This window comes from Hyalella azteca, unplaced genomic scaffold (assembly GCF_000764305.2).
Source record: "Hyalella azteca isolate HAZT.00-mixed unplaced genomic scaffold, Hazt_2.0.2 contig8077, whole genome shotgun sequence".
In the NCBI taxonomy this organism is placed as follows: domain Eukaryota; kingdom Metazoa; phylum Arthropoda; class Malacostraca; order Amphipoda; family Hyalellidae; genus Hyalella; species Hyalella azteca.
Window position 1 is genome coordinate 925 of NW_025938181.1, and position 144,179 is coordinate 145,103.

Below are 144,179 nucleotides of genomic sequence, written 5' to 3' on the forward strand. Positions count from 1 at the left end.
TGCTTCATTATCGGTAGAACGTAGATACAGAGAGTTTTATCAACAAATTTATGTTTTGAGCTCTCATTTTATACTGCAGATGTATTTTAAATTTATTACGTGGAATATAAATTTATTAATAGTATTTTCAATTAGCAGGACTCTAAACAGATCACAGGAATACAGTTGCCGAGGTTGCAAGCCAGGCAAATATCTCGAGTCCAGTGTTTGCAGTCATGAAGAGAGTAATAGAGCTGTTGCGCCAAGTGGAAAATGCTTTGAAAATGATATGGAACGAATGAGCACAGGTACATCTGAATACTTGCTCTCAAAACTTGGCAGAATTGAGTGTTATGAGAACGAATGCTTGCACTTTTTTCAAATTTAGTCTATCTATTTTACAGATAAAAGTGACCGGAAATACATAGATAATGTTGTTAGGCGATAAACTTAATAAAACACAGAGATGACGGATAAGCGAGCTGCATCCTGGGCAGTATTCACGAAAATTTCGATTGCCCAGACAGCAAGATGGTCCCATTTAACCAGTGCTGCTCGGCACAAGGCCACCCCGCTGCACTGATTTTCAATATGTCGCTAGCTAAAGTAATACGTCCTAATTGGACGTAGCCCTGAAGGCTGAAGGAATACGTCTGCATTTGAATAATATGAATTCCATCATTTGCTATAGATGAGACGATCTAAAAATTGTTCTGAAAGGGATGTGGGGAGAGGGGCAAGAATTGGCCCATTTAGAGGCCTCTATCACTTTCTTTAAGTCATTTTAATCTTAATTGCGCTCCAAAAAAGTAGCACCTGAGTTCAAGTCTTTGTCATGGAATCAAAGGGTTTGATTCCATGCACTTCTCTTTTGCCACATATTGACGGGAAAGGCGTTAGCCACTAATCGCATTCGGATCATTGGTACTGATATTCTTGGGATAGTTTAGATATTCTTCATTAAAGAAACATGAATGGAGATCTTAATTTTGGACAGCCGGTCTTCGGTTTACGATGGGAAGCAGTAATATCTTCTTCTTCTTCTTGTTACTTCTTATAGGAGCACTGGAAACTGGTCCATTTAGCCCCTTGCCTAAACAGTTTTTGGTTTACGCCTAACTATCATTTAGTAACAATCTAAGTATCTAATAATCTGAAAGAATCTGCAAGAAAAAAAACACACACACACACACGCAAAAAAATAAAAAAAATAAAAAAAAATAAAAAAAATAAATAAAAATAGTAATAAAAATAAATAAAACAAATAAATAAAATNCTGTTTCATCCGAGGGCAGCCACCATAGTTGGCTGTGTGTGGACCACCACAGTTACAGCAGCGTGGGCTCCTGCTGTGGTGGCAATCCTTTACGCTATGGGCGCCACTACAAGCTACACATCGTGGAGGGCCTTTGCAGCTAGTGGCATTGTGCCCAAAGTTTTGACACTTGTAGCACTGCCATGGGTCACCTACAAAAGGGTTAACTTTGAACCGCTGATATCCAACATAGAGGTATGCAGGTAAAGTGCTAGAGGGGAAATTGATCTTGAACATAGAAGTCCGAATTTGTTGTTTTCCTTTTAGTATTCGCTCTGCGCTTACATCCTTGTGCCCTGCTTCCTTGAGAGCAGCTGTTAGTTCCTCATCAGATATGTCCTCTCCAAATGGCCCAATGACTCCAGAACACATTGTCTGGTTCAAAGGAAGACGACACTTCACACTCCATGAGCCAAGTTTATTTACACGTAGAAGTTGGTTCAGATCATTAGGGGCATCCTCTTTCAAAGTCACTACAAGGAGCTGGCGTCTGGAGTTCTTGTTAAAGTGGCTAATGCCCACTTGACCAAATGGTGATTTAGCCAGAGCTGTGCTAATAGCAATATCATTAGAGAAGAACTTACTCAATGGGCGAGCGCCAGGGCCATCAGGATCTGCAACAGGTTCTATTATAATTACTTTATTGTTAGAGTCAGGATGATTTGGGATTGGCATGGATGCGTGTTGCTGAGATTCAAATTTATCATTGGCATTCAGAAGGTTGTTGTTATAGCTTTCCAGCCTAGGTAGGAAGCCCTCAAATGTATCTGTGTCGACAGTGTCGTTAACATGTAAGTCGTCCATGTCATGTACCTCAACCTCTGGCTCTGCACTAGGTAGGACAGTGTCATTGGGGCTGAGAGGCGGCATTTGAGACCAGGTCGGTATTGCACTTCCAGAGAGATTAGGCTTAGAGAGTGATGCAGATTGAGAGTTGGTCTCGGAGCAGTCAGATGATACTGAAGCAGTATCACCCTGTTCTTTTTTCCTGCGTTTGGGCATTTTATCCGTTTTTTGTGTAATTTGACGGATTCAACTATTAATGCAATGAAAAATTCAACTATCAATGCAATAATCTCAATTAACTATTCGTCGTCAGATGTCGATAAATGGGCAGAAAAACTTACACACGTCCGTTGTCGTCCGTAGCTTCAACCGGAATCTCAAGCAGTAATATCGTTGGTATGGTCTTATAATTCCACTGCGCCGGAATATGCCAGGACAATAAAATTACTGGATTCATATTTGGAATTCAGCCTCCGCTAAGACCCGAAGAGAAGTAATGGGTAATTTATTCGTACTCATGGTTCCTCTGTATCCTGATGCAGGATTCATGCGTCGTAGATCCTTCGTGTCGCGCAGCTTTACGAGTAAGCGTCGAGATAATTTTCTCCATCAGAGGTTAGTCGACAACACACATTAGAGTACATAGATGTACTAGAGAGTGGAGATGCCAAAAAGTACTCTATAAATTATTCACACAAAATAAATAGTGATAAGAAAAGCAAAATTTAGGCTTGCATTGGTCACTGATGCCGTTGCTATGTTCTTGTTATTTAATGTGAACGTTATATTATCGTTCACATTGTTTCGATGATACTTTTTATTTTAATTACTCGGCTCATAAATCAAATCAATATTTTGCATGAAGAAGGACCAAATCGAAGCCAATATATAGAATATGATAAAAAGAAAGGTTCACCAATTTACTAGACACAATTCAGAATGTGGGTCTAGGCACATTAGCTGGACAGGAGGATATAACGGAAGAAGCGAAGATTTGCAAAGGGCATTGAAGAGAGCAACTCTCTTCAACTATTGAGGAGAGTTGAAGAGAAGATTTCCAAAGGGCATTGAAGAGAGCAACTCTCTTCAACTATTGAAGAGAGTTGAAGCAAAGATTTCCGAAGATTGAAGCGAGTTGAAGAAGAAAAACTGCGCTGCGCGACAAAATTTCTTCTCGCTTCGAATCACCGACATGCGGAACAGCCTCCCCGATGACATCGTTGGCGCTCCAAGTATGAACGCGTTCAAGAACAGACTAGATAAAGCTATGGAAAAATATATGTTCAGATTTGAAATGCCTAGCACCATATCGAACCCGGTGGAAGTCTATATAGTAGCTACTTCAAACTATCGCCAGTCATGAAAAGATCCGATCAAATGACACGATTTTAGATCTTCTGTGAACAAGGCACGAAAAGGAAAAGAATCGGCGACAGGCCACATCAGACCTACACTTCAGCGCCGACATCACTATGTTATGTTATGTTAAAGAGCATTGAAGAGAGCAACTCTCTTCAACTCTCAACTGAAACTTCAAACTGAAGAGAGCAACTCTCTTCAACCATTGAAGAGAGTTTGGCCCAAATTTTGGTGAGTACATATGAACGACGGGCATTAGAATAACTACAGCTGTATTGAGGTGCCTTTACAAAACTGGTGTAACACAGAAGCTGTTAAAAAAAATAGGTTTGACACGGAGTCATGCCTCCTATAATTTTACAGATCGCCCAATGACTGGAAAATTTGTGAAGAAGTCATCATGTATGAATAGTTTTATTATTATTTATCTGAAATGCAAATCCTTCAATCCAGAAGAATCATTGGCTCCAGCTTTTCAATCTCCCCGATTTATTTTTAACAGAACAATGATCATTGTTGCAGTGTGCTGTACCGGCTGAAGTTAATTAACTGCACTTTAAGCTTGTCCAGGTGAATAAATGACAAGTGAACTACTCGTTGGTCAGAGATATAATTAATGCTTGAATAAAATTAAGGTCAATAGACTGGAGACGTGGCTCGTATGAACGCTGGTACATGAATCCTCCTACCCCATTTGAAACTGCTACCTACTTGAACTACGACTTCTGAATACAACATCTGAATACTACATCTGAATACAACATGAACAAATAACGACCGAAATTATTAATGATTTCAAAAATTTTCCTCGCTATTACTTGATCTAATCTCATGCATCAAATTTGTAAGTCCACAATATCACAAAATTTCACGTTTCCACTTTCTTTACTTATAAGGATAATAATTTTCACGGCATGATCCAAAAATGTCTCTTAGGTTGAACTAAAAGGCTTGACAGGCAATCGACATCTAACTTGTTGCTCCAACTTTCCGAGAGAGAAGTCGCGATCTTTTTATTTCTCCTCAGCGAGTTTTGGACTCGGCCTATGGACAGCACTGAGCGAAAGAAATAGTAAAAAATCAATTAAATTTTCATTAGTGAAAAAACTTTATTCTATTTTTGGGAATAAATAATGAAGCTCTCATGCATGATTTTCATGAAATTACGGACGGTTTGGTCGAAAAGTTAATTTTATCTATAGTCTTAAAGTTTTTTTGGTGATGGGCTATATAAAATCATTTAATTTTTTAATCTTCCCGGAAGATAAAACTTGACCAAGATTTCTGGATATGGACTATGGAGTTATATTGCCGAGCAAAAATTTCGCTTATTTTGTTCTGTTCAAAAATAACATTTGATATTAGCTTCGCAGCAACAAAAAACCATTATGAAAAAGAAAAATAAAAATATCTAGTACTTCAGTTATATGGATACTGCGTAGCTCCTCTTTGCTTGAACTTGCAAAATTTTACTCACATTCTCTGGATATTCTTTCTAGTTCGTATACAATGAAATATTCGTTTAATGTCCGTAGATTTTATTCTTTCTTTTCTCCCTATGCGATTGAGTGTTGCTACTAGTTTATTTCTTATTCACGTTGTCAATAAATGAGCTCATCCATGTTTATAACATGTGAATTTTTCTATACATAAACATAACCGTATAAGTGTTTGGATATTTCGGTAAAAACCTTCACAAAAATGCCACAAGCTCGACAGTAACCTTAGTTGCAATGGAATGACAGTCTCAAGATCTTTCTCAAATTATATTCACACCTACAAACTGCAACTTCGACCATTATGTCTTCGAAACTTTATAAGAGACGAAAAAATTTCACGGGTTCTCCTATCAAGGACAGGTCAATCCAATCAGCGAATTTCTTCTAACTGTGTTTCTCATTTGATGTTAATGCCTCTCCTGTATTTCTTTTACTGGAATGCGTTCAAAAACCGTGCGCAAGTTTTGATGTAAAAAATAGCTTGCGAAGGTGTTAAGATACCCTGCAGTGATTGGTGCGCTCCACTTAGACGAACCATTTTCAAAAGAGGACGACGTAGAAGCTTGAAAATCGCTAGCGAACGGCACATGAACGAAGAATTTCGGTTAAGACCGTTCAGCAATGGGATCAATATAGTCAAGAAATTGCAGTAGAATATAGTGGCTTGTAATTCGGGGTACAGTGTTTATTGTTTAATTAGCTTTATTCACTTATTCTCAAAGATATTGGCAACTGAAAACTCTCACTTCATTGCATAAATTATACTGTTATGTTAAATCCAACCCAAACGTGTAAATTTGGTTTGGAAGCGCCAGGCGGTTCCGCGGCTGGGCTGTGATCCGAGTCGCCAGTACGTAGGAAGACTCACTGCTGTGTGGTTGTGTGTTTAGTGACTCCGTCTTACCGATGTGGCACTTCATTCTTTATTATCTTCATTTACTGATTGAAGTTATTAGCGTTCTTTTCTAAAAGTGACTGTGAAATATGCATTTGAGATTCCAAGCTGGTTCGGTGTGATATTATTTCATAAATGCATGGAATTAATTGGAATCAAATTTGTGATCGCGAGGTTTTGTGTAGTTTCCGCACCGGCAATCGCGGCAGTGAGCTGTCGGACCCCTTGAACAGGTCGTCTGTTGGGGCGATAGGGCCAGGCATTCAAATTACTGTGATTAGTGATTGAGATAGTAGGCGATAACGTCTAAAAGATTTTAATATTCGTTTATGGTCGAATTAAATTGACAGTGCGGCAACCTTAGCCGTTAGCCGTGACCATTTCGAGCCTTTTGTTAAAATAGAAATTTTAATTTGTATCGCTTTTCTTAAGGTTTTGTGGATATGAGTGATAGGTGAATGAAGGAAAAGGTGTAAATTATATACAAAGAGCTTTCTTAGTTAATTCTTGGCTGAATTCACTTCAGTGGAAAAAGAAAATTAATTTAGTAATCCATTAAACACGGAAATGTTTGAACGGGACTGCAAAAATTCCCTGCAACAAATAAGACGTCAAGAACACTGAAAAGCTTCAAGCCAATGACTTTGATGCATAAACTCTTGCAAAATTTTATTAAAATATTTAAAAATCAACCCAAAGCTGTGAATGTGCATCAATCAAACAATCTTTCGCAAGCTCACTGAAACTTGTTTATGATTCTTTCTCGGAATCATAATCTTTCAAGACTATCGGATGCAATCATAACTTTGTAGAAGGTACGTGAAAAGAAGTAGTGGAAACATATTGATATTTCACGTTAATATTTTGTGAAGCTGTAGAACGATAATGTTCACCCCTAAAGTACATAAGTACTTATATCATTAGTCTGCTTAAATCATAAGTTCAACGAGAATTTAAAAGAAAAGAAAGCGCCGACCTTATTCACCATATCTACATTTCGGAGACCAGAACCAACCATTTCGTAGACCAGGTCCAAAATCAGTTTTACCAATTTATTGAATGCAATTACAATCAGCAGTGACAATCCAAATATAAACGAGAAAGATTACAACCTAAGTGACGAAAAACCGACAACAGAAAATAAAATCCTAGCGAGTGTACTTACATTCTTTAAATATTTTGAACTGATGATGGAGCTTGTCTCAGAAACGTTTTTATGAATATATGGTGAATTTATCTGGTGGTTTCTTTGTTTGGAAATTCTTGTTTCTCCAGTACACGCACGGGAAATCTTGATTTCTCTGATCCTTTTCTTTTAATGATGAAGGCTAACTCAATTCAAATCGATTTCAATCTTTTTAGCGCATTTTCTCATTTATGGAAAAAATTCACTGTATGCTCGTCGTGTCCGTCCGTCTGTCTGTCCGTCCGTCCGTCCGTCTGTCCGTGACGACGTTTTCGTGGACGAGAAAATGCGCTCTCTGTCACTCACTGCAGTGAGTACTGAGTTGTATTTTTTTATTAGAGTAGTTTTGACCGAAACATGGGCTGAACCCTCAAGTAAACTAAATTTTCGTTGTAAACTCCGTGGAGTTTCGATATACTTCATTCCATCTAATTTAAAGCTTTGCTTTTAAATTCGCTCAAATTTTGAATTTGAAATTCCTTTTCCAGGATTTTTTATACATACTAATTTGATCTACGGTCCGAAATTGACAGATTCTGGAGATTTAAATTTCGCGAGACCTCAGCCATGGGCAAGATGTGAAAAAAATCATGATGACGCATTACACCTGCAATAAAAAGCCATTCCCAGCCATGGGAATGGATAAAATGCCATTCCCAGCATGCCAATCCAAATCCAAGTGATTAATAGCAGATGAATGACATGAGTGTAAAATTTATTTAGCAAATTAGATTCTTCAAAAAATTGCCCTAAAAAATGAATCTCAAAAAGTGCCCATCCTCTCAATGCAAAATAAGAATACTTTTCAATAACAGTGATTTAATGTGGCAGTTGAAATAACATTTTCTATCTATTTCTTGCTTGTTCGAGTCGAGCTGTCAATCGTTGGGGGAATAGCATGCAGTACGCTCATCGTGCTTGCATTCGAGCACTGTTTCAAATATTTACCGTGTAACAATGGTTTATTTTAATATTAATTTCATTTTATTTTGAGTATTAAATAATTTTATTTAAAGATTATTCGAATGATTTTGGCGTTCTAGTTTCTCAAAAACTCCGACATTACCGGCTAATATCGACTATAGAGAAGAAGGAAAGTTCGAAACTAATTTTATCCATTGCTTCCCTGTACAGCAACTTCTACTTTACACTAAACATGTACTAAAATTTATTCTCAAACTGAGCAACTACGAAACTCAGTACAAAACTATCGCTCTATCCTCTCACTAACCTCTGAAGTCATAAATTCGTAGTCATTTAATTGTCAATCTATACGTCATTAGAGGGTTTGTTTAGACCCTCTCGTCTTGTTAAATACTGCACTGTTCACTCGACGGTGCACGCACCAACTGCACTGCACTGTCGCATGAGTGTTTTTTTGTGAGTGTATAATTTCAGAGTCTTCCATCCCACTGAATTTCCTTTAAGCTTCGTGTACCAGTTACTGCATGTGCCAGTTACTGCGTGTACCAGTTACTGCGTGTACCAGTTACTGCGTGTACCAGTTACTGCGTGTACCAGTTACTGCGTGTACCAGTTACTGCGTGTACCAGTTACTGCGTGTGCCAGTTACTGCGTGTGCCAGTTACTGCGTGTGCCAGTTACTGCGTGTGCCAGTTACTGCGTGTGCCAGTTACTGCGTGTACCAGTTACTGCGTGTACCAGTTACTGCGTGTACCAGTTACTGCGTGTACCAGTTACTGGGTGACTCGAAGCGTCTTTGGTCTCGAGATTTTCATCGAAAATATGATTCTCTCCACTCACTGCATCGCCAAATCAAACTTTTAAACGGTTTGTGGTTGTGTCAAAGTTGAGTTACTCGACGTAAATCGTGCATATTTCTCTTTGAAAATTAATAAATGCAACTCAACCTGCCGCTCACATGCCTAAGTTTGTGATGGTCGTTGGAGTCGTTGGAACGATCTCTGCTTGAGTTTTTAAGGGGATTTCGCGGCCCTTGCAGAAATTTCTAGGAAAATTTATGGAGAATTTTGAAGGATTTAACGAACGTACGATGCAGGCCATGCGTCGAAATGGAGGTTACGGTATTTGCTGGCGAAACTCCGGAAAATTCAATCCAGAGCTATGGCAGGCTGATTCACTTCTATTTATCTCGTGTGTTTTGCTCGTATTTTGTCACATATTCCTTCAGTGCTAAGAAGAAGACTTTTTTCAATGGGAATAGGAAGACTTTTTGGCCTCTCAAAGACTCCTTCCATGAGGATTTTCTAACGAAATTATGAAAAATATTCTAAAAATATTTTCGGAAATCTAATACTACTTTCGTATTTTTTAGAAAAACGAATACCGAAAAGATGTTGTGAACTTACAAATAACTATAAAAAATACGCTAGTCACGACGATTACAGTCACGACGGAAATTACGACGATCGTACAACTCAAAACCACCGTGCCACTGAAGAATATGCATTCAGAAAACGAATGCGTCATATTGTGCTAATAAAGGCACGCTTTATTACTAATAGCACAAATAGAGTACGGATACGTCTTTTGCCGGGGTCAAACTGTGTGAGGATGGTCAAAAGTTCATCGCTTTGTGGAGAATGTCTCACTTATTTATTTGAGTGTGTACTCCTTTTTAGCGCATTTTCTCATTTATGGAAAAAATGCACTATTGTGCTCGCCACGTCCGTCTGTCCGTCCGTCCGTCCGTGACCTCAAGTTTTCGTCGACGAGAAAATGCGCTCTTTGTCACTCACTGCAGTGAGTACTGAGTTATATTTTTTGATCGAGGCACCGCCAGCCTGCCTGGCGCCCAAGGTCTTGTCTGCAGTGCACCGCTGGCTCTTCTGCAGACGATTGCTCCTTAAATTATAGTCCTGCAATGCCAACTTTCCTGTAATTTGAATAATTCAAAGAGAAAAATGCTATTAAATGGAAATAGTAATATATATTAGGAGAAAATATAAATAAGTGTCATATATCACAATGAACAACCGAAAATGATTATTTACACTGAGTTGCATCGATTAACATTTTAATTTGATCATTTCAAGTTTATTTCATTAATTACGTGAGATCAGGCTGCTCTCTATAATAAAGTAAATTGGATATCGGCCTCCCCGAAATCGTGATGACGATTGGGTGAAAAAATTTTGTTACGTTTCATTGTGAGAATTAAGCTGCGGTTGAAATTTCTATTTGTTTAATTAATAAAAATTTGACGTATTACAAGGTGCGTCACAGAAATTATTTTTTAAAAAATTCACGGAATGGGACGGGTGCAGGAAGGGAGTATAAATAGCTGTAGGAGTATACTCCTACAGCTATTCTCCTACTCCTACAGCTCGTAACGAATATTCGTGTATAGAATATTCGTTCGACATGGTCTATCTTCTGTTCTTTATTCCCGCCTATTTTGCAGTGGACTAAACAGAATTGTGCGTACAGCGTCAACGCATATACTGCGGTTATCGCTAGAAAATGAGTAGAAATTAACAGAATTAATTTGATTCGTGGACATGCGCTTCTCCAGATTTGTCTCTATAAGCGACTTCTACCTCAGAAGTTACCATGAAACTGTATAAAAAAAAGTTATTTAGCTTAATAAAGACATAATTATTATAGACCCTTATTGAATTATACCGACCCTTAATTGCTTTAGTTTAATTTCATTAACTCGTCATATAAGTAAGTCTCTTTTACTCACACTATATTATGTGTTCAGGTGATGCCTTCTCGGAAATTAATGTTATTATCCTAAGTCTTAAGAATGGCGTGCATTAATTCTCCGTATAGCAACGAGTAACTTATTTTTTTCTAAGTTACTTCACAGTAATCCATGCTTAGAAGTCCGTTGAAAAATGTTTATATTTGTGTGATGAATTAACTACGCTGCAATCATCATTGTAAGGTCATATTACGATATAAAAGAATTTCTTTTTATATCGAATTTGTTCAATTGGTTGTGTTACTTGTGTAACATTGGTGATTCATTAACTACACTTGCTGAGACCTGTACACTTTGAAAAGTCCAGAGTTATTTATTATTTTACTTCAGTAAGCCCCCAATTGAATCACAGAAAAAATATAAAAATGGCTACCTGTCGACATCAACATTTGATTTCATCACAGCATTAGCGCAATGAGCCAGTGTGGCTTTTGTTTCATCATTCAATTCGAAATTGAAATGTTAAATCAGTCAGTCAAGGACGTCACACCTAAAATCACAATATTCTTTAACGTTAGTCGAAGTTTATTTGGCTAGAATTCAGCGCAAATAACAAAGCAGAAATTCAATGTCCTCGCAAATCATGTGCGAAAATATTATGGATTAATTTGCTATCTGCTCCAAATCATGAGTGTTTTAAATTTCTGTGGATTTTTTAACTTAGAAACATGGGTAATGCAGAATAGAGAGGTATTTCCCCGCGTTTTTATATTATTTTCGGACATTTAAAAGTCCGTTTCCTCGGCAGCGCCAGGGACCAGCGGCGATGAATCGTACGGCGCGGGAGGGCAGCGCCCGCGTGTTGTCGTACCCCCACGGGCAGATTGAGCGCCAGATCGACTCCTTCCTGGAGACGTTTAAACGACGCAGCGCCGCCGCCATGGAGCGAGCGCAGAGCCTCCAAGGAGGCCCTGGAGGCCTGCTTGTCGTCAGCTCCATGGAGGGTGGAGTACCTCCCCCGGGGCCTCTGCGATCCCCCAAGTAAGTTAGCTGACGAGACATTTTTAATTGAAAATTATTACTAACAAATGTTGCTTGGTTTACGTGTAAGAAAGTGGCGATAAAGCTGGTGGAGATTAGCCTTCTCTGTACATTAGCCTTCTCTTAACCGTAGTCAATGCTATTCGTATATAAAGGCTTGGGACTGAGAGGTCCTGTCAGTGCACAAGGGGCTAAGCTATCTAAACTACTTGATTTCAACAATATATAAATCTCATTTTTACTGCAAATGTAACCTATAACCTTATCAAAAACGTCGATAATGTATGTGTAGAATGTCAAAGGTAAATGGATGTTATTAGTACATTCATATTTTTCAACGAGGAATATCCTACTCTAGAATAAACAAAATATATTTTGATTTTCAGTTTTATACATTTATAAAATTTCAATAACGAGTAACAAGTCAAAATTAATCGATTAAGAATTCCGTTCTAGTTAAACCTAAATGGAAGCACTTGTTCCGGTGTACGTTGTTATTCTCTTTACAAGTATGGATAACACGTCCTTCCTTACAGATTAACTCTTTCGTTCCCTGCAGGCAAATGTCGTTGATTATAATGAGTTGATTCATTTGAAACAACGTTCACTAAACGTGATTTCTACTTCACATGCCTGGGCCTATACTTTCAAAAAAGTTAAGATATCGTAAGTTCATCAGCCAATCATTGACGGTCTTTCAAGCAAAATCCACCAATCATAGACAAGAAAATAGAGCGTAAGTGCTTACGTTCACTTAGCGAGTTTTGAAAGTATGGCCCCTGGTAGGTAATAATTATAACTCAATGACAACATTTGTTTCTGTGTATGTTGTTATTTTCTTAACAAAAATATCGCTATTGCAGGCAAAGCCCCCGCATCAGGTTTCATACGCCGCGTCGGGGCCGGGACGGCGCAGGTTTGCCCCGAAGTCGGTCAGGTCTGAGCGGCACGTCGAGCGCCAGCAGCCGCGACACGTCGCCTGACTACAGGATGCATCACTCGCTGCCCCACTCACTGCCGTACGCTACTGATCCTTCCTCCGATGCTGGTGAGTACCCACTGAGATTTGCTTGTTAATTTATCAATAAAAGTTCGTGTAATGGTTTTATAAGAAAAACGTGATTTTTATGAGTGGGGTTTCAAGTTATTGTTAAACACCACCGCGTCTGAAAAGATGACATGACGTCTGAACACCACCAACTGTAGATCGCTATTTCGATCTACAAGGAGTCTAGTCTTCGTTAAATATCGCCAAGTCGCAAGACTATTATCTTGATCTGAGAGGGATCCGGCCGTAGCGTTACAAGATCGCGATCATGATCTGTGAGGAGTCTCTCTTTATCTTTTATACTAGGTAGGCTTCGTCCCACTGCAAGATTTGATCTTCCTAAAGCTGTCTTCTATTCATACCAGGAGCTGTACGTTTTTTGAGTCTTTAATTGAAATGAAACTGCACGGCACGAATGATTTCAGATAAGATAGGAATTAAATTATTCATTTAGGCGTAAACTAGCAGCTATTGACTGACGAAAGTAAATTCAACCTAAAAAAGTACAGAAAAAAACGTTGGCGCGGCTGTCTCTCAAACAAGAAGCCTGCTGAATACAGTAAACTACTAGACAACAATCCTGCTAGGTGGTTAACATATCAGAAAATTGTATGGTTGGATAGAAAAGATATCTGGTAACAGTTCGTTTAGACGAAATAAATATTCGAATTGTTCTAGGGGGAGCAATTCTGCAGGATGGAAAATGCATCAGCCGATAGTTCTGCAGGGCAGGACAGACATCAGCCAAAGTTGGGCTGTACAGAACAGATATCATGCAGTCGATAGTTTGGATGGCCCAAGTGAATATAAGATCGCATGTCTGCTGAACTTTTATCAAAACTTTGCAAGACTCATGCCCTGGCAACTCCGTCACACGAGTGCGTACATGTCTCTAATGAAAGGAACACGCCGTGCTAAATCAAACCACTGACCCTCAAGCTTCTTCGATTGCATTTTAAAAATTGGGTTTTGATTATCATTAGTCGATGGGTGCACTGATTTTCATTTACAATTTCGCTGTAAGTTGCTTGGTATCGTTTTGTCACTATATAGCATGTCTCCAATATTCTGTGCGCCTAATTTAATGTCCCAGAAACAAAAAGAAGATAACGATTTCTTGTAAATCGTCTTCATTTGTTTGTATATTTAATCCCATGAAAGTATAGAATTATTTAGTTTTCGTAAGAAGCAAAATACAACAATATTCCATTTTTTAAACAAAATTTGACCCGTTGTACTTGAAAATAAGTACCTATGATACCTTAAATTCAAAATTATTTAATTAATCTTAATAATAATTAAGAAAACCGTTGAATAATCGTGAGCTTTTCGAATAACAAACCCAAATGCTATAAAGTAAGTAATTGTAGCTGGGAAAATGCGTTGTCGCTTCCATTTAGGACAACAAAATAAGAATGAGCTTTCAAAATTTCCGACCTATCAGATCACGGGCCTGCGGTAAATATGTTGAATTATAATTCGTTAAGTGGACGTAGTGTGTGCATTAGAAATTCATATATAGAGCAATAATGAATGCCAATGACAATCTTTGGTGTCAAATGCCTCTCATTGCAGCCGTATAGGTGACCATGCATGAGAAGCCTCTCGTTACAGCGGTAATTTAAATAAAGTCTGGTATTTGAAAGATCGCTGCAGCGCGTGTCAATTGAGATAACGTTTGTTTTTAAGAGATCGCTGCATCACGTGCCAATTAAGATAATGTTTGTTTTTAAGAGATCGCTGCGGCGCGTGTCAATTAAGATAACGATTGTTTTTAAGAGATCGCTGCGGCGCGTGTCAATTAAGATAACGATTGTTTTTAAGAGATCGCTGCAGCGCGTGCCAATTAAGATAACGTTTGTTTTTAAGAGATCGCTGCATCGCGTGTCAATTAAGATAACGTTTGTTTTTAAGAGATCGCTGCAGCGCGTGCCAATTAAGATAACGTTTGTTTTTAAGAGATCGCTGCATCACGTGCCAATTAAGATAACGTTTGTTTTTGAGAGATCGCTGCATCGCGTGTCAATTAAGATAACGTTTGTTTTTGAGAGATCGCTGCATCACGTGCCAATTAAGATAACGTTTGTTTTTGAGAGATCGCTGCATCACGTGCCAATTAAGATAACGTTTGTTTTTAGGAGATCGCTGCAGCGCGTGTCAATTAAGATAACATTTGTTTTTAAAATATCGCTGCATCACGTGCCAATTAAGATAACGAGCTACCGGCAACTTTTCTCGTTCATCTAAAACTTGCCCCGCCATTATAACTTTTACGGCCAACTCTGTAATGCTTCTTAAAGAAAACTGCCGCTCGTAGAGCCATGTTCTCACGCAAGAATGAATTATCAGGATATTTTCACGACTTTTTTAATGCAGCATACAATTGAAATCATTGGTGAAAATATTACTGCCATTCCCTATAAGCTTCATGATCAGTGGTTATGGTGGTGCGTTTCGGTTACGTGTCGCTTTGTAAAGGAAAGAAAGTAAATTAGTCAATATCGGAAAATATATTAATCAGAGCTTTCGAAATAATATCCTAGCCAGCATGTTCTTCTAACAAACCTAAAGCAGTTTAGAAATTGGTTGTCAGTTATTAAACATTGTTCATTATTCTGCTACAAAATCTAAAACTTTATGATTTCTTGATTATACCACTCAATTTCTTGTTCGTCAAAGAGATTATTCGAAAAAATTTCTGCCTCTCTGTGCAGTTTAAACATACTGTAAATATAATAGTACAAATTCAATTACTACATAGTTCTTTTCAATCCGCTAACAATAGCCATGACATCAATCGTTCCACAAAACTTTCTATGACTGTGACCAGCTGAGCTGTAGTCCAGCAGTGTCGGATTACAGCTCAGTAAATGTTGACACGCGGCCACAAGCGCTACACGAGATTCCCACTCCCCGGCACTTGTGCTCGAGTGGATGTCGAGCGTCAGCTTCAAACTAAACGAACGCTCTGAAATACTATTAAATTTTTTTACGCCGGCTATTATTGACGTGTCAGGGGCTATTATGTTCTTTTTTTCTTGTTTTTAAAATAATTTTAAGAGCTACAAAGCAGACAGAATTGAGACAATTGCTACCGTTAGATATGCGTGCTGTTTGGACTGCAGTGCCAAGTTGCTTTCTGTACGGATACTTTAATTCTTTATATTTATGTTTCCAGTATATTTACATTCAACAAAAGCAGAACAAAAATTAATAACGAAAATTTTTAATCTGCAGGAACTATGAATGTGGCTGCTTAAAAATATACTAAGTTTTCAGTAAAAATTTTAATTTACACTCAAACATCTTTTGGAAACCGCTGTTGCCAAACACGAGAAAAATAAGCACCAACCTCCGACGAGGCAACTGAAGTGATGAGGTCATTAAATTACAGTTTGGCCAGCGGGATTACCTCTGACAAGAGGCACTAAAATTAGATGAAATGGTCCTCGAAAGTTTGATTTATACATGAGGTTATTTTTGTGGGTTGAAGGTGTGTTATTATTGCCAGGATTATTACTTTCATAGAGGATGGATTGCAGGTTATTTCACCAGGGTTATTATTATATTCATAGAGGAGGAACTAAAGATAATTTTTTATTTTTGTCATTGTGATTGTATTCATAAAGGAGGCCCTACAGGTTATTATCGCCAGGGCTATTGGACACCTGCTGATGTAGTCGCCGCCTCACAATACCTCTTAGTTGACCGTCATTTCTGCGGTGCATTCTGCGCGTACAAAGAGGTATTGAATATCGATATTGCCTGCCCATATCTGAATTACGATGGACGGCACATGAACCAATCCTGCTCGAAATCATGGGTCAATCAAAGGTTAAAACACAACAATTTTTAAAAGTCGTTAAGTTCTTTAGCTAACAATTTTTGCCAAGCAATCAAAGGATGCATATGATACCCATGGATTTTTTTTTGAATGATTAATGAAATGAGATAACGTTTATACATATACCGTCCATATATATGGTTTAAACAAACACCTTGCACCCAAACGACGATCGCCAATTATACTACCTTTACATCTGCTGATGGTCACTCGACACATATATTTTATACTTATAATGGTGACTTGCTATATGGCGTGGGCGAACAATTTATATTACAGAAGGCATATGTTGCTTCATATCTCTTCTCGGGCTTCGTAGTCGAAAGCGTAGTAAAGGCCACTAAACTGAGATATAAATGCCACAATATAATATTAAATAATCTGGCATTTGAGGTGCAGGCGCATGATGCCAGTATAATCCAGATGTGACAAGATTTCGTGGTATCTTGCTCGTTCTTTATTCGTTTCATAAATGATGACAAATACCCCAAGGCGTCAGTTTGATCACAGAATTAAGAAGATTTTTTTCAATGCTGTGTGTATGAAAATCAGAAATTACGCAACATTGTCATTCGAGTTACACTTTTGTGCGAATTTTGGTTATTCACTACCAACATTCCAAACTCAACAATCATCCAATATAAGTCAATAAAGTGGATCACCACGGAAATCACGATCACGTCAATGAGATTTTGAAATCGATTCACTTTGAAATCGATTCAGCAGGCTTATGAAATCCATTCCCTTTTCGAGATATATAACACGTGGCGGGAAATTTTGAAGATGAACCATTGTTAGCGATTGCCCATGATTGTACTTGTAAATAGGGCTTATCGACTATACATATATAATTATCATACATATTTCACAATAGAATGCGAATATTTAAAAAAAACTAGACGTGCTAGTTATAAAATACAAAAACAGTTTTGAAATCCGTAGCAAAAATGCTTTCCATCACACACAAAATGATCTCACTATTTTCTCTGTTCACCAGAGTTATTGGCCTCCTGTCGATGTTTACTTTTATTGTGAGATGAGGGAGAGATGGAACGGGGTGGTCAAAATACGATATGTTATTGAACCAACGGAATGATAAGACTTTCTATTATTGAACACAATCAAATTTACTCTAAATTGATGAGTGCTCATGAACGAATTTTCATTGCGGAAATAGCACATGGTGTTGGGTTGTTTCATTAAAGAGTAATGGAGACGTATATAAGAAATTCACTCTGGTATTTGATGTGATGGAACGGTTAATTTAATCATACCGAGGACAATTCGTACAATATAAGGCGGCTGCTCACAAGCGACGCGCTTTAATTTAGAACCCCTCAGGTATTCGAGAATTTGTGAAGCCTGGCACGCGAGCCCCGTAGATTTCTCCGAGCGTCTAGAATCCGCCAAGCAGAATTCAGCTTTACGACGATTTTAAAAACGGGTTTTCGAGATTTATTTATTTTTCTGGTGGTTTATAAAGCGTACGGAGAGTCGTATCTACATCATGCAAGCATTCAAACAGCATATGCTTATAATAAATGGGTATCCGTTGAGGAGAACTTAGGTATAGACGGCGGTCATTCTAATGCATATATGTATAGCCGTATGCAATTAAGTTGTATCGACTGCATTGATGTTTGAAGAATTTGTAACGGCAGCGATGATTCATGAGGTAGTAATACATGTTTATAGACTGTTCGAATATACAGAGGATGTATAGCCGTATCAAAATTGATGACTTAAATAGTGGGTTCGATGCCGCACCGACAATGCATCACGCATTAATTATAATTTATAGAGCTGATATGAAGTTGTACTGACTGCATTGATTACAATGCAAGAATACAATAGTTTCACCCACGAGTATCTCAATTAAACGATGCCTTAATTTAAAGAGTATCCGATGTTCTGCCGACCAATTAACGAATATTAAATAGTTTCATCACGATGCAATCGAAATTTTAATTTCATGATAATTTTCTTTTGGAGAAGTAATTCAAAATTGGGAATCTATACTGCGCGTTTTGAGGCGTGCATGTGCGGTATGTGGAAGTATTGAAGCGTGAACGTGAAGTGGCATGAAAATTTTAAAGTGTTCACGTGAGGTTAAAAAAAAATTTTGGAGCGTGCGTGCGGTATCAAAGTTTGTCATCTAGAGCGCCCAATGGCCGCTCGAACTGCTTCATTTAAGCGTTTGCCTTGCTACGCTCTCCTCAGCGCGCTGACCAAATCATGACTCGGGTGCGTTCAGTTCTAGTGTGCGAGAGGGTATTAATTAATTACGAGGGCATTAGTTAATTACGAGAGGGCATTATTGTTGCATTTGTTTTTGATGATTCTGTGTTCATTTTCCAATCTATTATCAGTCACGGTATTTGATCAAGCTTTATGAACACAAGCGATAAACTTGAAATGTTTATCTCTGATGGCAGGATCATTTACTGTCATTATCAACATTACAATTACCAATCATTAACATTTATACGTCGCTCATATCGCACATCGCAGTGGAAGTGCCAGACTTTGAAGTGGCAATCGATGATAAGAGTCGTACAGTCGGCGCCAACACGTCAAGGTCATTCAAGTGATTGTTTATTGGATGATACTGCCTTTTTATCGATAAAATCTTCATATTCAGTCTGTATAATGATACAGGCTACTGCAGTGGCTCAGTCCATATATAGCGTCGGATAGAGACTGCAGCGATTAAGCCCATATAACCATATTGGCTTCAGCGACATATGCAGACTATATAATGAAACAGGCTGCAGCGATACAACTACTGTAACAGTTCGTAGCGAAAGAGCATTTGTAACAAAAGTCTTAGCAAATATACCGTCCATATAATTACAGAAATTCAATATGTCATACTGACTAACTGTAACGAATTCTTCGAACGGATATCTCTACCGAGCGTAAACATGTTACACTGATATTGACTGTAACGTATTCTTTGTAATGCTTACAGTGTAAATATTACGGCATTTCTCATCTTGTGGATTTTAAAGTGGACTTACATTAATAGAAGTACACGGAAACCAAATACCAACATAGTTAACTTATTATACGAGAAATGACTCGGATCCAAACACTCAGAGTTGGCTATCACGTAGCTGGTCATTAGATTTTTTCGTGCCACAATTAACGAAGACGATGATTTACTAAAGACATAATCGAATTTATATGATCGTGTTCAATAAAATAAAAGATTCAAGATCACAGAGACTTGGAGAATGCATTACGAAGATAAATCTTTTACCGAGTCGTGCTGCCTTCAGTACGCATGCTTTCTAGGGTCGATAATACAAGACTCGTTAATTCTGATAATAAATAAACTTCTGGTCAATTGGTCAATTTCTGTGAAAGCTTTAACCTAATATGCTACGCGATGTTTCATTTAATTGTTTGTATTTTTTATTCTATTGCCAGTTCAGGCTTAACAACATTGCTTATATCTTCACTTTCTCGCGCCAAGACGCCGGCTTTATCTCGATTTAATGCCACAGCCTGCCAGTTCATAATTGGATTTACTTCCTCCTGGTCTTCGTACAAGCTCAAAGTTGGTGGCTATTTTCATTGCGTTGCACCCCAGCAAAAAGAATTAAAATATTTAAAGAGTTTAGTGACTCCATTAATAATATTCTTAATCATTTTAATTATTCATCCTCATTTAAAGTACACCACAAATGCACTTTATAACCTCAACGAAAAAAAATATTCAAGCTACATCAGAATCGGCGATCCGTCGTGGCCTGGGACTGCTACGTCCCAAACAAATACTAAGGATACTAATTGGATACATAAGTATAGTTATTTGTCATGTTGGGCGAGAAATGCGTCTTTTGCAAGTCCAGATCTAAAGGACGCGGGTCTTTAGGGTCAAGAAAGGGTCGCAATTCCCCTGGTTACGGTCGCAACTTTGCCTCCCGGGGCTTCAAGTGGTGGAATTTGAAGCTCTCGGACTTAGTGAAGAAGAAGAGCAAACAAACCGTGGCGCTGCGTCCAGTGACGGGGGACTGCACAATATCCACGGAAAGAGAAAGGAAACTTGCAAGAGTGTAAACAAGGGGATATCCCTGCGTGTGGGGGCGACTTTATTGATACTTGATAAGCTAACTGTAAACGAAGGCAAAGGGATGAAGTAATCCTGCTTTGAATTAAAAAATATAACTCAGTACCGGTACTCACTGCAGTGAGTGACAGAGAGCGCATTTTCTCGTCGACGAAAACTTGAGGTCACGGACAGACGGACGGACAGACGGACAGACAGACAGACAGACGGACGGACGGATGGACATGGCGAGCACAATAGTGCATTTTTTCCATAAATGAGAAAATGCGCTAAAAAGGAACACTTTCCATCTATTTACTCTAAATATTTTTGGGCGACAGGTTGACTCCACAATAGAAACCGAAAAAAAAGAAAGGAAACTTGCCAAGTGTAATCAAAGCGTCTGTGGGGTAAGTGCCAGTCATTACCCACACAATAAAACAACTGGATTGAAAATGAAAAAGACTGGAACTGAGATTTTAATGCAGAATAAATTGACAACAAAGGTGGGCTTTGGATATAAATATTAAGCTTTGGAAAAATAGTGTAAATAATAATACCCTTGGCACCGTGCGTATCTGTTGAAGAATAATCTTCGTTGAAGATCAATAAAGAAATAATAGAATATAACAATTATTCAGACAATAAAAAGGAACCTATATTAGAGCTGTAACTAACCTGCAGCGGGGATCAGCCGAACGATAATGGTCAACGAGAAAATTGTGTGCGCGACGTTAACTTCCTACCGGTGTTGCCAAGGTAAAGGTAAATTAATATTGTATTACAAAATAAAAGTCGCAAAATGTCTAACTCTACACGTCATCATTGCATGTGGGGCGAACGAAAAGATGGATATGTGAACTGATAACTATACGGAAAAGGAATAAACTAATCTTACTTGGAATTATAAAATAATTATATATCTAATAAACATTTGTGAAAGTTTCTTTGGATGTGTGTTTTTTGAAGCCTGGCATTACTCACATCCGAAATTTCATTTTTAGTGGCGGAATAGTGAGGCGTTACAAAACGCATTGAATGAGGCGTTACAAAACGCATTGAAAAATTGAAAGGGGATTTTAACTTTGTTGTGGTTTAATTTTATTAAAAACTAAAAAATGTAAGTTTCAATCGAATGCAAATTGGGAGTTGATTGCTACCTACACATTATATGTAAATTGGATCGGTTTTTTTTTGCAAGTAACATTCAAACTCACCAAAATTATTTATTGCATGGGTCTGGGAAGGGGATTCGGAAAGACAGCACTCGGGACGTTGGGATTCGTGATAACGAGTTCCTCAAACTGATACTAAATTACCTATCCTGGGCAGCGACGAGTTGACCTGCTAGCCCTGAATTTACATATTTAAAAACAATGTTACTTTCTTGTTACAGAGCGCTTGGCATGAACACGAAAACGATTTGAATTTTTGTGACGGGAATGCAAATTAAGCGCCGTGATGAGAATGCTCACCTTAAATACTGCTATACATTTACGTGGTATTGTTCAGGTCACATCTTGGGTTACATGCTTTACTAACGGAATCATTGGCAGCATGAAGCTGCCATGCAGCGAGCTATGCGCTTTACTAACGGAAAGATCTGCAGCATGAAGCTGCTATGCAGCGAGCTATGCGCTTTGCTTACGGAATGATCGGCAGCATGAAGCTGCCATGCAGCGAGCTATGCGCTTTACTAACGGAAAGATCGACAGCATGAAGCTGCCATGCAGCGAACTATGCGCTTTGCTAACGGGAAGATCGGCAGCATGAAGCTGCCATGCAGCGAGCTATGCGCTTTACTAACGGAATCATTGGCAGCATGAAGCTGCCATGCAGCGAGCTACGTGCTTTACTAACGGAATGATCAATAGTGATGTGGCACCATCGGGAAAACTGAAACAGTTTTTCATCTTACACATTCGGCAGTAAAATTTAAGATCGAATCCTGTGGTGCATGATGGACAGACATGATCCTTTGTAGGGGTTGTCGAGTGCAGAGATGATCCAAAAATATTTTCAACTCAGAGACTTGCAGACGCAGTTTGTAACTCGGATGGTTAAATGCTTAACTTACGGAATTTTGAACTATTTTCTGACTAAACTAATAGGGTAACATAAATTTTTCCGGCTGCTGAGATCGGCTCAGCTACCCAATTGAAAGTTTAGGCCATATCAACAACGGCTGATCTTCGACAAGAAGTAAACTGCTTGTAATTTAGGAAAAATACCACGCGGCTGGTTTAATGAAGCCAGCACGGCGCCATACATTTCAGGAGTTGCTTAATAACGTCGCTCCAAGGAGAGCTTGATTCTATAAACTGGGCCAGTGGTGCATGCTGAGCCTGCGCGTGCGATAAATTTTTCAAATGAGAAAAAAATAGAAAATTCGCATCAACGGATCATAAATACTTACGATGTCGCAAATCAATTGATAAGCAGTACGTAAAATTTAATTATAGCTACAAAATAACCGCGCAAGATTCCATAATTGCCTAGCAATTGTGATGCAAAATTCAAACTGAACCTTCCAGTTCAAAAATTTTATGCGAAATTTACAACTATGGCAGATCTTCCAATCCCCTTGAGCACTGATATGTCTTCGTGTACTCTTTACACGGTGATCGTAAGTTGTACTTCGATTTTATATTGAGGGTTTCATATTTTGGATATGCAGACCTGTACAATGTTCGAGTTTAATTTCATGTTAGACGTTAGTGTTTGTTCTATCTTGAGCAAGTTCCATCCTCTATGTAGAGCTTAGGTGCGACTCAGGTGCGAGCATTCGAATAATTATTATCATGTATTGACAGTCAACTACTCTACATTAAAACATATTTACTAACGATTTGCATAATATAAGAAATGCTTACTAATAAATGACATCATAAGTATTGAATGACAGATTGATAGAAATCACTATATAAATTCACGAAATTGAACAATCACGCAACTGCCAGTCGATTTACGCATGCGATTGCAATATAATTCAAGCTTAGAAATTCTTGACGTGTTTAAACCATGATTGCGGCCTCAAATCCAGTACCTTATTTACTTGTCAAACATAATGAACGCGATTCATTGAGAAAACGGCAGCCCACAATTTTCTTTGGACACGCCCGCTAAGATCCATCGATTATAGAGGCGAATTTTCTGTGAAATATACGAAAATTTTCTTTGTATTTTTGTGGTAGACATTTTTATAAACAAACTTGTGTTTTCATCCTAATTCTGCTTAATCGAGTCAAAACTGTAGTAAAAAAAGCTTAATTGTTCTCTACTATGATTTCTACCAACATAATTTCCTGATTAAATGACCAATTGAAAGCTTATATTCCCGGTACACCAAAGGTTCTTCCCCCAAAGCGCGAATGGACTAGCCTCACTCTCAGGGAACGCCATTTTCGCCTCTTTGTTCAGCGCTAAGGGCGAGCAAAATCCTACTCTGGTTTTAAATCTAAATTTAGTGTTATTTGAACGGTGTATTTACTATCTGAATTGACTTTATGAAGTGCTATTATTAATTCCTGGTTAGTCTTATGTTTCGATTGCCTTAAAATTAGTAGCAAAGCTGTGTTTCAATGTTTAAAAAGTCGAGATGCGCTAGAGAGCAGAATCCACTGCCATTACGAGGCACACGAATCTCGCCTCAGTGTTGGCGTCTAAGCTTCAGCCAGTGCCTAACGCTCAAATTATAAACTTACCTACAACGTTTTCTATTAGTTGTTGTCATCCGTGCTGCTTTCCTTCACACGAGTACTGAGCTAATTACGTTTTTTTGAATTCGATTACTGCAATTTCGTGGTTATTTGATTTTTTTTTCAACTATTCTACGTACAAACTACAGTGTATGTTTGTGTAAATATTTTTTGGAAAACGTCAATAATGCGAGAAAAACGCAACGTGAACGTGTGGCCTGTGAATTTGTGAAAAAACTTGTCATCTCAAGCCATTTTTTTTAGCATCTCCCATCTCACTTTTTTTGCATTAGTAATAGTACTATTGCAAGCTCTCTGCGGCAGAACTCGTTCAGAAGGATTATTATAATATAATTTATTTTTAGGAGGTCCGCATGTTTGTTTTGACGTATCAGTTCGATTTTTTTTAAATCGATGATGTTTCGTTGTTGATTATACCTAACTCATGCTTTGTGATGACTTTTATTAAAACTATATAGCGGATGCGCGTAGACCCGAATTCTATCATTTAAACACTTAAATACTAAAAAAAGTTTAAAATTTTTCCTTCATTATATGATTCGTCTTGGAAAATCTTCAAGAATTTCTGGGCATAGTTGATACTTATCGGAATTTTAGCGTTACTTGTAAGTTGTAATTACTTATCTACATACCGCCCTATGTCGAATAATCTGACTTATACTTATAGTTACAACACTAGAAATGAAGAATACGTGTGCAGTACTTTAGAGGTAAGAGCGTTGAACACTTGAGATTTATGAGATTTGAACACTTGCATTATCTCGGACACTCTCTTACCCAGCACTGTTCTCTTTACCTGTTTCCATGTGAACTATCGCCAAGTGAACTGCAGACAAACTTTATTCTCTCATCACTAACTAAGGTGACAGATGCATCGTTTTCATGGACACAATGTCACAAATCTCTTGTGATATACACGAATTTATAACGAAAGTCGCGGAATTAATGTTTAAGGTACAAATTTTTCTTGATGGATAAATTTTTTTTTTGTTGGAGTGACAAGGATTTGTAATCGACCGATTGGTTTCGATTAGTTTTGATGGTTTAATGTTAATTATTTCTTTTGTGATGGCTTGATTCGTTCGTTTTGATGGCTTAGTTCGTTCGTTGTGGTGGCTTTAATGTTCATTTGGGTATTATTGCAGATTAACTACATCCAAAAAAAAGGGTGTTTTTTTTTTAATTATATGTTTTTTGGGGTGTAGATTACGAATCTGAAATCCATTTTTGGCGGTTAAAAAATCGGTTTTCCGATGCCGACCGCCAAAAATGGATTTCAGATTCGTAATCTACACCCCAAAAAACATATAATTAAAAAAAAAAACACCCTTTTTTTTGGATGTAGTTAATCTGCAATAATACCTTCATTTGTTGTGGTCACAATGTGGTGGCTTAGTTCGTTTGTTGTGATGGCATAATTCTTTCGCTGTGATAGCTTAATTCGTTCGTTGTGATAGCTTAATTCGTTTGTTATGGTGGCTTTTAGATTCGTTTGTTGTGGTGGCATAATTCGTTTGTTGTGGTGGCTTAATTCGTTCGTTGTTATGGCTAAATTCGTTCGTTGGTATGGCTTAATTCGTTCCTTGTTATGGCTTAATTCGTTCGTTGTGATGGCTTAGTTCGTTCGTTGTGAAAGCTTTATTCGTTCGTTGTGATAGCTTAATTCTTTCGTTGTGATGGCTTAATCGTTCGTTGTGATGGCTCAATTCGTTCGTTGTTATGGGTTAATTCGTTTGTTGTGATGGCTTAATTCGTACGTTGTTGTGGCTTAATTCGTTCGTTGGTATGGCTTAATTCGTTCGTTGGTATGGCTTAATTCGTTTGTTGTGATGGCTTAATCGTTCGTTGTTATGGCTTAATTCGTTCGTTGTTATGGCTTAATTCGTTTGTTGTGATGGCTTAACTCGTACGTTGTTGTGGCTTAATTCGTTCGTTGGTATGGCTTAATTCGTTCGTTGGTATGGCTTAATTCGTTCCTTGTAATGGCTTAATTCGTTCCTTGTTATGGCTTAATTCGTTCGTTGTGATGGCTTAATTTGTTCGTTGTGATAGCTTAATTCTTTCGTTGTGATGGCTTAATCGTTCGTTGTGATGGCTTAATTCGTTCCTTGTTATGGCTTAATTCGTTCGTTGTGATGGCTTAATTCGTTCGTTGTGATGGCTCTAAAGCCATCTCATAAATTCCTGCATCACTTGTTTTTCTCGTAGTGGCAGGCTTTTCTTTCCAACTGCTGAGAAGCTCAAAAATTACAAATTTTTTAATCCCTAAACTGCAGATGACTGAGCGTTCTCACCACTAGGACGCATTCTATTAAGTTTCAACAGGTTTCGAAAGTTCTACGCGTAATGCGAGTTTTATTTCAACGATCTTATTGTGTAAACCTTACTTGATGAATTATTGATCGAAGCGTTAGACTGGTAATTTTACTATAAATCTAATCTCTTAAAGCATATCCCATCGATATCGTAAGTCGTTTGTTACTCACCAATCTAGTTTGATGCCAAAGCTAGCAGATACCTAGGCTCATAACGTATTATCACGTTCAACGTAGCTCATCGATCATGGTAATAATGTTGTTATCCTTGATGAAAGTGTTCCCGCCATCACGAAATTATCTTAATTTTCATATTTTCTTTCAGATATTTAAATCTATGTTTATGTTAACATTTAATTTCTCGTGTGCCTGAGCGACATGTCAATTTATATCTTTGTTACTCGGTTCTTTGGACTTATTGACATTATTTAATGTCGCGTTATTCGTACGAAGTGTGATGGAGCCTTCTGATTCTGCTGCGTCATCATCGTCGACAATGCCTACCTACAGCGTCCTGCAGCCTGCCCAACAGGTGAACGTTTTTATTATGTTTATATTATAATATAATAATTTATTGACAATTGTTAAAATAACTTAAATTTTTTTCAGTATTTTCCTGTCGATCAAGTGTGATTTCGATCGATTACATGCGGTTCCTATGTACGAAACTTGCAATTCCTAAACGGAGTACGTAAGACAGATAAATTGATGGCTTTTGTGATGATGTGCTCCTGATGCCTTTTTACAACTATAACGGAATTGAAATGATCATACTGAAGTAGGTTCCTCGTCTGTGATTTACAGGGTGATTTCAAAACTAGAATTGTGATTTGGTTACTACTGTATGTAACTTCTTTGTTTTATTGACTCTGACCTTATTACATCGTGTTTTGATATGTTATATTCTCAAATGAAAGTTTGTATCGTCAATATTTACCTATATCGCAGCTCCAACAAATTCAAGTGACTCAACAACAACAGTCTTCACAGCAAGCCCAGCAGCAGCAAGAACAATCGCTGCAACAACAACAACAGCCACAACAACAAAAACAAATTCAGCAGCAACAGCAAACGGTGCAACAAAAACAACAGCAACGACCTCAAAGGCAATCCGCTCAACAACAACAAAGGCAGGCACAACTCAAACAACAACAACAACAACAACAGCGACAACTTCAGCACAAACAGTCCTTGCCTCAACAGCAACAGCAGCAACAAAATGAACCTCAAAATCTGTCAACCGGCACCCAGACCGTCCTGATGACGTCATCTGTCAACCACCAGTGGCAGAGCCTCCCACAACACAACCACTATGTGCAGGTCAGCGACGTACCATATACCATATATAATATACCTACCATAAACCATATATCATATGTCATATACCATATATCAGTGGTCGTGGTGTCGTGTGTCTGTTGAATTCTCAGGAATTTATTCTCGTTCATTTTCTTCTGTTCTAGCATTGATTGGCGAGGTATTTTAAATTTTAATTGCGCTGGAATTTTAGCTGACGTTTGCTTTGAAAATATAACTCAAGCTGATGACATCTATATAAGATTGGTTCATTACTTCTGTCATGAATATGTTTTTGTTTCTTATAACTTTAGCTAATAAGATTTTTTTTTCGTTAAGCATATAAAATAGTAACATTCTTTCCCCTTGTATATTAGAACCCCGGGACAACATCCGTGACCCAAACAGAACCTTGCGGCCAGTCAGGTCAGAACCTCCTGCAGCAGAACCGTTCCCAGCAGCCTCAACAGCACCTCGCGAACCAGCAGACACAAACTGTGGGTCCTCACCAGCACCAGCAGATGCAGCAACAAAGGATGATACAACAACAGCAACAGACATCGTCTGCAGAGCTTACGAGTCTGGGGTCTGCTCAGCTGGTCACCCTACAGCCTGCCGCAATAGACCCAAGCATGTGGTCCAGCACGGACATGGGTAAGTACGAAGATTAGGGGCTGAATTAGGGGCCGTTTGAATTTCTTATAAAAAATTTCGAGCTTTTACTTGTATTTTCATTTATTAATATAGCGAAATTGCATATTTTTGTATGGATGCCGCTTGTTTACTTTTTCTCATTGAAATGAATTATATAGTATGATCAAACTAAGGCTTCATGTTGACAATATTGTATTTATAAGCGTTGCTAGATAAATTTGTGCTCGAGTTATTTCAAATTGAGATGAAATTCTGACCGGCAGGAGATTCGTTAGTGGTCGACCTGCAGTCGTCAGAGATGGAGTCCACTCTTAATACCCACGACATCACCGAGGACGAACAGGACACAAAACCAAAGATCAAGAAGGAAGTGAAAAAGAAACGTAAGCTCGCAGATCTTTTGGCTGAAGGAATAGACCCTACAAAGCTGGAAGAAAATAGCCACCAAGTGAAGGAACGCTTCGACAAAGGCTGCGAGTGTGACGGCGACAACTGCTTTAAAAACATGAACCCGGAGTTTGTGTTCAGACATCGCTTGAATATCGCTGAGCTCACCAAGAACGAACACGATATGTACCTCATGGGCGTTACAATGGCATGCTTAGCTAACCCAGAGGAAACTTCTCGACACAAAGAGAGGAAACGGTTACGAGCATCGTATGTATTTCAAGGCAAAAAAATCTGCCTTGACGCCTTTCTCTACCTAGAAAATTGCACCCATTATCAACTGAAGGCCATCAGAAAGCACGTCATGGTCAACGGAGTAACGCCTCGTGTACACGGTAATCATGGTAAGAAGCCTCCTAATACTTTCCCTCTGGACACCTACCAGCACGCGGCCGCTTTCCTCCAGTCTTACATCACTCGTTACTCGCCCGTCACCTCCAACTCCAAGAAGACGAACAAGTCTGGCAAAGCTCCTCCTGTGTACCTGCCTGTCGAAATCACCCGTAAAAAAATCCATAACGCATATCGTGAATATTGTGAGCACTTCGAGCCCGACGTGAAAGTAATGGGATATTCGTCGTTCCGCCATTTCATGAAGGAACAGTTTCCTAACGTCAAGTTCTTCCGCATGGACAAGAAAGTCGATCGTAATGGCATGCAGAGCGACGATGATGACGATGATACGGTACAGCCTCCGCAGTCCGGCGCACACAACACCGAACGACAGCAGCAGCAACAACAGCAACAACAACATCAACAACAGCAGCAGCAGCAGCAGCAACAACAACAGCAACAACAACAGCAGCAGCAACAACAACAACAGAGAATGGACGTACCCCAAGCAAATGGTAACAATAGCAACAATCAAATTTTATTGCAAAATCACCCGCCCCAACAGCAGCCGCGTCAAGACACTGTTGTGGGTACGTCCACCACCAGCCTTGTGGTGGTGAACACCTCTGATCCCCGTGATACAACCCCTCCCGTGTCTGCTTCTCTCACCCCCATAACCCCCACCAGCAACCCACCGAACTCTATACCTCCTGCTCCGCATCCTATCGTCACCCCAATGTCCGGTGGCCACCCGTCCATGGTGGCCACGTCGCTCAGCCCAGGCGCCATTTACTCGTCGTATAGCCACGTGCAGCTGCCGCTTAACCTACAGACGCAACAGCCGCTCTACTCCGCCTGCATGCAGCCATTTCCCCCGGGGCAACCTCCTCCTGTCCCTCCTCCCCAGTCTAGGCCCACTGGATTCCCCTACACGAACCTCTAGTGAATCTTAAATCTAATATCCTCACGGCGATTGTGCGTTCTGGGTAACGCGTCCGCGATACGCATTTGCCCTGTATAGCCTGAAAACTGAGAAACCGATCGATTTAAGATGCCCAAATGTATTATAGATAAATTCAATAACTGTTCGGTAACTCAGCGGTAAGGAGGGATAAATAAATTCTTTACAACGTTTTAATTAGTTTAATAATGTATTGCGTTAGGGAAACCCTACTCGTCATTTCTCTTCAGTCTCGAATAATATTCCGTAAACTTGATTATATTTCAGATACCTCATTAAAAAAACATTTCACGCAGTCGATTTATTGCTTTGTTGGATTCAATTCTGTTATAATTGATGTAAATTTGTATTTAGAATCTAAACTTAATTATTTGGTTATTATTCATCTGACTGAGGGATTTGATTGCTCAACATATTTTGTGCCAGTTGCTGCTAATGCTAAAATTTCTTTAGTTTGTTACGTTATAAAGTGTCCTGTGGAATTCCTCAAATTTAGGCGGCGCACCGCTAGCGTACTGGCGTACGAGAGCCGTGCTGCGATCGGTGTGCCACTATCGCTAGCACACCGTCGCGATTTTATCGTGCAATATAAATGACGCGTGGACGGCTTATATTAAGTGACGAGAGCTGAACAGTGTGCCACTTGTTCTATGTTGCAAATTACAACCGCCAAATTTAAGTTTCATATAGCCATCGTTGCCGCCATTAGAATAGGAAGGCGGTGCAGTAAAAGGATTTGATTGAAGAAATACTCATGTGTTAGCCAGGAAGTCTGTAAAATACGTTAGAAGTTAAGCAATTAAATTCTCGCAGCTATGCATTAGCAAGGAAACTTGCTACGAGGTAAACTGTTGATGCAGTTTGTTCATGTGTAACTGAATCTAATATCCGCTGATTTAGCAGTTTTCTCTCCGTATAACGTAACTACCCAGTGCAACAGTTCAATGTGGCCAATATCATGAAAAAACGAAAAGAGTTATGGAATCGAATTTTTTGGGGTTTTATTTTTATATATTGCAGTGCCTATGATCGCAATTTGGCATTTCTTTACCTGGGCTTTGATTTTTCTTGGGCATTTTGTATAATGCGAAAATTTACTTATTATTGGCATGTCTCGTATATGCGCGACTTCAGGCACATGTAATGTATTATTTATTAGATTTTCTTTATCATTCTTGCTGCATCTTAATATTTATTCGTGTGCTGTCGATACGTTTGACTTTCATTGCATTTCTTTTATGGAGCGAAAAACTTTATTAGGATATTTTATTCATGCCTCTTTTCCGTGAGGAAAACATTGTTGCCTGTTACCAAATAATTTCTCTGCGTTCTCTAATTGTTATGAAGTTTTTTCGCTCGTGTTTCGTAACATCTTGATGTTCTTCCCATTTAGTATAGGAAGTGTTTATAAGTTCTCTTCATCGCTAGTGATATTTTCAAATGAAGGAAATCTTGACTCGTGCGTTACCGCTAGAGAGACTGAAGAGAGATTTCGTCTAATATGGTTGCTCTTCCACTGAATTCAAACTAATGGCGACGTTAAATTAGTTTTCTCTTCCAATTCCGATGCAATTAAAATTACGCTGAATAGTTTTACGTGTTCCATCTCCCTGTTGAATTATGTCCTCTCATTCCAGACATAATACAAGATGAATATATTGTCGCATTGATCACGAAGTTTTCTTTCCCTTTAATTAATGGCACGAAAATTTTCCGATTGTTATGATATGAAGTGTTATTTCTTTCCACTTCGACTTGACATAAGAAGAGTTATTCCGCCATTTGGACCGGAATACCTACGTCGTACACCGCAACAGTTGGTTGCGGTAAGGTAAAGCAACAGATGCGCATATCTTAGGTTGCTGGGATGTGACCTCATCGGTTCCCGAGATTTTGACTGCACCTTGACTGGGAATGTCACATTGCGACGTGTGTTGGCGAAACAGGATTCATTTGACCTTGAAGCTATATACGATAGTTAAGTTTCGTTCTGTATTTAAAATGTTTTCAATCGTTTATTCCTTGTGCCGAATCTTAAGTTAGGTTGTAAGGGCAAACGTTTCCAGTGACAAAACCAAGCCCTTGCTGAGACGAGTCCCGCCTCCAGCTTCTGACCGAACTCACCATCACCCAACGCGGTTCAGTAAACTTCAGTTTTCAGTGTGCGACCAGCCGTCGTGTTGTATGTAGGTGTGCGTTAGGCATGCCTTCAATTGATCAAGTTTCTAGTCAAGTTTTAATGAACGCATAGTGATTAGAAATTATTGCCGCTTATAGAAACCAGAAATGTGTTGACTGCGATGTCGTTATTGAGTTATTCGATAGTTTTGATGTTATGTTTTAATAAATTTGAAAATTGTGTGTATTTTGATGTGATCAGCTGTGCAGTGTGCAAGCCTCTGGCTTCAAGTTAGCCTACGCTGACCATTTTCGCGTGCAATTTAATTTCTGTGCATGTCTGTATCATCATACAGTTGTCTGCTATAAAACGAAGATATAATTTCACATTTATGAACTTAATTGCCATATGAATTCTAGTGACGTTATAGTTTCAGACTTTTCTTAGGGACGGAGTAGGTAGCCAGCTTTCATGCATCTTTTTACTCAAAGGCTACAATAACAATGGCGCGAGTTGTCAGTTGATGACCATCCGTTTTATTTCTGTTGTGGTTTCAGTTTCTGTACATTATATTTTCTTCGTCAATATTTCTGATTTGGGTGTGATAGAATGTAACATGAAGCCATGATTGTGTGACTTATCAATGTGCGAACGTTTGGGTCTCGGCAGTCTATAGCAGAAATACTGTACGTTCTGTAAAATACCTCCGAGTCTTCGCAAGGGATGAAATTTTTCTATCCGGCTGATGATGGATTGGCTTCTGCAATTCGCCCAGCCATCTAAAACTCGAGGTAAAATTGCAAAATATGTAACATCTTCTACAGGTCGTCTCGCATTATGCTGGAGATATTTTGACGTGTTTTTTTTTTTTTTGTATTCAAATCCAAGGAATATTATAAGTTTAAATATGTTAATTTATAATCATAGTTTGATTTTCACCGCTAAATTATCTGTAATCAATCGCATGAACATTTTCGACGTCATCCTTTCTTAGCCAGTTAGTTGCCTTGTAGGCTTGTACTTATTACTTACTCGTCGTCGCCTTGACCTAGGCCGTGTACCGTGCATGAACCACCAATAAAATCAACAAGGGTTATAAAAAGATACGTTCCAAGTATAGATATGAGTTCATATGCTTTACTTTGTTAGTGTGTCTCTTTAATGGCACCTCGCTTAACTTTAACACAGCATTTAAAAACAAAATTTTCACAAATGTTATTATATACTAATTTTAATTTAAAAATTCACGACTCATTGACATTCCTATCACAACACACGAAATGAACTTGCTGACGCACTGACAGCTTCTGAATGCGCTATGCTCCTTCTCACTGAGGTGGCGCACCAACAATGAAACCGCAAATCAATTGTTCATGTATCACTGCAATTGTCATGGGATGTACTCTCCCGTCAGGGTAATCGTAATAGAATTCTTATTGTAACTTAAATGGACATGAAAGGTCAGCTCCAGTCAAGTCAACAACAACATTTAAACGCCCTGTAAGTCTGTAACATTAACGAAACGAGGAAAGTCCGCGCTCTTCCGATTGACAATTGCATTTTAGACTCACATTGTAACTTTAATGGACACGAGAAGTCAGCTTCTATCAACATTTAGTCAGCAACATTTGGTTGAACACTGTAACTTGAACGGACAAGAAAAATTAACTCCTGTCATTGCTAGTAAAATGTTATGCGCGACCCATGCACTGAGATCGAAAAGCAAGCCAGTTTGTGACTGCCCGCTAGCGCAGCTTCTATCTCTTCGTTAATTGATCAAGTTAGTCACTGGAGAGCCTTCGTAAGTGCACATAGAGAACTAATCTAAGCCCTAAAGCCAAGCCGCTTCCGCAAAATATCTCACATCGACCGTATGGAATCTCATAGTTCCGTGATTCTGAAATTTTATGTACAGAAGTTTTAAAAGTATCTTGCATTCTGCGTGACTTATGTTTATAACAAGTACTGTAACCCAACGTTGCTTGTATTTGATTGTGTCGAATATAGCAGGCTTACGCATCTCTTCTCGGAAGGTCATGTATCGCTCACTATTCGCAAACAAGTCTAAGAATCGTGCTGCCCTACGTGAACGAGCGAGTGTACACGCACTAAATGGATGTAAACCAAAAAATAAAAATGTTAAATTAACTCGTCTATTTACCTCCTCATGCTTCTTAGCGTACTGTTGGGAAGAACTGATTAAATAGGGATTTTAAAGAAAATTATATATAGAAAGAGAGACGTTTCCTATCGTCTCATATCTTTTAAAGTTGGGTGAATCGGAGTGATTACTCCACCAAATTTACGTTACGTTCAGGTTCAGGTTCAAGATACCGGTATTCATTACTTATCGTTTTGTCAGGTGGTTGCCGAGTGGCACTTGATAATTGGCACGATGAAAAGGTTCTTCGCAAGTCGCGACCGTCAATGTTTGAAAACGGTAACACCGCGGCCTCACGGCCGCAGCCGTTACGTGCGTGACGGTCTCCGCCGTAGAACCAACAACCACTGGCGCGAAATCTGAGGTCCTTATATACGCTAGAGTCGCGCACACTTAAGCCTAGCCCTCGGGAGACGCTACATTCCTTCGAATGGAATGTCCCTCGCAACGCTGAGCGCCAACGTTTCAATGTAAACAACCTTTCCCACGGTCTCGCAACAACGGCGCCGCATTCTTCGCATTCTTAACATCTATGCATAATACATGTTCAATATTACCTATGTTCAATATTACCTACTTTATTCAGAACTACCGTAATTTGCCTGCATTAGAAACATGCCCCTCAAAATTCCTTGCAAAAGTGTCAAGCTAAGTTAGTGATTGATGGAGTAAGAACATACTCACGGAATATGAATCGGCCGACGACGGCAAACAAAGGCCCTGACTCGGATAAGCTAAAAAGTTTTGCACATCGTCTCTAGAACTTTACAAGAAGCAGCAACGACATGCCAAACTCCAGCGCTACTATACTATATTTCTGTAACGAAAATGTTATGCTTATAGTAAGTAATACTATCTATTTTTTTATGTAAAAGTTATTTAAAAGTTTGTGTATGAGAATTTGACGTGCTCCGCTGCTCTAATTCGACCGTTTGCCTTCTATCATTAGACAACTACACCTTCTGACGAATCTCGTTAGGGTCCCGCTTGATAATTGCATTTTGCATAATTTTATACGGACCATTTACTCGCTGATTCACGATGTAATTTTTATTAAATGAAGTACAAGCACCATCATTGGGTTTGTTTGGGGACAATAGACCACCGGAACATTTTCCTTGTATCTCCACTGTGGCGTGTTGCATACCGGTACTTGAAAATATTCATTCATTCACTATTTATTCATTAATAGAAGATGACAAAAATTTTTTTTACTTTACAAATTAAATTAATTATCATTCACTACAGAGTATTTATTAACGGCGAATATCGGAAAAACTATTTTAGTGGATAATTTTATCCGTACATTGAAGGATGCCCGTTTATAACATGTTCGATATTCTATCCATGTTTGCATAGCAATCTGGCTGTAGCCTTGAGTGAATTACTTATAGTATATATGTCAGATGGGACATAGTCTGATGCGTAGACCATGGCCTTGTCAACATTGCACAATCGTCTGATGCGTTTGAAGCCTCATTCCGCATTGGTAATCAGAATGTAACATGGGTACTAACTCTCTCGCCAAGACCTCAGCAAAAAAGCTGGTTCAGGCTCGCGCTTCATTTATGAATATTGTGGACTTTTCAGTTTTCACTGATAAGAAGAACCTGTAATGAATGTTAAACTTACGTTTGTGGAGCACTGATCATTTCAGTTATCTAATTACGAGTGCAATAATTGACAAGAGTTGTACATTAATAGCAGTTGAAGCAGCACTAACGCGGGTCGATCTCACATTGATTTAGGAGTAATCTGGATCATCGAAATTCCGGTCCTCTGTATATTTTGACAGAAAAGTCAAGGAATTGACTTGCGAACTGACTCTGCCATGGTCTTCGTTCTTCGGTATTTCATATCGTTCATGCCAAAATCGAATTTCCCGCAATTTTGCTGCGAGTTTCGATGGTCGTTGGTTGATTGATGGTCGGGGCTGTAGAAGCGTTTGGCTTTCGCGTCACGAAATCGTGATCGCTGCTCCTAACTTTCGAGGCTGCAATTAACGCCATCTTAATTCTTCAAGGCCAAAACCCATCAGATTTATCGCCGTTTTAAAATCTTTTCCTAGATTATTGTGCGCTGAAATGGAATTAAATCCCATCTCCATTCTTGACTGGTCGTGGCTGCTTAATAGTATATGACATGAGCTCAAGTGTTCATGATGCTATGTACCTATATACATCTTTATTCGAATACAAGTTGAATGGAATCTTGTGGTCAACTTCTCATCATTTCTTGTTGAATTCGTTGTTGTTGGGCCACAGGTATGCAGCGAATTTGATCATTTTTCATTTTAGAATTCACGAGGTGGCCGTTTTGCCGCATTCTACTCCCACGTTATAATGTAGCGCATATGTTCCTGCTAGACGCTAGTCTCGCGCTTGTCCAGATGTTCGTACAAGCGATGGGCGTTACCGCCAACTCCTACTGTCGGCGCGTTCAACCGTTGAACCGAGGCTTGAAGTGATCTAGTCCCGCGATCCAGAAACATCACAATTGTTTGCACCACAAACAATTTTCCTCTTGTAAATTATGGAGTAAAAATCATGAATTTATATCGTGGCAGATCTTGTGCAGCGGTAAGAATGATTCATTATTTTGCAATCTTGTTGCCACCTAGAACACACACTTGGGTAAAACAGGAGTTAGTTTTTGTAAATGTCATTTTTTAGGGTCTTTATTTATTTGCTTCAACTAATTTCGTACTTAATTACGGTGAGTTATTTACTAAGAACTTTTCCCCGAAAAAATGGATACATGCGGAAATTCCTGATACATTATTTGAAATTTATTGCACTAAATTCTATGAAGCTTTTCTCATTCCCTAAAGTCCTGAATTCTGATAAATGACAAAAATCTAACATATATCCCGAGTTTCCTTCACCCATTCATTCCATCTCGTGTGACAAGCCAAATCATCCCATTAATAATAATAAAAACAATATCGGTACGTACGCGTTTCCAGCAAGTCTATAAAAGGATTTCATCAAAACGTGAAACTTTGATGCCGTGACTTTGATTTGCGTTCTTATGCAGTTCCATTACAGACGTCTTCAAAACTTGGCACATGATGATTGTACTTACAGATTTTAAATTGCAAATAGTCTTCCCTTTGTGGAAACAGCGGTATGGACTATTAGTGAGCCTTCTTGCGTTTAAGCCTTATTTTGATTTTTAAATTGTGTGTCATTCCGCGCCCAGAGAAATAAGGCGTTTCGGCGTTTCAACATTCTAAACCATCAATATTGAATGAGCACGTTTTGGATGCGACACCTGTACTATATACGTCTTATCAGCGCAAAGAGGGTGATGGTGAGGGTGATAAAAGCCTGCAAAACTATCCAGAAACTAGAATTGTCATCTTAACCACTCACCGACTGACGATATTGCTAGTTATAAAGCATTTGGATCGGAATATCATTTACAACGGTTAAGGTATCCGTAGACGACGTTAATTAGTCACCATGAATCATGCGCCTGGGTTTGGCAGAACAGTTGCTCCCTGCACAGCTTTGCACACGTGACACGCTCAACGTGCCACAGCTGTGGCGTGCTTCACGATCACATACGCTGAATCAATATAAAGAGGAAGGTCATTCAAAGACGACCGATCCCAGCCTATTTCGGCATTTTATCTACCAGATTATCATTATTTTTAAGTTCCCATGATTTTTTCATATTTTTTCATATTTTGAAGTGCCATATTTTGAAGTTGTTCCAAAAAAGCCATTTCACCACAACTGGAATAGCCTCTTTGCCTGACATTGTCCAGCAGCTCACATCGCTCTCATGCCGCTCATTGGTATGCGCTGCCGTTACACTGTCGCCTATTCCTCGTTATCCGAGAACCCTGCCTCTTCGGTGGCAGAACTTGGCACTCAATGCCAAACCTGCCACAGTAAAATAATCTGGAATACGGATTTTCGTTTCGCAAACCCGAAAGTCTGCTTTAATGCAACTGAGGTGGCCGACGTGACGAAGAAGAGACTGTATCAGCTTTGGAAAATTACGTGCGACTGCTCTGCACGAATTATAAAAAAATATATAAAAAATATATAAATAAAAATATATAAATATATATATATATAAAATATATAAATTTTGAACTGAAATTATTCCTTCACAAATATGAACAAAAGCGAAAAGTTTCATGTTCTTTATGCTGTTATTGATTGAAAAGTGACTTCTGTTGACTCGGATCGAGAATAAATTTCTGTAAGCTTCCAAACTACGTACCGATAACAAAATTTATTAGCGAAAAATTTCTTAATTTCTCTTATTAGCTTAAGTATTTAAATCTGTTGACACCACTAAAGAATTAGAAAAACTACATGGATTTAATATATTTGGTTTAAATACTTCTCATAGTGAACTATAAAGGATAATAATTCGGCTCCTTGCTTTCTTCCTCTCTCATCTTACGATTTGATCAACAGAAGTTTGAAATTTCCTCTTCCAAATGAACTATAAAGTGCAATACGCAGAACTACAGAAAAAGGCCGAGGAAACCATTTAGTCGTTCGGAAGAAACATCGGCCTAAAGTTCAGGGAAAGTGAGCAATAAATTCATATCTTATCAGAGATTTGTACTCATGTCAGCCCGACATTCAAGTGAGGCTGTGGTGTTAAAACTCCCATGCGCGGTCAAGTCACGAGCTTGCATGCATGCTGAGCATAAGCTATAAGCTGCGCACTAAGCAGATCTGTCGCGCTGCTTCGTATTAGTCCGGATGTAACGTGCGACTTCGATAGCTTTCTTGACTAACTCTTGTTGCAATGATTAACTTGATAATAATAATAATCACGGTTTAGTTTATCACTTCTAGAAGTTATTGAATCGTAAATTATTCGTTGCCCTTAAATGTCAGCTACAAACTAGTTTGTAAATTTCTAAACTAAATCTCAGCGTCAGCTCAAATCAAATGAACGTGATAAATGAATTTGCTGAGATCAGCGTCGCGGTATCACATGGATCATGCTTGTGTAGCGTGAGCAAGAGACGGACGGAAAACTCGTATTATATTCCTTTGTTTACATGCTTTGTTGTTTCGTTTATATTAAATGTGGTGTAATTGTTCTCTCGAAAACCTTGCTATCAGCAACAGAAATGCCTCGCCCATCGATCCCTTTGAATGGCACCAGGCTTTTCGCTGTCAGTGACAGCCAACTGAAATTCGCGGTTGCGTTGGTTTCCGTCCAGCCTTCCCTCCATTCTGCTCCGATGATTACCATGCAAGGAACGCAGTCCACTGCGGAAATTCATTATCTAAATATTCACCAGGACAGCAACATGGAAGTACAGTGTGCAAGTTATCGAACCATTATTTTCCCGCATACGCGTAATGTTCACAACCTGCAGCTAGTTGATAAGAGGCAAAACTATAAATTATTATTATTATCATGTTCTAAAATACTGGGTTATGGGTTGCAAATATTATAGTACGAACAACTTGGAAGGTAGATGCATATATTTCAATTTCTAGTGTATTAATTTCAGGAATGGTAATGGAATAGTTCTCTTGTACCAGTCACAAGTTTAAGTTTTACACAAATTACGTTTTTATTTTCGTTACTTCTGATAATAGACGTGATAAATGCTGGGATTATAGCCAAGAGCCCGTGATGCCGGATGCGGGCGATATGTAGGTATACAAGTATCAAAGCGCTAGTCATCAGTAAGTAGAACACAGTTTCGTGCGTCCTTAACTGCACGTTTCCTCTTCTTGTACTTCATCATCAGAGGGAGCACTACTTTGACTGCTTGGAAACTCTCTAGGCGGTCTTTTGATGTTGCTTCTTAATTCATCAAAATCGGCCAAGTTTGTAAATTTTTCTGCAAAATCATTTTGATTAAATGAACGTTGCAGTAGGAATGCATTGTTAGCTTTCAACAGTTGACCACGTCTTTTTAATTCACTATTACAATGAAATGTACCTATTTGGAATCTGAGAAAATTTCTCATTTGATATGCGTCATGGGAAACAACATGTTAGTGTTTTGATACCGCTCAATTCGATACAACACAGAAAAGACACCTAATTAATTAAATTCTTAGTATATGATCATTCCACCTGCATTTTTGAAACAAGCCATATCAAAAGTCGCACGGCTTTTTATCTTCGAAATATTTTTCACTGAATCTTATACATATTTTAGAACTTCGATACAGTATAGAAAAGAACCTAATTAATTAACTTTCTTTCTTTCATTCCACCGGCACTTTTGAAACGAGCCATATCAAAAGTGGCGCGGCTTTTTACTATCAGAATATTTTTAAAATAAATCTTGTGCATATTTTATGACTTCATTACGTCTGTTCCTTGCAGATTCGTGGACGGAGCAACCACACTCAACTCCCCTCGTGGACGGAGACGACCGTCCCCTCACCGTCCGCGATGTGGGCGACCTCCTGCGCGGGCAGTACGCCATCATCACAGGTATGCACTCGGAAAAATAAGTGGATCATGCTTTCATGATTGTGACGAAATTTCATACCTACAGCATGAGTGGGTCAGGCTTTCATGATTGTGACGCACTTCTTTACCTACAGCATGAGAGGGCGCTGACGTAGCACTGATATGCCCTTTTGTCTGGCTAAGTGATATAGCCCCGTTTACGTGGTCAAGCACCATTACCCTTAGTTTAACCGTCAATAGAGGTTTTAAGTAACTAAGGTACATATGTTATTAGAAGCAGAGAAGATATATTTATTCACTGCATACACAAATGTCTTGAATAAATATTTAAATAGCGAGATGCTGCTGTATACTCGAGCATGAAATAGTCTCAGAATGTGGCGTGCAAAATATCTAAGCGTATCAAGTTCCCGACCACATGCATCCTGTATTACTCATAGTCATAGAAGTCGCTTATCTTAACTTCAGGACTAAAATAAGCACCTTGTGTGCTGTATGGGTGTGCCATGTGCAGGTTGTACCTTTTTAAAACAAGATCACCAATGGCAAAAAACTCATTGGTATAAAAGTCATGATAAATATTTCAAATAAGAGTATTCTACAAATATACAGCATGAACAATGCAATACATTTGTGTATAAAGTATTATACTTGGTTCTTTAAAGCTTGAATATTTAACATTCATTTTAACATTCATTTTCAAGTTAAGAGAAGCATTGAATAGAGAAATTGGGTTGGACATAAGTACATAACACACGTAAAAAGGATACAACACAAAAATTTCCAGCCAGAAAGTCAATGCTTCTCTTAACTTGAAAATGAATGTTGATACATTCGAAACGTCTTTAATTTATTATTATTTGCTAAATCTGCCTTTTGATCTACCAACGTCATCTAAAAATTGTTCAACTCCATGAAAATTCAAATGCACTCTCTGGTCATTAATTGTACGCATATAGGTACCGGTAATCAAGAAATTTCTGCCATCTTATAATAAAGTATTATACTTAAACAAACTCGGATAATTATTACAGCAAAAGATTGCCCAGTGCGACTATTCCGAGGAATCCCTTCATAATTGGCAAGGCCAAGCGAACCCACGTGAATCTGCCATTGTACTTGGCATTGAATTATGGTTTATCTGAATTTTAAGTTCAAAATTTCCATTGAGATCTTGCAGCCAGTGTAGACCACGAGTGTTGTTTGCAGGCGGCAAGTCCCGAGACGGGTGCCCCATCATCACACTGCCTGACAAGGGCAATTTCTGCGACCTGAGTGAGGAGGACCACGCCAAACTCATGACCTACCTAACCTCCGTGCCGCCGTGAGTACTTGTACAGTGATTGTTACCACCGTGGTTTTGTATGGCGAAGTGGTACAAAATACAAATATTGCTTACATACTTGTATGTATGTAAGCATGAGCTCCAAACTCATGAGCTACCTCACCTCCGTGCCGCCGTGAGTACATGTACAGTGTAGTGATTGTAACGACGACCATGGTTTTGTCGAAAGAATATACAAATATTGCTTACATGCGTGGCGAAGGAATACAAATATTGCTTAAATCATTGTATGGCAAAAAATTAATTGAAGGAGATGTTCCTAATGCATGTATAAATAATCTGTCATAAACATGATCGATTTTCTTCTCAGTTTAGAACACGCGTACTTTTCATAGTCGCAATATTGGCTTTCTGTTGACTGACGAGCTGACAAGGACGAGTTGTTGCTGACACTGTCTGTGCATTCTAATTTTTAGGATATTTAGAAGAGAAATTCGTTGTAATAAAAGTATGATTTAATGATTTTATTCCAGGGTTTATCTGAATTCAAACAAAAATCCTTCAGTTTATTCAGCATTAAACGTTTTGATTTACGTACGAAGTTTCAAGTCAAAGTCACTTTTTGCCTTTTTGACGTGCTTCGCGATTAATATTTCCTTTAGCGAAACAGTGGCAATGATTATAGGTTATACTGTGACCAGAAATTGTATGCAAAAACAGTATAAGGCAAGTAAGACTTCCCAACTGGACGTGAAAAGTTGACCGTATAGGTCAAATAAAGGTGGACTAAGTTGTTTGTTAACGTTTCGGTGATCTTCACCATCTATTAAGATCCAACAGTTAACTTAAGCCACCTTTTTGTGCGCAGGCTGCAAGACGGTGACTTGGGTTTCGTTCTCATCATTGACCGCCGTAACGATAAATGGACCTCGGTCAAAACGGCTTTCGTCAGGATAGCCGTAAGTAATCTCCACGCATCGTACTACTTCCTTTAGAAATCGGTTAAGGGTCGGGGGAAAGTAGCCATAATATTCGTTTTGGATCAATTTGGATTTAATAAATTATTATTAGTGATACCTCTCACAAAAAAAAAAAAAATAAGAAAAGCCAACACAGAGCATGTTACGAAAAGCTCAACGGATTCCCTCTTTGGCAAATTGGGCAAATTTTTACGGGTATATTTTGTCCTTGAAATCCTTTGCCAAAATTATATTACACTACATCTTTTTACGAAATCCAGCCAAATTCAGTAAAAGTCTGTGAAAATTTTGAAGCCACAGAAATTTTTTCATTGTTTTTGGTCAGAACTTCTTCCCTGGGCTGATCTCCGCGGTGTACGTGCTGAGGCCGACCAGCTTCTTGCAGAAGGCCATCTCTGAAGTGTCCTGTAAAGTTTTCAAGGATGAGTTCAAGTTCAAGGTGAGGTCCGGAGCAACTTAAACTTTTATTTGCGATGCTCACTATCCTCCTGCAAATGCATTGTAAAAGATAAGAACTTATTGTCGTGTTCGTAATGAAGAGAAGATGACTAATACAATGGACAAGATGAAAATAATTTATCCATCTTAAACTCCATCAGAATATGAAGTTCATTGATTTCAGTGGAGAATTTTGAATAAAAGTATTTCTTCTTTAACCTCTCACCACTGAATGTAAATGGGAGCGAATTAATTTTTTTTAAATCTTTAAATATATCCAATTATTGCTCAAGTCACGAAGTAGCAAGATCTATCGTTTCTGCCCTCCCAATTTGTCGATTGACGATTTTAAAGTGTCGAAACTATATTTTTATGACGAGACGATTAATACCGGTAGGTACCTTCTTACTAATGGCCAGTAAAAAGTGAACTTTTCAACCCAAAACTTTCGATACCTAAGACTCAGTTGTTCAGAAATTTAACAATACCGGTATATATAGATTTCTTCATGCATGCGTACTATCGCTGTGGAAAGAATAACGCACTCTGCTTCTTCTATAATATCATGCTGAATTCTTAAACATATGAAAACTAAGAGGGTTATTTTTTATTAGTATTTCACAATGGCTGGGGAACTTCTTCCTTTTATTATCACTGTCACTTCATACTGAGTGGACAGTTGCAAATTCTCGCGAATTGGTAAATTTGCGTTTGTAAATCGGGCGTAAATATGAACTTTATTGTAAACACATGGCCACGTGCAAATATTACTTACCCAGCCGGGTGTTAGATAATATCACAATGCGCTTCAATCACGAAATTCACGCCTATGCTGAAAATAAATAAACGTAATGATATCTCTAGAAACAACTGATATAATATAAATATCTGTCAAGGCCGTAGGGAGTGTCACGTTTTCACACCTAATTTCTTCGTCTATTCGGCTTCCACTTTTAATGGGTATCAGGGGACGCAATATATTGTGTACATAGGTGTGTGTATATTGCGTGTGTGTATATTGTGTGTGCAAGTATACAGTGTACACAGGTGGTGGTGTGTGCCGGTGACTCTGAGCTACACGAGCACGTAGACAGGGATCAGCTGACGGAGGACCTGGGAGGCACTGCGTCCTACTGCCACGACGCTTGGCTCGAACAGAGGATTGTGAGTAACGGATAACTGGTTACATATCTGGGTACTTGCAACACTAGTTACCCATCGGGGTACTTGCAACACTAGTTACCCATCGGGGTACTGGCAACACTATTTACCCATCGGGGTACTTGCAACACTAGTTAGCTAGCGGGCTACCTGCAACACTATTCACCCATCGGAGTACTTGCAACACTAGTTAGCTAGCGGGCTACCTGCAACACTATTTACCCATCGGGGTACTTGCAACACTAGTAAGCTAGCGGTGTACTTGAAATAATAATTAGCCTACAGGGTATTTGTAACACTAGTTAACAAGTGGGCTACGTGCCGTACTAATTAGCTAACGGAGTCGGGAGTATTAGCAGTACTAGTTAGTTACCCGGATACTTTCAACATCAGTTAACCTATGGAGTACTTGATGTAGAAAAATATCATTAAATACTGTAATAACTTTGAAGGAATTCTTTTTTGTGTTGCAGTGGCAGTTTTTTCCATGGCAGTCTCGATAAGGTGTTGGAAGAAAATTTCGAAATATTTTTAACACAATTAATTACTTGCAAATTTTTCGAATACAATCTTATATAGAGGCTCAATTTATTTACAATTTATGCAATCGTGTTCAAAAAGTTACTTTCTCTAGGTACAAGTTGAATAAAATTTCGCAAGCATAATTTATTCAAAGCGTGAATTGGAATATATTTAAAAATCGAATCACATTGAAATAGAATGCTATAATTCTGATGTCATGCAGGCGCTGGAAAGGTTCAGCGCGAGCACCCATGAGATCGGAACCGCCCTAAGAGGCTTCACTCAACGCCTTCAGGAGGTCGAGCTCCCCAGTGACGTGGCCCAGGCGCAGGAACAGCTTGCCATTCAGGTAATAATTATATTTAAATAATAATAAATAATGACTTCTTCCTGGCCCTTGTCCAATATTTTTGAGCTTTGACCGACTTTCTTAATCTTTCGTTGCCTTCTGGCATTATAAGCTAATAGATTGCGAGTGAAGACCTCAACTGTGCTGGTCTCTGAGCATTATTTTATTTAAAACTTGTTTAATTGAACGAATTTGCAGAGGCTCATATATTCACATAATGAATGAATTTCATTTCAGGCCGCGGAGTACGCTGTTCTTAAAGACGACCTCCTGTCCGCCACCCGACACGGCGAGTCTCTTCTCGCATGCATCAGAAAATCCAACGCGAATGCGAACGCCCAATCCTGCTCAGACGGAAGAGAACCAGCCAACCCCGATACTTCCAAGTCCTCTGCCCTGAAGAGCAGCCCTGCCATCAAAGACCGTGGTCTGTCTAAACCAGACCAACATATGAATGGTCATGGGACAGATATAGCCGTAGGGTCTGGCTACTCAACCGTAGACCAGTTGACGTACGTCTCGGCCGTCCAGAGGCTGCTGGTGCAGCTCGACGAGACCGAGGCGACGTTCGACGAGTTCTGGCAGCAGCAGCACGCGAGGTTGACGCAATGCCTGCAGCTACAACGCTTCGAAGCACAGTTCAAAGATATCCTTGTAAGTGCCTGTTAATTATTTCTTCTCATGCTGTTTATATTTGGTTGCTATCTGTATGGTAATCACTATCAGATTTATATACTTGCAGTTTTATATCTTTTATAAAAGATTGAAAGTTGTAAGGAAGCAAAGGGGGAACCGAACGTATAGCGACGTTTATTTTGCTCCTCACTGTCTTAAATATATGGCTCTATCTGGACTGTACTCATTTTGGCAGTGACCCCTGGCTACATTTATTCTTTGTGCCGCCAGTGTGAGCTGAAGTGTCGCCTTCAGGAGGCTGAAGCCTTGCCCTCAGTGGCCTCGACTACCCAGCAGGCACAAGACCGTCTCGACAACACGCACAGGTTCAACGACTCCGTCAGGGTACGAAAAAATTGGACCATTCGGAATAAAACACTAAATCAACTCAATCGCTATCTGACATTTGCGAGATTAACCCAATTTTAGTTAGACCTTTGCGAGATCAACTCAATCACAATTACTCCTTTTCGATATCAATTCTAATCAAAATCAGGCCCATGCAGGCCTATTCTTCAACGCCAAAGAAACTATACTTATACTTGTGACATCAAGTTCTCATCGTATCTATGCTGAGCAGAACGTGCTACAGCGTGCCGCGGATGTACGAAGTTCGGGGCAGCACCTGATAGCGTGCCAGCACTACGCCGTGGACAGCATCAACCCCAAGTGCGGAGAGCTGGCGAAACGCAAGCAGGAGCTCGAAGACCTCGTAGCTCTTAAATGCAAGACCCTTGAGCGCTGCTTCGCTCTGCACCAGGCCGCAGATAGAGTGCGTGTTAAGCTGTGCAAAGTTCTGTTCTCAATTTATCCTGTACTCTTTATTGTACAATTATATGAACCATGAGAAAGTATGCTGAATTTTCTTGGCAATTCTGTTACCATTGAATACATAATTATTTTCCGTGCAAAAAATGATGTTAATACAGAATAATACATGATATAGCTGAAAATAAACTACAAGAACGGTGTAGAGTGTAAAATGTCTCCGAACAAATTCTATGGACAAAATTTTACAGCAAGTGCCGTCTGAGGTTACGAAGAGATTTAATTTATTTTCTTGGGACTTAATTTTCAACAGTGTGCTAGGCTGTAGGTATACGATATCTATTGTTTCACTCACTAATTAATAAAATCCACTGATTACATTCACCAAATATTATAGGCACTTTTTCTCTATAGGAAATCCTTTATTGAAATGAGATGTCGATTATCTGATATAAAGAATTATCTCAAAGCCATGACTATAGTGTGGGGTGTGTTGTGAAGTAGCGTATGTGCGTAGGCGAGCGCTTGGTGCTCGGAGGGCGCGGAGCTGCTGGCGGCGACGCAGCTGGAGAGGTGCTCAGGCCTGGAGGCAGCAGCGCACAGCCTGCGTCGCCTCGACAAGCTTTGCGCAGTGGCTCCTCACGCTCATCTTGCCAGGACCACCGACCTCTTCAGTGAATACGAGGACGTCATCCTGCCTGATACCAGGGTGATCCTGCAGCAGGTGAGTCATCCTGCCTGATACCAGGGTGATCCTGCAGCAGGTGAGTCGTCCTGCCTGATACCAGGGTGATCCTGCAGCAGGTGAGTCATCCTGCCTGATACCAGGGTGATCCTGCAGCAGGTGAGTCATCCTGCCTGATACCAGGGTGATCCTGCAGCAGGTGAGTCCTATCTTGTATCTCCTATCTTAACCTGGCAATCTATCATACCTCTTCCGTAAAATGTGAAAAAGAGCTTTCTTTTTTTTAGATTTTATAATTGAATTTTTCGACTTTTTTACACGGAACTTGATTTTATCACTGAAATCCAGCAGTACCAATGTGTTAGCATGTGCTTACAAATCTTGCTTTTTAGATCGTCAAAAGCGTGGAGGATGTGACGTTGCTGTGTGAACAACGCAAGTCGGCGCTGAAGAAGCTGTCAGTGCAGTTGTCACGACCTCCTCCAGTGGCTTCTGCAGGAGGAGTCTCGGTATCTCCTGACCATGGCAGGAGCATCCACTTCCAGACCCACCAGAAGCCCTTAATGAGGAACGGCAGCGAAGGAAGCCTCATGCACAACGGCGCCCATCCTGGTGTCATGGCAGACACACTCAGCCTCGGAGGAAGGCTGGTAAGGCTCAATGATTCTTTGCAGCCAACTGGTGCGTCTAAATGTTTCTTGATTTATAGGTACAAATGATTTTAGGTGGTAGATTTGCTAGGGTAAATCGGTTGAATCGAGCTGCCGCTAAGTCCCATGAATCAGTGGCAATATATGACTTCTTTTGCGTGGTACTCGATCAATTCCAGTTTTTTTTTGTATTAGAGCGACGACAGCTCCCCGTGTGTGATGGAAGGCAACGGTGCAGGCAAGGGCAAGAGGAGTCTTGTCTTAAAAGAGCTTCTTGACACCGAGAAAATTTACGTTTCTGAGCTGTGTTCTGTCCTCAGGGTAAGTTGAAACGATAACTGAGGGTATATATGAAACTTCAGGCGATTAAGGTTAGTTTTGTGATGATTATGAGCGTTAGCAAAGGTTTTTTTATTGATGCAGGTTTAGTTCAAATTGATTATCATGTATATATTCTTTAGAAAAAGCTTCGGTAATTTTAGAGCGCGTTAGGGCGAGGTGCTGATTCCATAGTTCAGGTTGTGCAATTCGAATAATGAGGAACTGGAACATACGGTTTTTATATTGTTTCAAATTGTAATTGTAGCCTTATGTTCATTTAATTTAATGTTATTTACTCATTGACTCCGATGATATACTATTCAACTAGTTTATTTGCCGTAAAAACTTTGATGAGAATTAGTTTAACCAAACCTAATTTACAGGGCTACAAGGATGACATGATGAACCCTGACATGCAGCACCTGATCCCCATCCAGCTGTACGGCAGGAGCGACATCCTCTTCGGGAACCTGGAACAAATCTACCTCTTCCATAACGACGTCTTCCTTAGAGACCTAGAGAACTGCATCGACACGCCCGAGTTGATCGGGCTCTGCTTTGTACAAAGAGTGAGGCGATAGTGCTAGGGTTACTGAGTATGCCACAGTTAAGGGTATTTGTTGTTTTTCAGTCCTCGCAAAACAAGCTGGCAGAGCGAACTCTGTTGGAATATCAAGTTGAAGATGTTTCCATTCAAGTCATTACTAGGTACCAGTCTATAATTTCATTTCCTGTTCCGCCTGGTCTCAGTTCAAAGGACTAAGGAGTTTACCAGTTTCCTTCTGATGTTGAGGAGTTCTATATTTTTTATATATAAATTTTCTTCCGTTACTTTCGGGTGTAACGTATTTTAACGTTTTGCAGAAGGAATCATTCCACCACCTGTACTCACTGTACTGCCAAAACAAACCAGCCAGTGAAGACCTCAGGCGGCAGGTGGGGGACAACAACCTCTTCTTCTCTGAGTGCCAGAGAAGACTTCAGCACAAACTACCACTCGGCGCATACCTCCTCAAACCTGTTCAGAGAATCACCAAATACCAGTTACTGCTTAAGGTGAAGTTAACTTCATCCACATTTACTTTATAAAATAACCTAAAACGTAAGCTCATCTATGTTGTACTCCAATGCGGTTGTGCATCAGGAATCTTACGCAAAGATGTAAACAAAAACTTGATTTACTGAAATTCGATCGAACTTTTGATCTATTTTTATGGAATTTATTTCAAGTTAATGATGACATGGGAGTTGCATGCGTGTCTCGGCTGTAATTTTTGACACGGAGCTTGACTACGCACAGGACCTCCTGCAGTGTGTGGAGGGAAATGATGGGCGCGACGCACTACAGGAAGGCGTGGACACGATGCTGGCAGTTCTCAAGTGCCTCAATGACTCTATGCATCAAGTTGCAATCACTGCTTTCCCGGTAAGGCATTTAGTTAAGGTACACAGTTTTAATTTGGAATTAAAATTCCCGTTGAAAGTAATTTAGTGTTTTAATTTTCACAAAATATATGAGGAGGAAGGATTAACTCGCATGAAGTTTGACGAGTCACGGATCACTTTTTGGCATATCTGACTGGCCCTCGGCATTTGCTACTCATTTCGTGTAACTGCTTCTCAGCCACTGCTTTTCAGCCACTGCTTTTCAGCCACTGATTTTCTCATCAGGGTAGTTGGCTAATCAAATGATCATGTCATACCACACCCAGGGAAAATAACAAATAATCTCTTTATTCCCAGCGGGACTCACCAATGTACCTCCCTTCCTAGATTATCTTGGCTGACCACAGCTACTCTCCCCTCAGGGTAGCCTGACTGAGCTGGGCAAGCTGCTGATGCAAGGGCCCTTCAGCGTGTGGGTTGAGAACAAGCGCGTGCTCAGGGAGCTCAGGATCAAGCCGGCCCAGCGTCACCTCTTCCTGTACGAAAAGGCGCTGCTCTTCACCAAGAAGACCGGCAAAGATAACGACAAAGCCAGCTATCAGTTCAAATGCGCCCTCAAGGTGAGGTTGGAACTGACTTTTGTCTACTGGTATAATGCCTAGTGTGTCTCAAGGCCTAATTCGATTGTTCGCCTAATAATGCAATTTTTCTTGTCATATTTAACCGGTATTTGGTTAGTAATTCTCTTTTACATATTTATATTATCAGTAATTCAATTAACTTGTATTTTCACATATTTATATTACCATTAATTCAATTAACTTATATTTCAAATAGTTAATTCTACGTCAATCTGATGCGAAAATTTTATCTGAGAGGTTATACAATCAGCTGCTAATTCCCAAATTTTGAAGCCTGCTTCATCAAGCCTTCTTGCTCGACACGGGCTTTTCATGCGATCAATATACATTTACTTACAACTTCTTTTACCCACGAACTCACCTTTGCAAGTTCGCCCCCTTGTTCCTTCCACCTCTATGGTGATGTTCATCTTGACTTTCGGTGCGAGATAGCTAAATAGCTGAAGCGCTAGTAAACATTTGGCCACTAAACTAACTAACTAACTTGTTCTCCCCAGATGTCGCAAGTGGGGCTCACTGAGAGCGTACGGGGCAACAAGGGGGACATGCGTAAGTTCGAAGTGTGGCTGCAGGGCCGCCAGGAAGTCTACACAATACTCGCCCCTTCTCTCGATGTCAAGGATCTTTGGGTTAAGGAAATCAAAAGGGTTTTGCTGGAGCAATTCGAGTATCTTAAAGGCGAGAACATCAAACAATATTCGGCCAGGATGCACAAGGGCTCGAGCCTCAACGGCGTTAGGCCTCCTCAGTCCCCGACTGCGCAGCACAGGTGGGCTTTTATTATTAATATAACATGACAGTATAAACTATTGTAACTGAATTAGTATTTGTGTATGATGGTAATTCACACGAAGAAATTCAACTTCCAATGAGCGTAGCTGTTTCGTGGATCACTAACTTCAATGATTGGAAGGTAGTTGGAAGAAATATGTTTAGAAGATTTCTACTTCTGGGTTTAACGAAACTGACAGTAAGCAATTTGTATCATTCGTGTTAACAAATAAGTTTATTAAACCGGACGCATTTTTCATTCCACCCTTAATGTTTGCTCTTTAGTCAAGGCAGTTATTTGTTATTTTGTGCGTTACTATTATTATATTATATATTATACTATTACTATATATTATATTATTTTTGTGGCGTTACTATTATTTGCAGTTCGTAGTTTTCGATGCCTTTGCATTAGTGTACAATATAATTTTCACTATACTGTAGCGGATCACTGGTGGCAGTGTTTGTAACGCCAAACATTTCTATGTCGCGAAGGGCGCTCCGGCAAACGGCGTCTTGGGAAGTAAGCGTCCTGAGCAACGGTGCCGCCCTCCCCTCCAGCAACAGCAACCTCGACGCGGGCGTTGGTCTTGGACCCATGATGTCCATGACGGGTGAGAAGGCGGATGTTTTTTTTTTTTTGCAAAATCCTAGTCATAAAAATAAAAAAGTACACTATCATAGTTAAGCCATAGATTACTCTATTATTGCTTTATTATGCTTTATTTCTGCATGTGAACAAGAAATTCATTTTTTTTACGAATTTGATGGCAAAGATTGTCTTTAATAAAGCCGTAGACGACTAAATCTAACCATGAATGATTATAGGTACTATTATTAATCATAAGTAATACATACATACATACATATAACAAAAAAAGTAATAGGGTTTTGAATTTCGGAGAAACAAATTTGTTGTTGCCCCGCAGGCGTGAAGACCGGGCGCGCGGGCAGCAGGACGTCGCTGGTGAGCGGCCTGGACGTGACGGAGGAGAGGCTGACGCAGGACGAGGACGACCACAACTGGTCCTCTGAGTACTCGGCCTCCGAGGAGGAGGACGACCATGAGATCTTCTCGGGAGGACATGAGGTGAACAAAACTAAACTCGGGAGGACATGCGGTGAACAAAACTAAACTCGGGAGGACATGAGGTGAACAAAACTAAACTCGGGAGGACATGAGGTGAACAAAACCACAGAGCATTATATTTCCAGATGACGGGAGGGTTGAATAAAATTTACCTTGTTAAAGCATAAAGTTGACAGAATTTTATTTTCAGCAATTTTGGTAACATAATTATTCAAATTTGAAAATGATTTTCTCTAACAAAGCAATGGCGTGTTGATATCTTTGAGGTTCTTGCGTCTTATGTCGCACGTAAATAAGGTTAGGCAAATTAATTTGCTAATACCAGACATTGAGATACCAGCCTCAATAGTCAAAACGAAATGTCGCTATAACTCGCGGCAAGTTGCTACTCATCTTAATAAAATCCTGATTAAATAAATCCTGATAGCCATTGTAAAAAGCGAGGAATGTTCAGTGAACGATTTAGACAACATTCAACCGCAGTATCCTAGTATTTCAACTTTAATAGTTAATTGTTTTCACGAATTAGATGGCAAAACACTGCCTGACTTTGTGACATAACAAAAAGGAACATTTCTTATTTTAGCCATGTCACTGTATCTAAATGCAAAAATCTAATGTTCTACGCGTTTTGTAGAACTAATTCTCACGAGTCAGATAGTTGTAAGTATAATTTTGCGTCCCCCACCAGATGTCGTCGAAGTTCTTGGTGCTCGCTGACTACACCGCCATGGGGCCGTCGGAAGTCAGTTTACGAGAAGGCGACCTTGTCGAACTTGTCAAGGTAAATTTTGTGCATCTTCAATTTGAACAATCGCGATTACGGTAACTTACAAGGCTTTTTATTATATCGCTATTTCGTTATATATCATTTTTAGGATTATATATATTTTAGAATGATTTTTAAGTTGCATATGAATTTTGTTGAAGATCTCATCTCTATATTAACTATCACTGAGTAATTCAGTCTCTCTTCCACTATTTGAGTATAATTGTGAGTCTTGATTTCCACGCACCGAATTTCTGGAGATGCACGAGTTCCCAGAATTTACTAAATACTTTTTTTACACTTAATAAGTTCACTCCATAACGACTGAGCGGAAAGGCCGTTAAAATAATGGGTGTAAGAAAATCTTCTTTAAATAACGACTGAGTGAAAAGGCTGTTGACATAAATTGCTGATGGAAAAGGCCGTCTTTTCGACATTTTTTTAATAGCCTAGTGATTTACCAATATTTAGTTGGTTTAAGAACCTGCTGATCTTCTAACATATTTCTAATAACTTACTGATTTACCAATATTTAGTCGGTTTAAGAACCTGCGGATAAACTAACAGGTGGGTTGTGCTGGCTGGTGGTACGTGAGGGTCTGCTCTGTGCTCTACGAAGGCTGGGCTCCAGCAGCCTACCTGGAGCGCGTCCTCAAGAAGGCCAAGGGATCGACGCCTTCAGTGAGCAGTCAAGAGTCTTCCAGCGGCCTTCACCACGCCACCTCCAGGTAATTGAGCCAAGAACTTACAAACTTAGCTTGTATCTTTTTGATTTTAAGAGAAATATGTCTCGTTTCGACACATCTGTACCATATAATTATTTACACGAATGTTCACTAACACTTGTAAAAATTTCATTTAAAAGAAGATCCGAAAAACAATTCCTGCCGCTTGATGTTACTAGGTTGCTCCCAGTCGATAACTATTAGCCAATAAATGAAATAAACTCGACTAGTGGGATACTTTTTAATAAAAAATTTTTTGCTAAGAAGAAACTTGCCGCCTATTGAGGTTCTAAGAGGATCTGGTGTCGAGCTGAAATGAGTAGGTACCTAATTGTTCTGGTTTATGCCCAACTGGATTTATAGAAATATAATGCGCATGAAGCGAACAGGGATAATGAATTTATTGATTTTATTAATTCATTGCGCTCGTGCTGTGTAGATGATGGTGATTGTTCAACAACATTAAAGATGAACATTTCATAATGTTGTAGGTCAAAACTTCCCAACGTTGACGGCTAACATTTTCCGACTCTGATACTAAAAATTTGTGAACATTGACGATTAGCATTCTCTACAATAAAAGTAAAAGTCATTTCAATATTATAGTCTGAGCGCTGCAAAACCTTCCTATTATTGGATAATGTAAATATTTTCACATACAGTGAGTGCGTATTCGAGCAATAGCGAGGAACGTTACCGAATATTGACGGGAAACATTAAGTAATATTGATGATGAATGTTTGTCAAGAATTTTGAACATTTATGCCCAGGACGTCAGTGGCGTCGCTGAGCAGCAAGTCTGAGGACGCTGCGTGTGAGAAGTGGACGGCGTGACTGACGTCCGGCGCCCAGATCCTACTTGGGGACTGAGGATTTCTGGGTCTCTTTACTGCCCGCCTGGGCCACTACGCTTCTGTGATCCAGAAATCAATACTTCACTGATCGTCTGGGCCATTTCGTCATGATTAACACTTTTGAATCTTTTGCATGAATTTTCGACGCTTAATATTTGATCAATTAATAATTATTCTCTACTTTTGCTCTAACCTGCCGAAATAATTCATCTTGACTGGCAGAAATTATTGCACCGAACTCGCTGAGTGTGCAGTCTTTGGATCAGCAATCTAGAAAACTCCAATTAATATTTCATTTAAATTACGTCCATAATGATCTTATCATCTTCATTACTATTTGAATTTTTTTGTCATCGCAATTCAAGATCACCTGTCTGAGCGATCCTGAACTCACTGTCCGAATTCTCATTTAAGTCATTTCCACTCAACTCATTGAAAGCCAGTCAGTCTCACAAAGATCAAAGGTCATTCATGTTGCTAGTAAATACATTCCCTGGCTATGTATTCACTGCAAACCGGATTTAGATTTTGTAGGATCATCTTTGTAATTTTATGTCCCTGTTTTTTTGCATCATACACCACGCTTTCTAATAACTTTCTCGTATCTTGGGTGTTACATTCGCACAATCTTCATCCGAAATCAACTAGAAAAATCTAGTCTTCACAGGTTTGACTCACCAGCTCAGCGAGCTGTTAACGTTTAACTTGAATCACAATATATTTTTATCGTATTTCGCAGTTTCATAAGACATGTTTATCTGCGATATTCATTTTTGCATTTTCTGCTTGAACTTTCACGACTTCATCTCTTGAAAGTTGACTGTGAATATTTAAAAGAAACATGAATGGAACCTATGTCACTGTATCAGAATGCGAAAGTTTAATATTTTACACGAGTTGTTTTAGAACTATTTTTTACGAGTCAGATATTTCTAAGTTTTTTTTTTCTGCTCAAGAAGTGGAAAATTTCCAACGTAAATATTTACTCAAGCGTTTGATGATCGTTTAGCGCAGTTTGGTTTAAGGAAAACATTTAAGTAGCATTAGTATTTAAAAGAAGGCTATTTCTTCTGTTTTTCATGAAAGATATTCGAGCTTATTTTTTCAGGTATTTGCTTCAATGTCTTTGCTCCATAGCAAATTGATCAAAACTGAATCACAATGAGACGTTAATTGTATTGATGAAATCGTACATTCTCAAGATTGGGAGGAGTAATGTTTTGCCACTCAAACTCACAGACCGTTTACAAGTGACTGCAGATCTGTAACCCGTTTCTCTACTCATTTTACTACGTGAAAAATGTTTAGATTGACTATTTTACTCTCTACTACGTTTCTGCTCATTTTCTTGCGTTCATGATTAACTTCTAGGCGTTGTTTGCTCACCGAAACACTAACCTAACTTCGTTGCCAATTATCTGCTCAATTTTTCTCTTAACAATTGCGAATTTTTTTCACGCGCAATCTTAGAGTCTTTTCTGACTAACTGAATCTAAAAAGTAGCTAGGATATTCTCTTAACTGATTATAAATATCGTTGATGTGAAAATAATCAGCGTTCTGAGCGGTCCCAAACCCTCAACTTGCCCGCGTACCGCACTAACCATGAGGTAAAATCTTGACCGTTAGACCATAGTCGGACGCGACCGTTAGGATGACTCGTAGGCAACCAATGGCCTAGGGTTGAAGAATATGCTGTTTGTAAAGCTGGTAGAAATGTGGCATCTGCTGCATGGTTTTGTTGCGTGAATAAGCATTCGGGAAAGCATTCCGTCTCTTGGGCAACCTACGAAATAATTCCCGTTAAGCGTTATCTAAAATCTGTGACTTTAGTTGGAGTTACATAATGATGCGTTGAACTCCACAAGAGTTTTGCTTTAGAGGAACTGTACTCGCCCAACGTGTAATCTACGTGTCTTTGCCGAGTTTCACGACCATATTACTGCCAAAGAGAATACATTAGGTTCTCTCACTACGGATTTATTAGTTTTAAAACATGTTACTGTTCATGATTGCTGTGCATTGCGGGACACTCCAATCGCTAGGGCTGTGATTTTGGTAGGTTAATATTGCATTGTTTAATCCATTGAATCATTCCTCGGAATACCATTTCTAATACTAAGATTATAATTATTAGTCTTTATCTTTATTTCCGCCTTAAAGTTTAATATCAGTGATGTAAGTATAAATTGTATATTTCTGTTTATTATCGTAAAATTTTGGTCTGAAAATTATTTATTATTCGATGTTAGACCAGATTTTAGCAAAAAGTTTCACAAAACTCCGAAGCACATTTTGAACCTGAAATTTAGCATGAAACTTAGAGAAACTTGGTAGCAGATGTTAGATATGCCGGAAACTTCGTTCCTTCGAAAAGCGTGTTAACTTGCAATCTCCATTTTTTAAGAATTGCCGTACTTGTCACAAGAAAAATTTGTACATTCTTTGGAGTTTTTGACACTCTGAGTTCAGTTCTTTATTCAAATTCTAGCTATGATTTACCAAACTACTATAAATGTAATAGCTGATTTTTATTTCGTCTCATTCTTTGTGTTCTCATTTTTTACGTTTAAAATTAGAAGACTGGAAGAATTGCTTCTAGTTATAGCCACAAGACAATAACCATGTTGAAACTATGATTTTAAACGTCCTAGAGATAAATTTGCCCCTAACTTTTTTTAAGATAAAACTTGCTGTTTCATATTATTCAATCCAATAGATTGAAGGAATTGATTGAGTAAAGTTAAATGATTCCCATGGCATATAGGAAATGGGCAATGGAACTTTTAATACTTTACTAGGATACGCCCGCTGGTGTGCAAATGAGTCTATCGTCACACCGAGGTTTTGATTTAGTGTAACCGACAAGTATGTTTCCGTTTCAATAAATAAGTTTTTACTACTCGATATTTTAGAATATAGCGCTGTAAATATTAATGAATAATATATACTGGTATATAAAGTATATTAACGTTATCATACAACGGCCAGAACAAAATTAGGCTTAAACGATAAGACTTTGCTGTTGCTCAGTCATGTGGGGCAGCTAGGTGGTGTCATTGTCACCCATTGTCTGGGTGGTGTCATTACGGTGTATTGCTACTCCTGGATCACATAATACGATGCTAATACATTGATAAATTTACCCTCTTATTGTTATTGAAAAAAAATCTAGAAGTTTAGCAGAGATATCATACGACAAGCACGTGTTGAGTTTCGTGCCTACCGCGGATTCAAGATTTAACCAAGATGAATCCTAAATGTCATCCGGGGTTCTGGACAGGCTCTTTTCGCTCCGTTTTTAGTAATTTTCTCAGTAATTAAAACTTTTAATATGTACTGAATAATTCTGCATGTTCACTACACAGTTCCAATCAATCTGATATACTCAGATAGGTGTTTCAAAAAACTTTATGAAAGTCAATAATGTTAGAGAGTAATTCCTTGTCTAGTCTATAACAATTAATATGAAATCATATAGCAACCATTTCTTGTTAATTTCATGTCTTGTTGCCCTTCAACCGAGTTTTAGGATCGATTGCAGTACATGATATCAGTAGAGTCAATCATCTACGTTATACGAGTATAAGCATATTGTTTCTCATGAATTTTGCTATTTCATGAATTGAATAACCAAGTCTGACAATGTAGGCAATGAATTTTATACTACATGTGCATTCCTCGCATGTCTGCATGTTACCGAGCCCATGTGAACATAACCGAAGAATTTTTTAGAGTAGCGACGATTTTATAGGCACGAATGGTGACGGTAAGAGCAGGGAGGCTGCGCTGTTCGTTAGCACAAATCAAGGGAACTTCCAATTAACGATAAAGTTTACAGTTAGATTTTCACTTCAAATAGTTGCTTTTTGTACGTACGCCTACGTAGTTTCCCATTGCAATCAGTGGCAGAATTTTGATCATCAATTTTCCTGATCAGCCTGACAATAGACGTAGATATCTGCTATGGTCTTTTAGTCAACCTGATTCCCTTCCTTTCAAACAGTTATCCTTGTGTACGTTTGCCTGGAGATTAGGTACGACGTAACATGACTGAACTCGAACTGAAGAAATGTAAGCAAGAAGGATTCGTCAATTTCTACGCAGTGCAAGCTTCCTCTCCCACTGAAGTAGGTCTTCCTATTGAGACGCAGGTTGGAAAAGAAAACACCTTCATTCAGTATCGTTCTTTGTCCTTGTGATTACAATGCGACAATTTTTATCCCATATAAATTGATTTATTCCACAGCATATAAAGCTATTAATGTTACCTGATATTTGTACCTCTGAGGTAACGAGTCGAATGAAACTTAACCATTTTATTTGTTTACAAGAAAGATGGACGGTAGTCGGTTGCCTAGCTCATACCTGCTTGTCGTTATTGTAGATCATTGATATGTATTCTGAGAGATGAGATCTCAAGGTGTGTATTGAGTTTTAAACTAGTTATAATTTACGCTAAACACTAAATTACCCATGAAACTTGATCACCTATTACATAGTGATATGCAAGAATATTTCATGGATTTTGAATATTCAACTGGATCTTATACTGCCGTTTGATGTATAATTAAGATTTAACGGATGAAAACAACTGAGAAGATGGTAATTCAGTGGTGATAATTGTTGAGTCATTCAAGGTGCTTATGTCTAATCGTAGGCCTCATATAGCCTCTTGGAATGGTTTGAAATAATTTTCTGCATGAATGTAATTATTTATATTATTATATTTACCTGAAATTTTACACGATTTATAATGATTGTGAGGTTGAATAAGCCAGGTTTGGCTTATGTTATAAGTTTTATATCTAAAGATACAGATGAATATTAAAATAGAGTGAGATTGTTTACCAATGGGATTGGTAAACATGGTAAAACTACGGGATTTTTTACCAATGAATCTAACATGTAAGGGTATAAGTTCAGATGCGTTATATCGCTGTGTCGTACTGATCTTGTTGAGGTATGTATCGTGAAACGAATCATGTTGAGATAATACAAAGACGTGGACCTAGTGTTAGCCGGCCAACTGCTACCTACTGGATAATTTAGAATGTGTGCAGTCTTCATATTTGATGACAATTTTAACCTAACAACCGTGAATTCAACATTAACCAGTAATTTTTTAATGCATGCTTTCTTTCTTAGCCACAATCGTGTACCGAACAAGGCCTGCAAGCGGGAACATTCTCAGTCTTCGTGATGAAGGTCATGCGAAGATCTGCAATTTACTTGCTGAATAAAACTGATAAACACGATGGCATTGACCAACGAGTTGTGGTGTTGCTACCATTTTCGAGCATCAGTCTCTTGGTTTACAAATATCGTTGTAAGTATTTACAACCTATGCATGTGTTAGATACAAATACTATGAAATTTCTCGTTAAGAAGTTTTGAATTTCAGCTTCTGTGGCCCAAAATGGTATTATGTGTTTGCTCGTTTGGAGGATTGGAAAAGGTTATTAACCAACACCTGCTTTTCATTCTATTGTGTACATAAAATCTAAAATGTTTTACATTGATTTACCTTTTTAGAGATATCTTTCTTGATCGCATTGCAAGTAAAAAGTAGGTTTTACTTGTCCTTTCTTGATGTTATATTTTTAGGCTTTCATGAAAGTTGTTGTTTAGATCAACACTAATTCTTGCTCATTTTCAATCGGTTAATAATGGAATAAGAATGCCTTTTTAGGAATTTATTAATGCTGGTAATGAAGCTGATCCGCTTAAAACTCGAGATGTTTTTACGTTAGGTTTTCATGTACGGAAGATGAATTTTGAATCTAAATATAGGTAATTCGCTCTTTGTGTTCATACAAGATTCTCTTGGGGGTCATTCTGAGTTCCAAGTTCCTTTTGTCCCCTCAACGCTGGGGGTTTTCTAAGTGATAAATCTCATTGTTACCTGAAATATACGCTATATATATACATAAAGATCATCGAATCCTTATCCTTCAATTTTTTAGTATAAAATATGTGCAGACTAAAAAATACATTGTGGTTTTGTAAGTAAAGGTCCGTTAAAATTAGATATTCAGCAATAGAGAAGTCCTGAAGAGATCCAGAGAGAGAGAGGCGCTCTTTTTAAGGGCGCGAGCTTAAAGAGGATGTACTGAACAGGTGTGGAGTACAGCAGAGAGAACTGTGCTGTAGAACACGCTGACTCGTGTCAGTTCAGAATCAAGCGTGTCAGCGAGTGATGCGCAAGCATCGCCAATCTGCACCACCTGTGACTTTCCCAGTTTGATCAAAATTTCACTTCTAGAGAAACGGCGCTATCTATGGTTAAGCAGATTAATTCAACCGATTAATCTGCTGATCGATATTGCGAGCTTGTTTTTAATGTTAAAAAAAGGAACCATATTACATAACGCATTCAGCGAACATTGTACCTATAGGTTTAGGCCGGATTTGGCATCGCGTCAAAAATTTGTGTTTATAATTCGCCGTAACCATGAAGTTAGCAATTGCGAGCTTGAACGCGCTGATAAACGCAAGCTTGCGGTTTTCGTTTTCGATCACATGGATAGTGCGATGGACTTTCATGTGTACCAACTCTACTAGCCGTGACTGAATGATAAGCTTGCTGAAGCTGATGTGAGGGACAAGACTGAAGGAGTTTATGAGTGAAAAGCTTTAATTCATGAACGGACCTGTCATAAATTTCTTGGTCTCGAATATAATTTTGTATTGCATAATCGACAATTAATTTCTCGAACACCGAATACGAAGTTGTACGTTTATATTGCATCGTCAATTTATAATAATACTTTGTTAGCCACTAAATTTGCGTCTTAGGTCGCGATTGTGTTAATTAATCACGATATCATATATTCGAGGAAAACTGTAAGCATTATTCACTTTACTGAGACAAGTATTATTTTGTAGAATCTTTGATGCCACTTTGTTAGCCTGTCAGACCGCTCATGACCTAGCATTCACTTAGTGCCAGATGATGGAAAATAAGCTATTGAACACTTGTCGTCTCACGTGTTGTTAGGAGGAAGAGGAGACGTGTGTCTCCCAACAAGTGTTATGCCCTATTGTCTACACCCAGGGCTGCCAACTGCACTTGTCTATTGTCTACAACCAGGGCTGCCAACTGCACTTGTCTATTGTCTACAACCAGGGCTGCCAACTGCACTTGTCTATTGTCTACAACCAGGGCTGCCAACTGCACTTGTTGCGAGACGTGACAACGACGTGTACTGGCGACTCATGCTGGTCGAGATGGGCTTCTCACAGCTGATTTGTTGACGTCTGGAGTTACTATTAGAAAAATCTGACTTCGGAAAATTTACTGCGCTGGATAAAATTTACGGTGTAATTGGACATCATATCGTAAACTACTCAAGCACCTCGAAGTTTATTGGCTTTTTCGAAAAAATGTACTTGAATACAAATTTTCTAAAATAATTCACCTACCATTAATAGCAAAAAATAGTTAATGTTTTGATACTAATAACTTGATTTACAAACTTCAAAATTAATTTTCCAGAAACAGTTGAAATTTTTCAATACTAATATCTACGATAGGATTTGCTTAGTATCACAATTATCGGCAAGGCCACAATTAATATTTCGATGTCGACCGATATGGGAAATTTCACATGGTCTTAGATTACATAAGGTAAGCTCCTGCTCACACCTTCTTACGTAATGAGGCGTCGCGTCTCGTTTGTTCAGAGCGCGAAATCTTGCAGTCGCGCACCGCACGCGGCGGAGTATTGATGCTCTCTGGCTCTCTGCTGGAGCTCGAATTGTTCTTAGTTTAATAGAAGGCAATATATCCTTAAAGTCAATGCACGCTCATATGTAATTAATTGGATGGAACAGAACGCGTTCTGATTTATCCAACGCTATACCTTAATGACAATTCTAAAATAACCTCTAAATTTAGTGTTCTATCTCAGTGAAGCAACGAAAAATAATGAGGGGAAAAACGTTTGCATAAATACACCACATTTTTTCAGAGTGATTTTCAGTCGACAAGTTTCTGCCGCATTGTCTGAGTTCTCGCCTGCTCACAGAGAAGATAGGTGGACTGATCATCTGTCTATAGTTGAAATGGTTCCTTGCTTATAGATACAGCGATGGGTGAAAACATCGTCCGTTTACCGGTGAAGGTATAGGAAAATTTATCCCCTATAATGGGGTGAAGTGATAACCTGTTCACTGGTAACGATAGGTGGATTGACCCATTCCATAAATAGAGTGATCACCTGCTAACTGGTGGAGATAGGTAGAGTGATCCATTCCATAAATGGAGTGATCACCTGTTAACTGGTAAAGATAGGTGGAGTGCCCCATTTCATAAATTGAGTGATCACCTGTTAACTGGTAACGATAGGTGAAGTGGCCCATTCCATAAATGGAGTGATCACCTGTTCACTGGTGAAGATAAGTGGAGTGATCCAGTCCATAAATAAAGTGATCGCCTTTCCTTAGATGACATGATATCTGAGAACTCTTCACTAATCTGTTCATTAGTGAAGTGAGGAGCTTGCGAAAGGGTGCAGCGAAGACCTGTTGATAACTGTAGGTTGTTGTCTGTAATTCATGACTTGCAGGACGCTATTAACTCATACGTAAATTCTTATACCCATTTGCAATATACTTTAAATTCACTTCCTCTGCTCCAAAACTCCAAATTTTTGCTTGTTCAGAATATACTGCAATTAATCGCTGTTTCTTTAGGAATGATATTTCTTGTCTATTTACGATACGAATTTCATTAGAAAATATTCATATTATTTTTTAACCTCAGTATCATTGTTTCTCAACATAAAACGCTAAAATTAGGAAAACCAATTAATTACTAGAGTTTACCAAAGGAGAATTAATATTATTTATCAGTTCTAATTATTAAATATAATGATTCTGCTTTTTCGTTAAAAATTTTTCGGAGCTTATGTATCAGGCAGACGTTGGAAAACTATATGTGTTCCGTGCTAAAGTTGTTGCCTCCTTGTGTCCCTTGCTCGGTAATTACAGAAACCGGAATTATTTGACACATATTAATGTTCTGAATCAAGCATGTTATTCGAAATGACATATACATTGTACACATGGTGTCAGAACTCGGGATAGAATTTGTGCATTACTGTACGGAAATTATAAAAGATTCACAAATGCTGTTTCTCGACTTGACGGCAACAGTTTCACCTTCAGCACTGCACATCAAAAATTAGTTCCTTGAATAAAAGGCGTCTTTTTTAGAAGTCAAGAGTAATGAAATTAATCTAGTGACATTTAATGAAGCCAGTGATCAATACTTGAATATTCAACGTGAATGAATAATTTTCTAAAACTTTTTCTTGCTGATCCTCGGAATGACGACCGACGCTCTTATGCATACATGAGGATTTATCTTAAATGCATAAATGATTCAACGCTATTGGCAATTTCAGTTATTTTTAATCATGCTCAGCTAAATGTGTTGCCTAGCTGCTACACCGCAGAGGTATGCAGTACGTGGGGCCCGTGTAGATCAGAGATGCCGAGACAGCGGATTTCCTCTCGAGTTGTATGCGTAAGCGTCTGAGAAGATGCATCTTTTATAATGTCTTGATGAGCTTGTTTTTGCGAGGCCTGCTCGTTCAAATTTGGCTGATTATTTTCTTAGTTCGACAAAATGGTTGGAGCGATACCTGAAGTAGCATTAATTATACAAATGTTAATTAAGCTAAAGATTTTGTGCACTCGCTGCGGCGTTTCCATTATGCACTAAAAATTTTGGAGGTTTCAATCATTTCTCTGGCGGTTGTGACTATTTCTTATTGATTAAAATATCCGTTGCTTTTCTTCCTTCGATGCCCGACATTTTTCCACTTGAAGTCTAAGCTTACGAACATTCACAAGTTTCTTCAGTTCGCTTCTTTCCGTATCGGTTTTTCTTCCTGAAACTACTTTAATGTTCATGTACCCTATATACTCTGCCAAAATCAGTGCATCGACATAACCGGTGCAAACCATAACCTCGACATAAACAACGTTTGCGGGGTTTCTGCGTTAGTCCACATTTGAGAAACAGGTGATAAAATTGCCGCAATGTTTACGTGGGTGGACGGTGATAGAGAAATGAGTTGTTTTCAATGTATTGACCTTAACTGAAGCACATGCGAGGCGTTAGTAGAGCGCTTGCCAAGACGTTAGGTTGTATTTATGGTTTAACGCTAATGGGAGCGCAGCGCGTACATCAGCCTCTAATGGTGTAGCTGCAGCTTGTCTACCAGCAGTAGTAGACTAGTAGACATTTCAGTGCGTCTCAAGCAGCAGCTCGTCTACCAGCAGTAGTAGACTAGTAGACATTTCAGTGCGTCTCAAGCAGCAGCTCGTCTACCAGCAGTAGTAGACTAGTAGACATTTCAGTGCGTCTCAAGCAGCAGCTCGTCTACCAGCAGTAGTAGACTAGTAGACATTTCAGTGCGTCTCCAAGCTGTATAGCTTGTCTACCAGCACTAATAGACATTTCAGTGCGTCTCAAGCTGCAGCTCGTCTACCAGCAGTAGTAGACTAGTAGACATTTTTGTGCGTCTTCAAGTGCTTCAAGCTGCATCTTTTGCGTCAGAGGTCATGTAGACACTTCAGCTGTCATGTCACGCCGAAGTTGGCGTGAGCAAAAAATGGCTTTAGCGCAGTATGATAAGGCCCGAGCTTGCGGAGCCCATGCTTGAATGTTGAACGAAAATACGTTAATTCATAAAAAATTATACCTGGGAATATTAACATGCATTTGGATTTTTTGTCATTTGTATTCATTTCATAAACAAACAATCGTTGTCAATTAACCCGTCAGTGTCATCTAACAAAAATTAATTCTATTTTTATAATATATTTTGCATTTTTACTTTCTCTAGCTACGCTTTGATTGAAAAATATTGTTAAATCTAAAATATTCCTTTAAATAACGTCACTGTTTGCTGTAAATTACAAAATGCTAAATTATTTCCAAGAGATTTTTGTCATGGAATGAGACTTTAATTTACGTGTTATTATCAATGATCAATAGAACTAAAATTTTCGATCGTCTGTATCATTTTAAAATTTATGTGTTTTAGCATAATCGAATTTTTTCTAGCTGTGGGTTGCAAAGCGCTTAACTGTATAGTAGTCGCACGTAGTCGTACGTACGAGTGTGTTTGTGTTTTTGCTGGCATAGAAGTGAATGAGTGTTCTAGTTCGCTGTAGTCCCCTCTGATATTAATTAGTCTGCGTGCCAGTCAGTGAGCATCAAAGAGTTGTAAAAAATTCGTAAAATCTAATCAGTTTGGTTTTTCTTTGAATTCGTACAGATATAATCCGACGCTATCACATTAATCTCAATTCTGCATGTTATGTGATGTGCTGAATATTTATGTCAACATTATTTAAGTTACATACTGTATTTATTTTCTCCAATTTCCTAGAAATTCTTTGAAATTGTAAAGCTATCAATCAACGGTTGATGTTGAACATATGCCATCTTGCCGTTTGGCTCGTCATTGGCAACGAACAAGCTGCTGAAAAGGTGTTTATGAATCAAGTTAGTTGTACAGGTCTACCAAGTTCTTATTTCGAGTTAAAATTAAATAAAACATAAAATTCCATTAAATTAATTCCAGTCGGTACGATTATCTCAAATTTGTGCTTTAATGATTGTTTCCAAAAATTTTGCACGTATTTTCGGATTTGCAAACGAATCTATGTTTAATTTGTTGCACGTGTCCCTGCAGACCACGTGTAAGTGACTCTAGTATGTACTTATGTACTATGATTTATTCGTGAGAAGAAACAGATGAACATGGGGAGTCTTCGTGAGAACCGTGTTGTCATAAATAGGAGAAAAGCTAGCTTATCATCCCTATCATTTTGCTGCTAACATGGACGAAATTGCTCGTAGACCTATAGAGAGTAAAGTGCATATGATCTATAGCCGTGAGTTTGGGTGTGATGAGACATTAACTTCTCGATCCCGTCACATGCATACGTCTTTGTGTCGCATGTTCCCATGCACGCTGCATAAGTGCCGTGCTGACGCAGCAGATCAGAAGTCACTCTCATGTTGCTACGCGCATCTAAGAGCACGAGTATTAAAAAGATCATTTGAAACTAATGAGGAAGTATCTCAAGTGCAGTGCTCAAAATCAGATACTTATACAATGACATCCGCACAATTATTTCTCATTATAATTTTTTTTGTGCTCAATACAATTTAAAATTTTGTTTGTACGTTCTGGCCATGGAGAGATGAATTTTTGTTTTTCTGTCAACTTTTTGTTTTTTCTTGTTTCTGCCAACAGACGCCATTTATCCGAATTGAAACAGATAAAAGGAAATATACTTTTTATATCTGCCATGCAGTTGCGCATAAAATTAGTTGTTTAGATATAACTTTATGCCGCACTCGAATGATGTTCGTATTTTATTTTATGCCTGTTAAATGCCTATATTAATTTATTCCTTTTTATTTTATGCCGCGTTGTGTAACTATTTTCTTAATTTTTCCAAACATACACAGTGTCAGATTTATCAATTAAAAATGTCGACTGCAAACGAAGTGGCTGAATTTAGCGTCGTGGATTACTGTGTGTTTATTGGAATGCTTTGTATATCCATGGCCATCGGGCTGTACCATTCGCTCAAAGGCAATAAAACAACCGAGGACTTTCTCATGGCAAGCCGATCGATGTCACCAATACCAGTAGCGTTTTCCTTAACAGCCACCTACCTCTCTTCCATATCAATATTAGGTGAGTAATTTTGTAAGTCTATAAAACTTGGACAAGTAGCGCTTTTCGTTACAGCCACTTACCTCTCTTACATATCAATATTAGGTAAGTATTTGTGTAAGTCTATAACACTCACTTCAATAGCGTTTTCCTTTACAGCCGCCTACCTTTCTTCTATTTCAATATTAGGTGAGTGGTTGTGCAAGTCGATGCCACCAATACCTGTAGCATTGTTCTTAGAAGCCAACTGCTTTTACTCATAGCAATATTAGGTGAGAAATCATGTATGTCATTGCAACTAATTGCACTTAGAAGCACCCTACCAATATTAAAATCTGAGGTGGGCTATGTCACCGATATCACGTACTCCTTACCGACGCAACTTCCCTTCTCTATCAATATTGTGAGAGAACTCCGTTGAAGATTAATTTTTTCTGATGCGTAACTAAATAGACCAGCAGGTTACTCTATTGAATGCTCGCTATTATTTTGTTTCATTCATTTTATTCCTGAAGACGGTGATGGGAAGCATGCTGATATCAGATTTTTTAACATTTGTGTTTCACATTATAGGATTTTGTTTTACACACCGTTCGATTCTTGGCCTATAAACTGAAAAATAAAATGAAATTCGCTCGATTTCAGGTATCGTTGGCGAGGTCTATGGACAAGGCCTGATGCTGGCGTGGTCTCTCATCGGCAACGCTCTGGGGATAGTCACTGCCACGCTGTTCATCATGCCTGTCATGTACCCTTTAAAACTCAACAGCGTCAACGAGGTGAGTTTGACGAATAGCTACTTTAAATTGTAAGAGGCATTAATTTATTCTGATGTAGCCACTGGAACTCATCCGCATTAACGAGGCCAACCTTATCTAACCATTCGAATTCAACAGGTGAGTCCAACGAACCACTGAAACTCAAAGGTGATAATGAGGTGACTTAGATGCAGCGATATACACAGAATCTCTCAACAGCGTCAAAGATGATGGAACGTACCTATAACGCACATAAGAAGTGCTGACTAGGTCGGAATGATAAACTAACAAGTTTATTATTCAATAAAAATGCGAACGAGGTGAGTTTGATGTGCCGAAAATCGAGGTGAGCTTGATGTGCCCACTAGCGGCTATCGAGAAGAATCTGATGCACACTATGAACATCTGTAGAGTTAACGAGTTGAGCTCGGTGTACGCAAAAAAACCTTGATAACATCACAAGTTAAATCAAATTCAAGCAATAAATTGTGGTAGTGTTAACGAGTTGTATCATAAGACACCCAAGAGTTATACCGTTTTTCACAATTTACACCTTCGGCAGCTTCTGGCTCAGGCCACTCTAAACTTTTTGTAAATTTATCTTATTTTCATCGAAAACGTTTTGGAGACCAGCTCCATCATCACTTAAAAAATCTAGAGAATACAAGTATAATCCAATTTGGCCTTCCTAAAGTGATTAACACCTGCACTCTACATCTATATGATCTCAATAATAATAATAATTACAAATTTCAGTACATAGAGCTGCGCTTTGGCTCGGTGTTCCTTCGAAAGCTCGTGCTCGTGATGATCACTGGCAACTACCTCATGTACCTTGGTTTCTGTCTCTACGCTCCCACCCTCGCGCTGGAGTCTGTCACCCCCATCGACCTCACCACCTACATCTTCATCTTGGGCACAGTAGTCACCGTCTACTGCGCTTTCGTAAGCCGTTACTACATTAAATTATCATAATTTTTTATAAAGATCTCTCTATAAAAAAATTGAAAATTTCTATTTCTGCAGTTTCTGATTTCGAAAATGAGATCCAAATATCGTTTAGTGATTTTCGAGTTGGGTTTGTAGGTTCGCGTTGTAATATTTCGAGTTGTAATATTGAAGAAGTGTTTCTCCTACAAGCTCAAGTCATGTTATTATTTACTTTCATTCCCTGCCTTCACCACAAAATAGTGTATGATTCTTCACAGTTTTTAAGTTAATAACACCTCGCAAGCTAATTAACACTTCGAGCTCAACTAATATTTACTCGCAAATTTGATGCAAGAGGATTGAAAAAATTTTATGACTTGTATGCTATATTTCCTCAAAAACATTTTCTAATAAACTGAAATAAATTTTGATACAGTATGCGTTGTTAAAACGCGGTAAATTCTAAGAAATCTTTCTGTCTCTTTCTGCCTGAAGTCAGGGGTTGTCTATGTGATAATAATATATTTTACACTGCGCATTTTAATTGATTTTTTTTCAACATCAAAGTAATTATGGAGCGTAGTTTAAATTGCACCTTCGTTGCAGGGAGGTCTAAAAGCCGTCGTGTGGACGGACACGTTTCAAACAGTCGTCATCATCCTGGGAATTTTAGTCGCTGTAATTTTCGCAGTCATCGAAGTCGGTGGAATGGACGACGTCTGGAGAATAGGATCAGAGAACGGACGAACTGACATGCTTGAGTAAGAGTCATCCGCGATAGCCAACTCTTCTTACACTGTAACAAATGAATTTTTTTTAATTCAACCTTGCCGAGCCATCGATTATGAGTATATAAAACTGTATCGAGCTGTGCAATTATATTGATAGGATCATAATTATATTGGTATAATTAGGATTCCAATTAGGACCAACACCTAAGAACTTGTACTGAAATACTGCCGTCTCGACTGGTTAATTATGTTATGTTGTGGTCGCTAGCTTCAGACCCGGGTTGTACGTACGCCACACGATGTTCAACACAATCCTCAACGGCTTCGTGACGTTCTTCACGATCTACGGGTTCACGCAAGCAACCATCCAGAGGGCCGGGTCCATGCCAGACTTGGCGCGGGTTAGGCTGTCAGTCATACCAAAAGTCTCGTTTTTATTTGGATATTTTTTCATTGAAAATATGAGTTTTTTATAATAAGTGTTTTCTGATACTTCCATTAGTTATATATGTCACATTACGGCATATGCTTTAATTTTATCAATTTTTTCTGAATTCTTCGTATCGAGTATAGAAGAACACAACATTTTTCTTCTATGTGTGCTGTAGCATTTGCCTTTTTTTGCGAACTTAACTTTTGTTCCCATATTTAGGGTTCTTTTCCTGAACGCATTCGGCCTGATAGTGCTGATGGGCATTTTGTTCTTCACGGGTCTGGCAATTTTTGCCGTATACGCGGGATGTGACCCCATCACCCTGGGCTACATTTCGCAGAAGGATCAACTGCTGCCTTACTACGTCATGGACTACCTTGGGACTTTCAAGGGTATCCCCGGGCTTTTTGTGGCGTGCCTCTTCAGCGGCACTCTCAGGTAGGCCGTCACCTCAAGCATCTCAAAGTATTGCTCAGCCATTCACGGTCAGAAGATTTCAATTCCAAAGTTGCTTCGATCATATTGTTTTCTGGACCATTAGTTTACACAAGTTGAAGTAGCATCCTGATTTCGAAGAAATTTTTCAGTTATTTGTTTACCTCTCGTTCCAAATTCAAATTCAACAAGATCAATGCGTATTTCAGTTCAATCTCGTCACTGCTGAGTGCGCTGTCGTCGATGCTGTGGGTGGACTTCATGTGTGAGCTGGAATACTTCAAGAAGTCATCAGAAAGAGTCAAAACCATCACCAACAAAGTCACAAGTGAGTTCAAGTAAAATTCGAACGAGACGATTGAAGCATGTATTTGTTATATCTTCAAATTGGAACTCAACAATAAAATACTTCGTAAAATATTTCTTGTTATGCCTATATACGAATTATAATTAATGCATCAATTTCATAGGTTGTATAAGTTCATAAATGACGGACCTATGATGAGCCGCGCCTGTGTGCACTCGATAGTCAAACAACATTTGAAACGAATCGGTGCTTCTGGAGCTTATTAGTTTTCGATAATTTTAAGAAATCTAATTATTAAACACATCAAGATTGCACTGCAGTTCTACGGCAAGTGTAAATCTTTCCATTGTTAAAATTTGAAGCCGATAGTTGAACCATCCGTTGCAGCCGTAGATCAAAAGTTAAGTGGCGAGAGAAGTATGACCAAGTGGAAATGTCCCATTTAGAGTTAGCATTACCAGCCTTGCTACAGCGCTTGTTAAGCTACCCAGTGCACACTTGCTATAACGAGCTATACCCTGTCGCCACACATCATTTACTGAGCATTCACAACTAAAAAAAAGATCCACACTTGCGTTGAGTTTGCTTTGGCAGTGCACGGCCTGCAGCGGCATTTGACCATTTGTTGATGATGATTTGAATTAAAAAAGTACTTTCTCTCGCTAAAGTCATCAATGTTCCACTCAAACAGTGAATGTTTATTAGTCATTGTGGTTTATAGATATTTAAATCAGACTAACATGGAACTTCTGGTCTAAACAAATAAAATACATTCATATAAGAAACAGAAGTTTCGTTTCTCGCTTAAGGTCCTTCAAGACAAACAGTTTGAATTATAACACTTTGATCAACCTACTTCAACGTTATAGTTTATGTGTTTTAAGGAGTTTAAACGGCAAAATATGTGTTTTAAGGAGTTTAAACGGCAAAAAAACATTCATTTACATAAAGAATTCAGCTTTTTTATTAACAAATCGTAACTGGTCACAACAATGGATGCACAATATCGAATTGGGTCACACCAAGTAGATTAGATTATTATACGCATGAACTTTTCCGAGGTTCTAACCCGTCTCCTTATCTGTAACTCCGCGTAGTGCGAGAACGAAATGAGTTCGTGACTAAGCATGCTGCAAATCATCTCATAGCGCTATTACTGTGTCTTTCCGCAGTCCTGCCTGGTTTTTGTAGCTGTTCTTTAAATCAGTACATGGCATTCCTCTACGCTAGACACAGATAGCCGAGATCACGCTTAATTGCACGGCTCTGTTCTGCTAAGCGCGGCTGTATAGGCAAAGATATGCTTAGCTCGAATATTTCATAAGTGATTCTTAATTGACATTGACATTGCATCAGCTCTCGTACTGGGTTGCATCATGATGGGATTCGCGGTGCTGGCCTCCAAGCTGGGCGGGCTGGTGCAGGCGACGGCCGCGGTGTTCGGGGCGCTGTCGGGGCCCGTGCTGGGCCTCTTCGTGCTGGGGGTCATGGTACCCCACTGCAGCAAGAAGGGCGCCATCGCTGGAGGCATCTTTTCCACTGTAAGTTATCACTTTCGATGGATCCAACAAGATGATTTGATATTTTTATGTGAATTCATTCACTTCTGCTTGTCTCTGTGTAATTAAAATTCACCATGGGATGGGCTAATTAGTTTGTCACTCTTTATATCGTACATTTTGTCACCGAAGTAAGCAGTATAAGTTTATTTGATCGTCAAATGCCTTGCACAAACACTTTCACTTTGATACATTATTTACCCGCAGGTGGTGATGGTGTGGCTGTCCATTGGATCGCAGTTCCGAGGTATGGTGACAGTTATGTTACCGCTCTCCATAGATGAATGCGCGGATAACTCTTCTCTTATTTCAACTACGCAAACGCTATGGACCACAACAACCACCGACTTACCTGAGGAGTTAGTTGACGTTGAGTTCGTCTGACATTTTGGTCCTGTATAATCTCTGCGAGAATACTCCGACGAAATAATTTTAAAATTTATCTATCGCGTACAACATTCGTATCAGCCTTGCCATCAAACATATGTTTTCTTCTGCATAATGGCTGAGTTCGTAATAGCTAATTTATGATATCACTTTCTTACAGCATTACTCGCCCTTTTGACTTCTTCTACGGCATCTCATACACGTACTTCTCCACAGTGGGCTGTCTCAGCTGTATTGTCGTTGCCGTCCTTGTGTCGGCCTGTACAGGTAATTTGTATGAATGTTTTGATGACGTTGCATGACGTGTGCAAACAATTGCCTATATTACTCGGAAAATGTGATTGGTAAAGTTGGTGTAGATAATTGGCGAACCTATCTCGCAATTAAAGGTTGTCATGCTAACGAAAGAGAAAATTTTCCGTCATCCGTTAAGATCTGTTTCATTTCATCTCTAGATGAAATTCGTACATCGGACTTGAATTAAACGATGGCCAGATAAAATGGATGCAGTTTTGCAACAATACACGTAGCTTTTGTGGATATTATTAAGTTTCTGTTATAAGTGAGTATCTATCGTTTAAACCTTAATTAACATTGAACATAAGTTAATTAGACAAAATGATAATGTATTGACAGTATTTACGAATCAGGTCACCTCTCCATTTCTTCCAGGTTTCGAGAAGCTTGAGAATGTGAACCCATCACATGTGCTTCTTTGTCTTCGCAAGCACGTTGGTCACAAACGTTCTGAATCTTCAGCATCCAAGACTAAACAATGTATTGAGGTGGCAACCGTCATGTAACAAAATTTTAGAGGAATTTATTCCTCGAAGGCAGCACTCTGAATTGGACAGAGATTTCACCTGCTCGCAATTTAGCGTACATCTCATATTTTCATGACGTTCCTCACAGTTTCGGATAAATTTTATTTAGACGCATTCAAGTATTTCTTTATAATTTTTGTGATGAATAATAAAATATCAGTCGAAGTTATCCCAGAATATTATAGGGAACCTTTGCTTTTAAAGTAAGTAAAGTTCATTGAATATAAAATTTTTTATGTTGAACCTTAATTTTTTGTTTCTAAGCGACCAATTTAAAGTATTACCGGTCACATATGGAGATTTTACGATTATATGTGTCGTATAACCGTGTAATTCCTGCAGGTTCTAGGACACCTGTGGGAGCATTTACTTTTAACGAAGGGTAATATGAAGTGAATCACTACATTCTGTTGTTTGCATTTTAGAGAATATTTTCTTTTTAAATGCTATATAGACAGTATGAATTTCATTCTCCTTGTTTAGATTTGCAATGTTATTACCATATGTGTTTACTGCGTAGTTAACAGTAAAAATGCACTACGTGTAAATCACCATAGTACAAATTTTGCATAATCTCTTACGGTTATTCGCACAATAACCAAACCAACTTTATAAATGTTTGAAAGTTAAGGCGGAAATGGTGTAATGATATTCCATAATGTTTCAACAAAGTTTATTTTTTATACTGGCTCAATAACCTTTTTGCTCAGGGTCTTAATGAATGTATACAGATGCCCTATCACCGTCTATTAGCCAGCACAATATACTTAATTAGCGCCCACTAAACGGCGATCTCAGCGCTATAAACCCTCTGCCGGCACGCAATTCCTTGCACTCTGAGAGAGCATGCAAGTTCTATGACTCCGAGGTTTACCTGTTTAGGATTTACGTCTAGGCAATTTATAAAGTTAAAATAAGAAATAAAAAAGTGTGTCATGGTATGTGATGTATGAAGATTTATAATGTCAGGTGTAACGCAACGTCGGAACATATTATGAATGTGCGAATTGTGTTGTTGAATTTACACCTTTTTATGAAACAAGAGAAGTAACGGAATATTTTTGACCGTGTTCTTGTGCAATATGTTAGGTATAATCGTAACAATGGTGTTTCTGTGGTCACCTACTAACGGCTTGTGCCGTTTTCTCGGGAGTCTTTCGAAGACTTCGAGTGAAGGAGTTCATAAATAATGATGCTATTTTAGCAGCAGAAGTCTTAATGAAATGATAATGAAATGATAATGAAATGATAATGAAATGATAATATGAATTATTTCTTTGTCCTGAAAATTTTTCTTAGGGCTGAAATAAAGCGGCATTGCAAACCCGTGGCTGTAATTAATTGTGACGTTGTAATTAACAAATTTGTTATATATAACTAATATTTCGGAAAATAAAAAGTTCAATTTCCTTCAAATTTCATTCAGTGAGTTAAATATGGTCAACGAGTATGAAATTAGTGGGTTAGTTTAGTTTTAGTTTTTTTTTAGTTTTAGTAACAGGAACGAGATTCTCAAACCTCAGAGATTAGACGACCAAAGCGCTGCCTATCTTAATTGCTATATAATAAAAAAGGTCCTCTCTGGGTGTATGACTAAAATTGATAGAAGTTCTTCATAATCAAAATATACAAAATATATATTAAAGCGTCACTTTTATTCATTCAAATTCTACTTATCGTAACTAATAAATAGTTTATGCTCTCTAATTATTCTGTTCTATCAATTGTGGAGTACATGTGTATCGATTATTTCACGCAAATCGTTCAAATCACTGGCATATCAAAATGGGCAAATATTCACAAAAACTTAGTTGAACCAAACTAACCTAAGCTAGGTTTGCTGAATCAAAGACTCTTCTTTAGTTGAATCTAGTCTTAAATATTCTTAAATCCCACACATCAAGAATTCGAATTTAAAACATACTACTGGTATATATGACCAGCACCAAACTAATAGCAGATTTTTTCTACATATTAATAAAAAATTTAGTTATGAATACGAAAGTTGTGCTAAAATGTCGGAATATTGCCATGTTACACGTAGTGTCTGACCTCCATGACTGGCTTTAGCACGGTCATTCTATCGCACCTTCCTCTGAAGCACATATTATTAACCCTATTGACCCCAATAACCCCGATGACCACAATAACCCCAATGACCCCGATGATCCCAGTAACCCCAATGACCCCAATGACCCCGATGATCCCAATGACCCCGATGACACCGATGACCCCTATGACCCCGATGACCCCAATCACCCCAATGATATTATATAGCTCAGGTATTTTGGTTGGTATGAAATAAAATTTTATTTTAAAATTTATTCAACATATTTACACTTGATGCACTCACAAAAATGAAGAGACTTTGTGCGAATAGTGATTGAACTTCTTGCCCTTGTGTGGGTCATCTTGACCCAGTTTTGTCCAGAAAAAGGTTGCATCGGTGTTATGTGCAAAAAGTGTCACTATTTGGACAACATGGCACAAAAATTTTTCAGAGTGTGGTATCAGAAAATATATAAGAAAAATATAACTCGATACTCACTGCAGTGAGTGACAGAGAGCGCATTTTCTCGTCGACGAAAACTTGAGGTCACGGACAGACGGACGGACAGACAGATAGACAGACAGACGGACATGGCGAGCACAATAGTGCATTTTTTCCATAAATGAGAAAATGCGCTAAAAATAATATCGAGGCCCACACTCATTTTATACTCCTACAGATTTTATTTAAATTGGCATTGCAGACACGAGATAATTTATGTGCCAGGTTTAAACTCAATACCCACGTTACTCTATACTAACTAATTTTTTCGTTATTATTTTGCTAGCAAACAGACGCCTTGAATTATAGTATTGCTTCAGCACATTTCATGATGGCGCCTGAAGCAGTGACATAAAATTTGAACCGAAAAATGTTACAAAAAACATGACTTGTCTGTATCTGGACTGACATTCATAAGTACCGTAGAGAATCCAGACCAAACAGTGCGGATTTTTTCCAAGAAACGAGCAAAAATTTTTCAGACAATGCGATGTTGCTATGGGGTTTGCTTAAGTTATTATTACGAACAACCTTCAGTTTAAATTTATTAGATATCTCCTTCATGGCTCTATTCCATTACGTTTCTTCAAATTAAAGTACACCCTACACATAAGATAAGTGCAAAATAAACATTTTATCGTATATGTTTTACAATTGTTTTATTGGCATTTCAAATTACTCAATATAGCGTTATTCAAAAAATATAACTCAGTACTCACTGCAGTGAGTGACAGAGAGCGCATTTTCTCGTCGACGAAAACTTGAGGTCACGGACAGACGGACGGACAGACAGACGGACATGGCGAGCACAATAGTGCATTTTTTCCATAAATGAGAAAATGCGCTAAAAATGAATCGGCTTTATTTCAAGGCGATCTCATCTTTTCCAAAATTATTTCCTCCTGAATCTATTGTATTATTATTAAAATAATTATCTGATTCACTGGCTGTTTCATTTTAAGTTACCTGAAATTTCCTCTGAAAAACTGTTCAAGATGTCCTCAAATTCTACAAAAAAGGTCAAAAGTTACCGAAAAAGGGTGTCCCACAATTTGAACCGTTAGTAAATATTTTCTCGATCCACCGTAAATCCAGTTTATGAAAAAATATGAATTCACAGATTGGCAATATACAGAAAACGCTTTGGATAGGAATGAATTTAACTGGAACAGGGTTTAAAACCTATACAAAGCATTATTGCAGATTTAAATCATACGTGAATTTGGAATTATAGGTTATACTTTAAATATTGTAATTATGTTCGTGACAAGTTTAGAAATAAAATAATATGCCAATAGCAATGGATAATATATCCAACCTCATCACCTCCACAGCAATAGAATTAGATATGTGAGCACGTTCGCTCTCCGTTTTCGGCACAACATCCAATAATTTAAACCAATCGTAACGTATGCGTGGATGTCTCAAAATGTCGTTTCCTAAGTCGATAGATTAAGGAGGTAATGCATTTTTCATGACTTAATTCCATCTTTTAATAGATAAATATTTATCGTTATCACACTACGCAATATTCAAATAAACATGAATTTGATCTTTTTCGCAGTTTTCAAAACTTGTGGTTCTGCCATGCAGAAAATTATTCGAATTGATACAGATTAAAACACAAGCATACCACCAGTGCAATTTATATTGTAGTTAGCCTTATTAAATCTTTTTTCGTTTGAATGTAGACATATTGAGTTATACTAACTTCATCAATTCGAGAGCAAACGTTAACAAATCAGAGTTTGGAAATCTAAAATATTCCGCTGAGTGTTGCGACGTAACAATATAATCCAATAATTTTAATCAGCATTTTCGAATAATGAAATTAAGTCGTCTAAACAATTCAATTGTGATATGCTTCCTTAGGCTCGATAGTAAATATGCTGATTTAGTCTTGCTAAGGCGCTGATCATTCGTTTCTCTGTCGATTAACTGCTTTCATTTACCGGATTAAATTGGATTCTGATTTCTAATGTGCGTTCAATTTATTTTATCACCTATGCCTAACGCGATCCACTGCGTTACCAACTTCAATTTCTATCACTGCGATCACGTAAACCATCAAAATGGTATTTTTTAATGAATGTTTAGAACTCTCAAGAGCTGGATTAATTATGATATTAATTTTGCAACCGGAATAATCAAGCGTTACTTTAATCATTTTTATTATCTCAATCGTCGTGCCAAGGTCACTCGCCAGTTCGTCTCAGATTTGAAAACAAACATGAATTTTACCACAAAATTAAGAAGAAGACGATGTAAAGTTTCAATCTTTCTTTTCACTTTACTTCTCACCCTGAACAGTATAAAAATGACCAAATGAACAAATGTCAGTCAATTCCTAAGAAAGTCCTATTTACGAGTTGCAAGACTCGAAACATATGAGTGAGCAAATACAAAAAGCGTTCGAGCTTGCAGAATAAATAATTTCTTAAATCAAAATGTGAGCACAAATAGCATCGTTTTTAGTTGGATCAAAAAACTGTTTTGATTTGACGAAGTTAGGCGTAGAAAACTTGCTATGGAAATTCGTTTCGAAAATTCGATTGTCCAAGAGGTAAAAAAAATATTATCGTATTTGCACTTACCATACTACAACATTTTTATTGAAATTGGAAAAGTCCCTAATTTCAATATTCGACACGGTTCACAGCTGTTGATTCGGGTCGAATTCACATTTTCCTGAACTTTTTCCCTCCGGATTATCACCCGCGGATGTTGATGAACTTTGACCATCTGAGAAACTTTTCAGTTCCAGAGGTGAACATTTTAACTTTATCTTTAGGTATTTCCTTAAGCACGGTAGAATCAGCTCTGGCTGAACATCTTCTAATTTCTCACAGCCTGAAAAAACAGAGCGACATGAATTTTTTAGATTATCGAATTATCTACCTCATACTCATTGAGGATTCATTGTAAACGGTGAAGTTTTTAACAGAATTCAGAAAAATGCGTACAACTCATCTGATCGCAAATTGAACAAAGGAGGACATCATTAAGCGACTTATATCGAAGGTATAGCTTGGTGCCCCCATTTATGTATGAAATGTGCCCCCATTATGTATATGTGCTCAAAACTATGTGCCCCCATTATGTATGCACGGGCAGCATCACAGGACTTCAGAACGAAATTAATAATTTTTTCAATAAATTATGAAAGCCACGTAAATTTTTCGGTGGCTTGGACTCACCCGTCGCCCACGACACCAGAGCGCCCACGCCGATGCACACAGAAGTTCAGATGAAGGGCATTAATGTGTAGGATATCTCGTATAAGCCTCCCAAGGGCGGCTCGAATCTTGAAAAAACAAGACTGATTAGAATATTAAAAAATTGTGAGACTTCACTTACACTGCGATTATAAAAGTAGATCAATATATTTCACCATTGTCCGCGTGAAGTTAAGGCATTTTTAAGTTATTTCAGAAGTATCTATAAAAAAAAAATACGTCATTGACCATCCCGTCGAGGCCGCATAAAGTAAAAGAAAAATTCTAAAAAGGGGAAATGGAATAATTTATACTATATGTATTATTGAACCTAAATTATATATTCGTCTAATAAAAGAAAAACTAACTTGATTTTCTCACATTGGATTTTCGTCGGAAAGCGTGTCAGAAGAAGAGCTAGTTGCAGTGCTGCCGAGTGACGCGGCACGGAGCAGCGTGACGTTGCCGGCGGTGTCGCCTACGGAGCAGCGGGAGGTGTGCAGGGGCAGCAGCTTGGGCTTGGGACCGTACAGCTGCATGCCCACGCCCAGCCACGCCATGACAACCTGAAGGTAAATGCAGCAAGTTTAGTATATGATCAAAATCTTCATATTATTGTGCAAGTTAATGTTAAGGTCAATTTTGTTTCTTTATAGAGAATGTAACCAAAACACAGAGAAACAAAGTATTCACGAGATAAATGCAGCTAGGAAAGTCAACAAACTGATGCAGAGTGACAAAGCTATCCAAGAAAAGGTTGATTTAGGTTTTGACTTCCCATGATCAGTTATCAGTTATAGGATTCAAAAGGTGCTAGATGAAGAAAACATGAAAACTAAAATATATAGGCACAAAGACTGGTGTGGTGTTTCTTATTTATAATTACCATTGCAGTGATGATGCCAGCCAAGGCCCCCTTTTTATTACAGAAGGGCAAGCAGATGCCCAAGAAGAATATGCCAATAGTTGGGACCTCCTTGGATGCCCATTACAGTTGTGGCGGCTTGTATGAGTCCGTCTATTCGTGAGGCTGATAGCGCCAAGGCTATCATAATCATACCGAATAAAAATGCTGGAAGGCAAAATTCACTGCAATTATTTGGTATGAAATAAATATGGTGTGTCAGGAAGGAATTAAATGCAATACTTCATGAAGTTTAAATATCTTTTAAATGCTGCTCTAAAACGTTCAGAAAACTTGAAGCATTTTATCACTGTCTGGCATCAAGTGCCAATTAATAAATTAAGATAACAAATTTTGTCTTCATACATTTATTTTCATTTAGGGTGCGACATTCAAACAGCGCGGTCGGCGGAAGATTGATTAAGATAAGCGATATGGGAGCAGTGATGGGGATAATTGAAGATATAGAATAATGAGATAATTAAAGATAATTGATAACTGATGGAGGTAATTGAAGATAATAATTAATTTGTTATAAAGATAATTATGACTTACTCATCCCTTTTGTGGTGATGGTGCGCACATTCTCAGAAGCCGTCTTGAAGAATGTAATCTCACACATGATGTCCTTCCACACCATCGTTGTGAGGGAATTCAAGAGCGAGGAAATTGTACTATAAATAAAAAAATAGGTCAGAAACACATTCACTGAACTTAATGAAAATTTTGGGTTAGTTTTCTGCGTTCAGTATTATTTCATAACAACTTAAACAACAGTTTGTCTTGAGAATATTCATAAAATTGAGTTGAATAAAATGGAGTTGAATAAAAATAAATACATCAACTCAAATTCAACTTACCTCAGGGTTCCACAGACTAGACAAGCCACAAAGAGTCCTGGAATCCCATGAAGGAAGCCCAAATAGTCTATGACAAAATAAGGCAGGATCTGATCCTTCCTGGAGATCAAGCCCAGCGTGATGGGATCGCATCCTGCGTACACGGCAAAGATGCACAAGCCGCCGAGGATGAGAAGAGTGAGGATGAACACCACACCGATCATGTTCAGGTACAGGACCCTGTAGGAAACCGATTAATCGTTTACGGAAAAAGGACGCAATCATTCTGCATAACTTCCAAACTACGTGCCTGGAAGGTTGTGAAACGCTCTTACGAGTTTCTAGTTGCAGAAGCGATGAAGCAGTAGATTGTTGCTGTCGTGAGCTCGAAACGAGAGCTTGGAAACGTTGTGTGATCACCAAGATTTGAAAAGGACAGAAATTTACTAGAGAATGTTCAAAGACGTGCAACAAGGATAATTCCAGGCTTGAAGGGCAAGTCCTATGAAGCAAGATTAAAGATTATGAAGCTTCCAAGCTTCAGTTATCGGTGTCATCGTGGGAACCTCATTGAAGTATACAAGTATACTCATGGTTTATACAAGGCCCCCGAAGGATTACTAGAATTTGAAACAAGAACCAACACCAGGGGCCACGGCTATAAACTAAAAAACTGAGCTGCAACTTCTCCACGCAACAAAATTTCTTCTCGCTTCGAATCACCGACATGTTGAACAGCCTCCCTGCACTACATCGTTGGAGCTCCCAGTCTGAACGCGTTCAAGAACAGACTAGATAAAGCTATGGAAAAATATATGTTCAGAAATGAAATGCCAAGCACCATATCGAGCCCGGTGGAAGTCGAGTAGCTATTACAAACTTTCGTCAGTCGTGAAAAGATCCGGTCAAATGACACGATTTTAGATCTGTGAACAAGGCACGAAAAGTAAGAGAATCAACAAGTCACAGACCACTTCAGGCCTACTCTTCAGCGCCGACATCACTATGTTATGTTAAGTTATTATAAATGACAATATGAAGATTTTGTTCTCAGAGCATCTCAGACTGCTTAGTAACTTACATTCTAGCCATTTGCAAATTTCGTAGAGTGGCGAGCCTTTGAACAGTACTTTGGTGGAATGCGTACTGCGCAGTGACAATTATCAGGTCTTTCAACACAGTGTTGAAGACCGTATGACGTACGAATAGACCGAATCTCCAGCTGTAAAAAGAGATCATTACAATTAGAACTGTCATTCTTCTAATGTAGAGAAAGTTAATTGTTTCAGTAGCAGGTTTTTGCACTCCCTGTACTTCTCCTGGTGGTATAATCGAGTAACGTTTTATCTCCTGAATTAATATTTCTCTGATCGTACGACGCTAAAAATGTTTAATTGACAGCAAGATAATAAATTTCACGCTAAACTCATTTTTCCCGGTAGTGGGTTTAGATTTTTCATAAGTAACATTGATATATGTATAAATGATTTTCATGCAACCTCTTAGTTACTCGAACCAGCTTCTGTCAATTTCGTATGTACATTGCAATTCGTGAACTCTCAAAGTTAATTTCACTTCACTTCAATCAGTTAGGTTCACTCTCTATTTACTGGACAGTTTTAACGCACTCCAATGCGTCTGTCCTGTGGTACTCGGAGCCAATTCTCCAGACCTGGACCGGTCCTCCTGCGATGACTGTCGTTGAGATTACGATCACGATTACACCGAGGACGATCACTATCGTCTGGAACACGTCCGTCCACACCACGGCCTTCATGCCACCCTGGCAAATGCATCAAAAATTATTTCAATCAACCAAGCTTAACCGTGTTCCGATTTTTTTTTTAATTCCATAGCCTTGAACAACTCCAAAAGTCCCCCTTAAATTAAACTGGATTTTATAAATTTAAGTATCATAGTCACCTCGTGGGTTGGGAATTGGTATTTAATTTTTTCCATGCCACCTTCACCATGCCTTTCCAGTAGAGTGCGACCTCGCCCCGAACGCGCCGTGTTCGTCCCAGTTCGATGGGAGCACCAAAATTTTAAACGTTTTTGCATACCATTAATATCAACCTCATATCAACCCGTAACCGATCCGTATATTTATTTGCTGTAAAAATTAAGATTGACTAATAATTTTTCGCACGACTCTTGAAGAACCGAACAGTGTACACGTACCCCACTTATTCGACTGTTCGATACTACAACTGGATTTTACGCTGGCTCGCCGGATGGCACCACTGCAAGCTTAAGGACAACTAACGTACAAAACGGTGACCGAAACACTTAGCAATTAATTTGACACCCATTCATAAAGCAAAAAGAAGAAATTTTAATTTCGGACAATCCAAAACTACAAGCTGGACAAAAATGTTGGAAGGAAATCACCGATAAAATGAAACTCAGAATCAGAAGCCAGAAAACGCAGGCTACAAAAACGAGGCTTCAAAACCAAAAACTTTATAAGTATAGAGACCACAGGTATCACACAGCCTAAGGAATACTCATAATTGTTCTTACATGTTCAACACTAAAATCACAGTTATAATGCGAACTAGAACTTTTCATTCACTAGCTTACTCGTCAGCTGCAAGTTCTACAAAATTGATGAACTTCCCGTACATCAATGCATATTTAATCCTCCTTCTTGCTCCGAAAATGCTTTTATAGAACACAGTTACACCTAATGCACCAACATCTCCTCAAAATGTCTCATCTGCCACAACTATCACCGCACACCATATAGCCACCAATTGTCCATACCGCAAAAAAACACGAATAAAACTGACATAATCTATGTAGCTATAAAATGTCAGCAATAACTCATGGAGCTAACATCGCCAGCCTCTCTTGTTTATCGTATCTTATCCAAAATCATTGAAAACAAAGTACGACACTGACCTAACATTCCTTGACGAAGACTTTTATAGATTAGGAATCAATTATTACGGCCTCAGTTTCCAAATGGGAATACCTTCATTCTTCCAAAATAAAACGCACCATAATACACGCCCGTGCAATATCTTGCCTCAGGTTATCTACAATACCAATACCCACACTTTCAAAATATCCTTATCGCATCTGCCCAAGTTCAAAGCAAAACACACGATTCGTCACGAATACACGATGGTGTAGCCTCGTGTCTACACAAAGACTACATTAATACGAAATCTTCACCATAAACACAATCCTCCTTCAACAAACACGCAAAATCCAGATCCACCTTCAAACGTTTGACCATCAGTTTTTTAAACAAATCTTTCCCACAAGACATAACGCAATCAGCCCCGGCTATTTAAACGCTCCATCGCAAATTTTAATCTCATTATTCTACCCACCACGAAAATAGGTTATAATATTATAAATGTCACTCACGAAAGAAGAATAAATGGTGACTATAAATCCAAGGACCAGAACGTATGTCACAGAAGTGATGGGCGTGACAGACTCGAGGGCGAGGGTAGGGGCGTAGAGGCCGATGCCGAGGTTTATGAGGATTGCCACGGAGGTCATAAACATCACCAAATTTTTGACTAGGTGGGATCTAAATCGGCGTTCCAGATACTAGATGTAAAAGTAATCAAATTATTAAAATAAAAAGATTTGAATTGGTTCTAGGATAAATAAAAAGTTCAAGTCTATTTCTGAATGAAATATATAAACATAAGTTATGTATGAATTTTTCGATGACGTCGCAATTTAAGCACGTGACAAAAATATAATACTCTATGTTTTTTTAATAGTTCAATAAATTCTTTTCTTGATCAAGAAGTGTTGAAATGTCTGAACTAACTGAAAAAAAATCTTTGGATTCAGTGTGAAATGGAATAATTGATTGTAACGACCTTTCTTCTTTTATTTCAAATCAATACAAATAAGTGAGAAAATCGCTTACTAAATTTCCTATAATTTCAGCATTCGCAGCAGACTTACAGACGGAATCATGAAAACAAGAGAGAAAACATTATTAATATCGGAGTCTGTGCTGCTTCTCTTGTAATTATTCACACACACAGTAGTTTTTGGAAATCTTTCGGTACCAGTCTGGAATTGTACTTAAAATACCCTTTTTGGAAGAGAAATAATACCTCGTTTATGCTGTCGAGCCGGAGAGGGTAGATGACAGGGATGAAGACATGGATGGCTATCAACATACCGAACACCATGCCTAAGATGCACCACATCAATTGGAGACCGTGACAAATAAACTTCGCCGGGGAGACCTGCATGCAGGAAACAGCCTTCGTTGTCTCACAAATATTGAAATTTTATTAATTAGTAATAAAATTAAATGATTGATTTGAGCGTACAAATTTCCAGCTTGATTTTCAACAGACTATTCCGTCAGGTCAGCATGATAGGTACGATAGGTAACTACCAGGTTATCAATGAAGTCATCACTGAGTTACCTAGCTGGCACGTTAGAAGAAATCTCGTTTAGATTTTCAACAACAAAAAAAGAGTAGAACGGGAAAAAATTAAAGTTCAAACTAAGTAACCAACGAAATTCATTAATGTACATCGATTCGAATCGCATACATGTCAAAAAATTAATTTTGCCTTCTTTATCATATCCAGAACTCTGGTCATACTCATTGCGAGCGCACACTCGGTATGTATATTGTATACACTGACAATCCATTAAACTTTTCTCACCCAAAATAGATACAGAAGAAACGAGGGTAGCTGTAAGGGAGAAAGCGATCGGCACCGGCGACATGGATTTGCTGGCAAGAAGGAAGTCTTCGGTGGTTTTATTGCCGCGGACGCAGTGGTTGAAGCCGATGCCGAGCGAGATGCCCAGCATCGCCACGAAGACGCAGTAGTCAACCGCGCCGAAATTGGCGGCACCTATATCAGCCATCGATCAGCTTTCAATTACGTTGGTGCAGATAAACTGGAGAAAACGGAGTGAAACGCAAATGTAAATGATTCAAATCGAATTTTGATGCTGAAAGATGTGTGTACGACAATTTCAAGATGACATCGTAGATATGAATGGTGATGTAATCATTTGTCAGGATTATAAGAAAGCGGGCCACATGAGACATCTTACAGACGATTGTAAAGGAGCTGTTGCCAGAGCGTGGGGAAATATGAAGATTGGAGGAATTAAAGGCTCTTGGGAGTATAGTTTTTTTGCAATAACTTATGTTTATCAGATGGACACTCAAAAAAATAAGTGAGACTTTTTTCAGATAAGCATGCTCATTTTTACTTGAGTGGGTCATCTTGGCTCAATTTGCTCAAACAAAAGAACTCAGTGTTACAAACGCTCTCTGCTCGTACAAGATAGTGTGTCACTATTTGGACAAAAAAAAATTCATTTTGCTGAGTGATACGTATCCCGCACGAATTAAACTGGAGATCAAACATGAATATGAGTTATTGGAAAAATATTTATGATGCATTAATTTCTAACATGCAACATCATCTGCAAAAATTACTTCACTCAACTCCATGTTGCACACCGCAGATGAAACAACCCAAAATATCTAAATGAATTTGATTTACTCTCCAGTTTACAATTTGGGCAGTGAGTGACGCAGCGGGTCGCCTGCCGAAGACCACCACTGCCCTGGATGTATAATGGACCATCATGATTCCTGCCTTCCGGAACGTAGCCTTCAACACTTCAAGCCGTCCGTATCTAGGCCGTGGGTCGAACCAGCCCTTGGTCGAACGGCCACTTGTCGAAGGACGATAAATTTTGGAACAGAACTATGCTATCTGAAACCTAACCTCAGATGCGGTGAACGTAAAATTACGTAATTTAACGATGTCCGGAAGTCATATTCGATCCGCGGCCTGGTGGTGCACGGCAGCTGGTGGTCAAGGCCGGAAGAGGACAAAGCTGAGTGGTGCACGGCTGATTGGTGTAGGTCCGGAGAGATCCAAGGCGTTCGATTCAGGGCTTATTGGTGCACAAAATTGGTGGTGCACGGCTGCGCTCCCGACGCAGCGCTGAGAAAAGTTTATATGAGGACTTCAAAATACTTATTATAGAACAATCATTTAAATTTAATTTTAAAACTCCACCACTTACCGTTTATGGGAAGCTTCTTCAGCAATCGGTGAGAAACAAAAAAAAAGTTCTAGGGTGTATGTGTTTTGCCTTGGATAGTTTATGGATGAAATTGGAAATGGTTCTATAATAATGAATAAATTAAATAATATATTTGATGTCGAAATATTATATAATGCCGAGAACTGAGGTCCAATTTAAGACGGTCACGAATTAATTCTGTCTCGTATTGCAAACAAACGCTTAATTACTCTTGTTCACTAATTAAAAATAAAACCATTTCTAAACTTGTATCTCTCATTTTTATCAGCGTTTAGCACCCCGAAGTCGTGAACGTACATTTTACGTTTCGATTCATTCTAATACAATACTTATGACTTATTTTAATTTTCGAAAAAGAAAAATCTAACACTAACTAAATAATAGCCCCTTTCTCAAGCTATTATACAAAAACATCAAAACTGTTGAAGGATAATTTCAAATTGCATAACGTTTTTAAACTACGAACGCTTCATATAACTGAGATTCTAAAGTCACCTCAATTTATTATGAGGCGAGCACCAAAAGTTCTTCAGTCGCAATTTTCCTCACAAAACACAGTTTTGAAAGTTACACTGATAACAATTTTCGCGTGAATGATGCAAACATATTATGACTAGTTAATACCAATGGTTCAGCTCATGAATACTTAACGGACTGCGATGCCAAACGGAAACAGGAGCAAAGTTCTAAGAAGATAATAGCCTTTTATTGAAAAATCAATAGATGGGAAAAATGTGCTGCTTAAGATAACAAAATCATTGCTGGCAAATGGAATATTATTAATGCAGTTGATAATACTTGCGATGAGAGATAAAAAGGAAGGCAGCAGCAACGAAAGTGACAACATACAATCATCTAGCACGCACAACTAAGTTTTTGTGCTACAAACTTGTATAATCACGCATGAAATGTACTATGAAGTATGTTCGTATATTTCCAGTTTCGAAAAAATTAAGTTTTGCTTACACTGCGCACTCTACGGGTAGTGTGCCCCGACTGCGGCATGATATGCAGGTGCAGTAGCTTTGTAGCTACTATGAAGGCAGAAGTTGATTGGAAACAAGTGAGAACAGATGGTTTGCTGATGGTAGAAAAAACTTCAAATTTATTACATTTTCAAAATTTCCAACGGTCTTGAAACAACTTTGGAATTACTTTTATAATAAATTAGCAAAAAGACTTACCTCGTACTTTAATTGTTGAAAAAAACTAAAAAATATTTCGTCTATTATGATCCAAGGCAAATAACTTTGTTTTGAATCCAAAACCTTAACCAGTAATAAAGTACTGTGTAGAGAGAGCTCATATTATGTATAAAAAACCCAGTTGCATCCGTTATGAAGTATTTTTCTTGCTGGTTGTTAATGATGTGGGGTATATGATTGGGTGGCATATTTGTAGGCAAAATGGTATATTGAATCACCGGAACTCAATAAGGGTTCAAGACAGCCGTTTTAGAAGAATTAGGAAAATTAATATTATTGGTATAGCGCATTACCGGCACAGGAATTCAACTCTTAGTTTACTGCATTATGTTCGGAAATTTTTAACTCGCGACAAACCACTCAACATCAACTTTTTATCATGATTCGGAAAATTTCAAATGCTTCGTCAAGCTGCTCACCATTTGCTTATGAATAGTTAAATGTATTATTGAAGACAGTACAACTTTATTTAGTCATTACAGTGGGCAGCAATGTGCTCGCGAATCTAATGAAAACAAGTTTCTGGGAATGCCAACCAGCGGAGAAATGAACTTTGCCTCAACTGACTCTATTTAACTAATTTGTAAGCACTTCAAATTCATTAAATCGCACAGTAAACAGTCAACACAGCAAAGGAGAGAGCATGCGGAGAGTTGTTTCTGTTGACGCGCATTACGAACGCGTCTGTTATTTTGCTTAATTTATTGACAACGACGATAGGAGTTCATTATAATGCGTAGTTCTTACACATTTTTCTGTTGGCAAAATTATAGAATAATGCTCGTTAAATAATTTATTCAACATATTTCGGATCCTAGGCCAAGACCGGATCTAATAGAAACAATTTTAAATAACAAGTAAAGTACGCAGCATCAACAGCACTATAATAGGTATCAAAGCAGGCGTCGTAAAAGCCGCTCGAATTCTCTCGTAATTCTTAAACAGTGTTGGAAACACATTAAATATGACCCCAAGCACTGCGACAATTTTCTGAACAAATTCTAATTTGAACCGAACTATTCGCCTAATGTAAAATGTTGACCCATCGCTAGTAGCTTCTCTCTGGCTTACGCTTATGTTCAATATGCAAAGACTCCATATATATCTATTATTAAAAGAAATATACACAGTAAATTCGCCTTACTTTATAAATCATGTACTCTGGCGTCAGAGAAAAGAAAGAGGGATAAAATGACCATACGAGTGTGTTTTGATGTGAATATTATGAAAATATATAGAGATACGTACAAGATTCATTTTCAAAATTTTATTTAGGCAAAAATAATAACATATCCATAAATTCTCCTTGAAGAGCACCAGTTAGCCGTCATGAGAGAAAAAACAAAAAGTGTAGGGAAATTCATCTACATTAAATATTTTAAATTAGCGTTTAATTTTAAGAACATTCAAAGAACATGCCCACACTTTTGCTTTTTTATCTTTGCACTTGCATTGGACTCGAGCTATGCCGGCCTACAGCTGATGACACGACGTTCTCTCGCACGGGGAGAAATTGTTCTAGTATTATGACAGAATATGTATATTTTATAGGGTAATATTTACTGTGTTTAACTCACTGTTTTAGTAATATGAGAAAAGAGAAACTCAATTCACATGATTGCTTAGATCGTAATTTAAAAATTATTTAAGAACAAACATGATGACACAAAAATCACCACGTTTTAATAAAGGAATAACTTTTATTTTCCAGTTCAACAATCGTTGAATGGAAGTACAGTCAGTTCAAATAATCACAGTAGGACTGACCCATCTGTTTACAATCCAAGACGTTAAGAAATGAGTGAGGAATTTATGCTAGGCTTCTGCTTGAAAATATAGAAGGATTCTAAAATTCATTAGTCAGAAGATCATTACAGTCGCCGTAACCGTAACACTCTACGGGATCACGCAACATAATTCCATATCCTACTGTCGTTCCAGGTAGGCGAGTTCTATTACCGATACGAGAAATTTAATTGTGAAGCGATAGAATTTATTATTTCGTTTAGAGTAAGAGTAATGATCCAAGGGATTGATATCTAGCTAGTAATTTATTAAGGTGATTGCGATTTGTCAATAATTTTGTTCTCGATAAGATGCGCATGTTTCCCGGTATTATTTAAATTCAATGGGCATCTTCTTTTGACCTGTATGTACTCTTGTTGATATTGGTAGAGAAAATGCTTCTAAAAGCGATTGACATAAGCATCTCAGGTTAAATACAATACCTAATTGAATGATAATTATAATTAATAAGTTTTAAGGGATTTTTTCCTGCAATTATTGCACACAAGTTGCACACAAACACACCCATCATTTTGCAAGCAGAAGTATTGGTATTATTTCAATTTTGACGATTTCAAATTATGATTCTAATGAGATGAAACAAGTGGCGACATTAAGCAAATTTATACTACAAATATTATAAATATATTTATTTTTCTTATTTTTCATTTTTAAAGTTTAATTTTCTTCGCGAATATTAGTCCCCACAACCAATTTCAACTCTAATCGTAAAAATAAAAAAAAATTGATTATTATTCAGTTCAATTGTTATTAAATTAAGTTTAATGGTGAGAGTAAAAGCTGTTAAAAGGGCAGTACATTATCAACAGGGCTAATTGTGAAGTACTCTGTTTTTTTTTTGTAATGCCTGTACAGTGTACAGATGCTGCAAGCACTAGTCTTTGAGCGACTGATTCGTTGTGCTTTCACAGACCAGAAAATTGAACAAACTCCCTTCGCTAAAATTAAGGTCCATCAGAAATCTCTCTCAGGCTGACGGTCATCAAAGGAGCCATGCAGACAGAGGCTTAGCCTCGCAACCAGTGGATATACAAGTTACATCTCATTCTTCTTATCTTGTTCTATTCTTTAACTCATAGTTGCCATTCATAGCTAAAAAGATACCCATTTTATATTCTTCTAAGCATTTCACAAAATCGAGAATCACATCCAAGTCAACAAGATGTTATCTGCACGCCAACTGAAGCTCGAAGCGAGCCACAGCGCTGCGGAAGGTTAGGTTTCAGTACAGGAGCTAGTCTTGCGACACTTCTGATCCCGCGCTTATTCGGTATTTCTTTTACTGTTACCGATAGCTCAATCTTTTATAATTTCACAATGTAAAGCAGATTTAGACCTAAGATGAACTTTTTCAATGACACGCGAAAAGAATTTTTCCTCAGCATGCAGCGAGTGCCACCAATAACGCTTCGTGATACGTCATTTTTATCTCCTCCACTACGCAGCTAGTGCCATGAAGGCTGTGATTTCCATCCACTCTTTGTATTTCAAGCAGGCAAGTTCCCAAGGTCGAAATTCTTGGAAAGATGCTACGAGTTTCTGATGACACAATGATATATCATGGGATATTTATACATTATCTAATTTATTTTCCCGAGCGGCATGCCGCGACAATTTTCTGAAATGTGAACACCAAATTCAATTTAACCGCAATAATATGGCATACAAGCAGCTGCCAAGCTCTATCGTTAATCAATCGATATTTCCCTGAAAACGAACCATGAAAAAATACCTGCGCTTCCCCCATGAAAGATGCATTTCCAATTTCATAAAGTTCCAAAATTGCGTAAATGTGTAGAAACACGTAACAATACTTATTGTTCAAGGAATAAATATTCAAATTATAAGGTTTGAATTATAAAAATTATGATTAAAGATTTATAAGATTTGATAGTGAAGTTTCCACACTCACTATTGCAGCGATAAAACGTGCTTGATACAATTCCCATTCATTGTTCTGAATCTCATATCAATAAACTATTGGCTAAGTGAATAATATTTGATGGTAATGATCAAGTTTTCACACTCGGCATCTCAGGCAGGTTCACAGCTGGCGGTTTGACGTCACAGTTCCCAGAATCCTTTTCTTCAGGCGAATCTTCATTTGATGTTGAAGTGCCGTTCAGTTCAACAGCAGAACATTTGGACTTTCTTGCGATGTATTTCCTTAGGCACGGTAGCACCAATTCCGGTTGAACTTCTTCTAAATTTTCACATCCTAGAGGTGATAATTTCAGAGTCACATAAATTTTACAAATGATAAAAAGTAGCTACACTGATTACGGTGAATGTCTAATCGATTACAAAATTATGATGAAACAGATTGCCCGATAATATTGCAAATAAATCTTTCTTTAATTACCGTTTGTAACCGCCAAATTTAAGCGAATAATTATTGACCTGTGACCAGGTACCATAAAAGTATATGAATCAAAAAATAGAAATATAAAACTTAATTTTGTTTTCGATCTTCCTGATATTTTTGGTATAGCAGACTTACCCGTAATTAACGACACCACAACGCCAACAACGATGCAGACAGAAGCACCAATGAAGGGCATGAATGTGTAGGATATGGCATTGAAGCTTCCGAAGGACAGCTCAGCCCTGAGTAGAAGAAATAAGATTTACCGACAAAAAACATATTGAATTGTTCTTACGTAGCAACAAAGGAATATTTCTTGAAATACATAAATATTTATTCATATTTCAGATAACTCTGAATTATTTTCACAATGATTGATTTATATTTATCTTCGAATTGTGACTCCAGTTCAATTATTTCAGGTGGAAGCCTGACATCAAAATGATCACGTCAAAACTTCTGAATAACTTATAATAGCCCTGAATTAAAACTGTGAACAACAATACCCATTGAAACCGCTCTCCCAAATGAATCTCTCATGAATGAATTATTTTCCGTTAACGCAATAATGAAATAATCACGTTGGATCTTCGGCCAAAAAAGTTTCAGTTGTGGTGCCAGTCTCGGATGTGCTGACGAGTGACGCGGCACGGAGCAGCGTGACGTTGCCGGCGGTGTCGCCTACGGAGCAGCGGGAGGTGTGCAGGGGCAGCAGCTTGGGCTTAGGGCCGTACAGCTGCATGCCCACGCCCAGCCACGCCATGACGACCTGAAATAAAATTTTTAAACGCCAGAGACGTTTAGTTTGTGGATGATGGGACAGTGTGTCACAAAATATTTTATATAGATTTAGATTATGAATCTTATGACATGAATTCTATCAAGAAACGTCATAGTGCACAATAAAAACACTGCGATATAAACTAATAGAGGCAAAATAACTGCATCTCGCTCGCCACAATTTTTGATTGCGTGCAATCAAACAAAAATCGTACTAAATTTGTACAAGATCTTGAATTGCTGTGTTCTAAGACAGTCATGATGTTTCAATATTTAATTACCATTGCAGTGATGATGCCAGCCAAGGCACCTTTTCTATTACAAAAGGGTACACAAATACCCAAGAAGAATATGCCTGTGATAGGGCCCCCTTGTATGCCCATTATAGTTGCGGCGGCTTGGATGAGTCCGCTTACTCGAGAGGCTGTAAGTGCCAGCGCAATCATGATCATGCCTAAGATGACCGCTGTGAAGAAAATTATGAATATTTGGTTAATTCTCAATTTATAATTCGAATTTTTGTCACAACATTTCCATGATAATTAGCTTTCTCTTAATTACAAGTGGGGTAAAATAAAATTAAAATATCGTTATTTATTTTTTGGAAGGAAATAGTTCAATCCCCTGATAGCTTGTAACGACAATCGAACTGATGACAAATTTTTAAGTTTCGTAACACCAAAGAAAACTTTTCAAATCTTCCTATGGAATAATATTGTTCCTCACTCAAGGCTTTGGCAGTGATGGTGCGCAAGTGCTCTGAAGCCGTCTTGTAAAATGTCATCTCGCAAATGAAATCTTTCCATACCATCGTTGTCAGGGAATTCAGGTACGATGACACTGAACTGAAATGAACAAATTATTTCAGAAACTTCGATGAAATTAGAACGGTAGATATTAGCATGCTATTCTAATTAAGACGAACTGAATCAATGTTTTTAAAATTTTCTAAGCATTCATTTCCCATAAGCATTCATGCAAATTGTGGAAGATAAAGACAATAATATGTAAAAAATAAATAATGTAAAAAATAAATAATGTAAATAATGTAAAAAAAAAATAATGTAAAAAAGACAATAAAAAAATAATCTACAAGACAATAATGCATGCCTTACACGAGTCAAAAGTGACAAATTATGTAAGAATCCTTTAAAGAATAATTTGTATTAATATTCACTTAACTTTGTATAAACTAAAGAGACCGGAATGCAAACAAATTAAATGACACCAGAGATTTCAGCAAAATTTATCTTTTCAAACCTGCCTCATGGTTCCACAGATGAGACAAGCCACAAAGAGTCCTGGAATCCCCTGGAGGAAGCCCAAATATTCCATAACAAATAGGGCAGGATCTGATCCTTCCTGGAGATGAAGCCCAGCGTGATGGGATCGCATCCTGCGTACACGGCAAAGATGGACAAGCCGCCGAGGATGAGAAGAAGCATGATGGACGCCAAACCCAACATGTTCAAATACAGCACTCTGTCGTAATATGAATGAATTAGATTGTTATAATATCAATTCATTCTTATATTTATCTGAGAAAAAGTCTTTTCAGGTTCAGAAATGATGATATAATAATCTCATCGAGCAATTTTACGGAGCTTAAGCCTTTGTGTTATAAAAAAATACGCAGTGTTTCATGTAGAATTTGGTCTAATACCATGTGAAGTAATTTTACGCTAGTGCATAATGACGCTGAGTATTCTAAAACAGAGATGCAGTGAGTATACTCACAATTTTGCTTGCTGTAAACTTTTCAGGGTGGCTAATCTCTGTACAGTTGTTTGGTGAAAGGCATAGTGCGAGATTTGGTTCATCACGGTTTTCAACATCACGTTGAATACCGTGTGTCGCACGAACAGACCAAGTCTCCAACTGCTCAACAAAAATAGAATGGAAATTTCGTGCGCCTTCTTGCAAGTCGAATGCGTTGTACGCAACATGCAGAGACCAAATGATTGAATAAGCTGGAAGTCTTTCATTTACTTGACGCACGCCCATTTCTGAAACGATATCTCCGACAAGAACTTGAAAACAATTTACGGAAAAATTTTTAATCTAAACATAAGTTACTGCTCAGTGCCCATTCAGTATAGTCATCCAGGAATTTCGATGGAATCTGCTCTCACTCTGGAGGCGGCGTTCTGTGGTTCTCAGAGCCAATCTTCCAGACCTGGGCTGGTCCTCCGGCCACCACCGTCGCTGAGATGATGGTCATAAACACACCGAGGACGATCACTACGGTCTGGAAGGCGTCCGACCACACCACGGCCTTCATGCCGCCCTGATAAAATGTTGCAGAACTCGATATATTATAACTTTCTCTCTTTGATGAATTCCACAGTGACGAAAACTACAAATTTTAATACCTTGACAAGTCTGAAAACATATAGCGAGCTCTACATAGCACAACATTTTGAAAAATATTGTCGTGGATTTTATGTTGATGCTTCGTTACTCGATGCACCAAAAGCAAATTTTAGGAAATTCATCTAGAAACATAAAACACTCACAAGTGACGAATAAATGGTCACAATGAGCCCCAGGAGCACAACGTAGGTTGTAGCGGTGATGGGCGTTACAGACTCGAGGGCGAGCGACGGGGCGTAGAGGCAAATGCCGAGGTACAGGAGGATGTTCATTGCGGTCATGAGCAACGTCAATTTCTTGATCAAATTGGACCTGAATCGGCGTTCCAGGTACTAATTTCGAGGGAATTTTTGTGTTAAATAAATTTATTTTCTTCAATTATCAGTTAATTTATCATTATCTCATTTATTTACTAATAAATTTATCAATTTATTAATTTTTTCATGAAATTACCATTATTTTTTCACTCAAGTCACACTCGTTTTTGCAACAATTTAATAGTGGTCTAAGTTTAAAATCTTTCTCCATTAGTTACTTATTATGATGACTGCCTAAAATCTTGAATATAAAAACATTCGTAAATAGATGATAATGAAAAGAAGAATACCTCGTTGACACTATCGAGATGGAGCGGGTAGATGACCGGGACGAAGATATGGACGGCTAACATGATACCCACCACCAGGCCCGCTATGTTCCAGATAATTGAGATGCCGTGACCATACACTTCTCCGGCATATCCTGCCATTTAAGAACGACATAAACGAAAATTCTTTGAAATATATCACTGCCCTCATATCGAACAACTCTTTAAACATATCTAAGGAGCAAGAAGTTCCTATTTTGATTGGTTAAAGTAGACAGAATGGTTAGTTTAATTATCGCCTCGGCATAATCATTCTGAACTTTCAAGCACATCTATACTACAGCGGTTATTGACAGCGGCTGCTTTCTGTAAGACATACATATATCCGTACGTCTCACCCAGAATAGATATGGAGGAAATGAAGGTTGAGGTAAGGGAGAGAGCAATCGGCACCGGCGACATGGATTTGCTGGCAAGGAGGAAGTCTTCGGTGGTTTTATTGCCGCGGACGCAGTGGTAGAAGCCGATGCCGAGCGAGATGCCCAGCATCGCCACGAAGACGCAGTAGTCAACCGCGCCGAAATTGACGACAGTCGAAACACCCATTGATCGATCTTTTCTTACGGGCTGGCGGAATCGTGAGGTAAATTAAATGCTTCAAAAGCCGTCACCCAAAAGTCGTCATTTAGAATTTCTTCGGCTCATATTTGTTTCAGGCAACTAGCGCTATGGGACGAAGATCATATTTCATGAACGATTCCACAATTTGTGTAATTCCACAGCATGTTATTTAAGAGAGAATACAATGAATAATTTCAGCGAATTCTTTATCGATAAAATGCAGTACGTTATTGATAGTTAATTGTCCAAAACTAAACATCCGAGCTAGAAATGACTTACCTAAATTCAAATTAAAATTAGACGTATAAATAAAGTCAGTTACTGTAAAGCGAGCCATAAATGCAAATCCTCTCAAATAAATTACGAGAAAGCTTTCAATCAATGGGGTACAGTTCTCATTATTACCTCAGAGCTTCTACTCCAGCTCTCATACCGTAATGATTCATAATTAATTTCAAAAGCTCCTTCTCTCTCACTTATGGTGGACTCTCGAGAGTGCGAGGCTTAGTTAACTAAGAAGCCGGGAAAATACGAGCCTTTAGTCAGGGCTAAGCTCCCGGGAAACTAGATGAACCTCATCAAAGTAACGAAAATACTTAATAATGTTTTTCACACAAATATAGTCTAAAATATATTAAATACTTTTGGAAATTGAAAGATTAATAAAAAACACTTCGAATGTTCTTCATTAACTTCGACGGCAGCTTTACAATTCCCATTGAGAATCCCCAAACCGAAAAGAGCATGTAAATTTTTTGCCTTTCCTCAACTGGACAATAGAATCTAGTCGTGTAAACAATTGTAAAAAGGGAAATAATGAACCTCGGAGTCTCACCTGCCCTGCTTGCTCTCTGCACAACGCGCTCAGAGTGCAAGGAATTGCTCGCCAGCTGAGGTTTTATAGCGCGGAGATCGCCGTTTAGTGGGCGCTACGGGCGAGAGCTGGACGAGATCTGGGAGACACGGCCAATCTACCGTGCGACGCCTATTATCACCCGTCACTGCCTCAAACGCGCGTGCCACGGCCTCGATTTTTGACTGGGTTGTTAAGTATATTTTCCTAGCCACTATAGACGGCGATAACACATCCATCTCTTATCACCGATTTAAGGCTTACTAAAATATATCTAATTATGAAGTGAATTAAATAAAGTAATGAACGATATTCTTGTTCGCAAAATAGATATTTATATGGCAACTGATAAACCATTCATTAAATGAACACCAGGACTTCTTTTCCCTAGCACGTGCGTTATAATTACCAAATTAATTCCTTCATTTGTAAAGAGCAAATTATCCGAATTACCTAGAAAATCAAAAGATAATTTACCAGGAAAGATTATAAGAACCTTCAAATTATTTTGATCAATGATCCGTCATCTATTATTTCGGAATGACGCGAATGCACTGTGACTTGTAAGTAAGTGGTGGTCTCCGATGGCGGCCCAATAGTAGTCGCGTCACTATTGGTTCTTTATCCACACAAGAACGTGGCCACTGACAATCTGAAACCCGGACTTCAAAGACGGAAAAACCATTCAGGGGACAAATTTCATGTTAGTAAAGTAAATATTTTTGCTGGTTTGATGCTTGAATGCTTGGGGTGAGAAGGCCATCTACACACAAAGTGGACAAGCTCGTGCGTCCGCATTAAGTCGTGATGATGCGGACAGCAAAATGTATTATTAAGTTTAGAATAGAATAGGATGGAATTGAATAGAAGAGTCGGCATTGAAGCAATAGGCCCATGACCTATTGCCGATTCTTGAATTTTTCATGACTTAACATAGTATAACATAGTGATCTCGGCGCTAACATGTAGGCCTGATGTGGCCTGTCGCCGATTCTTTTCCTTTTCGTGCCTTGTTCACAGAAATACTCGGAGCGTCAACAATGCTATCAGGGAGGCTGTTGCACATGTCGGTGACTCGAAGCGAGAAGAAATGTTGTCGCATGGACGTGTTACAACGCAGTTTTTGTAGTTTATAGCCGTGGCTCCTTGTGTTGGTTCTTGTTTCAAATTCTATTAATCCTTCTGGGACCTTGTTTAAGCCATGATTATACTTGTATGCTTCAATGAGATCCCCACGCAGACGGCGATAACTGAGGCTTGGAAACTTCATGATCTTTTATCTTTCCTCATTGGACTTGCCTTTCAAGCCCGGAACTATCCTTGTTGCGCGTCTTTGAAAACTCTATTAAAATGTTGTCCTTTTCAAATTTCGGTGACCACACGACGTTTCCAAACTCCAAACTCTTTGTTCGGGCGCGCGACAGCAACAAACAACTGCTTCATCGCTTCTGCATCTAGGAACTTGAAAGAGCGTCTGATCAGTCCAAGTCGTTTATTGGATATATTAACTTGACCTTCAATATGATTAGAAGATTCCAACTTATTGTCGATATTAACTCCTAAATCTTTTTCCATTGTCGACTTCGACATCACTCTGTCGTTGCAACCGTGTCTTCTCATACTGTAATCTTCTTGTTCCTTATTCTTGCCAAGGTGGATAGCTTTACATTTATCAGCGTTAAAACGCAGCTGCAACCTATCAGCCCAGTCAACCAGCCTGTCAAGATCATCTTGCAGCTGTACTTTTTGCAACGTATTCTTCACTGTATTATAAATTTTTGTGTTGTCAGCATTCATCGAGCAAACGCTGATACAGCTTCTGGCAGATCGTTTATAAACGCAACGGATAAAATAGGCCCGAGAACGCTTCCTTGTGGCACGCTACTGCGCACTAAAGCCCAGTCTGATAGGACCCATTAACACTGACACGTTGTCGCCTCCCTAATAGAAAATCTCTGATCCATTCGAGTACATTACTCTTAATTCCCAAAGACTTCAATTTAAGCAACAGCCGCTCATGTGGGACACTGTCAAATGCCTTGGCAAAATCAATGTGCACTGCATCTACTGGCTCCCTTTCGTCCAGCAGGCGGGTCCATTCGTTCAGAGTAGACAAAAGGTTAGTGGTGCAGGATCTCCCGCAATAAAACCATGTTGACTGTTGATAGGCGATTATTAGCAGTCAGATGATCCATCAATCGATCCCTCACAACAGATTCCATCACCTTACAAACGACACTTGTCAAACTGGCAGGGTGATAGTTGCCCAGGCAGCTTTTGTCACCTTTTTGAACAATGGTTTCACTTGAGCTTCTTTCCAGTCAGCCGGCAACACCCCTTCGTTCAGAGTTTTTTCGAAAAAATGAATGACGTCAGAGGGCCGTCTAGGACAGTTGCTAACTCTCTGAGTAATCTGGGGTGGAAGCCGTCCGGTCCACATGACTTGTCTGGATTTACAGCGATAAGGCGCTTGAGAACCTCTTCTTCTTGTATCTCAAAAGTTGTTAATTTAGAGCCGACTGGGCGCTCCTCAATAGCTGGAATATTGTTCAAGTCCTCTTCAGTGAATGCGCTACTGAAAAAATTATTAAGTACGTTAGCCTTGCCCTCATGAGAGGACATCTTTCGTTGATCTACTTTCAGATCAGAAATACCGTCCTTCATCTTGCACTTCGAGCTAGCGTACAAAAAGTAGGCTTTCGGGTTATTTTTTGCATTTTTAGCAATACTTTTTTCGAGGGTTTTTACTGCGGTGCGACAGCTTTCTTTAGCTTGGTTTCGAGCTCTTGCGTATAGGTTATAGCTGGTAGGCTTCCTTCTCAGTTTTCAGCTTACCTAAAACTTTACTGTTCATCCACCGAGTTTTTTGGCTCCACCAAGTTTAATTTTAGGTACACACGCATCAACTGCAGACATAACCGTGTCCTTGAGCAATGACCATGACTCAGCCACATTCATGTCCTTAATACAGTTCGAAATATTCACTGCTTCGCGGAGTTTATCATAGTCGCCTTTCGCAAAATTCAAACGCTCACGCTTCCGAGGCGTTGTTACGGGAGAGCGGGTAACTACTAATAATTACGAAAGAGCTGCCTAAACGCTCAATGTCCCCGGGCAGGAGACGCTACCGGGACGACGGAGGACGCATGCAATAAAAGTTATAAAACCTACTAAGGCACAAGAATAAAATTCAACCCGAAGTTTTATTCAATCTAGACCAGAAACTTAGACACAAATATAAATACTAACTACCTACTTCGTTGCCTACTTGAAGCTAAAAAACATTAATTCCAATAGTCGACACGCGACAATTCTAAAACCTGTTTACCTTTACCCCAAATTAAACACGAGACGCGCCAACTTCACGAGAGCCGCGTATCTTTTCAGGGGAAGCCCTAATTCATTAAAGAACGACCCCAAGCGGCACAGACATCGGGCCTGGAACACGATGGCTCGACCCAGGCAAGCCTAGGGTGATCACGCCTCCACGAGGAACTTAAAGACTCTAGTTAAACTCGTCATGAGGCGCTCCAATAGGGTACGACGGTAGACGCCGCCCAACGCGGCTCGGCTATGCAGAGCGCTCGGGAAACCAAGGGGGCAGACTGGTCAAGTCGGCTCCCACATCAGATAAACACTGGAGGCAGTCGGCTTCTTCCAACGGTGCACGTTCACGGTACACACCCTTGAACAATCGCCTGAGAGGAACACGGTCGGATCTCAGAAGCTGACGTCATACCAGAAAAGATCCCTCCCACCTGGGAAGCAGAATATCCCATTAAATCTCCCAGGCAAAAATAGGAAAAAACCCCACCTCACAGTCCAATAAACTTCATATAAAATTAAATTCTGAACCGGCAATATTAACAGCGTCTATGTAAGACTCCTACACACAAGCCGAGCCTAACCGGCGATCACAACCAGGACACTGATACCTCCTCACCTCATCCACGGAAGCCAACGAACCAAATGGCCAGCCTAAAAGCGCTCAGCCCGCGCGTGACCTCGCGGCACATTCGTTCAGAGGACACCTGCGTGTCTAACCTCTACAGCGTCTATTCTGTAGGCGTTCGAGGCGTTCTGTTTTTTCTGTCTTTTTTCACTTAAGTGAGTAAAGTCTGAAAAACAATGATTGGTGATGGCTTTTGCCCAACGGAGCCTCGTGACGAAGCTCATCTAACATTGATTCATCACTAGTAAACACCAGGTCTAGAATATTGGGAGTCTGTTTACTTCTATAATGGGTTTGTTTGGTAACGTGCTGGACTAGGAAGGAGTCTCTTACTGTTACTGACTCCATGAACAAGGATGCTGGGTGATTCTCTTCCCTTGCAGAGGATCCATATATCCAGTCTAGCACTGGATGATTAAAATCACCAACGATTAACGTGTGTGACCTACGGAAAGTCATGGTCGGTAAAAGACTGTTTAGTACTTTATCGTTATCAGAAGACCTGTCTGGTGATCTATAAACGACGCCTATGAGGAGGCTATATTTGCCTTTGAGAGAAAGTTCGCACCACACTGATTCTCTAGCTGATTGAAGTTCTGCAGATAACTTGACTTGCTTGGCCCCATAAGAGGTTCTAACACACAAAACAACATCACTACTGCTCTCCATTCAAGTTATGAAAACAATCAAAACCTGGCGACTGAAATTCAACAGGTACAATTTTTCCCCCGTGATTTTTAGGGAGTTTTTCCGTAATACAAATAGTCTATGCAATCGTTTTCCATCACAGTTAATAGTTCACTTATTTTGTTCCAAACGGAATCCGAGTTCGTGTAAAAACATTTTAAAGCATTTTGTGCACTTTCACTTTGATGCATGCGGTTTACTTCTTACATTATTTACAGGCCTGGATCTATGGACATGACTTCTAACTTGTCTTCCAACTCCGCTGGCTGACCGTGTGCGGCCGGTGTTGTTTTGACATCGTGAGAGTGGTTGACCTGAGTCTCCATGCTTTTCCGCCAGTGTCTCCTGCCATGTCTTGCGAAAATTTGTCTCTTTCTAAAGGGGTAGCATCCTTCTTAACAAAGACTGAATTAAACTCTTGGAATTCACTTAGTTTTCTCGCAGCCTTGCACATGTCTGACCTGGGCTGTATCCTGCACAGTTATCAGCAGCGGTCTACAGGTGGTAGCGTCTTTCGATCGCAGCCTCTTGCACGCCGTTATATTCACAACGACGTTAAGTGCCTTGGGACAACAATCAGTTATAAACGCAGCATCCGTAGCATTGCTTTCGGGAACGTTATACCAAACAAGGTTAAGTCTTCTTCTTTCTCTATCCAGCAGTTCACGAGTGCTCTCGCTGGCGAGATCAGAGATGAACTCTTTGCGGCCTTTACCTTCTGTGTTATCGCCATTTTCTGTTTTGTGCAGATGAGCTTTCATTTCCACCAGCTCGTTTCGTAACGAGTGTAATTCGCTACGCAACAGGCTCAATTCTTTCTTGCGGTTCTCCTTCATTTCGGCTCTCTTTCTCAACTCTTGCTTGTTGATTTCTTCCATTTCGGCCTTAAAGACAGAAAACATAGAAGAGCACTTCTCTTCCATCATTTTCGCTTTTTACAGCGCTGAGTGCAGGTTGTTGGCAGTCCTGGCAATACCAGTGTACAGTCTTGTTTGCAAATTTTTGTTCTAAGAATTCAACTTCAAGGTCGCGTCAAGTTGACTTCTCAAAACACTAAATTACTCATTAATACTGAAAATGAATCACGATTCATGTTATATATTGCCTTTTTTGAATTGCATTTAATGTTTCTTCTACCTGCAGCTCCATTATGAAATGTGCTAACATACAATAATATTTTTAGGCGCACATTTGTTATAAAATTATGTTATGCCTAAAATTGAATGTATCGCTATACCACGCATAATGGTCGTGCATCTGTATTGCCAATCAATTGAACAATCTTAATCCTAAAGAGGAGAATATATGTGTGTTTGAAATATTTTAACTCTAGCGATAATCGATGCCTTTCAGATTATATTTTAATTTTCCGATATTTAGCCACACCGGCGAGAATGATCGCAAGCGGACGCATGTAATGTTCCTATTAGTTCAGGTTCTAACGGATGGGTTTATGTGATTCGTTGACGGTAACTTCCAATGGGTTGTTTGGGTTATTAGGATTGGTCCAGGTTCCAAGTTTATTAAAGTAGAACAGCAGAACAGAGGAGGGAAGTTCTCCTACAAATAAACACGCATTTAATTATATCAATTAAACACTAATAACCAGGTAATTACAACAAAATTCAAAAGGCATTTCTCACAGTTTCACAGTTATTCTATTACAAACTAGATAACCTAGACGCTTGCCAAGAGCATGAGCACAAGCGGCTGGCTTCAGTAAGGATCAACGAATGACGAAAATTTAAGACATGTCCTTCCAACATTTGGGTTGATGTTGCCATAACACCTGTTACAAAATTCCTGACGCTAAAATTCATTACAACGCAGAATCACCGGCGGGATCCTCATTCGCCAAGTTAGAGCCGGTGGAAGAGGTCAGGATTTCCCCTAGTCTATCCCGACCTTATTTGTGATTTTCGATTTTTTACCTTCCTTTTTCTATTCAGACCTTGAAAACTTACCAGTATATATGCATACCTACATGAAGACATACTTTGCTACAAGGCGTTTTTAGTTTTAATACATGAGTAAAATTTTTGATGATTACGACATATGTGTGGCTATCAAGCAAGTTAGTTGAACCAAATATGTGATACAGCATATTGAGCTTTGTGAAACCACATTCAGCACATTGAGTTTCCTCATGCATTATCTACAAATGTCCAATTCAGTGAAGCTGTAAGACGTGGGAATGCTAGCAGCGCACTGCCGTATTCCCTTAAGGTCTAACTCATGCCAAATGTTAGTTTCAAGTTTTAAACAGATGCCCCATGGTTTGGCTAAGGCGAGTATGGCAGTGACCAGACTGCCCTGACGTTACAAATTTCTTTCTTATTAGGGAATCACACACATTAGTAATTCCGTTCTTTTATTGAAACAAGGTTTGGAGACCAGGTTACGCACTGTATTACATGTATGTAAATGATTATGACAACTGGACTTACTTGATGTTGCAATGACCTAGGTCTGTGCTAATATTATAAATATGTATCTAATTAATATTTAACAGTATTCCAATTGCAGTTGATAATTATTATTGATTCTTAAGGCCGTAACGTAGATGATAACATTTAGTTAGAGTTGATGGGTTACTCCGCTAAATTATAATAGGCTAGTAAAAATCTTAGAAAATGAGTTGCGGGGGCAAGTTGAGGAAACTTATATACATGGTCTCTACAAAGCTATAAATTGAGCACACGAACGCTCAGTGGGAAGAGTATCTCTAAGTATGACTAGTTATTTACTTCAATAATGTAACTCAGCAAGAAGTTTATGTGGCATTAATATAAAAAGAAGGTCGTCCTCCGTGTATATATGCCTTAAAAAGCCTTATCGTATCTTCCGGTTGTGCGCTACTACTTTGATATTGTCTCCTGCCTACAGCAATTGATTTTAAAATCATGCAAAAAAAACTCAATTATGAGTATCATCAACATATCAAGTAGAAATTTCTTATGTAAAGCAACTTCAAACTGAGTTTCGTGCATTGCACATCAATCCACTTAGATTCTTGCAGAATCATCTTGTAATCTCATTGTGCCGAATGACAATTTAATTCTTGCTTGCTCGAACTCACTCGATGATTGTAAAATGCTGCGCAAGTACCATTCTTTCAGGGAAGGAAAACTAAATTTTTCAGTTTTTCCGAAGGAAGTTGCAGTTTTTCAAGACAAATACGCATTTAAGGCGATCAACTGACTAATCTTACTCCAATTTCTGCGAAGTATCCATTATCACGGGAGTAACATTAACGCGGATAAAATCGCACACAAAGCATTGAACAATTTACAATCTGTTGCAATTTTCAGAGTGTAACCGGAAACCCATTGAGGAATAGAAATATATTTGGGAGAGTGCCGACTTTTCAAAGATTTACGCAGTGGTTTTACAAATCGATACAGTCAATCGATACTTGACTGTAAAATCGAATCGATTTTACAGTCAAGTTAAAAATTCCTTCGTATTCAAGTAAGATAAAAAGAGTAACAAATGGACTTTCTCGTATCCTAGCAATTCTCGGTTGTTAATTTGGCTCAAAGAGTTTAAATACTGATGAATATTTGTAATCGTGTAACGAGTATAATAATTATATGTTGGGAAGGCTAACTAAAGCAATCATACGAGTGTATGAGGATTAATGTCTCGCACCAAAATCATATCGATCCGCATCTCTCTATAGTGCCACATTCCATATCACGCAAGTAATGGACAGTTTTCAAAGGATAACTCAAGTATGTAAACATTAAAAACTATTTTACAGTTATGATGCCAATTGGACATTCTATCTCAATTATTTAGGTAGAATAATGAACAATAATCTTGCAACAGGCCATGGGCCTATTTCTTCAACGCCGACACTTCTATTCTAATATTATCAACGGTATACAGTTTTAAGTCTTCGAGTGGATGATTAAGCAACCCGACGTAACAACTACGCAAAATAAACTCAAGAGGCAGCATATTCATTTGTAACAACACCGCTCTAAAAACCATTTCCCAATGAACATTCCTGCGAGGAATTAAATATATAATGACAGATTTTAGAAGATCTCTGCATATTATTTTATTAACATCTCTACATATTATTTTAACATATTATTTTTGCGAAATCCGAATTTTATTCTAAAGAACACGAACCAAAAAACATCATCTTCGAAAATGCAAAGCTTACTAATTAAAATCAGTGATTTAGTCCTAAGAATTTTACGCAAAACAGCTTCCGTTACACATGCGATCAATTGTGCAAATGGAAAAAATTTGTTATGCTCATTAATTAATGCGGGAATAATGGTAGCAAGTCGAAGTCGGCACGTTTTGCCAATGTTTTTCAATATTCTCTGAGGATCTAAATGAGTGCATTAAAGTCGAATCATTGACTGCTCGCAAGCATAAACGACTCACAACTCGCATCAATTTATTCATTATCCTAGCACATGTAAAGCAACAGATTCGGTACGATTCACGGCACTCCGAGCGTGCCGTACCAAGTAGTTCACGGCTTTTTGGGCTTTGAAAGCTTTTTTCACTTTATGGAAATTAATTTCAAGCTTTACATTATCTATTTACTGCATCTATTCTTAAATAATATTAATTCGTTTTTTATTGCAATTTTACGAGTGCAATGTTAATTCTTTTTAACTTCGACTAATACGTACACTATAAATCATGTTTATGAAGTCCGCTGTAATTAATAGTTCTACCTCATCTATCATTGGTCTTATATTTTAAATGTTAATGTAACCGCATCATTATCATAATTTTTTTATTCAATAGGAAGTTTTTGGCCTTCAGTTAATTGCTTATTATATAATGAATGAGCCTTCTAGCGAGAATTCCTCTTAGGCGTAATTTGAGCCATTGTATGAGATTGCCTAATGTTTTACGCACTCTCGGTCGAGGACAAGGGCACTGGGCCCGTACCTTCAAAACATTTCCAATGGTTCGTAACTTTTACACTTAAGCGCAAGAAGTTAAGTGTGGCGTAAGAACAGTGATTTTCGGTATCCTGGTCTCTTCGGCTTCTTCATTAATTATTATCTTGGGCAGGTTCTAGGCGTGGCTGCCCTCTAACGAGCAGTTCAAAATTAAGCAGTGATTAGGCATGTATGTGTCATAAAATAATACTGGAGTGAGAGTTTTCTCGGGCAACTTTAGCCGTGTTCTTCGGTGATGCATTTCCTATCCAATTTATTTTCATGGGGACGCATATATGCTCTATCTGCGAAGCTCATGTTTAATCAAATGGGGTAGCTCGTTGAATTTTCTACGTTAAATTTAAGAATTTTAATTGTTGCTTCATCTTTTCATATTCAGCTTTTTTTAATTTTACAGGTACGATAATTAAAAATTATTTGCGATCGAATAGTCCAATTATATTCTTTCACGCGTCGTAAACGAGTATTGTAATGTGATTTAATTTTGTAAGTCCTCGCCTCATCAAAAGAACAGCTTGCCTAGGAAACTATCGTTAGCAAAAGCATTCTAAACTGGATAAATTCTTCATTTATGAACGTAAATTAATTTCATTCCTCCCCCATCGTAACAATTAACACCAAAACTGAGATCGATTAGTGGGTGATACGAGCGTCGTAAAGGGTATCACCAATTAAGCCAGTCGAATTCATCGATTATTTTGAGATGAAGTTGCTTGTTTGTAATACTCAATGGTGTAATGGTTGGTGCAGTTACTCCAGTGTAGTCCAAATGATGGAGATCAACCTAATCATGTAGTGACGGTAGCTGAAGTTCTCATCTAGCTATGGGGATTGGACTCCAGCTATGTGTTAGCAAAATACCGGAATTGTCTAAACTTTGAGATAGTTTTCACTCATATACCGTTTCAACATTTTTGTGTTATATCCTATTTACGTGTATTGTGTACTTAGGTACGCCAAAGTTTCATTATCCAATGTTTCTTATAACATGAAAATGATTGTTGATTCATTCGAAACATTGTTAAATATATTATAATATGTGCAGAGAACTACTTTTTGATCTATTAGAATAGATGAGAATAGAAGTGTCGGCACTGAAGAATTAGGCCCATGGCCTGTTGCCGATTCTTGTACTTTTCGTGACTTGATTCACATGGTGACATGGGATCCGGCCTTTGGAACCCAATCTTCCTATAACTGACGATTGATTGAGATAGCTGCTGGACTTATTGCCTGGTCCGTAATTTGCTAGGCATTTTAAGATTGTAATTTAATAAAATTTAAGGACCACTTATCGGTGACTCGAAGCGAGAAGAAATGTTGTCGCATGGATGTGTTACAACGCAGTTTTTTTAGTTTATTGCCGTGGCCCCTGGTGTTAGTTCTTGTTTCAAATTCTAGTAATCCCTCTGGGACCTTGTATAAACTGTGGGTATACTTGTATACTTCATGAGGTCACCACACAGACGTCGATAACGGAGGCTTGGAAGCTTCATAATTTTCAATCTTTCTTCATGGGGCTTGCCTTTTAATCCTGGAATTATCCTTGTTGCGCGTCTTTGAACACTCTCGACTAAATTTTTGTCCATTTCTAGTTTTGGTGACCACACTGCGTTTCCAAACTTCAGGTTCGGACGCACGACAGCAACAAACAACCGCTTCATCGCTTCAGCATCTATGTACTCGTAAGAGCGTCTGATCAGTCCAAGTCGTTGATTGGCTTTATTAACTTGAGCTTCAATATGCTATTGACGTCATCTGAAGAATTTTTCGACTCCCTGAAAATTGGAATATAATTCATTCTCTGGTCATTAATCGTGCGTGTTTCATGAAGAAAATTCTGCCACTAAAACTAATTTCAATAGTAAGTGTGAATAAATATTCTTGCTCGTCTGAAGGCTAACCAAACATTTTCGTTCTCACCCACAAGTGTAAGCAAAAACGAGTTCACCTATATTGATGTGCTGTACATGCAGATTGTCCAGCAAACTTGCATGGTAAAATGAATTTTTGTCACCAATTTGCTCTAATGGTGACTGTTGCTGCACTCCATAACGCACTCTACCACGAGGAAAATTACCTTTATGTTTCTAAGTGGAAAGAACCACAAAGAATGATATTTATCTGAAATAAAATTTACATAGCTCAGTTGAGATTCGTTTCAGTGTGTCCTTGATGTCAGTTTAATCAATAGTGACTGATAAATTCACATTTTGTTACTTGTATAGCTCTTTTTAAATCATCGATGATGTCAACGAAAGCTCGAGATATGTTTTACTTCGCGGGTTCCAGAGCTCAAAATCTAAAATAAATGAATTTTATCGATATACATCAAATCGAAAATTATGTACTACTAGCTAATCTAAATAAAATCCTAAAAGTTCTGAAAAAAATACTTGATCGATCATAACTGGAAAAGATCCTTGACTAACCTCGATCGATGAGTGTTTAAAAAAGATCAAAGAAAATTCTTGATTGATGGGTTATTCGGAAAGTTCTAAGATTTGCTCGATCGATGCATGGGTGATCCCAAGCGCGGTCCTTCCCGGTACGGTTGACTACTGCGTCTTCGTGGCCATGCTGGGCATCTCGCATGACATCGGTGTTGGGGTCACCCAGGTTCGGCCAGCCGTACTTATAGTACTTTAACGTAGACCCAAACAAAGGCTTGCAATAAAAGACACTTCCGAAACCACTCTCTTGAAATCTGTAGTTTCAAAAACTCTCCTAAAGAAAAAGAACAAAGAATAAATAACCTGAACTAATATATACACGAACTAAAGACAAAGTATGAACAAACCTTCATGAATAAACTAATCTAACTTTACAAAATATAACAGAATAAAGAACATCTCGTAATAATCACAAAATGTAAAACACAGGAACAAACAAATAACCAAGTTATAACACACCTTGACACTGTGGGTTCACATGCGGGACTGACTATAGGACGAACTATCACCTACAAATCTAGCTTCCGCATTTCTAAACTGAAAACTAAAATTAAAAATATTCAAATTATAAATTACTAAATTCTGATTCCCTGACATCGGCATTTACCACTGCAGCCACGGCAGTAAAATTATCGATGAATTACTCATCGCCCGCACGTTCCTCCAACACCAGTAGCTTTTTCATCCATAATTTCTTTCAAAATTATATTACCTATAGCTTGTATAGTATAATTGAAGCACTGTTTATAGTATAATTGAAGCAAACCCATAAACGATGTAAACTTCTTTTATCTTTTATACTAACATTTCAAATGATTCGAGATTCATACAATTAATTTCAAATGTTACCCTTAACTTTCGAGAAACTTTGAAATAATAAGCACACTTTCCCTTGTATTGAAACTCTAACTCATATGAATGCTTTGCGAACACACCGATGTAGTCTGCATATGTAACTATTTTCTATGAAACCACGTAATTAATAATTGATCAGTATCTACAAATCTTTGATTATTTTTGGCATGCTAGTGTCCTCCGGTGAAAGGAATGGCCCAGGGCCTATACTTTCAAAAAAAGTTAAGAGATAGTAAGTTCATCAGCCAATCATTGACGGCCTTTCAAGCCAAATCCACCAATCGTAGACAAGAAAATAGAGCGTAAGTACTTACGTTCACTTAGCGAGTTTTGAGAGTATGGCACAGAATATCGATAAAAATTATTATAACTAAGGCATGATTCGAGTTCGTTGTTCCGTTAATATATCTTCATGTCATCTCCATAGACCGACCGGATCACTTAATTGAGCTTGCAATTGAACAGCCATTCTGTAGAATTGTGTGGTTGTTCAAATTCGACTATGGCTCAATGGTACAATGGAAGCTCATTAAATATGTTTGTATTGCAATAAATCGAGCGGTAATCCATCGCAGTAATTGAGTAGAGATATATTTACAAAATTTTATATTATGAAATGAACAAATGAACGTAAGTTCATTGAACGATTCTATTTTTTAGAAATACAGAGATATAATTACCACAGGTATTTATATTTTTGAAAGAAACAGTTGAAAAAAGTGCCATGTACAGTAATCTAATTTGTTCATTATTATTTTTCTCAGTTACAATTAATATATGATAAATCTTTGCATGGTACTCTTAATTCCATCAGTTCCGAAGCGCTCATCTGAGGGGCCGGATTATCAAAACTTCGTAACTTTTTGTACTTACGACAAAAAAATTCTGTGGTACGTAAATACACCCTAATTTTGGCATTATCAAAACTTTCGTACGCAAGTCTTAGCTAAAAGCCTAAATTTTTTCCCGCGCAAATGTTTCCCGCTCAAATGTTTTGATAATACCACCGCTAGTATTACGTTGTCATAGCAACGCCACTCGTAAGTCGATTTTGCGTACTTACGAAGTTTTGATAATACGCGGCCCCAGAGCTACTGCGTGCACTTGGCAATGCGTTGTCGCCACTGCAACCTGCGAGATAAACTTGACTGAACGAGACAGCACTGTCAGGAATTAATGTATGTCATAACCGTGATATTCAATGTGACCGATATATAGTATTTCGCTATATATTGTAATATATCAAATATATATTATTCCAATATATATTCAATTCAATATATATTACGGGACCCGTGATATTCAATGGCTGGGATTACGGTTGGTAATTCATTTCAACGAAGAATTTAATCACTCTAAAAAGATTTGACTGCAAAATTTTGAGGACCTTGAAAATTTTTTGGTAAATTACTTTCCGGTGTAAGATTAAGTGGTGCAGTGAAAAATTAAAAAAAAATTCATAGAGACACAATTTTTTAGTGAATGAAAACTTTTCCGCCATTATTTGGAAGAAAATAACGCGAGGAAAAGATGCGAAACATCTTGTCTTATTCAATTTAACATGACCTAAATATTTTAATCAGAATCATACGATATTTCTCCATAAGCAAATGTTGAAAGAGAAATGTTGAGAATAAAGTGAAGCTCATTGCAGGAATAAGTTCAAGAACCTGGTAAAGTAAAGACAACTTTTTTCCCCCGTCATGCTACGTAAGACAAGACCGGCATTGTTGCAGCAGCCGAACCATGACATTCCGATCTTGTAGGTTGTAATTTCAACCCTGTTATATTAGAATATTTGTACGCTATATAATAACGAGCATCTAAAATTTTAATGATTTGTTTCAGTTGTACGTTTTTATTATTACCGTGTTATCGTAGGTTCTATACGATATTCTAATTGAGACTCATTGAAACTCTTTATAGCCGTAATGCAAATAATTCTTCTTTAAAACCTTAAAAGCAAAAAAAATTGGACAAAATTTTTTGACAGAACTGATCTTGAAGCGAACTGTTGAGTCTGTTCCTTGATAGTGCACAGATAACGCATAACTCCTCGCGCCCATATCAAATCAAATGCCATCGACAGCTCAAGTGGCCAAAAGATTAGAAAAATGCATAAGTAATGATCGAGAAGAGATTTGATATGCTAGAACTGTCTAACGTCATACCATAGGCAAGTAAATACATATTCTTTGCCACAATCCTTGTGTCCAGAAAACACCAGTTTTCAGCGAATCATGGGTCGATGTTACGTGGACTAACTTTGGAAACTTGAATCGTCTCAAAGTAATATTTTGTGTAACTGTAAACTGATCCACACTAACTCTCATAATATAGTCGGCTAACTGAAGTTTTTGAGCCAGAAGAACATATTCTTGCCATCGATGGTAATAATAGTAATGAAGGCCTAGTCTATAGGCGTCCAAGTTAATTTTTTGCCCTCTCTCTTTCACTGTCTGTCTCTTTATCGTGAGGGTTAATTTATTATTGGTATACTATTTATCTATGGTTCATCACATAAAAATGTTCATGGTTTTAAAAAGCTAGAAATAGCCTATTATGTAACGCTCCTACTTAATTACCAATCGGAACTGCAGTGTACAAACCGGCACAGTCGTTATCAACGCGGCTCGACCACAAACAACGTACTGCATCTAACAGGCCATATACAGGGTGTCCCAAAAAAACGATACTCAACTTTGAATGGCTGTAACTCGAAAAGTAATAGAGTTGAAAAATTTTGGAAGGTCAGGATTTGTTCCCTATTTTTTTCTGCATCTCTCCACTAAAAATCAGACAGATCGATGTAGCCATAAACGTTTGGTAGAACTTTCAGTGACATGTGCAAAAATCGTGCTTGCGCAAAGTTTTAGTAAGATCATTTTGCATAATCATTACGTTGTCTTGACATGTTTTCTTTTCGCTGTTTCGTTTTTTGTATTTTTGGTGAGACAAAAACATGGTGTTCTTTGGTGAGAGACAATCATGGCAATCTTTGTTGAGACACAATCATGGCGATCTTTGGTGAGAGGCAATCATGACAATCTTTGGTGAGAGATAATCATGACAATCTTTGGTGAGACACAATCATGGCGATCTTTGGTGAGAGGCAATCATGACAATCTTAGGTGATAGACAAACATGACAATCTTTGATGAGACACAATCATGGCAATCTTTAGTGAAAGACAATCATGGCAATCTTTGGTGAGAGACAATCATGGCAATCTTTGGTGAGAGACAATTATCTTTGATGAGACAAAAACATGGCAATCTTTGGTGAGAGACAATCATGGCAATCTTTGGCGAAAGGCAATCTTTGGTGAGAGGCAATCTTCGGTTTTAAAATTCCCTCTCACCAAAGATTGCCATGATTGTCTCTCACCAAAGACTGCCATGATGTCTCTCACCAAAGAATGCCATGATTGTCTCTCACCAAAGATTGTCATGATTGTGTCTCACCAAAGATTGTCATGATTGTCTCTCAGCAAAGATTGTCATGATTGCCTCTCACCAAAGATTGCCATGATTGTCTCACAAAGATTGTCATGGTTGTCTCTCACCAAAAATTGTCATGATTGATTCTCACCAAAGATTGCCATGATTGTGTATCACCAAAGATTGCCATGATTGTGTTTCACCAAAGATTGTCATCATTGTCTCTCACAAAGATTGTCATGATTGTCTTTCACCAGAGATTGTCATGATTGCCTCTCACCAAAGATTGCCATGTTTTTGTCTCACCAAAGATACAAAAAATAAAACAGCGAAAAAAAAACATGTCAAGACAATGTAATGATTATGCAAAATGATCTTACTAGAACTTTGCGCAAGCACGATTTTAGCACATGTCACTGAAAGTTCTATCAAAGGCTTATGGCTACATCGATCTGTCTGATTTTTGGTGGAGAGATACAGAAAAACATAGGGAACAAATCCTGACCTTACAAAATTTTTTAACTCTATTACTCTTCGAGTTACAGCCATTCAAAGTTGAGTATCTTTTTTTTGGGACACCCTGTATAATTATGCGCTTGTCAACTACCTTGTTTGCATCATTTTATGTTTGTTTGCATCATTGCGTCATTTTACGTTTGTTTGCATTATTTCACGTTTGTTTGCATTATTTTATAGTTTTTCAAAGCATTTCTTCATACGTTCAATCAATAAGCTATTGAAAAAAATGGTATAATACCTCGCTGTGTGCACACAATTTTTCCATGTGAAATTGACTTAAAGTCACTTGATTCAATCCTCAGCAAGGGGCAACACACGCGGTGTGAGTTGGTCAGAGTTATGGTTATAGTGTATGAGTATACCTTTCCATTTTATGTAAATGAAACAAGAAATGTATTTTATTAAGTTTTGAAGGAATAAAACCAAAATGATTACGTACTGGCTACCACATGATAATAAATTATCTGCTTAGACTAAATAAAAGGAATGATGAGGTTGCCTTCTGGTTCCATTAACAGTTATTTTTAATGTTTTACGAAACCGATAGAGCTTCTTTTTTTCTCTTTGAAACTGCGAATATAACAAATTGGGTACAGGCAGCCTCATTCATTCTTATACAAGAAATATCTACAAATAACTAGTACTATTTCGAATTTGTTGAGAAAATGGTTTCTCTTGAATTCAGTAATATCTCATAGAGCTGAATTTGCTACCTAATATAATATATGGCAAATCACTGCCCCATGCAATTACTCATATTCAGCTCGTATTACTCATATTCAGTGTCAGTTGTCTCAGTATTCTAATAAGTGTTGCCAAATAAATATGTCTAGGAAAATCGCGTTTATGCCTCGCTTATCAGAATGTGTTTACGCGATACAGTTAGGGACCAACAACGCCCTCGAAAAGATACGGCCGAGAGTACCTGTTTGGTCCTCTAAACTTAAGTGGTCCTCTTGACCACGGCTTGTTTACTTAGTAATGATTACAAGGCACATTATAGATCCTTGTTACACACTTAATGGTCTGAGCAAATCAGAAAACACTCTTGTCGTCTCATCATTGGGTATCGAAGATTCAGCGATGAAGGTTCTCATAAGTTTTCTTTCCATATTGGCTTTGGGTGAGTTTTAGTTTGCGAGTACAAGTGTTGAAGTATAAGGAATGAAATCGAACACAATTTATTTTATAATAGTATGTTAGTTTTGGATGAAGCGCGACAATATTCTTGTAACTTAATTTTAAGCTGGCCATAAAGTTGAGTTTTATGTCATATAATGCATTTAAAAAAAAACGAGTGATGCAATGCATAAAAACAAGTGTATGCTTCAAAAATCAAGCCGCAATTAAATAAAATTCAGTTGAATGTAGTAATGCACAAAGCCCTATTGTATTCATAATTTAATATATTACTGCCCCAAAAATCGGAATATCCATTGTTTTCCCAACAGGGGCCGCCGCACCCCTGGACGAGGACTTCGGCTACGTTGACGTGCGTCCCGGAGCTCACATGTTCTGGGTGACGTACCACGTCGACCAGGCAGGGGTGTGGACCGACTACCCCCTCATCCTGTGGCTTCAGGGGGGACCGGGAGCCTCTGGAGTTGGCTACGGAAACTTTCAGGAACTTGGGCCATACTACATAAACGGCACTCGTAGAGAGACAGCTTGGGTGAGTGATTCTCTGAACATCGAGAAATTACGTAGAATATGAGGAAAATTTTTTACGGGAAATTCCTATGATCTTCTCAGGAATGGACTATTGTTATTCGTCAGAGGTCAAGAAAGGATTCAACGGTTGCAGAAATTTTTCCGTGTCCAGTTCGGTCAACTCAATTCGGGTTATGGAAACAAATGATTATCGCATATCAAACCCTTGTGAACCTAAACGGTGAATGTCAGTAATGGTTCAGTTCCAATGTTCATCCGCGATTTCAGACCAAGAAGGCAAACTTGATGTTTGTGGACAACCCCGTCGGCTCCGGGTACAGCTACGTGGACTCGCTGCCTCTCCTCACGAGCACAAATCAGCAAATCGCAGACGACATGGTGGCTCTTCTCAAGTCTGTCTTCACAGATTACCCCGATATGTCACTAATGCCTTTTTACATCTACTGCGAGTCGTACGGTGGTAAAATGGCGGTCGACATTGCACTGGCACTCAATCAGGTGAGTGATTTGAACAATGATATCCCTTATTTTTCAATATCGTTAAATTTAATTATATTTTCATTTAAATTAATTTTCGAATTTGTTGTCTGAGAAAACTTAACTGCCGTTGAAACGTATTTTCATATTACTTCCATTTATTCACACCAGGCGATAGGGAACGGTGAAATCGTGAGCGACTTCCGAGGAGTGTCTCTCGGCGATTCGTGGATCAGCCCAATGGATTCCGTCAACACCTGGGGACCTTTCCTCTACGCGATGGTCAGCAATTATATACCGCATGATTTATTGGCTACCTTTTGAGATCTTGCAAGCATTAGATGCCTTTATCGTCCAGTTAAAAATATCTAGGAAATGTCATGCTAAATTTTGACATGTAACGTCAGCAATAGCCGATTTTTTTGCCTTGTTTCGCTTTAGCAGTCACTGAATAACAATTTATCCTCACAATTGTTTATATAAAGCTCATTAAATACGCTGATAATGAATGTGCAAATTATCTAACAATTTTGTATTACAAGCAACTTGATAACATAAAATTCATTATTAGTGGCTTTTAAATAGCTGAAGTTACGTAATGATGCATCAGTAGTTTGTCATAGGTTGAGTGAGAACATTTGCCCTCCTGTTTTACTTGGCATACTTCTACAAAAAATGTCATTTGAACAGTTTGTGTTTTTCCTCGTATACAGTTTTTTTTTTTTTGAGTTCTGTAACTTTTGAGTAAATATATTTTGATTAAAATTGGTAAAAAGAAAATTCTCGACATTGGGTTAACAGCTTAATGTTTATGTTCATTATTTTGAATTTATATCTATGCAAATTCTGAATTGTTCCAGGGCTTCGTAAACGAACAAGGCCGCGACACCATCAACGCACAAGCCGCGTCCTGCCAAGCCCTCGTCGACGCCGGCCAATGGCTGGACGCTACCAACTGCTGGAGCAACACAGAAACCGTCGTGCTTTTCCAGACTGGCGGCGTAAACTTCTACAACGTCCTCGCAGAAGAAGATGTCTACTTCCTGATGGCTCAACCGCACAGCAGGGACTTGTCGTTCATGTCTCCTGCCGTTCGTGAGTTTAATTTCCACTTAATTGTCATATAGGGTCGTCATGAGTTGTTCAAGTCTGTTATGTACAAATTTGTGAGCAGGATGGAATGTACTCATTTCTCCGCATAATTTCTAGGAAAATGAACCTCCTTGCTCTTCTTGAATACTGAACATTTTTTGACACAAAACGTTCATGAATGACAAAAATTCTATCTAGCCAAACTTAAACAAACGTGACCATCAAACCTCCAGGAAGTCTCTACGAACGGCACGTTGAAGGAATACAGACAAGGGATGCGCTAGGGGACTTCATGAACGGCGCTCAAGCGGCCCACTGGAACATCCCCGCTGAGGTGACCTGGGGCGGCCAGTCAGGAGCCGTCTTCAACTCGCTCTCGGAAGACTTCATGAAACCCGTCGTAAATTCAGGTGCAAATCAAGACAGATTATTTTCTTTTGAATTACCAAAGAAATACCAATTAATTTTTTGTTCTAACCTACTTGGTTCCCAAAATAATTATTTCTACTTTTTTGGAATACAGAATACCACTTTATTATGCATACTCATTTCCTTTTCAAACAGTCGTGCAGCTGCTGGAAACCACCAATCTCTTCGTGGCCGTCTTCACCGGAGATCTCGATCTGATCTGTGACACTCCAGGTGAGGGTCGAGTTTTACATAAAATTCAGAAATGCGTTTGAATCAATAAGTGCATCTATATGCAAGCCTGCTAGAGTCCCATTCTTCTCAAATATTTATCAGTCAAAATATGTTATGCTTCTCTTTCATGTTCTAAACTCCTTTAGCAGTTTCTCATACATGTAAGCAGCATTTTGAATGGTTCTATTGTATATTTCCTAATAGGAACATACAGGTGGATCGAGAACATGCAGTGGAGTGGCAAGGCTGAGTTTGACGCCACCCGACGCAGGACTTTCAACGTCCCCTCGTACTCGAGCTCCGCGGGATACGTTCAACACTCCGGAAACTTTGCGGTCTTCTCTATTCTCAGATCCGGACACATGGTGAGCGCGATATGGTCACGCCATCATTATTGTGTCATAATTATCGTTGTTACCATTTTTCTCTTGATAACACGATAATGAAATGAGTTGCCAGCATGACTAATAGAACCTAGGAATGAAATGATGTCTAGTTTAATTGTAATGTTCTTTAAAATGGATCTGACTATGAGGTGAAGTAAGTTAAGTTACGAGTTTATGCAATGTTGATCCAAAGTAGTTGTGCTCCTGGGATGCATAAATTTAGAAATGTTACAATATTATTCCGACTAGATAATGGGTATTAACATATTATAAAGGGGATTTACTGTGCATTGAACGCCATTACCTTATCTACTTTCGTACAGGTACCAATCGACGCTCCAGAAGCGGCGCTGGTCATGATCGATGACATCCTTTCGTTTAGTGGCGCTGCAAAGGACGCTTCTAAGACCAAAATCACCAAGCCAAAGATGGGGGACAGAACACAAACAGATCTAGATGAGACTAAGGTTCCGAAAAAGCTCGAAGCTGCCGAGCAGAAGCCCATGGATACTCATGTTGAAACCCCCAAAGAGAAGATTTCGAACACGGTTAAAGAGGCTCCCAAGGTTCAAGCCGAAATTCTTAAGATTCAGGGTGAAAAAATTAAAAGTCCTGAAGTAGCCAAAGCTCAGGCCGATATTGCCCGCATGAGGTCCATGCATCCTGGACTTCTTAAAGCAAAATCTGGCCGCAAAATCGACCGGACTCCGGTTTTGGATCGCAAGTTCCCGCAAAAGCCAAAACACTTCGATGACGTGCAGCAAGTGAAGCCCGTCATTTTCAAGAAACCGTAACTTCAATAAAAGTTTAAGACACGACCACTTATAAGAGGCATCTTAAATGATAATCAGTGGTAAAACTGCATCGTTGACTGAACTTTATTTCGAATTTTTTGAAGACATTTGTTTAGAAGTTCCTTTCATAGCACAAATGCATCATTACAAATAACGTCAATATTTTGAGCAAAACGAATGTTATCATTTTAAAATATAACATTAGTTATAATAAAATTATTATGATCTTTAAATTTTTAATATTTGTAATCATATTTGATGAATAATGTTATTTACGAAGACTTTGTTGTGTCGTGCTTTATTCATAATTATTCTTTCTGGTGAATAAATGAACTTCAGTTTTAGTTTAATAAAATTCAGTATCCGGCTACTTGAAATTACCGACTAGAAATCTTCGACTAGTTTTGTAGCGTGTTGACTATATAATGTCAGTGGATCGCTGATATAAATGAACATAAAGTTCATGAATTACTGATACTACTGCATTGAAAATTGGCGGTTCGGTGACTCATATGCACCACGTGCAAGTATTGTTTGCCGTGAAAAAAAATTATGCAGCTCTCCAATAAATTTAAAACTACGAATTCATATACTGTACATAGAAAGAATTGAAGAAAATTAACTTAAATCTGAAAAAATCTAAATGCATGCTTAAAATGCCCCGAGGGATTTGTTCATTTGAATTAATTTTTGCACGAACCTCTGACTTGGCTCCTTGATACATTTTAATCTTGTTATTTACAAAGTATGGAGTGAGATGATTTGCCGGTATGTGATGGGATGATGGGCAGATACTTCACAAAAAAATGGACCGAATACTCATTATCGCGATGCTTGCGGTTGTTCATGCAAGTTCATATAGAGGCCTGCGTCGTGGACTTTAACACGTTTTATCTTCGGCGAGTAGGCGGTAGAATTCTCGTTGAAGCTTTGTGAAAGTTTTACCGTCTGTAGAATTCTGGAGGAATTTCCGAAGGATAAATTAGAGTAGAAACTCTCGAAGCAATTTGGCTATTACATTAAAAAATTCTTCATCAATGCTAAATTTATCAGGTAAAAGCACTCAACCCCTTACACCAATAATTTAGTCTTAATTGGAGCACAGTTACAGTAAATTCTTTTCATAAGTCAATAGTGATTCTAACTACGTCAGCATGTCATAATATGCAAGCCATACAACAACAACATGACACAAACCTGTTCAAGAAGAATTTGTTGCTTAGCGAGTGCCCTGTGAATTTTGATCTTGACTTTATTTCTGTAGTACATGAAGAATTGTGGAGCCACCATACAACGGAGGGCGGTAAAGTCTCTTTGCAGGAGGCTATTTCGAAGCGGTGAGACGCATTTCTCGGTTAAACACTGAATGACAATTCCATTTGCCATCTGGTGATGCTGGAAATGAACGTTTGATGCGATAAATTAAAATATATCTAATTTCACGTAATGTTGGAACATGTATTTTTTAAACAATTCGCTGTGATTGATAAAATGTGAGCATGAACAATCCACACCTCGTGCAGTAGGAGCCGCAGGATGCAATGGCCAATTTTCCGGATTGTGTGCGTGGCCTCAGACGTGACCGAGGCGCAAGTCAAGTCATATAACTTCAGTTCGTGAGGCACACCCTTGATGATGGCAACCGCTTCACATAGATTGTTTAACCCCACGCACACCTGGACAGATTAGTAGAAATTATAGTTGTAAAAAAACCTGCTGAATATGTTCGATTAGATAACAAGTAAATACATTATGAAGTTCTCTTAAACAAAAATCAAAATATATACTTCATTAAAAATTTTCAGGTTAAAAAAATTGTCTGAATTGGGAAAAGAACATATTTGACGTATAAGTTAAATGAACCCCTCCAATTTCTCTGAAATTTAAGAAATACGACCTTTGCCTCGTTTTTTAATACCACGCCAATGCAGATTTTCTAACCTTTTCGACAGATGAAGCATCTCTCCAGTTATCAGATGAGAGACATGCTTGCAGCTCACTCTCAAGTCTCTGGCAGAAGCGAACGCAAACATTACACAGCTCGGTGACAAACAGCACATTAGGGTCGTCGAATTTTCTTGAAAAATGATCGTCGAGTTCAGACTGATATCCGTAAGTACAATCACCATGAATATCTAAATTTATTCCATCGCATTTCCAGGATGATGAGAAGTTATTAGAGAGACCACTAGCCGTTGATGCTTCTATTGACGTCTCTTCACATGATTTTAATCGGTTTGGTCTCCTATTGGATGATTGTAGAGACTCGGCTGAATTAACGGTGACATTTTTCCATTCATCCATTGATTTGTCCACTGAATTACTGATAGTGAGGCCTGCGTTAGGAAATTCACCTATATCAGAGGGATGTGCGAGGTGTTTTGTCGTTGACCCATTCATGGAGTCGGATTGTGTTATGTAACATTTCCGTAAGTGTTTTTTAAAATTTTTTGCTTTTCTTTTCAAGTCAGATTTATTTTTGAAAATTATATTTTCGGAGAAATCTTTCAGATTCGGCTTTGGCTTTGATTGTGATGTAACTGGCTTCTCATCAGTGCTAACAGTCTTGTCGCAATCACCCGGAATTGCCGACGAACTCTCTCTTCTAGTCGGCGTGTAGTGGAGGTCATCCCAGTCGATTTGTTTCCAATGTTGTACCAACTGAGAAGAGAACAGACAAGAATTGGTGAAATACTGAAAGAAACCTGTTCTGACTTGAAATATTGATCAATTAAACGAAATTTAGGTTTCTAGACACTCTAAAATGAACGGTATATTCATTCTCGAATATAATTCTAAAAATTGAAATAGCAAAAATTATTTTATTTGGTTGCTCACTATAGTTACTGAGTCACGCAGAGCAAGAGCAGACGCTGAAATGAATATAGGATAGCGGTTTCTATGAATGCCTGCTGGCTGCATGCGTGGTGAATCCATTTTTGTCTTCATAGGTCTATGGGACGTAGAACTTTGTTCTGGAACTTCTGCAGGGTGTGATGGGTCACAGTGTTTCATATCATCGACGAACAAGTTTTCGGAGAAGACGGACGTTGAAGCCGGACAGAACATTTTGAGCTCGCTGAGTTGCTCATCCTCTACTAAAAATTTCTCGGACCTTTCCGTGTAAGATTTGATGGACATCAAAACAACTGGACGCAACCACTTCCTGAGATCGGACACGAGGGTTCGTCCCACAAGGGTCAGAGACAGAAAAGGGTTGCCCCCTGGGATCTCTTCTTGTGAATTCACATCAGAATTTGGAGAAACTCGACGGCAATCTTTATTATTCGTATTTGTGAGAAGAAGATTTAATAAGACATTGTCCGGTTGTTCCTCGTGTGAGCTTATAAGCCTGCCATACGGTAAGAAACATTTCAGGTCAGCAAGGAAAAGTTCAGTAAGGGAAATTTGTACACCATTTTTTTCTTTATCAGAAGCCCATAACTCAGTTATTGTGTTTAAAATTCTATATATTTACACCAGGTGTTTATGAGCATGCATTTAATCAAAACATTTCTTAGCTTTACTCTTTACAAGGTGAAAAAATCGCACAACCCTTAATGATATAATTTCTGTCGTTCAGCGCATTCAATTCCTTAATTAGAATCAATCTCAGAAATATTTGAATTATATAAAGAATTGCCATATTGTAGCGGATTCTTTATTATTATTCCTAGCATTATTCAGAATAATCATGTAATAATTACCAAATACTTACCAATTTACAAATCTTACAATAACTACTCTTACCGGGAAATTTGCCTAACTCTGTTGTAGAGCTGCCCCATAGTTGTGACAGGTCCCAGCAGCATCTCACGAGAACCGCCTCCCTCCCCAGCACTCTTAATCGCCTCTTTTGAACGCGTAATATTGATGAATTCAAATGAATCACTATCATCATTGACCGTATGTGCATAAATTTGACCATCGTCTTCTATGGTATCATCATGGAAACCGTCAGTGGGAATGCCTTCTTCCAAATAAATATTTTTCATGCCGTCGTGTAGCCAAATTCTGAACCGGTCGTGCAGAGCAACAACCGTGGCCATGAAGTACGAGAAATTCAATTCACTGAAATAACAAGAGAAAATGAAAATATGAGATCAAATAAATATAATGAAATATATGGAATCAATGAAAATTATATATGAAATATATGGCTATCAAAGGATATTTACAATGTTTTTACTTCATTTACTTTTATGACATCCTTAAATTTACTGTAAAGCTTAGAAATAAATCACATTCATAGATATAGATCAAGTCTGCGTGCAGGTTCATTAGTAGCACACCAACCTCTCGAACACTGGCGACATAAGTTCAGAAATAATGCTCAGTCGCTGCCAAAGACTCCATGTTATTCCTGCCATGGCCTCTAGAGTTTCATCGGCCGAAGCCGACGTTGCATGGCTGTCTTCGGAATCAATGTAAAATATCGAATTGCCGGAGACATCTTTTTTTCTATTAGTGCTGCTGAAGGCTGATCGTGAGAACCAATACGTACGACTGGAACAAGCCTCGAGCTTCTGAGTCCACCTGTGAAAGATAACTTGAAAATCAAGTTTCAAATAACTCTGATTGAATTATTTTAGGCAAAATATCACAGTGAACGCCATTCATCGAAACGAAGTCGCGGTAAAGAAAATGATTCGTGAATAAATTTATCACTTGTTTGTCTAAGATTGTTTTTGCGAGCTCTCCTTATATTCCTGAACATATCAAGCAGTGAAAACTGATTTAAAGATACTAAAATAAAATAAATAAATAAAGAATACTAATACTAACCAGGCTTGTTCAGAAACAATTAAAGAATCAACGAGCATTTGCATGCCTGTGCACAGAGTGCAGTCCTCGACTTGAGTGATAGCCTCGGCCTGCTGCTGTTTCTCGTTCCTCTGAATGCGAACCTTAACCTTCGCCTCAACCTCTTCTGCTGATGTTCTTCTTGAGTGCTTGTTTCCATTAATAATATCTTTTTGATTTTCACTTATTCCGTGCTGCGGAGTCTCCTGATTAGCATTTAGGAGAACTGTCTTTCTCGGCGCTAGCCCATCAAACTTGGATATCAGGATGCTCAGTAACCTGTAACATGAAAAAATTTGGAAGTAAACAATCAGATTACTAAATTTTAGCATCCAATTCTCTTTTTCTTTGAACGTTGAAGGATGACTCTGAGATTTGTTGAATATTATCCTAGCTAATTGATATACGATTGTGGTACAACAAAAAAACGTGACATGAAAGCAAAACTCCAGCTTACCTTATAAAATTTCCAAATTGTAGCGCAGAAATTTCTGAACATGTGACAGGAAAGGCTGTGTGTAGCCCGCTTACAATTTTTAGACACAGCGTCAGCCAATCCTTTATTAGCCCATCAATAGCGCCACCATTTTCACCCTGATTAGAAGAACCCGAAGTTAATTCCAGTCGAGTTCAAGTGAGAAATATAAAAATAAACGAGAAAAAATTATTTCAATATCTTTGTGAGAAGTGTTTACAAACATGAGTGTAGGTGCACAAGCATGAGTTGAACGAATTACAGCTGTCTTGCTGTTGACAAGTCACCTCTTCAAATGTAGACTTTAGATGAGCTGCCTGGAACATTTCCATGATATATTTAAAGTCAACCACACGACCAGCATTTGCGCACCATTCTTGAAAGGAGTTCTCGTCTTGTTTTAATCCACAATCATGTTTTCCTTTGCAACTACAGCAATCTGATTCACAATTCAGACCCTGTCGTCGTACATAATTGATTGAAGTTCCTGGTTGAGTTACAGAATTTGAACAAAAACAAATAGGAGTGTGAACTTGAGCAGCAATGTTGGTCGAAGACAGCAGCTCAAATAGCACCTGGAGCTGCAAGATAGCCCACTCGTTATCAGGAAGTTGACTCTCGACTCTTAGCCTCTCCAGGAGCGGTTGCAGTGGGGCAGAAACGAGCCCCGTGAATGGTATGCTCAGTGGAGTGAGGCAGCGGTCCTGAAAGATGGTTCAAATGATAATTTACCTATAATAAATTAACTTAGTGTTGTCAACAAATATATATGCGCATCCTTTAAGAGATATTATGTCTTCAAATTTCACTCAAAAAAGTAATACATCGATTCAATTAGTTAGAGATAGAGAAATAATTCATAACAAGTTATTAGATCAATACATACTCAATAATTTATACTCAACTCACGCGAATTTCTGAAGTAAATGACAGAAATAAAAGAATTCTAGGGGTAAATATTTTTGGTGTCCTGTTGGTAGTGTAGCACTTCAAGTCGAAGCCGAGTTTCAAAGTTCCATCTACTTCATCAGTAATGAGTTTAACATCTCTCACTACAGACGGGAGTCCGGTTGAGCCATCGAACGCACTGGTGTTTGAAGGGACGCATCCGTCGTGATGATCATTATAGTTGTCATTAGAGTTCGCGTATTGCTTTTTCGGTATCGCTCCAAGTTCATAAGAATTAGTCCAAATCTCTACTTCATTAGTCTCTAAGCCATTGTTGTTGTTCGATGTATGCGGATTATTTCTATCTGAAGCACCACTAACAAGGGACATCTCCCTGTAATTCGGGGACGATTCGAGCATCGTGCTACCGGGTGTGTCCAGGCGCCTAGGAGACTTAGACTTATGAAAAATAGGGAGCAATTTTCCTAATGATTTGTATGACTTCTTCTTGTTCTTGAATGAGCCCACTGTCACATCAGCATTTGATCTTAGAATGTTGTGCGGGATGATATTCTTTGCGTTACTCTGCTCCGCAGTGATCTTCGGCCGGTCAAAATTTCGAGTTAGGGTTTCTGATGCACCACTGACACCTTTCCCAAGCTGTTGATAAGCTTGGCGGCTGCTGCTGTCGCTACTCTGGAGGGAATTTCATCGGAAAAAGTTATGATGGATTGCTCTCCAATTTTTGTAAAAATATTTTTCTTTGTATAATTCTGTGTTCAGTGTTACTACGCTATACTCAACATATACTCCGTTGTGCCCTCAGACAATAATTTCTGCTCTTGTTGGAAAGATATGTAACGTATATTATGTCCGCGTCATTCAGCTAACAATCAGTAATAGAAAAATTAAGCTTTGGAGATCCCCTCTAAATTCCCACCGGAATAGGAATCCAGGCTGTGCCGATCAGAGTTGCATTCCCATCCCGCAGCGTCGGATCGGTCTCATGTGGTGGCGACTCGCTGCTGCTGCGACTGAAATAGTTACGAGTGATATATGTATATATTATTTATATTTAGCTGTGATCTCCATCTATCTATTCTTTATTTCTAAATATGATATTCACATCTATCTATAATTTAACTATATCTATGATTGGTATGCATGATTTAAACCACGGTCCTTATCAGAAAACATGCATGAAATGTATCGAGGATGAGGCTCGAAGTACTTGACTCCATATGCTGCTCAGATCTGTTTTATACACACTGAATTCATTTCTGATATTCACGGGGAAGTATTGCATGAAAGCTACCATACGTAGTAATCGAAAAAGGTACGTCAAATGAACTGCTTAAAAATTGCTATACTTTAGGCGTTAAAGCGTGCCAAGAAACTTATTTCCTCACCAGACTTGGATGCGAAGAGAGGACTGCTTAGGACGGTCGTAGTAGCTGTCATGAAGGTAAGTTTTTAAAACACATGTGCGGTGTGCAAATAGGAGTTGCAATTTCAATGCAAAATTTTTAATAAATAAATATTCATAAAACCAAAATAAATCATTTAAATAAAATTAAGGTGCCATCAGCATGATTATTTCAGTATTTTTGCACCGGTATTATATAATGATATTACTTACTAACCATGAGAATGTTTGATTTTCTAAACGAAATCTAGTGCCGTCGTTTGAAGCCTTCACGCGGCCGTGCGATGCGCAGCAGGCTACCTCAACAACTTGAAGGTCCTTTGGCTCCTCGGTCGTTTCGTTGCTGGCAGAGGCTGCCCGAGATTTGACGATCTTCGTTGGGGATTGAATTACTTTTTTCAGTTGGCTCTTCAATGTCTTCGTACTCTTGTTTACGATCGTTGAAGTTTGCCGTTGAGAAGTTACGTCGATATCCAAGTCCTGACTTATCGCGCAGGGCATGTCGTCACTGCAGTTTGAAGTGACAGATGGTTCCTCATCGCAGTTGGTCATAAAACTCACCAGGCAGATTATCTGGTCATTATCTGAAGGAATAATGAACAATCAATACTGAGTTTCAGAGAAAAATTCAATGAAGATCATTTAAAAACCATTGAATCTACTTAGAGAGGTTCACGCAAATGATATCAATCTATACATAATATATAGGCAAGAAGCAATAAGTGGTTACAAATGCACTTGATATCTGACCTGAAAGAGTAACGTCCTTCACATCTTCAAGTGTCAGCTCGAAGCAATGCGAGTAGTGCTGTGAGAAATCGGAAGAAATGTTAGAACTTCTATTGCTCTCCGTCTTCCAAATTCCGTAGTAGAACAGCTTTAAAGAAGTCATGAAACAATGAGCATTAAAATTCGTTTGGTTGTCCAATGTTCAAGAATATCATGCCATCGTTTAATATCAGTATCTACTTAAGTGACTGCTTAACAATAGTTTCGACTATTGTCCAAAAATATGCGAACTTGATTTGGCTGACATTATACTGTGCACGAAAATTCTAATCCCATCATTCAACGTCATTTATGAACAAATCAACTTTAGCGGGCCAGTTCATTTATTATCTGATAGTTCTAGTTTTATTGAAGACATGCAGTAGCTATTAATGCTATTAGCTATTAGTAATAGCTATTATTAGTAGTTAATAATGCTATCCGGTGATCTCACTCGACCACCGGACCTTGTATATCAGAGGCTGATAAAGGTCTGATGCAAACCGTAGATTTATTTTTCACACGCTATCACCAATGCAGACAATTATTGTTTGTAAATGATGCATAAGGGACGAGACTTATGAATAAATCAATTAAATAGACAATAATCAAATTAAAATATGCTAGTACAAAGTACCGTACAGGTATTGTGAGAGTATGTGATGAAGGGGTGCGAAACTGCAGATAGCTGACACTGCATGAGAAGTTACGTAGCATTTAGCAACATGTATGTCCAGTATTGTCCACAACATGATGATATCACATGTCCACAACATGATGATATCACAGTATTACTGCGTTACTTTCAACTGCGATATCATATTCAAACCGACCAATATCAAGCTCTAGATTTCATCAAATGTCTTCGCGTCATTTTTTTGACATTGACTTTTGTTGACATTTTTGAGTCTAACAAAACATTGATTTCGTTCCCGCGGAGACCACATGCAGACAAAATCTAGCACGCACGCTCAAAATTGCATTCATTCACCTGTAAGCGAACGAACGAAAACAAACATACTCGCCTACGGAGTGGAGCAATTATCTCGATCACTACAATCTTCTACAGAACGTGCCGTTTGCGACACACAAATTAACTTGATGTTCAGACACGCATGTCGCATATCAGAATAAATTAGGCTTATAAATCACGGAAAGATGATTTAACTGCTGCTGAAACTATGTTACTACCATAAAATGTAGCATCATCATTTCTCTAACAATATCAGTACTACTGATTCCCTCAAATATGTGTACATTGCAGCAATATTTTCACCAATTGTGAAATTATAGGTTTAACGGCAGCACATAACTAAAGTTAGGGCAAGAAATTTCTTCAACCTGTTTTGTGTTAATTTGGAGGATTTTTCTTACTTTCGTGAGGTTGGCTTCTTCGAAGAGGCTCTGAATCTCCGTCAAAGGTTCCCGGAAAACGCGCGCAATCGCATCCTCGACGCCGACAGTCTGCGTCTGCGGATGCCGAGGCTCCACAATGTGGTCACCAGTGCACGGTTCCGACGTGACCTCTAGTCGTTGCTGTCGGTCGTCATCAGAGGGCGAACGTTCTGAACAGCTGCTCGAAATATCACGCAGATCGTTGCTGTTTGACAAGAAGTTCACCGAGGGTATACTTTTTCGGAGCCCCTCTTCGTCTTTTCGGAACCCTGCCCCAGTGATGTCTGCTTGAGAGTAAGCGGGTCTAAGAGGACCCGGTGTGTCCTTCTCTTGTGAGATCGACAGCGCTAGGTGAACTATATCTTCCAATGCCATCGTCTGAAAAGTTTTAACAGTTAACATTTCTGTCACACGAAGACAAATCTGTCAGGCAAATTACACATTTTCGTAGGCATTAATAGCAATGAAATATCTCAGTAAAGCACGTTTGGGAGAAAATTATTAAATGGAAGAAAATGATTAATTATTAGCTCTTTGCTACAAAATACTTTAATTGCAGTTCTTTGGTACTAAATTAGGTCATAATGACATGTTGACCGTTTACTTTAGAACGTAAATACAATAGTTCTATGTAACCATTATTTAATACAGAAGCTCTACTGCTCATAAATCATGGATGAAGACTTTATTAATTAGTATTATTCACAAGAAATAATTATTTCTCATCAATAATTTCAAAAGATTCCATACAGCAACTTGCAAGCGCATTGTTCAATATATTAAAAACAACATTGAAGGTGATCAGGTATAGAATTTATTTTCAAACGCAACCCTGATTATAAAGAATGCTGCAGACGAAAAGAATCAGAAATGCCCATCACAATAAGCACATTCCCTAAAATATTTAGGACAGCCATTAAAGTCAAGTGAACAATCATTTCCACCAAGCATAATCCACATACTTAGTACGGCGACAAATAAATCGAATTGTGTGAGTTATTTCAATTTAAACGCATTTCTCATTATATTGGAGGCGACAAACAAAGAATGTGGCGAATTACATCACCATAGAGACGCCCATATCCCCTGGTCATACGATTCCCGCGTACGTTCGCTTGCTCCATGGAACGTCACGTACAGCGCGACTTAAACACAACGGCTCCATGGAGTGAGTACGTTCCACAGCGTGACTCAAATACAACGGCTCCATGGAGTGCGTACGTTCCACAGCGCGACTCAAATACAACGGCTCCATGGAGTGAGTACGTTCCACAGCGTGACTCAAATACAACGGCTCCATGGAGTGCGTACGTTCCACAGCGCGACTCAAATACAACGGCTCCATGGAGAGCGTACGTTGCAGTTTGCACAGTGCGAGTCAAATACAGCGGTGATGTCAGTCAAGAGTGATAAACCAGTTCTGGATTTCTATATCCTGAGGCTCTGAATTTTCCTAGTATACAGGCTGATGCGCGACGTTATGATGGTTAACTTTGTAAATGATTGATATCGTACGGAGGCAACAGCGACCGAGTGAAATGTCAAGTGATAACATCCCGTAAACGTATCGGAATAACCGGACGTCGCGATATTTTAGTGCATCCTCTAACAATGGTTGGTAATTTAAATAAACGTTTAATTTTAATATGGAAGTCTAGAAATCATAACGTAAAGCGAGTCTGTTTAAATTATTTAATTCAAGCACTGAGTATTTCTTCTATTTTTTATTGTTATTTAATTATTTTTATCAATGACTCGAGAGCAAATGTTGTCTGATGAAATAAAGTAAATAGTGCCATGATTATGACATAAACTGGCCTAAATTGAAAAGGCACTCAAGAGGCCTCTTTGCAAACATTAACATATTGAAACGATTTATCAGTAGCTGATATCAATTAGAAAATTACAATAAAACCACCTAGTCTCGCAGATCAAAAGTAATTGTGAACTGTACTCGCCGGAAATGATTGAACCGTCGGTTGCTAACGATTCTTTCTTCTGCTAGCGACAAGCTTCTGACCTTGGATCAGCACGTACAGAGTAGCATGCAGACTGCTGAGTGGGCAATAATGGTCAAAACAAGGGCCGTATAAATGGCCGTTCAGAGGAAGAGTGGGAAGTTTAGGATCAATCTTTGATTATGCACGCAAATTGAACAACTGAAGCCTGTGCTTTATTACGAAATACGTTTTCTGACAAAGAACACTTCTTCTACAACATTCAATTTTGCTGCCTATTTGAGATAAATGCCTTCAACTGTAAATGTTTTTTTTTTGTAATTCAATAATGTGAGTTCATGATGAGAATCTTTGCAGCGATGCGAGCTTGCTGAGCATAAAACATTTCTTATAAATATTTATTCATACATAAGAAGGCACAAAAAAAGTTGTTTTAACAAACTTTGAAGCTGAGAAGCGATGAAAAGTGGTGAATAATACTGTTATTATTACAGAGCTGGGCAGCGCTACTTTGAAATGTAGCGGCGCTACCGCTACCGCTACATGCTCTAAATGTAGCGGGCGCTATCGCTACCGCTACACCCACTAGATTGTAGCGAGCGCTACCGCTACCGCTACAGTAAAATGTAGCGCCGCTACATTAGCCGCTACAATGGCTAAAATTACTGGAAATCTCTAAATATTTATTTTTCTGCTATTGGGATTTACTCAAAAACATTTAATGATAATAAAACATTTTCAAAACATATCAATGCAACTTTATTGCAATTAACCTAACCGAACTAGTACGGGTTAGATACAGTAAATAAAAGTTACAGTTATTTTTATGTTTTACCTTCCCTACATGGATGTCTACCTCTCAAAAATTATCCACATATTCATATAAAAATCAGTCTTTTATTTGTATATATATATGTGAATTATTTTTGAGATTGGTAGATTAAAGTAAACATCCATGTAGGGAAGGTGAAACACAAAAATAACTGTGTAAAAATAACTGTAAGCAAACTGAAACATGAAAAAATACCTGTAAGTGTTAACTGGTAACAACTTAACAAGTAACAACTAACATTTGACACTAGTAACAGGCTGAGGTTGACAACATTACACCGAAATCTTTCGTACAGTTTTATTCTATAATTAATATTATGTATGCATCATGCTGGTTTTTAAATAATATTTAATACTATTAAGTAAAATCTAAAGGCTTTATCTATAGATGTAGCGGTAGCGCTGTAGCGGCAAAACCTCGTATCGCTACTTAAATGTGTAGCGGGCGCTACCGCTACCGCTACATTGCCTTAAATGTAGCGCCGCTACCGCTACTGAAAATGTAGCGGCCGCTACATGTAGCGCGCTACTGCCCATCTCTGAATAATACATATTATTTCGTGCAGCAGGCTCCATTCTCATCGCGCCATTGTTACCTTTATTGAACGAATGCACGGGCAATGATAATCCTCGTCGCTGGATGTCCGATTTTGCTTTTTCAGGATAATCGGAATCTTCGCGTTGCTCTTATGCTTCAATTTGCCGTTTCTCCGCAACAAACGCGCGAAAGGAAACCAACTCTGTGGTTCTCTTATTTCAATAACATGCTCTGAGCCATAATCACTTTCACTGGGGGCAGAGTGAGTTCTAGAGCTCAACCAAGACGATCTCTGCACCGAGTTGTATTTTGAGTCTTCACAGGACGCCGTATCCCTGCCTGTGTCTTGCTTAGCACGTTCCCCGAAAATAGAATTTTTGATCTTCCTGAATTTGTTGGCTTTCTGTACTTGAGAACTAGGAATGTATGTTTCCGGTTTCTGAGCGCCGTTTGGGCGCGATGGCCTCGCAAGACTAGATGCTTTGACCATCAGGACGATCGCGCTGGGCTCCTCCGGCGTTTTGTAAACGTTCAGGTAATCTGCTCGAGCTTCATCCACTTGCTCAGAATTAGTTGAACTGTGAACTTCAGTGTTGATTCCGAAGAAGACCATCGCATCTTCTCCCACGGAAATGCCACGCACAATTCGCTGGATACAACTCATATTGAAAATTTTCGTGTTCGGTTGCTTGACCTCGGGCACCAGCTATAAGCATAAGTTGGCGAGTGTATTTATTGCAATCATGAGCTTAAATGATCAAATTAGGCTTGAATTGTACCCGAGTTATAATATTATATAAGCTATACAGTTGTCTCCAATCGGGATTTGTCTTCCATTCCACCATCACCAATTTTTGAATGTTACAAGCACAAAAGTCACTTGTTCAAAAACTTGTAGTTAGCGTTTTTAATACCTTCATCTTTAGCATGGCAATAAGAAAGCAAAGGAGAACACATGCCGAAGATTTCAAGTGAAACATATTTCCAGTGTACTAATAATTCATTATATTGAGTGCAATATTAATAGTGATGCGTGTTCACGAGTTTATAGCTGTAGCGGCTACTTTGACCACCGCCGCCCACCGTGAGTTCAACGCGCCGACTGTTGCAGTGAATGCAATCACTGCGGAGTGCGGTGAAGAGACGTACGAGTATAACAAGAACACACGTCATGGCTTGGTACGCTTCTGACGAGCGGATATTGCTTGCTGTTTGTTCGCAGCCTTTAATTTTAGGATTGGCTATTACCAGTTTTACGTAGATACATTTGTAAGCATTGTAGACTTTCTATGCGATCTCGTCTTCCTCAAACGATGAAGCATTAAGGTTAAGTTTTATTTTTGTTAGTCTTTCGCTGTTATGTTTTTCATGTTTGTTTTTCCCGGAATTTATTCGTAGCTCTCTCGTAATATTGCAATTAGTTTTATTACGCATTGCAACTTGAATTTTCATCAAGAAAGTGAGTGAACATGATAGCATATTGATAGTAGTTCCATCATAGTACTACAATCATGCTATTGATAGTAGTAGTATGACTGTATGAATAGTATAATAGTAGTATCAACAACGCTAAGAATCACAATGATAGCCAAGAACCACAATGATAGTTGACCTATGAAATATAAATATCCTTTGCGATAAGGTGACCTTTGTGGACGGCAGATGATCAAAATCAGTGTTGCTATGAGATTGATGTAGAATAATGTGCGTTTTCCGTTGATCGTTACGTTTTAACGTACACAATAAGTCCGATGTCTTCTGAGCTTGCTGCTTTCGATGTTTCCGTACATTAGCCACGTTTTCAGAAATGGGTGTTCTCACTCTAGGCACGAATATATGGGAAGCTCATAGTTTGGCACACATTGCTCATTTTAGCAGACTCGCCCTCTGCAAATTAATATAATCTTCTGTCAACTGGTGCCTACTACGCAAAAAGACCTATATTTTTTATTGTCTAGCTTCTATCCATGAATTTAAGTCAAAGTGGATTCCGCGCTGCTTATATCAAAATTGATGTTTTTTTTTTTTCATTTTAGAATCGAGCGTTCAAGAAAGCATAATCTCGAAGGGTTCATGCGTATTGCATTCGGAGGGAAGTAAAATGTTTTTGATTCCTAATGACACTGTGGCATATTGTTGAATTTAATAATCTTTGACCTACCCGCTAACTAGACGTGTTTTTTTACACTCTCTGATGCCGACATTATTATTTAACAGCAGTTTGCTTTGCGCGAGTGCAGATCTTTGCATCACGAGAGGAAAGGCACATCTCTAACTACTACCTAATAAAATACACAGTGGCGCACCCCAGAGCACAATTCTCAATCATCACAACGACTATGCTTTTCGTCATCGTCAACGACCCAATATTGAGAGTGGCCTGCAAGAGACTTATATTTCATATAGAATCGATGAACCCGAACGATGAAGCCCACATTGACCTGTACAAAACTTAAGCGCGACCTCACTTTTCGGTGGAAGAAAAAATGTATTACTACGAGCAGATATGGAAACGAATCGACTCATAATACATAATTTATTAATTCTGAACTGTGTTCATAGAAACACAAAAAAATGGCGAAAATTGGATTGGCCCGAGCATGGTTGAATTAATATTAATTAATATATTATGTATTAATTCAACCATGGGCTCGTGCTACTGCCCGGTGGAATGGAAGAAAGTAATAGAAAAGAGAGTGAAATTGTGTGGTCTAAGAGTATGGAAGCAAGGAATGGAAAGAAAGGACAGCCTGAGATTGTACAAGATGAAAGAAATGCCAAGGTATGAATATATATATGATGGAAGTAGAGGTGGAGACTTAATGTTCTGTGTGAGAGCAAATGCGTTGGGTGTGAATGCACGGACATACATGTGGAATGATAGAAGAGAAGACATTTGCTTTATGTGTGACAGAGGTGAGAGGGAAACTGTGGAACATCTGATGATGGAGTGTGATGCATATGAGCAGGAGTGACTGGAAATGATGAGAGTGATACTGGATGAGAGGAATGAGGGTGATGGTGTGATGTATGAGCGAACAGGAGATGAATGTATTGCAATGATTGTGGGACTGTCAACTGGGGTAACTGCTGCTATGATTGAGAGTGGAAAACGATTTTTGGAGAGTGCTTGGAGGGTGAGAGAGAGGAGGAGGTTGGCTAGAGTGGAGGCTGGGAGGGTGTAAGAAAAAAAGCAATAATAATAATAAAATTGAAATAACCAAACCATAATAATATCGCAAATAGTCACTCAGGGCCTACGAGGCCCCATAGCTAATATAATTATCAAATACACAGTGCAATAATTGACAAATAGCAATAATAAACCAATGAATTTCCCCTTGAACTTCTCTTCCCCTTGATTACTTCTCAACCTTAACATAAACTTTCACACCTCTTCTAGCCTCTTCTCTTTAATGTTGTTTCCACCTGGCTTGGTCTCCCTTCCTTCTTCTTACTAACAAATGAAAATGTGATGCGTGGCTGATGGCCGTTGCGAAGGCCTGACCCTGAAATTCTTTCTCTCAGAGTCACCACGCCCCAAATCCAAATCCAAATCGGAAGTCCTAAGAAAATCGGGAGCAGGAGCCTGTGCTACCTGGTCAGCGCAAGCCAGCCAGGTAGCACAGCGAAACTGACGCGCAAAGTTCCATGCCGCTCATCCTGTCAAATAAATGCAACTGATTTGAATGTAACGCAACCAATTTAAATATCAGTTCGAAATCGAACCATGAATAGCTCAACCATGGTTCGAATTCGCCGAAAGCGTATGCGGATTCTGGATTCTAATCCGTCGGTGCGCGCAGAACATTCAAAAGCGGTTGCGCCATGTATAATTGACAATCCTTCGTTTAATCGTTTTGAGAGTTGAGAACTTGAGACCCGTCATTGATTCATTGCAATTGAAGTTCAATTTAAATCAAGCAACCGCTGACTTATAAGGAACTCAACAGATTATTTGGTGAGTCGAACCGATGAAAAGTTTTACCTTATCAGCTTATGACGTACCTACGTAATTGCATAGGCTATTCATAATAAATCATCAAATCGTTACTCAGGCCTCAGCAGTCAGCGACTCAACGTTACGGTCGGACTTTAGGTACTAACTTTAAACAAGTCTAATCAAGAAGTCAATATATTTTGTGCTGTTTTTTTAATATAAGTTGCTGACTTGCTGTGTTCAGGTCAGCAATCCCAATAATACGGCAATACCCCGCCCCCAGAGGCCCAGACCCAGTCGGTGAGTCGGCCAGTCCCAGTCTCAGCAGTCTGAGTCTCCCAGATACCTGTAGAGTGTAGCCTGCAGGTGCAGGCTCACAGGCTGCAATGCCCTGCAAGCCTTGGCAGTTGGCACTTGGCTATACACTCTATACTCTATAGTAGTGCCACTGTGGCCTGTGCCAGTGGCAAAGGAAAACATTTTTTTGTTAGTTGTTAGCTTGTTACCCTTCCTCAGACCTCAAGTACATTGTTTAGTCCTATTAGCAAACTATTAAGTAGGTATCTTAGATAGCTAGGCCTAGGTACCAGAAGGACTATGAGAATAGCCATTATAGCCTACATAAGAAATTGATTAGGCTAAAATATTGAGAAGATGAGAAAATTAGAAATTAACTGATTCTAAAAATACCTCTGGTTTGACTATTTGATCACTATTTTGAGCGTATTTACTCAAAATCAGCATTACTTTCTCCAAAATATAGAGCTGAAATAATTTGGATTTTGGCTATTTTGCATGTTAAAAATATTAAAATCAATATTATTTAAAAGTACAAAGTGTATTTACTTAAAATTGGCATTATTCTCTCTAAAATTTTGTGTTAAATAATGTGGGTTTTGACCTATTTTGCATGTTAAAAATATCAAAATATAAATTCTAAATTAAAAATACATAGCGTATTTACTCAAAATTGGCATTATTTTCTGAAAAAATTTAGAGCTAAAATAATGTGGATACTGGATAATAATATACGTTACCAGGCCAGGCTGGGCGGCTGGGCCTGTAGTCCTGTACTGACCTCATGAGTCATGACCTCATCCTTACTCCTTAGTAAATAAGTAACCTAGGCTAAGTAGGCTTTATTCAGAATTTTTTATCATTAAAATTTCAATATACCAATGTCCAGTGAGTGAATGATGGAATGCCAATTGCCAATGGGATGGGTAGGCCCAGTAGGGGCAGCCCTGGCTCTCTAGGCAGGGCATGGGATGCCTGTCAAGACTCGAGTCAAGACATCATCATCATTCAGGCTTTTCAGGGTGATAATGCAATTCTAAAGTTGATACAATAGAAAATAGTATTTTGAGATTTTGAACCAATCAATGCTCCTTTGCAGACTAGTCCATACTCCATAGCATGCTAGAACCACTGCACCAGCCACCAGTGCACCACCTCTCAGGCAGTCAGCCTCTAACAAGACATAACTGCGTAATAAATAATAAAAAACAGTGTTGCCAACAATAACTACAGTTTATCCTATAGGACAAATGATGGAATTTTTAGAATCGGTTCATTTTTAATTTCTGCATCTACTCAAATCTGTCTTAAGACAAGATTTAAATCAATTTCTTATGTATGACCTTACTGGTCCTTTATGAGACTCAAAAATGAACTTGAGAAAGAGTCTAAAAACTCTCTGCTCTGACACTATGGTTTAACTGACAAGAAATTTGAATTATTTTAAATAAAAGAGCTGCCAGAGAGGCAGAACTGGTCCCCTAACTGTTTTGAATGCTACTATGTTGGATTTACTTGGCATTTTCTTAGCTTTTAATTGTTCAAAATTCAGTTAAATCTTTGGAAGTGGATATGTTCCATTTAGAACTGGGTATTTATGTTCCATGCAGTTACTGACAAACTAGCCCTAAGGCAATATCAATTTACCAATTGAATTTATAAATAACTGCGAAGGTGCACCCACCAGCACTATGTACATCTTATGATGAGAAGATCTGTATGATGCATTTGCCTCTAAGTAACTCTCAGCAAGAACTTTTAGAATTATACTAATAAAAAGTGCTCAAAAGAATAAGTTGAGCCAAGCAAAAATTTTTCTGATAAGTATAAACAGGATTATTGTTATGCAATTCTTAGATCATTTAGTTTATATTCATCTCTAACATCTATAAACCCAAAACCATTCAAGAGAATTTTGTTTTCTAATAGTCTTTTCTTCTATTGCCTTATTGCTGTTCATCAAAGATTGGAGATGATAAATGTGACCAATTGGAGTTAGCCAAATGTCTGGAAGTTTAAAGGTACTGGTTGTGACATTTTTCTTGAGTTGTGCTGAAGGCAGCAAACTATTATCTACCATTTTTTTCAGAAGGTACATGCTCATCTTTAATATTTTATTGCATTTTCAATGTAGGTGCTGCCATGCCTTCGTTGAAGGGACCGAGTAGTGGCATGACAAGCAGCCGCCGCCGCTCTTCTTCTCGAATTGGCTCTCAGTCAAAACAACAGCCCTGCCCAGACTCAGAAGACATCTTTGCAGCAACTCCTCTGGAAACAGTAACCAGCCAATACTCTTCTATCAGGAACAAGTCCAAAAATAATCAATCGTTGCAGCCAGATAATGTGCTGAGAGAAGACTCAATATTTTGTAAATATGTCTCTGAGGCAGGAATGATCTTGCATACTGATGATTCTCCTAACATTCTTTGTAAGTCAATTGTTTGATACAAAATTACCAATCCAATATATCCCATTTGATTTACTGATTAAAATGAGTCATTTTAACTGTGTGACATTATGTGCTCTATTCTTCTTAGCCAGTGTTGTGTATTAGTAGCAAGTCAATAATAGATTAGATTTCCTAGAATAAGATGAAAATTGCTGTGCAGTTCAATAGTTGAAAAACTTGACTCCAACAATTGAGCTGAAAATGTAACTACAAATTTATTTGTATTCTCTTTTTAGCCTGTGACCATGTGAAGTTCAAGCAAAGCATCAACAAGAAATTCAACTCCAATTTGTCTTTTCTTACAACATTCAAACAAAATATGCCCATAAATTCTGTAGAGCTGGATGAGTTTTTGAGTGGCTTGGAAATGTACCTCAATAAGCCTCATCGTTTGAAGTGGTCTTTGCTATACACTGAAACTGCACCTGATTGTGACGTTGCTGGCAAGGGCAATCAAGACTCTCTTGTTCGACTGCTCCTTAACGTGGATGTGCTTCAACCTAAGCTTGTCACCCTGCTTACTGACACTCTCTTGAGCCTGGCTTATGAGCAGTGAGTGTCGATCTGAGACAACTGAAGATGCACTTTGAATATACCAGTTCATATTAAAAAAAAATTACTATTAACATTTCTCTGAAGATTTCATTTTGTTTTTATTTATGATGAAATATAATAAACATAAAAGTGCTTATATTGTTGACAATGTCTTTCTTGCCATAATTATATTTAGAAAAGTTGTGGTTCTGGGTTTATGTTTAGAAGATCCAGCATGCAATTGCTTTTATTGCAGGAGTGATGCTGGTGACAGCAGCCTTCCTTCTCTTGTACTGGGCAACCTCCGCTGGCTTGACCACATCGTTGAGCCTGAGAGCCTCTCTGATGCTATCATCTTGGTCCTGTTGGCTGCCACTGAACAGGTTGCAATATTATTTTCTTGGGTTTAGATAGGAATCTCACATGAAAGATAATGTTCTAATTTGTCAGCACCATTATATTTAGTAGGTTTGACAATTAATTATGCCACACTCTTCATATATGAAATACTTGAGCTTAATTGAGATAAATGATTTTACTAATGCTGTCTAAGTTTTTTAATTGAGCAATTCAACTTGTTCCGAAATTCACATTATTTAAATATATATCACCTTATCTTTGATCCAGAAAGCCAATGATAAATTTGATGTACCAGATTAGTTCAATTTTTGTTTATTCATTGCTAAAAATTATGTATGAATGATTTACTCAATGAATCATTCCAGGTGCAACGAGAAATAATCAGCTTTATTCCTAACATCATCACTGACGAGTTCCACGAGAGGGTGGCTGATGCGTTCACGTGAGTACGCTAGTAGGAATGAGAACGCGTTGGTGCCATTACTGCTGGCTGCTTGAATCTTGCTATGTGTATAACCTGTATTGAGATCTAGTACCTATGCTAAGATACAGTAAAATGCCAACAATAAATAATGCCAATCTTTATTAAGAACTATCGCAGTGACCCGCCTCGCGCTCGTGTTAAAAGATACTGAGAGTTAAGTACGTTCTCTTCACACTATAATCAATCTTTATTGATGTCAGACATTCGTTGTTCTTACTATCACATGACTTGTTGCAAAGGCACTCATAGGAATCGCGTACAAAATCCGTTAACTTTAAAAGTAATTTTTTTCTATTATCTACACAATCATAAGGTGTTATTCAAATAAATTAAATGAGCTTTGAAGGTTCATCTTTGCTTGCGGTAGAGGCGATCTTTCCTCCTGAGGGCTGACTTAGATTGCTTGCTTTCTGTTGCTCTAGAGGACGCTCGCGGCGCAGCTGCAGCCCTTGCCACTGCTTGGTCTGTGTGGTACACCTGGCGATGAAGGGGGCTCTTTTTTATCTTCTTATACATTGCTAATTCAAATTCAAGTTGATTTATGTATCAGTTAACTCTTATACACGACTAACATCTGTCCTTCGATCGTAAGAATTGTAGTTATTAACATATATGAATTCTGCTACTCATTCTTCATGCTTATATCATTGTCATTTTCGTGCTGATGAGATAGATAAAGAATAATTCTCTGGAATTTTATGTGTAATTGAAATATTTTAATTGGTTATCTGAATATTAAAAGTGACGGGAAAAATGTTCAATTTCTAGCTAATTTCGCAAAGCATTAATCCCATTCATCACTATTGAAGCACCGATACCTTCAAATACGAATAAACTTATATACTTTTTTATTCAAGCTGTAGCTATGTTCTTTGATGATTTTCACAGTAGATCAATAACATGGCAATTACCGACTTCATTTATCGAACTGAATTATCCATTGTATGATATCTGTAGATGGAGCAAACCCTAGTCAATGCTTTTAGTAATAAAGTACGTACGGCACTCACCTTGAGAATAGCTCTCTTGAACTGCCACGCCTGGTGGGGGACGCTGGGCTCCAGCTTGAGCACCAACAAAGCCGTCTCTGGAACTGCCACTTCTGTGAGGTCCACCAATTCCTGTTCTGATGTCCCCTCTTTTATTGATTGTCTTCTTGGCATGCTGAGGGATGCGTTACTCTCGTGTGAAAATATTTCTGTTCTATTAAACTGATGAGTTGCTAGATGTTCCCTTGACCCTCGAGTTATTGGTGAATCATGGACCGTTGATCCAATTAATTCACCTGTCGTTGTTGTATGATCTTTTTCTTCGTTAATGTGATTTTGTGAGCTCGTCTTCAAAGCAACATCCTCAAGGGGGCTCTTATACCGAGCTTGGTCGATGAATATAGATGAAGCGGAATGAGTTCTATTGTGTGTGTGCGACCCACTTCGGTCTCTCGTATCCACGATTCGTTGAGCTGCAAAAAAGCTGTCCATATTTTCATTACCTATATTGAGCCTTGTAGCTGACATTGTTCTTTTTGCATTTGCGAGCGGACTCGTGTCTATGTGGTCAGAAGAATTGTTTAGATTTCTTCGTGGAGAGTCCAGCACAGATGTGCCTTGGTGTGCTGATTGTAAAAATTTTGATTCTAGCCCTGAGAAGCTTTTCGGCTGCCGCTGTTCAGTGTTCATATCGTTATTAGTTTCAACGCGGCAATATTTACCATTGGATGGCACATGTGCTTGAGTAGGACCTCTGTGATATGTTGGCGTATTGTCTTGTTCACGCTGTTTGCTTTGGTACGAAGTGTCTTTTTTTCTGTCCGTTTCGAAATTCTTGAAGAGTTTCAGGGGTGAACGAATGAGATTGGAGAGACTGCCATTGATTTTGTTTTTAGATTTGCTCGAGATTCTAGAAGTTAATCTTTCGTTGTGTCTAACTTTACTCCTGAGATCAACGTTCCCGTTATTTCCATAATGGTTATGACGAATTTCTTCTTCCTGTATTTTTTCTGTTGTGCTGTCTCCGCCATTTTCACTAGTTGAAAATTTAACTCCATTCATCTTTGATGAGTTTGAATATGGCTTGGGCTGATATTGGCTCGAGTGTTGTTCAGGAATTTGCATGTCCGGGGGATCGTCGGGAAGAATTTTATGGGTTAAAGATTTTCTAAACTCGGGATCACTCGTAGCTTCCCTCATGTTGTGGTCTTGCATCTCTGTGCGCGGGGAACATCTGCGCACGTCGCTGTCGGATTTACTGTTGTAATATCGATCCTGTTTCATATCACAGTTTCCTGACCACCGATATTCTTCATGCTCTTGTTTGAAATCTGCAGCTTGAGATGTTTGTATTTTGTTCGCTAAATTGTCCCCATCCTCCTTTGATTTATCCTCTAACGTTGCTTTGGTGTGCGGCCTCTTGAATACACGAGGCAACTCGTGAAGTAGTTCGGTTATATCGATGTTGATGAATGCCTCCTGCTTCTGCCAAGAGATGTAAGCTTGTATTATTTCATAATATCTTTTTACTAATGCATATCTTAACATGTTATTTTGATTCAGCATACGCCAAACTTACTGTATTACTCAATAACTCACCTTAATTACACCGTCGTCGCTGTCTGACTCGTACTCGCTACTGACGGACCATTTTTCGGCGGACTCGTGAAAACTCAAATCGACGAGCTTCCTCCTCTCGGTCACCATTTCCGTTTTATTGAACATCGGAGCTGTAGAGATCAAACTTTCCCTTGGAGGCCCGTGGGAAA

The 144,179-nt window shown here is 38.5% G+C and overlaps 8 protein-coding genes, 1 long non-coding RNA gene and 1 pseudogene across 11 annotated transcripts in view; 5 read left to right on the plus strand and 5 right to left on the minus strand.

Annotated features, from left to right (window-relative positions):
- The first annotated feature begins 27,715 nt into the window (after positions 1–27,715).
- On the plus strand, positions 27,716–32,033 carry LOC108675714 (putative uncharacterized protein DDB_G0268364). Its single transcript, XM_047881497.1, has 3 exons — positions 27,716–27,991; positions 28,345–28,621; positions 28,885–32,033. The coding sequence occupies exons 1-3, from the start codon at positions 27,932–27,934 to the stop codon at positions 30,342–30,344; spliced, it is 1,797 nt and encodes a 598-aa protein (XP_047737453.1). The 5' UTR covers positions 27,716–27,931; the 3' UTR covers positions 30,345–32,033.
- An 887-nt stretch (positions 32,034–32,920) lies between these two features.
- On the plus strand, positions 32,921–59,093 carry LOC108675715 (guanine nucleotide exchange factor DBS). 2 transcript variants are annotated; one of them, XM_018163741.2, is made up of 23 exons: positions 32,921–33,272; positions 40,970–41,080; positions 42,269–42,383; positions 43,213–43,303; positions 43,650–43,763; positions 44,810–44,926; positions 45,669–45,794; positions 46,032–46,448; positions 46,701–46,814; positions 47,050–47,241; positions 47,755–47,961; positions 48,315–48,572; positions 48,768–48,893; positions 49,277–49,462; positions 49,758–49,949; positions 50,194–50,319; positions 50,702–50,899; positions 51,418–51,689; positions 52,187–52,305; positions 52,621–52,781; positions 53,473–53,565; positions 54,118–54,278; positions 55,046–59,093. In XM_018163741.2, the coding sequence occupies exons 1-23, from the start codon at positions 33,227–33,229 to the stop codon at positions 55,107–55,109; spliced, it is 3,606 nt and encodes a 1,201-aa protein (XP_018019230.1). In that variant the 5' UTR covers positions 32,921–33,226; the 3' UTR covers positions 55,110–59,093. The 2 variants fall into 2 exon arrangements, with proteins under 2 accessions (XP_018019230.1, XP_047737452.1); XM_047881496.1 differs by lacking the exons at positions 32,921–33,272; positions 40,970–41,080; positions 42,269–42,383 and adding an exon at positions 42,492–42,519.
- Positions 59,094–67,393: 8,300 nt separating this feature from the next.
- LOC108675712 (sodium-coupled monocarboxylate transporter 1) lies at positions 67,394–75,462 on the plus strand. The gene is made up of 11 exons (XM_018163736.2): positions 67,394–67,859; positions 68,484–68,617; positions 69,353–69,541; positions 70,133–70,287; positions 70,526–70,666; positions 70,910–71,128; positions 71,335–71,453; positions 72,789–72,973; positions 73,199–73,350; positions 73,539–73,645; positions 74,051–75,462. Exons 1-11 carry the CDS (start codon positions 67,550–67,552, stop codon positions 74,179–74,181), a joined length of 1,842 nt encoding a protein of 613 aa, XP_018019225.2. The 5' UTR covers positions 67,394–67,549; the 3' UTR covers positions 74,182–75,462.
- A 2,113-nt stretch (positions 75,463–77,575) lies between these two features.
- Positions 77,576–80,523, minus strand: LOC125178229. The gene is made up of 3 exons (XR_007156830.1): positions 80,350–80,523; positions 79,951–80,057; positions 77,576–79,603 (listed from the first exon to the last, which is right to left on the minus strand). It is a non-coding gene; the product is annotated as an uncharacterized LOC125178229 (long non-coding RNA).
- A 341-nt stretch (positions 80,524–80,864) lies between these two features.
- Positions 80,865–86,578, minus strand: LOC108675716 (sodium-coupled monocarboxylate transporter 2-like). Its single transcript, XM_047881498.1, has 8 exons — positions 86,371–86,578; positions 85,803–85,882; positions 85,090–85,278; positions 83,340–83,494; positions 82,793–82,933; positions 81,733–81,951; positions 81,428–81,546; positions 80,865–81,040 (listed from the first exon to the last, which is right to left on the minus strand). The coding sequence occupies exons 1-8, from the start codon at positions 86,576–86,578 to the stop codon at positions 80,892–80,894; spliced, it is 1,260 nt and encodes a 419-aa protein (XP_047737454.1). The 3' UTR covers positions 80,865–80,891.
- Positions 86,579–92,705: 6,127 nt separating this feature from the next.
- Positions 92,706–97,502, minus strand: LOC108675717 (annotated as a pseudogene).
- Positions 97,503–116,243: 18,741 nt separating this feature from the next.
- On the plus strand, positions 116,244–120,374 carry LOC108675744 (retinoid-inducible serine carboxypeptidase). The gene is made up of 9 exons (XM_018163777.2): positions 116,244–116,336; positions 116,665–116,885; positions 117,152–117,382; positions 117,533–117,643; positions 118,222–118,456; positions 118,687–118,863; positions 119,018–119,095; positions 119,300–119,460; positions 119,805–120,374. The coding sequence occupies exons 1-9, from the start codon at positions 116,297–116,299 to the stop codon at positions 120,273–120,275; spliced, it is 1,725 nt and encodes a 574-aa protein (XP_018019266.1). The 5' UTR covers positions 116,244–116,296; the 3' UTR covers positions 120,276–120,374.
- Positions 120,375–120,878: 504 nt separating this feature from the next.
- On the minus strand, positions 120,879–122,757 carry LOC108675745. Its single transcript, XM_018163778.2, has 4 exons — positions 122,217–122,757; positions 121,790–121,951; positions 121,473–121,670; positions 120,879–121,233 (listed from the first exon to the last, which is right to left on the minus strand). The coding sequence occupies exons 1-4, from the start codon at positions 122,673–122,675 to the stop codon at positions 121,156–121,158; spliced, it is 897 nt and encodes a 298-aa protein (XP_018019267.1). The 5' UTR covers positions 122,676–122,757; the 3' UTR covers positions 120,879–121,155.
- Positions 122,758–137,143: 14,386 nt separating this feature from the next.
- Positions 137,144–144,179, plus strand: part of LOC108675737 (Fanconi anemia group D2 protein homolog) — a 29,246-nt gene continuing 22,210 nt past the window's right edge. Inside the window, exons 1-5 of one of the 2 annotated variants that reach the window (XM_047881488.1) lie at positions 137,144–137,318; positions 139,729–140,022; positions 140,280–140,595; positions 140,834–140,960; positions 141,303–141,379. In XM_047881488.1, the coding sequence (XP_047737444.1) occupies positions 139,737–140,022; positions 140,280–140,595; positions 140,834–140,960; positions 141,303–141,379 (806 nt within the window). In that variant the 5' untranslated portion in view covers positions 137,144–137,318; positions 139,729–139,736. Of the gene's footprint in view, positions 137,319–137,408; positions 137,457–139,728; positions 140,023–140,279; positions 140,596–140,833; positions 140,961–141,302; positions 141,380–144,179 lie in introns of those variants that run through there. The other variant, XM_047881489.1, reaches the window with a different exon arrangement.
- Positions 141,581–144,179, minus strand: part of LOC108675735 — a 5,561-nt gene continuing 2,962 nt past the window's right edge. The window contains exons 4-6 of the mRNA XM_018163760.2: positions 144,010–144,179; positions 142,432–143,895; positions 141,581–141,898 (exon numbers count right to left, since the gene is read on the minus strand). The exon at positions 144,010–144,179 is cut by the window's right edge and continues 729 nt beyond it. Of these exons, the coding sequence (XP_018019249.1) occupies positions 141,770–141,898; positions 142,432–143,895; positions 144,010–144,179 (1,763 nt within the window). The 3' untranslated portion in view covers positions 141,581–141,769. The remainder of the gene's footprint in view (positions 141,899–142,431; positions 143,896–144,009) is intronic.

Coding starts and splice junctions, on each gene's coding strand:
- LOC108675714 (XM_047881497.1), top strand. CDS start 27,932: ATGACGTCATCTGTCAACCACCAGTGGCAGAGCCTCCCACAACACAAC. Junction 27,992..28,344: donor AACACAACCACTATGTGCAG/GTCAGCGACGTA, acceptor CTTGTATATTAG/AACCCCGGGACAACATCCGT. Junction 28,622..28,884: donor GTGGTCCAGCACGGACATGG/GTAAGTACGAAG, acceptor TCTGACCGGCAG/GAGATTCGTTAGTGGTCGAC.
- LOC108675745 (XM_018163778.2), bottom strand. CDS start 122,675: ATGAATGGGTCAACGACAAAACACCTCGCACATCCCTCTGATATAGGT. Junction 121,952..122,216: donor ATGCTTCATCTGTCGAAAAG/GTTAGAAAATCT, acceptor TAATCTGTCCAG/GTGTGCGTGGGGTTAAACAA. Junction 121,671..121,789: donor TGCGGCTCCTACTGCACGAG/GTGTGGATTGTT, acceptor GTTCATTTCCAG/CATCACCAGATGGCAAATGG.
- LOC108675744 (XM_018163777.2), top strand. CDS start 116,297: ATGAAGGTTCTCATAAGTTTTCTTTCCATATTGGCTTTGG. Junction 116,886..117,151: donor CTCGTAGAGAGACAGCTTGG/GTGAGTGATTCT, acceptor CCGCGATTTCAG/ACCAAGAAGGCAAACTTGAT. Junction 119,096..119,299: donor TCTGATCTGTGACACTCCAG/GTGAGGGTCGAG, acceptor ATTTCCTAATAG/GAACATACAGGTGGATCGAG.
- LOC108675712 (XM_018163736.2), top strand. CDS start 67,550: ATGCCTATATTAATTTATTCCTTTTTATTTTATGCCGCGTTGTGTAAC. Junction 68,618..69,352: donor AACTCAACAGCGTCAACGAG/GTGAGTTTGACG, acceptor TACAAATTTCAG/TACATAGAGCTGCGCTTTGG. Junction 71,454..72,788: donor CATCACCAACAAAGTCACAA/GTGAGTTCAAGT, acceptor ACATTGCATCAG/CTCTCGTACTGGGTTGCATC.
- LOC108675715 (XM_018163741.2), top strand. CDS start 33,227: ATGATGGATTGGCTTCTGCAATTCGCCCAGCCATCTAAAACTCGAG. Junction 47,962..48,314: donor CCAGGGTGATCCTGCAGCAG/GTGAGTCATCCT, acceptor CTTGCTTTTTAG/ATCGTCAAAAGCGTGGAGGA. Junction 51,690..52,186: donor TCCCCGACTGCGCAGCACAG/GTGGGCTTTTAT, acceptor TATGTCGCGAAG/GGCGCTCCGGCAAACGGCGT.
- LOC108675716 (XM_047881498.1), bottom strand. CDS start 86,578: ATGGCTGATATAGGTGCCGCCAATTTCGGCGCGGTTGACTACTGCGTC. Junction 85,883..86,370: donor TTCTTCTGTATCTATTTTGG/GTGAGAAAAGTT, acceptor GGTGCATCTTAG/GCATGGTGTTCGGTATGTTG. Junction 83,495..85,089: donor TCACCATTTATTCTTCTTTC/GTGAGTGACATT, acceptor TGCATTTGCCAG/GGTGGCATGAAGGCCGTGGT.